At 40.6% G+C, this 129,278-nt stretch overlaps 5 protein-coding genes, 1 non-coding gene and 2 pseudogenes across 15 annotated transcripts; 3 read left to right on the forward strand and 5 right to left on the reverse strand.

Annotated features, from left to right (window-relative positions):
- Positions 1–2,661: 2,661 nt before the first annotated feature.
- Positions 2,662–9,171, reverse strand: LOC113916534 (putative gustatory receptor clone PTE01). The gene is made up of 2 exons (XM_027583027.2): positions 9,122–9,171; positions 2,662–3,604 (listed from the first exon to the last, which is right to left on the reverse strand). The coding sequence occupies exons 1-2, from the start codon at positions 9,169–9,171 to the stop codon at positions 2,662–2,664; spliced, it is 993 nt and encodes a 330-aa protein (XP_027438828.2).
- A 7,510-nt stretch (positions 9,172–16,681) lies between these two features.
- LOC113916521 (zinc finger protein 699) lies at positions 16,682–28,466 on the reverse strand. The gene is made up of 5 exons (XM_027583009.2): positions 27,089–28,466; positions 26,055–26,181; positions 23,185–23,283; positions 22,483–22,666; positions 16,682–22,131 (listed from the first exon to the last, which is right to left on the reverse strand). Exons 1-5 carry the CDS (start codon positions 27,134–27,136, stop codon positions 20,673–20,675), a joined length of 1,917 nt encoding a protein of 638 aa, XP_027438810.1. The 5' UTR covers positions 27,137–28,466; the 3' UTR covers positions 16,682–20,672.
- TRNAR-CCU lies at positions 25,221–25,293 on the forward strand. The gene has a single exon. It is a non-coding gene; the product is annotated as a tRNA-Arg (tRNA).
- A 9,263-nt stretch (positions 28,467–37,729) lies between the features above and the next one.
- On the forward strand, positions 37,730–75,386 carry ZNF177 (zinc finger protein 177). Its single transcript, XM_027583717.2, has 10 exons — positions 37,730–38,034; positions 43,209–43,423; positions 44,080–44,158; positions 44,755–44,936; positions 46,051–46,133; positions 66,396–66,481; positions 67,091–67,217; positions 67,697–67,789; positions 68,285–68,367; positions 68,906–75,386. The coding sequence occupies exons 6-10, from the start codon at positions 66,449–66,451 to the stop codon at positions 70,010–70,012; spliced, it is 1,443 nt and encodes a 480-aa protein (XP_027439518.1). The 5' UTR covers positions 37,730–38,034; positions 43,209–43,423; positions 44,080–44,158; positions 44,755–44,936; positions 46,051–46,133; positions 66,396–66,448; the 3' UTR covers positions 70,013–75,386.
- Positions 37,925–48,954, forward strand: LOC113916775 (zinc finger protein 891). The gene is made up of 4 exons (XM_035723817.1): positions 37,925–38,034; positions 44,080–44,158; positions 44,810–44,936; positions 46,051–48,954. Exons 1-4 carry the CDS (start codon positions 37,925–37,927, stop codon positions 46,386–46,388), a joined length of 654 nt encoding a protein of 217 aa, XP_035579710.1. The 3' UTR covers positions 46,389–48,954.
- Positions 75,387–90,592: 15,206 nt separating the features above from the next.
- LOC113916771 (zinc finger protein 426-like) lies at positions 90,593–108,041 on the reverse strand. 10 transcript variants are annotated; one of them, XM_027583702.2, is made up of 8 exons: positions 107,936–108,041; positions 107,621–107,694; positions 100,043–100,090; positions 99,506–99,591; positions 98,748–98,895; positions 98,095–98,175; positions 97,283–97,365; positions 90,593–96,822 (listed from the first exon to the last, which is right to left on the reverse strand). In XM_027583702.2, the coding sequence occupies exons 3-8, from the start codon at positions 100,065–100,067 to the stop codon at positions 95,554–95,556; spliced, it is 1,692 nt and encodes a 563-aa protein (XP_027439503.1). In that variant the 5' UTR covers positions 100,068–100,090; positions 107,621–107,694; positions 107,936–108,041; the 3' UTR covers positions 90,593–95,553. The 10 variants fall into 10 exon arrangements, with proteins under 10 accessions (XP_027439503.1, XP_027439500.1, XP_027439505.1 ...); XM_027583699.2 differs by having other exon boundaries at positions 100,043–100,137; XM_027583704.2 differs by having other exon boundaries at positions 107,621–107,691; positions 107,936–108,005.
- Positions 108,042–108,943: 902 nt separating this feature from the next.
- LOC113916774 lies at positions 108,944–110,596 on the reverse strand (annotated as a pseudogene).
- Positions 110,597–115,338: 4,742 nt separating this feature from the next.
- Positions 115,339–116,274, reverse strand: LOC113916776 (annotated as a pseudogene).
- Between the last annotated feature and the right edge of the window lie 13,004 nt (positions 116,275–129,278).

Below are 129,278 nucleotides of genomic sequence, written 5' to 3' on the forward strand. Positions count from 1 at the left end.
ATTCTAGTCAAGAATTGTCACACCACATTCGGATGGCTGTGTGAATCTTCCAGTCTTTTCCTATGCACTCTTCCAAATCCAAATCTAAAAATAAACAAACAAAAACCAAAGCACTACCTCCGGGTAGAGTCTACCATTTGACATCAAATGGCAACATTACTTTCCCACTTAACAAGGTTCTTTGGCTATCACTTAGGTTTAAATAAATGGATATGCAAATATAGAAATGTAGTAATTTTTATTGGGTGGTAACTTCCCACCAATTGTTTTGGCTTCATCATCTGTCAATTTCATGCCTTTCTCCAATATCAAAGTTCCTTATCAATGTGGTTAGTAGGTGATTTACCTCAGAGATAAAAGGCAGGGTAAATTAAACTAGTTGGACAAGTTTTCAGAGAACCAAAATTACTACCAAAAAACTATGTATGACATTTCTAAAGAAAGATGGATACTCGTATTGAAGAACCAAATGGAGCTCAAAGACTGATTTATCAATGACAGAAGACAAGGAAGCATGGTAACAAAATGAAGTCCTAAACAGGTCATTACTAGAGAAAGAAAAGGGCTCACCTTTGCTGACAACATAAAACTTGGCTGCCGAGGATTTTTTTAAAAATAAAGACAAAGTACAATTTATTTATGATGAAATTTGTGACTTGGCAATCCTCAGATACCATTAGAGCCACCCATCTACTGGAAATATGATACCAGTACTTAGATCTCATTTGTACACTCCTAACAAAGATGTATATTTAAAACCACCTTTGGGCGCCTGGGTGGCTCAGTTGGTTAAGCGACTGCCTTCAGCTCAGGTCATGATCCTGGAGTCACAGGATGGAGCCCCGCATCAGGCTCCCTGCTCAGAGGGGAGTCTGCTTCTCCCTCTGACCCTCCTCCCTCTTGTGCTCTCTCTCTCTCATGCTCTCTCTCAAATACATAAATAAATAATCTTTAAAAAAATAAAAAATAAAACCACCTTTATTTTATGAGCTCATTTTGCAGTATTCCAACTGCACGCAACTCATAACACATCTTTCTCCTCGTGTTATAATTTAACATTCAGGGTTCGGTCAAGATAAAAGGTAGCAGGGGCACCTAGGTGGCTCAGTCAGTTAAACGTCTGACTCTTGTTTTCAGATCAGGTCGTGATCTCAGGGTCATGGGACCGAGCTCCCAGTTGGGCTCCATTCTCAGCTTGGAGTCTGCTTAAGATTCTCTCCCTTTGCCCCTCTGCCCACTCACATTCTCTCTCTCTTAAATAAATAAATAAATAGAAAAAAAGAAATCAAGCTAATTATTTTAATAAAGAGAATTGAGTGTAGTTAATTGTTTAAATAGCTACCACAGGACAAAGCAAAAAATGGAACAATGTGGTGACAGATGGAAGCCAATAAATACCAAGGGCTTAGAGGTTTAGAAGGAGTAGTGAATTTTACTTAATTTTAGAGTGTAAAGATATTTGCTGACCATTATTAAAAATATTCAACAACTCTTAACTATAGAGAACAAACTGAGGGTTACTAGGGGGGAGGTGAGCAGGGGGATGGGTTAAATGGGTATTAAGGAGGGCACTTGTGATGAGCATTGATGAATCACTAAATTCTACACCTGAAATTAATATTATACTGTATGTTAACTAACTGGAATTTAAGTAAAAATTTGAAGAAAGAAAAAAATATATATATATGTAACAAGAAAGCCAGAGGGAAAATAAAGCAGTGATTTCAAGAGACTCACCCTAGCATTACAAGGTAAGTATAGAAGAGTGAATTTGGAGCAGAGAGACTTAACCAGCACAGATGAAAAGCGTGTTGGAGGACAATGTATTTGAAGAAAACATTTAAAAAAAAAACAAAACATTGCCTGGAGCTACAGTAAGTTTTTTCATAACCTACCCTTTCAAGCTTGATCTCTTTAGGAACTCACAACTAAACTGTCTTGGGTGTTTTTTAAAAATTCTCATACCTAGACACATACCTGTGCAACTAAATCAAAATCTCTGGTGATGAGACCCAGTCATCATTATTTATAAGACTCCTCAGGAAATTCTAACAAAATCCATGGTTAAGGACCAGTAAATGGCATCTGTAGACATTACCTGAATAAACAGTTTTAAGAGATGCAAAATTTGTATGGAAAATACACAGAAATCATGGAAAAGGATATAAATTTTAAATATATGAAAAGAGAGTTATAGGAGTACCTAGGTGGCTCAGTTGGTTGAGCATTCAACTCTTGGTTTCTGTTCAGGTCATGGTCTCAGGATTGTGGGATCGAGCCCTGAGACAGGCTCCAAATTCAGCGGGGAGTCTGCTTGAGATTCTCTCCCTCTCCTTCGCCCTGTGCCCCTCCTCCCCCTCTCCAATAAATAAATAAATCTTAAAGAGAGAGAGAGTGTTCTACATTTCACCTGGATACCAGGGTCATTGAGGAGAACCTCTCATGCATTCATTATGATGTACAAAGCATCCCAGAATACTCTCCCAATCCAATTAAAAACAAATAAAAAAAGTAATATTCATATATGAAACATGAAGAGAAATGAAAACCATGATATTGAAAAAAATTGTGACCAAGAAAGAAGTATGGTCTGGTCTACATGTTTGGTTTTGCCAATTTTTTTCAACCCACACTTCAAAAAGGATTGCACAGATACTGAGATTAGCCTGTTCTTCTGAGGAACCTCCATAGGGCACTCTTGATGTCCCTGTTTCTCAGGCTGTAAATGAAGGGGTTCAGCATGGGAGTGACTAGGGTATACACAACCGAGGCCACCATATCCTTCCTGGGGGAAGGCCACAATGCTGATCCAAGGTACACTCCAATAGCAGTTCCATAAAATAAGCAAACAACTGACATGTGGGAGCCACAGGTGGAGAAGGCTTTGTACTTCCCACCTGTGGATGGGACTCTCAGAATGGAGGAAACAATTTTATAGTAAGAGAAAAAGATCCCTGAGATGGGGAGAAAGCCAGAGATGGCACCAACAAAATACATGACTATGTTATTGGTGAAAGTGTCAGGACAGGCAAGATTCAGGAGTTGAGAAGGGTCACAGAAAAAATTAGAAATTTCCATATCCTTGAAGCAGGTAAGTTGTAACACAATCAAATTGTGCAGCTGGGAGTCCAAAAGGCTAACAAAAAAAGACAACAAAACTAAGAAGCCACAGAGGTGGGGGTTCATGATGACTGAGTAGCGTAGAGGGTGACAGATGGCCACAAACCGGTCATACGCCATCACAGTCAGAAGCATACCATCCATACATCCAAAAAGAATCAAAAAGGACATCTGAGTCAGGCAACCCATATAGGAGATGGCTCTGCTCTGAACTTGGATGTCCACGATCATCCTGGGCGTTGTGGTAGAAGTGAAACCGATGTCAGCCAAGGACAGGCTGGAAAGGAAGAAGTACATGGGGGTGTGGAGGTGGGAGTCCCAGCTGACAACCAGGATGATGAGCAGGTTCCCCAGCACGGTGACCAGATACATGGACAGGAACAGCCCAAAGAGAAGGGGCTGCAGTTCTGGATCATCTGAGAGTCCCGTGAGGAAGAATTCTGAGACCCTTGTTAGATTTTGTGGTTCTATGTAGCTTGGACACCTTCGGAAAAAGAAAAGAGGGTTGGAAAAGTGAATCAAGTAAATGGGCAGTCAGCACTGTGTCCCTATTGCGTATTCAAGCAATTCACAAGTAAAATATTCACACTTGGGGCCATACCCTCCAGTGCGTTCAGCAATATTTCTGTGTCTCAAATCCAATTTTCTTAGAACTGTTTCCTCATTGGTTTCTGTGTTATTCACACCTCTCTATACACACTTTAAAAACACTCAACTGAAGAATGTTAGAGGAGCAAGAACATTTAGAGATAAATGATAAATCCATGATCATCACAAAATACTCTTAAAGAAACATACCGAATAAGAAACATTCTTCTCCCTTTAAGGAAAAAATCATTCTAATTAAAGGACGCTTAGAAGCAGCCTTATTTTATTCAAATAAGTGCAAGAAATTCCCTTTAGAATATTGATAAACTGTATAATTGCTAGAACTACACTACTGACATTCTAAATTAAAATAAAATGTTTGGGGCGCCTGGGTGGTTCAGTCATTAAGCATCTGCCTTCGGCTCAGGTCATGGTCCCAGGGTCCTGGGATGGAGCCCTGCATCGGGCTCCCTGCTCGGTGGGAAGCCTGCTTCTCCCTCTCCCACTCCCCCTGCTTGTGTTCCCTCTCTCACTGTGTCTCTCTCTGTCAAATAAATAAGTAAAATCTTTAAAAAAAATAAAATAATAAAATAAAATGTTTATAATCAGAAAGTTTTTTTTAACATGTTAATTATCTTCAGGGGTTTTCATCACTCTGTTTTCGGCATCTCTCCTCCATGGAAATACATGCTCACTCAAATATGTGGGTTGTTTTTTTAAAGTCTTTTCAAATATATCTCTTAACTATGACCTGATAGACTTCAAATTTTGATAAGTATGTTTTGGTTAAATGCACAAAATCATGCAGTGTCAGTGACCCCGTAGATGACATTCGTGTACAATGCAGCTGTGGATCATTAAACAATAACTTTTAAAAAATACTTTCTTCCTATCTCTCAGTTTATGCAGGATTAAATATCAACCCTAAACAATCTCTGGGAAATTGACACTGGTGTTTGACACTCTCTTTGGGGTTTTGTTTTGTTTTGTTTTGTTTTTGGTCTCTATTTTGTAGTGCTTTGGTATTGGCAAAGGTGCTTACATGTATTTCTAATCCTAAACATTTGGAAGTGCTGCGTCCTCATGAAATCCAACTCTCTAATTATAGAGAGGAATTTAGGAGCTTACAAGACCCCCAAACCAGGTCTGAAATCCAGCCTTCTTGTGCTTCCTTAACTTCAATCTTTACTGAAACAGGGAGAATTCTCCTTAATTCATTCTTTTGAAAATTAATTCCCCTTAAGAGTCTGGGGGTTGTTTGTTTGTCTTTTTTTGTTTGTTCATTTCTTTTTTTTTCTTAAATTCCACATATGAGTGAAATCATATGGTATTTGTCTTTCTCTGACTTATTTTGCTTAGCATAATACCCTCTAGGTCCATCCATGTTGTTGAAAATAAATAAATAAATATGTAAATAAATAATAAATTCAATTCTCCTTAAATACAGTTATTTTTTTTTTTTAAGATTTTATTTTTAAGCAATCTCCACACCAACCAAACCCATGACCCCGAGATCAAGAGTCGCACACTCCACCAACTAACCCGGTCAGGTGCCCCTAAATACAATTATTTTTAAATCAATTCCCTGAAGGCAACTCTGATATTCATTTCTCTTGACAGGTCACACTATGATTAAATTTAGAGAAAAATGCAAAAGAGAGAAGTACAAAGATGAACATAACAAACACGTGGGGAGTTTCTACATCGGTAAAATGGAGATAACTGAACTTACCTTATTGGAGTGTTTGGAGAAATTAAATAAAACCTAAAGTGCTCAGACCCATGGTTCTCAATCCTAGTTGATTATTATACTTACCCGTTAATGTTGTAAGATGTACTGATGTCCTGTGCACTGCCTAGAGCCAATTAAATAATAATCTCTACATGCACGATTCTTGGTGGTCCTAATGTAGAGCTAGGATCAAGAACAATGCCTTAAAATATTGCTGGGCACTTCGAATATGTTCAATGAATATTACCTATTATTACTATAATGAATACCCAATAGCTATATTAAAATATAAGCATTTACTAATATTTGCTTCCAAACTCATATTTTATAGAGACTTGAAATATTACTGATAAAGTTTTAGCTTTCTTTAAATTCCTACATCATCCCATTGCCCTGCACACCTGTCCCCCAAAGCAATCACTGTCATTAATTAGGGGAGTATATTTTCTCCTGGTGTTTCCATAATGTTATTATTTATGTATTTACAAAGCATTGTCTTGAAAATTTACCTAAATAATATATTACTAGGCACACTGCATATAAAGTGTTCTTGTTTACTACAACATTGTGTTTAAATCTAGATATAACACTTTAAGTGATACATAGTATTAACTGAGGAATTAACTTCATTTTGTTTATCAATTCCTTATTTCAACAACCCTATGAAAATCCTTTTGCCTTTCTGCATATCATGCAGGTGAGAATTTCCATATGACATCAGCATGGAGGACATTGTGTTATAAAAATCAATGCAAGTTCAATTTCACTACTTATTGCCTACATTTGTTTTCCCAGTAGAAAAATTAGTTGCTATCAACTACATGCTATTATTAAAGTATAGAATCAGAATATTTCTCAAGTATCTAGTAATAGTCATTCTGTGATAGCTCCATATAAAAATTCCCATCTTACATAGGGAATAATATTTCCATATCTCGGATTTTCAGACTGGGCTGTAAAGTGCGTTACTATTCACGGGAATTTCTATGATCCACCATATTACTGCCATAAGTGCTCCTGAAAATTACTGGTCCAGTACCCTAATTCACAGGAATACATGTAAATCCCTCAACCTGTCTGTGCTGACCTCACTTCTCCGGAAATCAAAAGGTTAACAGCCATCTCCAGAGATGTATGGCATCTAAAGTTCCATTTAAAGTGGAACTTAATAAATATTTGGGCATTGTTTTGTAACGAGAATTTGTTTTTTTGCTTTTTTTTTTAAGATTTTACTTGTCTATTTGAGGAAGAGAGCGCACAAGGGGGGGAGGGGCAGAGGAATTGGGAGAAGCAGATTCCCCGCTGAGCAGGGAGCCCTGATCAGAATCTCGAGGCTCAATCCCAGGACGCTGGGATCAGGACCTGAGCCCAAGACAGAAGTTTCACTGACGGTGCCACCCGCACGCCCCTGTAACCAGAATTTGAATCATTATTGTACTTGTGGGTTTACTGATGAAATGCAATCCTAAGAAAGTTTTAATAACCTTTTATTGGGTTATATGGCAGAGAATCTAGAGGCTCTCTTGTCTCAGGGCACTGGAAATCCTAAAAGGTGTCTAAGCCTACACAGTAAAATTTATCTTCCCCTTCTCATTCTGCCTTTTCTTTTTCATACTTACGAAAATCACTGATGATTTTTGAATAACTGAATGTTGTAGACGCTATTAAATAGAAAATAATAGAGGGCTGCCTGGTGGCTCAGTTTGTTTAAGTGTTTGACTCTTGATCCCAGGCTTGGGTCTTGATTTCAGGGTCATGAGTTCAAGCCCCGTGTTGGGCAACATGCTGGGCATAGAGCCTACTTAAAAAAAAAAAAAAAAAGATCCTATTGAATGTTTATGACATAGATACAAACAAGTGGTATTTTATATGATCTCTTGTCCCTAAAATGGATGAAGGCACAGGCAGGAAAGCATTCATGTGTACAAGCCATATTGACTATGCTTTGTTCCTGTGACTCAAAGAAGGGTCTATTCAATATTTAACATATTTGGGGGTTTTGTTGTGGTGGTTGCCTACTCTGTGCCAAAGATGATATAAGCTCTGGGGAATCAGAAATGAATGTGATTCAGTCATTTCCTTCCAAGCACTCAGTATGTAACTTGTATAGGGATAAAAATTAAATTTTTTGTCAGAAAGCCATTGAAAACCAAACAATCGGAGCACCTAAGTGGCTCGGTCGTTAAGCGTCTGCCTTCGGCTCAGGTCATGATCCCAGGTCCTGGGATCGAGTCCCGCATTGGGCTCCCTGCTCCGCGGGAAGACTGCTTCTCCCTCTCCCACTCCCCCTGCTTGTGTCCCCTCCCTCACTGTGTCTCTCTCTGTCAAATAAATAAATAAAATCTTAAAAAAAAAAAGAAAGAAAACCAAACAATCAGATCACAGGATATTTTGGTTGAAGGGTATAAAAGTTGGTATTAACAATATTAATCAATATTATCAATAATAATCTCTAAATTTTTTGCCCTTACTGTAGGCATCCATCACGTATTTAACCACGTTGGTAGTATTCATATCTACTTAGTCCTTACTGAGTGGAGTGGTATCAACTAAGAATCAATTCAGATGACAATTTTGAGGCTCAGAGATACTAAGAAATTGCTCCAGCTCACTAGATAATAAGTAGAGAAGATAGGACTTAAAATTATATTGTGGATCTGAGGCACATGCAGTTAATTTCTTTACTGTTAAAATTCAGAAATTTTAAAGCAGAGATCCATAGGTCTTAACCACTAGCACATCTATTGTACATCTTTTAATAGTTTCTGGCTTCCTGAGTGTGGGTAGAACCTGAGACATTGACGTTGTGTCTCCCTTTGAAATGGAGAAGGACTAACTTATTAGAATGGAAGAGGAAGTGGACAGCTGAGGCAAAATCCAGGAGCAGGGGCGTGCATGAGAAATCTACCCTAAACTGTCATGAGTTGGCTCTTTCTATGATCCCTGCCAGCGATCTTCAGCCATCATTCCTATAGTTGTGCACCAACAGCTCACCACTGTGGTTTACCAGTAACCTCCAAAGAGAAGAACGCAGTGAGCAGAGAGTGCATGGATGGAATTACCAGAGAAGAGATATGGTTGTTTGCATTGGCAAAGGGAGAATGCTGGCCAGGTGCACTGTGTCTGGAGTCAGACTGTTTGATTCAAACCTGGCTTCATCCCATGCTTTCCCATAACCGGGGACAAGTTACATTAAAAGGCTATAATCCTCTCCTCATCTGTAAAAGAACAATAATGTGTACACATATATTTTAGGGGTGACTAGGCAGGTAAAAAGAAATAGTTTACATAAAGCACTTATTTCAGAGCCCAGGACTGGAATCCTTAATAAAGGTTCATGATATGTATATGGTCATCAGGCATCATTCCCCTGCTCATCTTCATCATCACATTCATGGTCATTTTGGAATGTTTAAGGGACAGTTTAGAGGGATTTATTTCCTGCTTTGGTGAGGGAGATTCCTACAGGAGCTAGAACCAGTGTGGGAGGAAAGCTGAACTCTGAATGACAATTCTCAGATTCCCACCAGAACCAAGAATATAAACTTCACAGGCCTCTGAGCTGAACCTGCATACTGGTGCCCTTCCACCTGGCTACTCCAACTATCCTGCTCATCCTGATGATGAAGAAACAACGTTCCCCTGATTGTTCCTGTATCCAGTATCTCCAATATCACTCACTGGACTGTGGAGCCTCTATGCTGGAGCATGACAAAGAAATGACGATTCATCACCCTTCTTATGCCTGTGAGTGATGAAGGTTCAGGCCCTGTTCTCAGGATGGGCAGGAAGACAGAGTCCGGTATGGACCCCTTGATGCATACAGTGACTCTGGGAAGAGAAGACACACATACAGATCCAACTGTGCTGGGACTGGCCAACCGAAAGTTTGCCGGGCAAAAGCCAATTATTTACAGTTATGTGGGCTTGAAAGCTCAATGCACAGAGCTCATAATTAACCAAATTTTGGTCTGTGTTCTCCCAATCTCTGAGGGCTTGTTAATATTAATGGACCAAGAACATAGGAAAAGTAAATGTCCTTTGTAGGGTCTGAGGCCTTCCACTTCTCAGGAGGAATAGCGCTTGTACTCCTGATTTTCAAGTTTCATACATCTTAATAAAAAAACTCAGATTTAATTTTTAAGTTAACATACATAAATGTGAGTTTATCAGTCATCAAATGCATTCAAATGACTGAGCAATCTAGGGAGAAGTAGGACTTCTATATCAATAATCTGGTAGTATTTTTAAGTATTTTTTGGCTGAGATTAACATTTAGATCAGTGGACTTTGAGTAAAGCAGATTACCCTCTATAATGTAGGTGGGTCTTAACCAATCAGTTGAAGGCTTTAATACAAAGATTGACCTCCTGGAGGAAGCAGGAATTTTTCCACCAGACTGTGTTTGGACTTGAATTGCAATTCTTCCTGTGTTTCCTGCCTGCTTAGCCTACCCTGCAAAATTTGGACTTAGCAAGCCTCCATAATCACGTGAACCAATTTCTTAAATCTCTCTCTATGTAAATATATACATATCCTGTTAGGTCTGTTTCTCTAGAGAATCCTAATACATTAATATTACTGTTGATATCTCATTTAACATTCTCCGACCAGGTGACACTTTCTTTTTCCTCATCAAACTTCAAAATTTAGAATGAGTGCTACTAATCAATTAGCACTATGCATGGAGGGGAAAGCCTCGATGGAAAGGGGCCAGGAAGGTCCAGAGTAGCTATCTAGGAGTGGTGCTAATATCCTTGATATAAGAGTGGCACCGCAGATAATAGAAAGGGTATGGGATTTAAAGACACAATTCCACCTGATCTCAGCAACAATTTAAGACCTGTGGCAAATCAGTGCACTTCAGATTCCTCATCAGTGAAAAGGCAACCTGTGGAATGGGAGAAAACATTTGCAAACCATATGTCCAATAATTGGTCAATCTCCAAAATATATAAGGAACTCCTACAACCCGATGGTAAACAAAAACAAACAACTAATAACCTGATTTTAAGAATGGGTTAAGGACTTAAATAGACATTTTTGCAAAGGAGATATACAAATAGCTAACAAGTATATGAAAAGGTGCTCAATATCACTATTCATCAAAGAAATGCAAATCATATATATACAAAAATGTATATATATATTATTATTCTGTATATATACTACTATACTTGTATAGTATATACTATTATATATATAGTACACCACATATCTATTTGGCCTGAAGAAAGAAGGAAATTCTGTCATTTGAAACAACACGGGTGAGCCTTAAGGATATTCTGCTAAGTGAAATAAGCCAATCACAATGATAAATAATGCATGATTCCATTTATGTATCTAAAATAGTCAAATTCAAAGAGTTAGAATAGAATGGTGGCAGGAGGGGGAAATGGAGAGTTCCTAATCAAAGGGCAGAAAGTTTCAGTCAAGCAAAACAAATAAGCTCTAGGTACCATGTTGTACCTAAAGTCAACGGTAATATATGAACACTTCAAAATTTGTTAAAAGAATAGAGCTCATGTTAAGTGTTCTTAGAGCCACAAATATTAACTGAGAAAATGGAAATACTACCAGATTCTTGATATAGGAGTCCTAATTTTCCCTAAATTGCTCATTTTAATGCATTTGATGACTGATTAAACTCACATGTTTTTGTACGTTAACTTAAATATTAAGGAGCTATTTATGGGGCACCCGTGTGGCTCAGTCATTAAGCATCTGCTTTCAGCTCAGGTCATGATCTCAGGATCCTGGGGTCGAGCCCCGCATCGGGCTCTCTGCTCCGCGGGAAGCCTGCTTCTCCCTCTCCCACTCCCCCTGCTTGTGTTCCCTCTCTCGCTGCGTCTTTCTCTGTCAAATAAAATCTTAAAAAAAAATTAAGGGGCTATTTAATGTTTAACAGACATGTTTTTGTTTTTGTTGCCTACTCTGTGCCAAAGATAGACTAGGCTCTGAGAAATCAGAAATGAGTGAGACTCAATATTTCCCTCCACTCAGTATCTACGTGTGTAAGGACAAAATAAAATGTCCCGTCAAAGATCTAGGGAAATCCGTACCTTCAGATCACAGGATATTTTAATCAAATAATATGAAACTAGCCTATTAATAGTATCTGAAATCTATTTTGAACTTTCTATACACATTCATCACATATATGGCTTCCACTATACTGTTTAATCCTTGGCAACTAGAATGAAGGAGAAAGAAGACTAAGGAAAATGTAGGAGCAGGGAAAAAAGAAAGACATGCCCTAAACTGTAATTGGCTGACCCTTCTATGATCGCTCTCTTGATCTCAGCTGCCTTCCTACGTTCTATTACCATAGTCTAGCTGGTGCAAGTGGTACCCATTACTCCCCGTTGAGGTTTACTGGAAACCTGCAAAGTGACCTGGCAGGTGAAATGACAGACTGGGTTGGTAGGAGGGAATAACGGCTAGATGACCTGTGTCTGGAGTCTGGATGTGAGGATTCAAATCTGAATTCATACCCATTTTACCTCATGGTTTAATACAAGTTATATTTAAATGCTGTGCTCCCTTATTCATCTGTAAACTGACGATGATGTGCAGTCCTCTTCCTTAGAGGGTGGTGGTTATGCAGATGAAATGAAACAAGCTACACAGAACACTTAGCTCAGAGCCTGCCATGTAGGAAGCCAATGAAAGTTAATGATATCATGCATAAGGTCTTCATCATCCTCATCACTTCATGATTTTGGAGTGCTCAGTGATAGTTCAGAGACCGGTTTCCTGCCATTATAGAGCTAGAACCAGTGTGGGAGGAAAGAACTCTGAATGAGGGTTCTTAGACTCTCACTAGAACCAAGAACATAAACTTCGCAGTGCATGGAGGGAAAACTTTGCATGTTGGTACCCTACCATCTGTCTAACCCAAATCTCCTGCTTGCCTGACAATAAGGAAACAATGCTCCCCGAGTCCCTCCTCCATCCGCTGTCGCCCATGGCGCTCACTGGCTGCACTGTGACTTTGCATGAGCAAGGAGGAAGGGGGCTGCCCCTCTCCTGCCTGGTGAGCAACAATGGCTGAAACTCTGTCCCCAGGAAGGGCAGACAGACAGACTCAGGCCAGGCCTCCTGGTGGAGGCTACTACTCTGGGAGGAGACACAGGTATGAAGCCCACTAGACAGGGAGTGGCAGCCTGGAAGGCTGGAAACACAGGCTGATTATGGAATTGTGGCCTGGAGATGTGGATGCAGAGCTCATAATTAGCTGAACTGGTCCATGCACTCCGCTCCCTGAAGACTTCACAATCATGGAGAACCATAGGAGGAAAAAGTGTCCTTGCTCCAGCTTAGTGACCTCTGAGTGCCCCCTTTTCCCAGAGGGGAGTTCATTTGGCCTCCTCTAGGCACATACCCACAAGGGAGGCTCTTTCTGTAAAGATTATTTCCACTTAAAAATTCTATTGCAATTTTGATTTATTGAAATAGCATTGATGATGAAATAATATCAGGAATATCGGCATCCTTATTAACATTTCCCATGCTAGAACATGAAAAGACCTCCATATTTGTACATTTATATGTCTGCAGGGAGAACTTCACACTTTTCTTAATATAAGTACTTCTAATTCCTTGTGTTGTTTATTCCTTGGTAATTTTTTTTCTTTGCTAATTTGAATGACATTATTGGTTTCATTTGTTGCTAATTGATTTATATTGCCATATTAGAAAACAATTAAACTGTATATTTCCATTATCTAGCACTCTTTTTATTCTGTTTCTAGTTGTTTTCGAGAATTATTTTATCTGAAATTACTCGTCATTGTTAAGATTGCAGCTATAAAGTGTTTCAAATAGTGCCTGACACAATCAGTCAATAAACCTTTTGGTCAAATCAAGCTTTCAATATTTATATAATGCTAACAATGTGTCCGATGTTTTCAAAGATAAAGCAATCTTGGTCTTTCATACTTTGTTAACTGGATTCTCTTCTTCCCTGGTAACCACACTCCTTCCATAACACAGGGAGCCATATGATACAGATGGTTGAGAAGATCCTTGGTGCTTGCCTAAAAGATGCTAAGTGAGGCTTACACCAGAATGCTGCCCACAGCCCCACCTAACCCTATGAGTTCCCCATTCAACCACACCCAATCCTGCCTGTCCTGACTCTTCACAATGCTTTGATCCCTGGAGGCAGTAGAGTGTAGTATTAAAAAGCCTGGGTTCTGGGGGCTCAGTCGGTTAAGTGCCTGCCTTCGGCTTGGGTCATGATCCCAGGGTCCTGGGATTGAGTCCCAAATCAGGCTCCCTACTCAGCGGGGAGCCTGCATTTTCTTCTGCCTGCCTGCCCCTCTCGCTCTCTCACAAATAAAATCTTAAAAAAAAAAAAAAAGAAAGAAAAAAGCCTGAGTTCTGGATTCATAGTTCCACCACATACTATGTAATTCTGGGCTCATTTGTGAATCTATTTCACCATGTGTATTATGTTGATATAAGTATCTGCCTCATAAAATTTTGTGCTGATCAAATAAGTTAATACATGGACATCAAAACTGAATGACACAGAATAAAAGCTCATTAAGTGTTAAATATTATTTTTTACCTCTTCTCTTTATATAAAACCAAGCCAGCCCCCTTCTCTTCAAATCATCTCTGAATCAAACCTTCGTCCTCTAAACTCTTCCACAGTCTAAAAACTTGGGGCAGTGAAGGAAGTGTTTCTGATCCCACAGAAATGACGTGATCCCTGCCCCCCACCCCAGCCACTCCAGTAGCATCTCCTATATGCATCTGATGGTACTGAATGACTTTGATTTATGGCCAATGTTGATAATATATCTGCCTTAAATACAAAAATTTATTTCTTGTTCCTTATCTATTGTTAACACGATACAGATTTTTAAAAATATATTAGCCTTATATTTTATAATTGAGGAAAATAACAAAAAGCAATTATTAGTAAATTGAATCCAGCAATGTATAAAAAGATTTTCACACCATGACTGGAGATGTATTCCAGATGTGAAAGGCTGGTCCATTATCTGAAAATCAGTGTGATCCACCGTATCAGCAGGCTATGATCATATCAATTGATGCAGAAAAGGCATTTGACAAAACCCAAAACCTATATTCATGATTTTTTTTTTAACTCTGCAAACTAGGAAGAAGGGAACCTAACTTGAGGAAAAGCACCTCAAGAAAACCCATTGTTAACATCTTAGCAATAGGGTGCCTGGATGGCTCAGTTGGTTAAGCGATTGCCTTCAGCTCAGGTCATGATCCTGGAGTCCCAGGATCAAGTCCTGCATCGGGCTCCCTGCTCAGCAGGGAGTCTGCTTCTCCCTCTGACCTTCTTCCCTCTCATGTTCTCTCTACCATTCTCTCTCTCTCTCAATAAATAAATAAAAATCTTTATTTAAAAAAAATCTTAGCAATAAAAATAGGACACAGCTTCACACAACAACTTGGATGTATCTCAAGGGGATTATGCTGAGTGAAAAAAAAGTCTGTTTCCAGAAGGTTACCTACTATATGGTTTCTTTACATAACATTCTTGAAAAAAAACCAAAATTATACAGATGGAGAACATATTGGTAGTTGTTAGGGCTATTGATGGAGAGGTTTGGGTCTGAATACCAAGTAACTAAAGAGGTTTTGTTTTTGTTTTTTTTACTTTTTATTTATTTGAGAGATAGCAAGAGAGAGCACAAGCAGGGGGAGGGGCAGAGGGAGAAGGAGACTCCCCACTGAGCAAGGAGCCCGATGTGGGCTCGATCCCAGGACCCTGGGATCATGACCTGGGCTGAAGGCAGATGCTTAACCGACTGAGCCACCCAGGCGCCCAAGAGTTCTTTTGGGTGATGGAACAATTCTGTATTCTGATTATGGTAGTAGGTCCATTCATCTACACATGTTCAAACTGCAAAGAAACACACACACACACACACACACACACACACACACACATACACATATACGCATCTCAAACTGGCAAAATTTGAATAAGCTCTTGGATTTCCACTGGGGAAAACTGAGTGATGGATACATGGAATTTCCCCATACATATATTTTCACAGATTACTGTGAATCTATAATTATTTCATAAAAAAAAAAATTTTAAACACACATACACACACAAACTCAGGACCAGAAGGCTTAAGTGACTTTTCTAAAATCACAGAGGTAGAGCTGGAAAGTGAAAACCATCAGGTGTCTTGACTCCCAGTCCAGTTTTCTTCCCATTCCACCAAGGAAGCCCTGTGACCTTAAGACAATAGGCACATAAACAGTATTTTTCTGCATATATCTTGAGCACATTGCTACTGATAATGTGAATGGTAGAAAGTTCTGATTGGATAGGTTTATAAGCAGACCGGGCATAGCAGGAGACAGGCACTGATATAAGCATCTACCCCAAAAGCTAGAATTAAATTAAACCCAATAGAATAGAAGGGAATAAAACCAAAAATTAAATAATCAGAAGGCAGAATAAAGTTGGTTCTTGGAAAAAATTAATATATCTAAATCCCTAACAGGATGAAGAAAAAGGAAGAGAACATATATATTACCAATATCAGAAATGAAAAGGGGATATAGTGAGTTTTCAGACATTAAAAGGGAATTACAGGACGGGCACCTGGGTGGCTCAGTTGGTTAAGCGACTGCCTTCGGCTCAGGTCATGATCCTGGAGTCCCGGGATCGAGTCCCATGTCGGGCTCCTTGCTCAGCAGGGAGTCTGCTTCTCTCTCTGACCCTCTTCCCTCTCGTGCTCTCTATCTCTCATTCTCTCTCTCAAATAAATAAATAAAATCTTTAAAAAAAAAAGGGAATTACAGGATATTGTGAATAAAATTTATGCCAACACGTTTGAAAAGTTATGGAATGGACAGATACAATTTAGCAAAACTAACACAAGAACAAATAAAAAAACCTGAATAATCTATCTATATATATAGTTTCACCAGTGAAACTATCTTACAAAAGCTTTCTGTGAAGAAAACCCATAAGACAGATTCACTAGTGAATTGTTCCAAACATATAAGGACTAACTCGTTCAAATTTTATAGAAAGTCTTTCATAACAGTTTCCAACTCCTTTTATGGGGCAATATAAACTTGACACAAAACACAGACAAGTAGGTGACAAAAAATTACAAGACAAACCTCTAATTAACAGACACAGAAATAATTTTTTGAAAGTCATATACTTAATCTAGCAAAATGAGAAGGCTAATTAGCCAATATATACCATGTCCAAGTGTGGTTTATTCCAGGAAGACATGTTTTACCATCTGAAAATCAAGGAATGTAATAATTCACATTAACAAACTGAAGGATTTTTTTTTAAGACCATGATACATGCAGAGAAGGCACTGGATAAAATATTCACTCACAACAATAAAAAAAAAAAAAACTTGGCAAACCGGGAATAAAACAATTCTCTTCATTTTTAAAAGTAATCTATGAAAAACTTCAGCTATTATTATACTTATGAAATATTGAACATTTCCCCCTAAGATCAGGAACAGAGCAAAGATGTTCATATTCATCATTTCTATTCATCACTGTAAAGCAATGAGGCAAAATAAAAAAAAAAAGATAAAGTTTAGAAATCAAGTAAGAATTCCTTTTGTTATTGACAGGATTGTACACAGAAAATCCAAAATAATCCACAAACTATTTGAATAATTCAAGTAATAATAATTTAATTTATAAATGTCACTGGATAAAAAGATCAATGTACAAAATCACAATTCATGCTAGCTAAAAAATTAAACAGGAAATAAATATATTTACAAAGCAAAACATACCACATACCTAGAAATAAATTAAACAAAGATATTCAAGTCCTCTATAATTAAACTACAAAACACTGTTGAGAAAAATTAAAGACAACCTAGGTAAATGGATGACTATATTATGTTTAATTGGAAGACTCGATCTTGTAAAGATGTCAATTTCATTCAGGTAATGGCATCGTCAATGCAATTCCAAACACACTCTCAGCATATTTGTGAAAACTGATAAGGAAGTTCTAAAAATAATATAGAAACAAATGAGGAACAGAGAAGGCAGGACAATCTTAAAGAATAAAAATGTTTTAAGTCTCTCACTACCAGATTTCTAAATGTACCGCAAAGCAACATAAAGGTTGAGAAGCCACCTTTAGCAATCTGAAGATATGTTAACAGATGGCATCTAACCTTTCTGAAAGGATTTCTGGAACTACTCAGCCCCTGGTGAGTTGCCAGACTTCAGTTCCCTCCTGTTGCTAAGACCCTAGTAAGCACAACATGCCAGCTGACCATATTACCCCACTTGCCCCCTGCTGCCTCCTCCCCTCTCCGTACACATCACACTCTGACTCAGTTGGTGCAACCCTACTCTGGTTTCTGGATGAACACAGGAGCCAGTCCTAAACAAATCAGAGTATTACATTCCTTTGGCCACAGTGATTAGATAACTATTAGCAAGTGAGCCAATCAGATTCTATTATAAGGATCATATTGGAGTTGTTCAAAAAGACCATCGCTCTTTTCTTCCTGAGACTTCAACCTAGAAAGCAAGCAGCCTGGATCTTCTGGGAACTATGGTAGAGAAAAATAGCCTGCCAGGAAGAAGAGCTAAATGTAAGAAGATACAGAGCCAAGATACGGACACTGAACTCATCCAGATAACAGCTTTTTAGCCCCAGGATCCCAGCCATCCCCGAAGGACTTCTTCAATAATCAAACCCATAAATTCCCTTTATAGCTTATACATACGAGAAGAGTGAAAAAACGAGCCAGAGGTGGGGAAAAGTTACCTGCAATATATGTATATATGATCTATGTTAAGTTATGAATACATGATCTATAACACATGGTTTTATGTATGTGTATGTAACTAGACACAGAGATACACATACACACAAAAGAAGACAGTAACTAGAAGGAAACCCTTCAAATAAAAAAGGAAACAAAAATGGGTGAAATGCTTCAACAGGGTGCCCTCATAAAAGATATCCAAATCGCCAATAAGCACATAAAAAAGCATTTACCATCACTACGTATCAGGTAACTGCAAACTGAAACCAAAGCAGGATACTACCATGTCCTCTGCCAGATGCCTAGGATCAGAAAGGGCTGGCCAACTAGGTGGCACAACTGGAGTTTGCATGCACTGCTTTTAGGATGATAGGTGGAATCCACCTTTTTGAAAAACTGGAATACCTATTAAAACCAAAGCTAAAGTCTACCCTATGAGTCAGTGATCCCATTCCTACAAACAAAACATATACCAAGAGAAATAAGTCAGTAAAAGGAGCAATTAAAAGGCAAACCAGACATCATGCTGAGAAAAGAAGTCAAACATATAACTGTACATATTGTATTTAAGCACTTACATAAAGATCAAGAAGATCAAGAAGAAGCAAACCTAATGAACTGAATAAAAGTCAAATTGTGGTTTCCTCTGTGGAGCAATTATCGAGAAGGCAGATAAATAAACTTTCTGGAATCCTGGGAATGTTCTGTTTACCCGGGTATGTACAAGTGAAATTTCATCAAGCTGTACACTTAAAATTAGCACATGTCGTGCACAGTAGCATATATATGCTTTACTAAAACAGCAGAAAATGATGAAGGGAAAGTGGCATAGGTCTACTTTTGAAATAAAGGGGAAATATAATGGAAGGGAAAAGTGTAGCCAGATGTACCTGAAGAAGCACAAACCAAAGAACTTTCATCTTCCTCAAATAAAAAAGCAGAAAAATCTGAAGGTGTCAAATATAAATCTTCCTCCACTAAAATAGGATGATTCCTGTCTGATGCTCACCTCACTGATACCTAATTTTCCTTACTGCCCACAGCCCTTCTTGCTGGAGATGCCAGTGGACTTGCACGGATGTCTTTCCCCTTGAGCAAAGTGACACGGTGGGATTGCACTATACACAGATAACAATCCTGCTCCAAAATGGGGCCACCTCTATAGAGCCGGCTGACGTGCCAGAGGGACTGTCAGATCAGCAAAAGGACAATGCTGGAACTTGCCAGAAAACCTAAGAAGCTGTGTATGACCGTGATGGAGGAACTTATGGAAAGGTCTATGGAGCTGCTGCCTCTGACTTTACTGAAGTAAAAGCATTTAATGTTCTGTTTCAAGCTAGTATTGATTGGTGGGTCCGATCATCAGGAAAATGAGCCGGACACTGAAGCTCACCATGCCCCTATGTATCTGTCTCCATCCTATGGCCCCACTAAATGAAGAATAATAGTTTTCTCCCGCTGCCTTCCAATTCTCACGCAAACTCTGTTTCAGACAACTCTAACCTGGGACTGGATAGGGAAATGATTCTGAGAAATGGAATCCCAACCATGTCCAAATTAACACACACAAGCCAGCTGAACCAACTCTACTTCTAGCTTTCTTGTCAGAAGGTCCCTTTTTAAACTCAAAACACTGGGTCCAATTCCTAGCCATGAGCAAGGACAGAGAAAATATAAAAACAACGTATTAGATGCGACTCTTCTTTTGAGAACTTGCCCTTATTAATTTCTGTTGAAATGGCTTATTAGACAGAAAAAGCTTCTAATAATAAAAACCGATAACCTGAAAAACTTTAGGTTCTTTTAGTTAAAAAAAAAAAGGAAAAAAAATTGGGTAGGCAATTTCCAGTATCTGCCATAACTAGATCAAAATGAAATGACCAATTACAAGGAAGAAATTACAAAAGAAATTACAAATACCAAAGTGTTGATACCATAACAGGTGTGATACTGCACACCTGGAGAACAATGAGTATTAATTAGATACTAATTAAAAAAAAAAAGATCACTCCTGCCTTCATTTGAAAAACACCTTGAATCCCCTATGGGTCCAAAAGATTTTATAACGTAAAGAACATTTACATCTTGGCCAAAATAAAAGTACCTATAATAAAATGTGGTCAGAGCTGAAAAGGTATTAGAGGAAAATTTATCACCTTAAATATTCGTATCAGAAAACAGAAACCGAGTATCAATGAGCCAGCAGTCCACTTTACAGGTGAGGCCCTGATCTGTGCTTCTTGTGTGAATTTTCTTACACGCCGGAAGTGACATTCACAAAGGCATTCCCACAAGGTGTATGGACACAGGCTTCTCTTAGCTGTGAGTTCTCAAGTCCTCAAACAGATAAGCAACACTTTCTTGCTTTCTTACATTCATGGCCCATCTCCACAACGTTCCAGATATGCTATGAGGTGAAAACGCCTTGCAGACGCTCCCACATTTCACAGCATTTATACGTTTTCCCTAGTGTGAGTTTTCACATGTCTTCGAAAGTAGGCAGGACACACAAAGGCTTTCCCACATTCCTTACATTCATATGGTTTCTCTCCAGTGTGGCTTCTTACATGTCTTCGAAAGGATGAGGGACAACTGAAGGCTTTCCCACATTCCAGACATTCGAAGGGTTTCTCACCAGTGTGCGTCCTCACATGGACAGTAAGGTATGAAGAATGACGAAAGGCTTTCCCACAATCCTTACATTCATAAGGTTTCTCCCCAGTATGTGTTCTCATGTGGATCCTCAGAGCTGAGGGATAAATAAAGGCTTTGCCACATTTCTTACATTCATAAGGTTTCTCTCCAGTGTGAGTTCTTATATGTACTGTAAGGTGGGAGGAACTAATAAAGGCTTTCCCACATTCTTTACATTCATAAGGCTTCTCTCCAGTGTGAGTTCTTAAGTGTTCAGTGAGGGATGAGGAACGGCTAAAGGCCTTCCCACATTCCTTACATTCATATTGTATCTTTCCAGTGTGATCTCTCACGTGTGCTCTGAAGGATGAGGGACAACTAAAGGCTTTTCCACATTCCTTACATTCATAGGGTTTCTCTCTACTTTGATTTTTCACATGCGTATTAAGGGAAGTGGGAAGATAGAAGGCTTTTCCACATTCCAGGCATTCATAGGGTTTCTCTCCAGTGTGTTTTCTCATATGGATACTTAAGGAGGAGGGACAGTTGTAGGCTTTCCCACATTCCTTACATTTATAGGGTTTCTCTCCTGTGTGTGTTCTGACGTGTACAGTGAGTTTTGAGGACTCGCTGAAGGCCTTCCCACACTCTTTACATTCGTAAGGCTTCTCTCCAGTATGAATTCTTATATGTATTATAAGGTGAGAGGAAGAACTAAAGGCTTTCCCACATTCCTTACATTCATATGGCTTATCTCCACTGTGAATTCTTTTGTGTTTGGAGAGTGAGGAAGAACAACTAAATGCCTTCCCACATTCCCTACATTCATAAGGCTTATCTCCACTGTGAATCCTTTTGTGTTCTGTCAGGGATGAAGAACAGCTAAAGGTTTTTCCACATTCCTTACATTCATAGCTTGTCTTTCCAGTGTGAATCTTCATATGTGCCCTAAAGAAGGAAGAACAACCGAAGGTTTTTGTACATTCTTTACATTCATAAGGTTTCCCTTCGGTGGGATTTTTCACATGCTTCTTAAAACAAGCAAGAAAATGGAAAGCTTTCCCACATTCTTTACATTGATAGGGTTTGCCTCCAGTGTGAGACCTGATGTGATTCTTAAGGGATAAATGATCCGTGAAGGCCATTTTACACTCGTGGCATTCATAGGACTTCACTTCAGTAGTTCTCTTGAGTATATTAAGATGTGAAATTTGGCCGAAGTCTTGTCCACACCAATTTTCTTCATTACATTCATAGATGTTCTCCACAACTGGACTTCTTTTAAAAATAAAAGCACACTATTAGTAATAAATATAATTTTATCATGTTCAGTGACTACATTTTCTGCCCAGTCAAGTTACAAGTTCAAAGTCCTCACAGAAGGGTCTACAATAGCCAATATTATCACTGAGGTTTTTTTGACATACAATTTTTCTGGTAATTGCTTATAATTGAACTATGTTTCAAACATTGAAGATCTCAATGTCATTTTTGGGGGGGAAAAATCTTGGAAAAATTCTTTATGAAATCACAATTTTTGACCAAGTTCTAGGTACACATTTTTTAAGTTTTATGACATTTTAAGATTCTCTCTCGAGGCATGCTTTTTCTTTTTTGAATGGCACTCACCTCAAATGTCTCTCATGGTTTTTGTTCTGATAACAAATACCATGGTATTCCCAGTTTTTGTGTAAAATGGATGAGCAAGAATCATTCCTTTTGAATCTTACTATTTTCTGTTCACTGGATATTCTCTGTCCATAAATATCTTGTGGAGCTACTGATTCATTAGTTTTAAGTTGAATCTCAAAATCTGAAACAAAAAGGCAGAGGCACCTATAAGGAAAAGGACTTCTGGCAACATAGCTGTTTCAGGACTTTGGTAATATACACAAGGGTCAAAATGGTAAGCAAGAAATAATTCCATGAAGACTGAGACTGATAGTAACACAAATAAGGTATTATTAGGAGAACAAAGGGCACCTGGCTGGCTCAGTCAGAAGAGCATGGAACTCTTGATCTTGGGCTCATGAGTTTGAGCCCTATGCAGGTTGTATTGCTTAAATAAAACTTAAAAAGGAAAACAAAACAAAAAGGAACCAGTTCCTTCCTAAAATGCAAATGACCAAATACTAACTTACAAGAAGAAATATGGACCGTCTTTCCCAAGAACAAGGAAAGTGTGAGAATACTGATAAAAAGTCAAAATAGTAATCTAAGGTATCTAGAAGATCACACCCCTCAAACAAAACAAAGTTTTGTTTTGCTTTTATTTGATTTTTCCAAACATAATATCCCCCAACCAGAACAGTTTCTCCCAAGGTTTCTTGCCTTCCTGGTGCTCCCCCTGGATAGGTCCTCTTTCCGCTGTCTCCAGGTCCTCCTCTTGTTTCCACTGGGAGATCAGATATGGTGTCTGCAGTGGATACCCTGTTAATGCAGAAAGGCTTATCATGACGGAAAATAATGAGGAACCATAAACATTTCCATGAGACAGGGTCAAAATTTTGCCCTTCTGATACTGTAATAATGGGCAAGAGCAAATTGAATTTCTACAAAATGTTTGTCAAAAGTTTTTTTAAAGCAGGAGCAGGATGGGGGAGTAGACAATGACAAAGACAATGACACAGCCTCTGATTTCTAGAACTGATGTGATATTCATTATCTAAACTTCAATATTAATATTAGAAGCTGGTTTGATATAGCCAGGACATTTTGTTCTCCTATTGCACATTAATAATCTCACAGAATACCAATCTTAAACAAGATTACTCTGAGACCATGATAAAATTAAACAAAATAAGGCCACTACATAATTTAATCTAAGGATGACCCCCCCCCAAAAAAGTGACTGTGCCACCCATAAAATACTCAATAATAAAATTTCTACCTCTTTTTATCAGCATCCAATCTAAAGTGACCACCTGGACTGGGTCGAACAGTGTCCCTTGAAAATATATGTCCAAACAGATCAATGAAACAGAATAGAGAGCCCAGAAATAGACCTACATAAACATAGTCAGCGGATCTTTGACAAAGGATCAAAGGCAATACGCGAAGAAGTCTTTTCAACAGAGACCGAAACAACTAGCCATCAACGTGCAAGAAAATTAATCTAGACACAGACTTTTACACTCTTCACAAAAATCAACCCAAAATGGATCACATGGATCAAAGACCTAAATGTAAAATGCAAAACAAGGAAATTCCTCGAGGAAAACACCATATGAAGAGATAGTCCCATATGTCATCAGGAAAATGCAGATTAAAACAATGAGAAACCGCCACACACCTATGAGAGCAGCTAAAATACAGAACACTGACACCAACAAATGCTGGCAAGGCTGTAGAACAGGAACTCTCATTCACTGCTGGGGGGAATGCAGAATGGTACAGCACTCTGGAAGACAGTTTGGCAACTTCTCACAAAACTAATCTTACCATATGATCAGGCAATCACACTCCCTGGAATTTACCCACAGGAGCTGAAAACACGTCCACACAAAAACCTGCACATGCATGTTTTACTGCAGCTTTATTCACAACTGCCCAAAATTAGAAAGCATTAAGATGTCCTTCAGAGGGTGAATGGATGAATAAAACTGCGGTACACCAGACAGCGAAATACTATTCTGAATTAAAAAGAAATGAATTATCAAGCCATGTAAAGACATTAAAGAGGCATAAATGCATATTACTAAGTGAAAGAAACCACTGAAAAATCTATACACCATATGATTCCAACTACATGACATTCTAGAAAAGCCAAAACTATGGGGACAGTAAAAAGATCAGTGGTTGCCACAGGTTAGCGAGGAAGGAGATGAACGGATGAGGCAAAGAGGATTTTTAGGACAGTGAAATTACTCTAAATGATACTATAATGATGTATACCACTACATATTTGCCCAAGCCACAGAATGTATTCTGTGTTGAATGACTTCACCAAGAGTGAATCCTAATGCATAAACTATGGACTCAGGGTGATGATGATGTGTCGATTCAGGTTCATCAATTGTAACAAATGTACCACTCTGGTAGGAGATGCTGATAGTGGAAGAGGCTCTACCTATGTGGGAGCAGAAGTCTCTGTATCTACCACTCACATCTGCTGTGAATCTACAACTGCTCTAAAAAAAAGTAAGTGTGTCAAAACAAAATGTCATGTTCACTTGAAAGCTCAGAATGTTACTTTATTTGGAAATAGGGTCTTTGTAGCCATAATCAAGTAAAGATGGAGTTATACTGGATTAGGGTGGGTCTTAAGTCCATTGATTAGTGTCCTTATAAGGAGGGGCATAGAGACAAAGGGGAAAAGGCCATGTGAGGACAAAGGCAAAGATTAGAATGATCTAGCTGCATGGGACACCTGGCTGGCTCAGTCGGTAGAGCATGCGACTCCTGATCTCAGGGTTGTGGGTTCTAGCCCCACGTTGGGTGTAGAGATCACCTAAAAATAAAATCTTAAAAAAAAAAAAAAAAGAATGATATCACTGCAAACCAAGAAACGCCAAGTATTGCTGGCAACCACCAGAGGCTAGGAAGAGACAAGGAGAGATTTCTCCCATAGAGCCTTCAGAAGGAGCATGGTCCTACTTGACACCTTGTTTGTACTTCGTCTCCAGAAATGTGAAAAAATAAGTTTCTGCTGTTTTTAGCCACAGTTTGTGGTACTTTGTTATGAAAGGCCTAGGAAACCAATACAGCCTACTTCCACAGACCATCCCCAAATCACTCACCCAAAGTACAAACCCTATAATATGTACTTTTTAACACTTTCTTTCTGAGACACACCACAGCTTCCCATGTCATATGTTCTCCCTCCCTGCACTGAGTAATAACCCCCCCACCTTGTTTACATGTATGTTTCTGAGTAAAGACCATTGACATCATTAAAATTCTCATAAGGACCCAAACCACAAACCTCCCTAAGGCCCAAAGTGACCCCTGAAGTCTATGTCAGCACTTTTAACACTTAATAAGCCTCAAGGCTTTTAACCACAAGAAAAAGAAAAAGGCAGTTCACTACACAGATGTTTATTTTCATGGTAAAGCCACTAGACTTAAAGTTCCTTGGGGTCTGTGACCATGTCGGTCTTATTTACCAATTCATTCCAATTCCTCAGCCTAAATCCTAGAACAAGGTCAATTAGTAAAATTGTTTTCTAAACAACTAAATGAAGGAATGTTGCCATTCTTACCTAGGGAGGCCAGGTTCTGAAAGTTTTCCAGCATCACATCTCTGTAGAGGCTCCTCTGAGCAAAATCCAGCAGAGCCCACTCCTCCTGGGTGAAGTCCACGGCCACATCCTCAAAGACCACAGAGTCCTAAAACATCCCACATATATTCTTTTCAGAAAGGTGCTCACTCTCCCCATGTGTGCAGGAAGATTGATGAAGTTGCTAATACTGGGGAACTGAGAATCAATTCAAAGGAAGTTCTGAAGATTTTATGGTCTCCCAACATCTACCCATTACATCCTTCCTAACTGACCCCATCCAGTCTCATGTATCTAACCACACTTCTAAAACACCAAATTTATCTCTTGCACAGTTTGATGGTGACCATTTCCAGTCTTATGATCCAGGACAGTCCAGAGCCTATAGCAGAAATGACAGAAATGCTCTAGAGATGAGTTAATTTCCACACTGACACCAGCAATTTCTTGTTACACAAACAATTTCACCTGCTTCCTTCTTTCCCACCACAGCACTCAGCACAACATGAAAGACTGGGTCAAATCCAAGTGAGGTTTAAATGCATAAAAACACACTTGAGGAATAGGAAGCTTTCCTTTTTCTTTCTTTCTTTCTATTTATTTATTTATTTACTTACTTACACTTACTTACTTACTTACTTACTTATCTTCCCACAAACCTGAGGCCCAGGAGCTTGCAGAAATATAACTTTCACCTCAGGCCCACAGCTGGCCATATTGCATTCTAGGCCAGGGGTCAGCAAACTATAGCACATGGGCTAAATCCAGCCTACAACTTGCTTAGGTAAAGTTTTATTGGAACACAATAAAACATTTGTTTATGTACTGTCTGTGGCTGCTTTCAAACTAAATTGGTGGTTTAATTGCAATAGAAACTCTATAGCCTTCAATGCCTAAGACACTTACAATGTGGCCCAACAGAGAAATAGATCGTTAACAACTGCTCTAAACAATTAGGAGGTCAAGGACCTGGTGGAATGGAAAATTCTTTTGGAGAATTATTAGCACCTACTTACCTGTGTCATATTTTTCTGTAACTCTGCAACTTTTCTTTCTTCTTCCATGTTCCCTTCATGAAGAAAGTCAAGAGTACTGAGAAATTAGAGCTGAGGCAGGAGAAAGAAAACACGAGAATCCAGGTCTCCCCACAATTTCCACAACTCATGAGCCTGGATGCTGCAGCATATCCGTTATGAGGGACCACTCCCCTCAACACACACACACACACACACACACACACACACATAAAGCATACCCCCAAGACACCCAACCAAATACACACTGATCTTGTAAGGAGGTGGAGTAATCTTATCTCCTCTAGAGCTAAAAAAACATTGCTGGGGTCCTTGCTAATTAAAAAAAAAAAAAAAAAAAGGTTAAAAGTCCCATGTTCTAAGTTAATTGAAATCTAAAAAAGTTTAACTGTCAGTTTTCCCATGATAATGAAAAACAAAAAACAGCAGACAATGCCTTCAAACATAACTTTGACACTGTGTCAGGTCCAAAAAAAGCATTTATAGATGCAACTTCTGGGGGCTCCACTCCCAGTATTTCTTACTTCTGCACCACTGGCAGCTAACAGGAATTACTGCTCAGCCCCTGACCACTGAACCCTCCCCTCCATGGGCTGCAGGGCCTCTGAAACTTGATTTTTACGAAAAAGCATCAACAGACTGAATTCTACATGTAGGAGGCAGGGAAGACTGCCATGCTGTGACTCTTGTCCTAAATTGTGCCTACACAGTACAGAAGAGCAGGACAAGAATGCCTGAAGTGAACTTAGCAACATGTCATCTCCGATAGTAATATCTGCAGCTCTATTACATAAATTTAAAATAATGAAAACACAACAGTTTTTTCCAGGCAGTGGATCAAGTAGTATATTTTAAAACTGAAAAAACCGCAACATTCTTTACTGAATTAATAATGTGCCATTTAAGCAACCATGATGTGAGAATGATCTTGCAAAGAGCTTTTCTTTCATAGAAGCTCTGCAAATCAGGTATTATTACAACCAGTTTATAGTTGAGAAATCTGAGAACCAATTAACCATACACTCAATGTTACCCAGTCAGAAAGCTGCTGAGGTGTATGTAACACAGGGTGTGATACATAGACAGATGTGTGAATGCAGGCCTGTTTGTCTTCAAAGCCTAAACTCCCAATGAGTGTATTTCTGAACATACACCTTACAATTTAGTTGTTAGTGAGGCTTTTATTACTAACATTACCAGAGTCTAGCCTAGAACCCTGCTGTGCACTATGGAAAGTAGGCAAATGAAGTATTCTATTTAAATGTTTTATCTTGGGGCGCCTGGGTGGCTCAGTTGGTTAAGTATCTGGCTCTTGATTTCAGCTCAGGTCATGATCTCAGGGTCAAGGGATCAAGCCCTGCATCAGGCTCTGTACTCAGTGCAAAGTCTGTTTGTCTCTCTCCTGTGCTCCTCTCTGGAGAGAGAGAGAGAGAGAGAGAGAGAGAGAGAGAGAGAGAGAGAAATAAATAAATAAATAATCCTCTTATAAATAAATAAATGTTTTATCTTTGAGCTCCTCTTGACTAAGCCCCCCCGCCTTTTTAAAGATTTTATTTATTTAGTTGACAGAGAGAGACACGGCGAGAGAGGGAACACAAGCAGGGGGAGCGGGAGAGGGAGAAGCAGACTCCCCGCGGAGCAGGGAGTCCAATGTGGGGCTCGATCCCAGGACCCTGGGACCATGACCTGAGCCGAAGGCAGATGCTTAATGACTGAGCCACCCAAGTGCCTCTAAGCCCCCTTTTTTGAGCAAGGACACTTCCCTTAAGGCCCCTACCTCTTGCTTCTTTATTTCATATTTACTTAGGTAATATTTACCCCAATCCCACTACATACAGTCACAGGGGATATAGCACTGAACAAAACAGAAAAATCCTAAAGGACATGGATGTTATAATCATTTGAGGGAGGGCAGTAAATGAACAAAATGTATCAGGTGTGGTATATGATACATAATAATGCAGCACATTACAGGGATAAACAGGCACATACACATTTATGTTTAGCCAGTTAGGACTACTTTTGTGGCCGGGAAGAAGCAGAAAATTAAAAGAAGTGTTTCAGATAACACTGGAAATCCACAGTTGGTGTGGTACATATATTTACATATTTATATGAATATCATCAACTCCCAGAGAAAATAAAATCAGTATGAGTGGGCTAACCATTAACTTAAAGGATGGAAAAAGAACAGCATAAAGGTTTAGAAAAATGAAAATAGGACAAAATTAATATTTTTAAAAAATAAAAAGAATCATAAAAATGAACAAAGTGTCCTTTGAAAACTAATGAAATCAACAAAGCTTTAGCAATTTTAACAACAGAGCATAGACAAAGAGTTATGAATGAGTCATAATCACAGATGTTGAAGGGAGAATACAACAAAAAAGTTAAGAGAATATACATGCAAATGTACATATACTGAATGAATTGCTAGAAAGAAGTACAACTTTCTGGCAATGATCTAAAATAAATACAAAACTTGATTACATCCAATCCTAAAGGAAAAGAAAAAAAAAAAACAGTAGTTTAAAACATGCCCACAAAGGAAATATGAATTACAAATTGTTTCACATGTAAGTTCACCAAATAAGTAAAGGATTCATAATTCCATTGTAGGGATGGAAAATACTGTTTTCCTGAGTGTTTCCAAGCCTAAAAAGGACAACTCAAAACAAAACAGGAAAGATCTCATTCACACATATGAATGCAAAATAATATCAGTTTTAGTACAGGGGCGCCTGGGTGGCTCAGTTGGTTAAGCGACTGCCTTCGGCTCAGGTCATGATCCTAGAGTCCCAGGATTGGGTCCTGCATCGGGCTCCCTGCTCAACGGGCAGTCTGCTTCTCCCTCTGACCCTACCCCCCCCCATGCTCTCTCTCAAATAAATAAAAATCTTTAAAAAAAAAAGTTTTAGTACAATCAAGAATTGAATAATGAGGGTATAATCACAAACCAAGTTCATTTCCTCCTAGGAATGAAAGGTGGTTAAAAATGAAATCCTCAATTAATATAATCATCACATTAATATTAAAAGATCATATGGCTCTTCCTCTTAGATACAAAATAGTGACCGATCTATATCAATATCCATTGCTGATCATTTAACCAATTAGAACTAGAGGAGAATAACTTTAATTAGGAAAAAATAATTATCATCTACAACACCTACAGCAAACATTTTTTTTTTTAAAGGAGGCTCAGTGCCAAGTGTAGAGCCTAGCAGAGCTTGAATTCACGACCCTGTGATCAAGACCTGAGCGAGACCAAGACATTATAACTGGGGTCACCTGGGTATCTCAGTCGGTTAAGCGCGGTACTCTTGATTTAGGTTCTGGGTTTTTTTTTTTTTTTAGATTTTATTTTATTTTATTTGAGAGAGAGAGTGAGTGAGAAAGAGAGCATAAGCCAGGGGGAGAGGCAGAGGGAGAAGCAGACTCTCCGCTGAGCAGGGAGCCCGACGCGGGGCTGGATCCCAGGCATGACCTGAGCCAAAAGCAGACGCTTAACCAACTGAGCCATCCAGGCGCCCCAGTTTCAGGTCTTGATCTCAGGGTTGTGAGATCCAGTCCCAGAGGTCGGGGTGGGGCTCCCCCACTCAGTGGGGAGTCCGTTTAAGATTCTCTCTCTCCCTACCCTCGCTCTCTCTTAAAAAAAAAAAAAGTCACTTAACTGAGCCATGCAGGCGCCCCACAAACATCCCATTTAAATGCTGAAATGATAGAATAATTCCATCTGGGATCAGGAACAAGGCAAGGATGTAAATTATATGCCACTCTAGTACTGTCTGTCCACTGAAGTGGAGGTCCTAGCAAACACACTAAATAAATAAAAAAGAATGCAAGGTACAGGAATAAAAGAGAAAACGCTGAAAATGGCACATGATGTCACTCTCGGTGTGAAATTCAAAATAATCTACAGATAAATGATTAAAATTTATAGCTGCATTCGACGATGAAGGGGGTCACAGAGATACTAAGTAATCAGTTCACATTTATGTACTTGAGTATAATGTATCAAACTGATGCCCACAGGCAAGGTAAAATTCACGGATGAAATACCTCCTGCACCAGGAGGGGAGATGGGAACGGAGTTGAGGCAAATGTCACCCGGTGCTCACCGAACACGCCGAAATCCACTGACCAGCGTACAGACGAGGTGGAGGCGCTCGTCCCCGTGACCGAATGGCAGGGATGCTTTTACTTTCCTTAAAGACAGCAAAGGATGCTTTGGAAGGCCGATTACATAGGAGAGTGGTTTTCTAACTCTAGCCTGCAGCCGACTCAACCCGGCTGCTGGACGCAGCCCAGAGCTCCTGATTCAGTGAGTTTGGGACGAGCCGCGGCCGGGGCAGGTCCCCTGCGCTGGATTCCGGCGGGGGCAGGGGGCACGGCCAGAGCGGCGGTCCTCCCAATGCCGACCTCTCCCCCTCCCGCAGGCCGGACCTGGGGCTGGTCAGACCGAGCCGGGAAGGACGCGCCGAACTGAGGCAAAACACTAGCCCAGACGCTAGCTGGGGATCGCGTAGATATGGCCGCCAACTCGCGCACGCGCAAGAGCTCATTTCTGCTTCCGGTTTCTGATACACGCACAGCGTAAGGGGCGGGGCTTCGGGAGCTGCGATTTAAGGGCTGGGGGTGACCAGTCCCTGACCCCTTCATGGGCTGTGGTAAGAGGAGGTTCCTGTGACCAGGCTGGTGTTTTGGGGTACTCTGAGACAAAAGGATGTCCATGTCCCTGGGGATTGCTACAAGTTAATAAGCCCATAAGGCAGAGATGGCAGGTCTCCTAAGCGCAGCTAGCAGGCTTTAGCTGTAGTCCCTCTCAGATCTGCTGTCAAGGATGGCATTCCGGCCCCTCCTCAAAGGAACATCAAGACCTCCAATTCTTGGGCCGAGCCAGCTAAAACATTAGTTAAAGTAACTAAAGTCAAGGGGTGCCTGGTGGCTCAGTGGGTTAGGCGTCTGCCTTCGGCTTGGGTCACGGTCCTGGGGTCCTGGGATCGAGCCCTGCATCGGGCTTCCTGCTCAGCAGAGTCTGCTTCTCCCTCTGCCCCTCCCCCTGCTTGTGCTCTCTCTTTCTCAGATAAATAAATAAAAATCTTAAAAAAAAAAAAAGAGATGCCTGGGTGGCTCAGTTGGTTAAGCAGCTGCCTTCGGCCAGGGTCATGATCCCAGGGTCCTGGAATTGAGTCCCACGTCGGGCTCCTTGCTCAGCAGGGAGCCTGCTTCTCCCTCTCTCTCCCTCTGCTTGTGCTCTCTGTCAGATAAATAAAATCTTAAGAAAAAAAAAAAAGTAAAGTCAAAGAAGTTTATATCCCTGCCCTTCCCAGGAGCCCAAAGAAGGTGGCTATTTTACTGAAGGAATGTTCTAAACCACAAGATGGGTGTTGGGTTCTGCTTACCACAGCTTCTTACCAGGATGCCACCCAGAGGAGGAAAGAGCCCAAACTCCTAGGGGAGGTGCAACATGACAGAATTCAGGATCCTGGGAAAAAAGGACTGGTCCCCTCTGCTGGAAAAGAGAAAAAAAAGTACAGTGTCACCACTGTAAGAACTGAGACGATTTATCCTCTGCTTTGCCAGTGACCTTCCAAAAAGTACTAAAAGACACAAAGGCAAAGGGGAAGGCAAAAAAAAGGAAAGGCTCTTTCTTGGAGGAGGAAATACACAGCATCTCTATGATGAAGGGCCTACCCCAAGAAAGCACTCCCTCTCCCCAAGCCCAGGAAATGAATGGCTTGGGAGGAGGATTAACGATTATCAGCTTAACTAGTAAAATTGGCCCACTTTTGCTAAAAGATGATTCTGTCTTGATTGTTCCTCCCAGACAGTCCCTTTTCCCCATTATTGAAATGGGACCTGCTGAGCCAACCTCATGAAACAAGCTGAAAGCTTTTGCTATTGGTGGGCACCAGCCGTTGAGAACTAGTTAACTTTCCTCCATCAGCGGAGGTGGTCAATATGCTGCAGGAACTACCGGCTGAGAAAGGTGCTGAAGGAGTTCAGGCCATCCTCGCCGACTTAGTGAAAGAAGGGACACTGATTCCTGCCATTTCACCTTTTAGTTCCTGGTGCAGCCTGTGCTTAAAGCCACTAAGCATAAATGAAGCTGACCATAGACTATAGTTAAACATGATTATTCCCTTCATTAGAGCACCCCTCCCAGATATCACTGCCTTAATGGATGACGTTTGAGCCGAAATTATAAGTTTGGCTAATATGTTCTACTCAATAAAAGTTTCACAGGAGAAAAAGGCATCCTCTCCCACAGACCACATGCTGTGCTCTTGCTCTCTCTCTCTCTCTTTTAAATATTTTATTTATTTGAGAGAGAGAGAGAGCACGAGCAGGGGTAGGAGGGAGAGGGAGAAGCAGACTCTCCGCTGAGCAGGGAGCCCGACAGGGGCTCGATCCCAAGACCCCAAGATCATGACCTGAGCCAAAGGCAGATGCTTAACCATCTGAGCTACCCAGACATCCCCGTGCTGTGCTCTCTTAAAGGCACTGTGGAACAAATTTGGACCTGCTTCCAATACCCCAGAAGTAGACTAAATAGATAACACTAGCCACAAATGACCATCAACTTTTTAACCTGTACTCTGTGACTGTGCCTCCTCCCATAGCTAAAGAGCCCAATCTAGACTGCAGCTAAGCAGTTTTATATTCTGCATTTCTCTTCTGAAGGGGCAGGGCAAAAAACCCCTTTCCTCATCAGAACCTAGGAGGCAATGAAAAACTGTCTTCTGACAGTTTCCTGGGAGAGGTGAGTGGGAGATGGCTTCATAGGGGCTCCTTACAGGCCTTCTATCCTTTCATGTTCTGGGAGAATCACAGGGCATTCTACCAACATTCAGATTGGCCACAGGTCAAGCCTTTGCCTGCATGGCCTATGTGGATAGATACAAAGTAGCAAGGGGGCAACAGCAGAGTCATTTCTCTACAACTCTGGCCCCTGATTTTTCATGTATCTAGCGAAGAATTCTTTTTAGATGGTGTTTGTTTGTTTGTTTTGTGGTAGGCAGAATAATGCCCCTGCCAAAGATGTCCATGTCCTAATCCCCAGAACCTGTGAATGTATTACTTTGTATGCCAAAGGGGACTATGCAGGTGGGGCTAAATTAAGGTTCTTGAGATGGGGGAATTATTGAGGTGGGCCCAATGTAATCACAGGGATCTTTATAAGTGAAAGAGGGAGGCAGTAGGGTCAGAGAGGAAGAAGTGTGAAAATGGAAGCGGTGATCAGAGTGATTTATGGTTATGAGCCAAGGAATGGAGACAGCCTCTAGAAGCTGAAAAGTTAAGGAAACGAATTCTCCCCTAGAGTCTCCAGAAGAAACACAGCCCTCTGGACACACTGAATTTGGCCCAATGAGACCCATTTCAAATGCCTGACCTTCACAACTATGAGATAATAAATTTGTTTTGTTTTAAGCTACTAAGTTTCTGGTAACTTGTTATAGCTGCAAGAGGAGGCTAACACAGATACTGTAACTAATTGTACCCATGGGGGCTTATACCAGAATTGATTCTGTTCTTTCCTTTTTTTTAAGATTGTATTTATTTATTTATTTGAGAGAGAGAGAGCAAGAGTGAGCAGGAGGGAGAGGGAGAGAGAACCTGAAGCGGACTCTGTGCTGAGTGTAGAGCCTGATGTGGGGCTCGATCCCAGGATGGTGAGATCATGACCTGAGCCAAAACCAAGAGTCAGACGCTTAAGTGATTGAGCTACCCGGGTGCCCCTGATTCTGTTCTTTTAGGGAACTTCAGACAAAACTGACCAGGACCATGACTCCCAGTAGGGTGATGAGGGATACCTGGAGGATATACTTCAGCCAGGCTCCCCATGCAGAGCCAAGCCAATTAAATCATTAAACTGGGTGCAGCCAGAGGTGTTGGCAGCTGAACATATCCTGCTTCAGCTGCCAGCAGGAAGTCCAAGGTAACACAATTGTTCATTACCACTCGTGCTAAAGTGTTTAGAACACTGTCATCATATGTGGGAAATATACAAAATAGGCCAATAATAATAGGATGAGGCCAAAGGGAATCATATTAGTGCCCAGAAAGTTAATTTTGTTCTGTTAATTCACGTTCAATATCAAGGGAGGCTGCTTCTCCCTAGAGGTTCTTTTAAGTGTCTAAATGTGAACATCCATTTCAGAGGTTACCTTGGGGCATGGAGAGGAAGTTTATGGATTGAGACTTTTTTAGAATTTTACTGTGTCATTACAAATTCAGCATTCTCGTCTTACTGCAATTAAACTCACACTTTCCCATCTCCAGAGATCTTGGAGACCAAAACATTGGCCAGTCTCATAAAAATATTTGTTTCCCTACAGAGTTTCTGTTTCGGATGATAAAAAGGTTTTGGAAATGGACAGTGGGGATAGTTGGACAACTTTGTAAATGTACTGAATGCCGCTGAGTTGTACATTTAAAGATGAGTGAAGTGGTAAGTTTAAATTTTACCGCAGTTTTTATTTTTTTTTAAGATTTTATTTATTTATTTGACAGAGAGAGAGACAGCGAGAGAGGGGACACAAGCGGGGTGGTGGGGGGAGTGGGAGAGGGAGAAGCAGGCTTCCCCGCCAAGCAGGGAGCCCGGGGGCTCAAGGCTTGATCCCAGGACCCTGGGATCATGACCTGAGCCAAAGGCAGAAGCTTAACCGACTGAGCCACCCAGGCGCCCCTTTACTGCAGTTTTTAAAAACATTTGTTGTCCTTCATTATCTTATCTCATTGAATGCATTTTTCTCTGAGCACTGTGTCAGCTACACACACTTTCCGATCTCCCAGGAGGAGCAAAGGAAGGAGCTAGGGAAAGTGTACAAAGGTTTATTTGGGAATAGCAGAGAACTGCAATTTGGGACAAACAACCTACAGCAAAAACCATACACTAGTCCAACAAACAAAGGAGAGAAACATTATTTTTTGGAGAAGGAGAAAGTTGGGAGGGGTTGTTTTGAACAAGAGTCCATTGGCGAAAAGGAAGAGTTCAGGGTGATGATAGTTTCTCGTTGACTGAGTTGCTGGGGAAGTCTATTTCTTTCTTTTTTTAAATTTTTTTAAAGATTTTATTTATTTATTTGAGAGAGAGAATGAGAGAGAGAGAGAGAGAGAGCATGGGGGGGGAGGGTCAGAGGGAGAAGCAGACTCCCCGCTGAGCAGGGAGCCCGATGTGGGACTCAATCCTGGGACTCCAGGATCATGACCTGATCCGAAGGCAGTCACTTAACCAACTGAGCCACCCAGGTGCCCCTGGGGAAGTCTATTTCTTATAGGAGATGCAATGTACATCTTCTGTTGGGGGATGTAATTTCCTGTTGAGGATTCTCCTGTTGGGGAGTGTATAATTGATAATTCTTATAGTGATTAAGGAGTGGTACCCTGTAAGAGTTTCCCCTCTGGCCTCCTGACTGCATTTAGTAAGGTTTCTCAGAGTTTCTGAGAATAAATTACAATTCTATCAGAACAGCAGGTTCACTACTTAGTCCTTGACATATCCTTGGGAAACAAATCCCTCAAGCCAAGAATTACAGCAATTCAGAATTCCCTCCCCTTTCACCAAAAGACCATTTAGAGAATTCCTAAGACTTATTGTAGACTGTCCATTTCCAACTTAATGTAATTATCTGCCTCCTTCTATGACATGACTAATGACATCCCTGAAGCTCTGCCATGGCTAATATGGAGAAATTTCCCACTCTGGGTCTCCCAAATTATAATAAGCGGTTTTTTTTTTCTTAGTACTTGAAAGGGATGGCCAAGCTCTTAGACTTTTAACTCAAAATCATAATGGAAATCAGAGGCCCATTAGGCATAACAGCTGCTCTCCTAACCCAGTAAAGAAGACAGTAGCCTCAGCCGCACATCTAGACAAACCATCTTTTTTTTTTTTTTTAAGATTTTTATTTATTTGACAGAGAGACACAGCGAGAGAGGGAACACAAGCACGGGGAGTGGGAGAGGGAGAAGCAGGCTTCCCGCGGAGCAGGGAGCCCTACGCGTGGCTGGATCCCAAGACCCTGAGATCATGATCTGAGCCCAAGGCCGACGCTTAACCACGGAGTCATCCAGGCACCGCTTATATAACCGTCTTATTTAAACTTAGGGTCACCTCTTCACCTCCAGCGTAGTGGACTGAGGTGCTGTTGTAGCGTTTTCTCCCTCTTGCCTCAGGTGCAGTTTGCAGCTCCCTTCCCAGGTTAAGGGGAATCACAGACAGGAGGCTGAACTATATTGAAAAAACTGAATCATGAATGGTGACTTTATGCGGCCACAGGAAAAGCTCGAGTGCAGCGATGCAGCGACTGTATTCATTACCTCCACCGGGAACGTGCAACAAGCTATGCAATGAAGAGTATGATGCGTTCACGTATGCACCAAGATTTGAAAGCAAATCTTATTCAGTTAAGACATGTAAGAGCACGGACTGGGGAGGAAAATAAGCCGCTTCGGACCCAACGGCCAGCTTCCCTCCGGCGGGACGAAAACGGGATCCCTCCTCCGCCAGTTGGTTGGCACAACAGGCGTCTGTGCGGCGCCCCCTTCCGGGGAGGCCCCGCCCCTTGCGCGGTTCGCGGAGACCTGAAAAGCGCATGCGCAAGGCGACGGCCATCTTGGCCGCGCGCCACTCCCGCGTTTGAGGGAAGGGCTTCCAGTCTCAGCTGCCGGGCTTGGAGCGCCTACGCGGGAAGGAAGGATCCCGAGAGGGAGGCGCAGGGTTGAAGTTCCCTTCTTCCCAGAGCCCGGGCCGGCTGAGTACCCGGGGCGGCGACGGTAGCCCCGGGGAGAGGCGTGCCGGCCAGGCCTTTGATGGGCGCGGTGATTCCGGCTCCAGCGACCCCCGCCCCCGGCAGCCTGGCGGTTGTGTTTCCTGCGGGCGGGCACGCGGTGCACTTGTGGGTGTCGGTTATTGAAATTCGGTAAGTTCTCCGGTGGAGAGAGGGACCTTTGCAGGTTCTTAGGGAGCACGTGTGTGTGACAGATAAATGCAGGAGTGAATGAATTCGCCGAAGTACAAAACCTAGCGCGGCAGAGCCCTGCCAACGCCCGGAGCTTCCAGTGTAGGAGTTTCTGAGGGGAAGGACGAGGCTGGCCCGTTGCCGTTAGCTGGAATAGAATTGACCTAAAGTAACATGTCGGGAGTGGGTGGGTTTTTCTTTCGGGTATTGATCTGGAAATTGGTCCTTAAGATATGCAGCGGCAGTAAAACGAGCATCCGTGGAACTTTCATCCACGTTCACTAATTAGGATTTTGTCTCGTCATATGTATTGTTAGGATGAACCAATTAATGGTAAGTTGCAGACATTCACTTCACTCCTTAATGGTAAGCATGCATCAGGACAATCTTCTACTAAAAACAGAACTCCAGAAAGTAGAATTTCTCCAGTTTTCCGAAAGTATCTATTAGAGTTGTCGGGATTTTGGGGGGAGCTAGGATCCGAACAAGATTTGCATATTGCATTTTGTTTTAGCTATCTGATCCCTTTTACCTAAAATATTTGCATTTAAAAAAAATAGTTTTGGTTCTTGAACGTTCCAGGAGAATTTTACTGTAAAATGTTGGCATTCCAATATGATGTTGTTTTCCTATGATTTCATTTTATTTGTCAGAGAGCGCACAAGCAGGGGGAGCGGCAGGCAGAGGGAGAAGCAGGCTCCCTGCCGAGCAAGGAGCCTGATGTAGGAGTCCATCCCAGGACTCTGGGATCATGACCTGTGCGGAAGGCAGAGGCTTAACGGACTGAGCCACCCAGGCGTCCTTTCCTAGTATTTCATTTAATAAACTTGTCTATTTCTTGTAAAGTAGACTTGGGTCTAGAGCAGTACTATACATACATATTGTGAGGTACAGATGTAATTTTTTATAATTTTTAGTAACCAAATAAAAATTTTAACCTGAGGGGCACCTGGGTGGCTCAGTCGTTAAGTGTCTGCCTTCGGCTCAGGTCATGATTCCAGGGTCCTGGAATCGAGCCCCGCATCTGGCTCCCTGCTCAGCGGGAGCCTGATTCTCCCTCTCTCTCTGCCTGCCTGTCTGCCTACTTGTGATCTCTCTCTCTCTGTCAAATAAATAAATAAAATCTTAAAAAATAAAAATTTTAACCTGTGAAATTTTTAGTGTGTCTTATTTAATCCAACTTACCCCGTTATCAGTATAAATTAGTGAACTTAATGACTAATGTAGTTAATAGAGAATTATTAATGAGAAATTTTACATTTCTTTCCTTTTGTGATAAGTTGCCTGAACCCAGTGTGTACACTGGATCTCAGTGTGGATGCTGAGTTTTCGTTGGAAATTCTTGATCTGTATTTAGCTCTTACTGTTTTGCTCTAGAAAAGGATCTCCAAACCCAGATTGTTCAAACATACTGAAAAGTTTTTTAGTAACTGAATCAATTTTATTTCTAAATTCTAATTAATTGAAAGTAAATAAAATTAAGAATTTAGTCCCTCAGTCACACTGGCCACATTTCATGTTCACGGTACCCAAAGAACCAGCCAGTGCTTGCCTGGTTAGACTGCAAATTTAGACACTTGAACATTTCTGTATACTTAGTATTGTATCAGGAAGCAGGTAAGTGCAAGTTGTCCCATTGTTAGGAATGAGAAGCATTTAGTCAAGGTGCACTTCTCTCATAGTCATATTTTTGAGGTAATCCTTGGGTAATACTTGGCAACAGGGGAATCTGTTGCCTAACAGCCTTTTTTTTTTTTAAGATTTTATTTATTTGACAGAGACACAGCAAGAGAGGGAACACAAGCAGGGGGAGTGGGAGAGGGAGAAGCAGGCTCCCCGCGGAGCAGGGAGCCTGGAGCCCAATGCGGGGCTGGATCCCAGGACCCTGGGGTCACAACCTGAGCCCAAGACAGGCGCTTAACGGCTGAACCCCCAGGCGCCCCTCCTAAAAGCCTTTCATCCAAGGGTTTCACATCACTTGTCAGTCTTTGCCTCAGTCTGTTTTTACATTGGGGGGGGTGTGTGTGTTACAAAATGGTGTTTTTCCTGCCATTCCTTCTCCATTCTTTAGCTATGCAGCTTTCTTTCCCCACCTCCCCTGTCCTCTACTATTTTTTTTGGAGTATCACAATATATTCTTGGACTTTTCTTTCATTCACTATTGTTTGATGCTCAAACTGTCCCAAATTTGCCCAAGGGTAGTCTTTTTGAATCCTGTGTCCCTTCAGCATGAATCCTTTAGTCTTTAAATCCTATTAGTCTTTAAAATAAATTCCCAGTTCACTTTGTACTTTTTTTTAAGACTTATTTATTTGAGAGAGAGAACACAAGCAAGGAGGAGGGGCAGAGGGAGAAGCATGTTGAGTAGGATGTTGAATGGAAGACACTGGACACAAATTAATGCGTATCGTATGATTTTTTTTAAGATATTATTTATTTATTTATTTATTTATTTGACAGAGACACACACGATGAGAGAGGGAACACAAGCAAGGGGAGCGGGAGAGGGAGAAGAGGCTTCCCACCAAGCAGGGAGCCCGATGCGGGGCTCGATCCTAGGATCCTGGGATCATGACCTGAGCCGAAGGCAGACGCCTAACGACTGAGCCACCCAGGTGCCCTGCATATCATATGATTTTATATGAAGTTCAAAAACAGGCAAAATTACAGTGTTAGAAGTCAGAATAGTGCTTCTATTTGGAGAAGAGAAAGGAGTAATATCTGAGGCATATGAGTGCTTCAGGGTGGAGAATTTCATGATAGTGTACTGTATACTTGTAATTCTACACTTGTTTGAATGTGTAATTTAATAAAATGTTTGAAAAATTAACTGTAATTTCCAGGTATTTGAAAAGACCAACAAAATGAACATAAAGCATAAATTAAAAAGATAAAAGCATAAGTAAGGAAGGAATTTTTTAAAGGCAGATTTAATGAAAAAAAGAACTAAGAGTTTTTTTTAGAAAAAAAGTAGATAAACTTTGGGCAAAGTCTGATTTAGCACTCCACCTACTCAACATTTTATACCCTCTGGTAAGACTTAGGGGATTGGTCAGGTCTCTTACGTGACTGTTTCTAAACTGATAAGCCATTGAAGTAGAGCAGTATTTGAAATGTATTCTGAGTTTATTTTGTTTACCATGGAATTGTTCTAGTGCTTTGGATCAAAAGTTGAATATCACTTTTTAGACAAGTCAGATGCCAGTTTTTCAAGAGCATTCTGAAATGGTTGTTTTTGTATTCTGTCTTTATCATTTGCAGAGCTAGTTCTGAGTTTGCTAAGAAAAATCCTTGGGTATGTGTGTGTGGGGGGGGGGAGGCAGAGGATAATATTCCTTATCTGTTCATATTTTTTCTGTAGCACTTAACACCAACTAATAGATTACAGATTGTTTAGTATCTGCTTAGCCCTTTGGAATTTGAAAAATCTAAGGTATGGGGCATTTTCTGTTAATTACACTGTGCTCTCCTCAGTGCCCAGTGTATTAATGTAGCAAAGGCGAGGACCTTCGTAAAAATTTGCATGGTGAATGAGGGCAAAAGCTGATAGAAGGACTTGAAGGAAGGCAACTAGGCCTATGTGGTTTTGCCAGCTGGAGGAGCTCAAAGGTGTCTGAATTAAATAAACCGTTTGTGCTGGGGATCCTCGAGACCGCCGTCATGCTCAGCAATGCAGTAGGACTCACAAGACTCATGCTGGTAAACCCACCATTATAGTTTATAGAATACAGATCAGAATCAGCAAAGGGATAAGACACATGGGATTAATTCCAGAACAAACCAGGCACAAGCATCCAAGTGTCTTTTCCCAGTGCAGTCAAATGGGCATTACTTAATATTCCTGGTAATAATGTGTAACATCGCGTGTGAAATATTGCCAACCAAGGAAGCTCACCCGGGACATTACATTATTCAATTGGACTGCTGTAACAAAAATATTATAGATTGGGGCGCCTGGGTGGCTCAGTTGGTTAAGCGACTGCCTTCGGCTCAGGTCATGATCCTGGAGTCCCGGGATCGAGTCCCGCATCGGGCTTCCTGCTCAGCAGGGAGTCTGCTTCTCCCTCTGACCCTCTTCTCTCTACTCTCGTGCTTTCTATCTCTCATTCTCTCTCTCTCTCAAATAAATAAATAAAATCTTTAAAAAAAAAAGTTTAAAAAAAATATTATAGATTGGGTGGCTTATAAACAACAGAAATTTCTCCCAGTTCTGGAGGCTGGGAAAATCAAGATCAAAATGCCAGCAGATACGGTGTCAGGTGAGGACCTACTTACTGGTTAATGGAAGGCAGTCTTCTCACTGTGTTACCACATGGCAGAAGGGGCAAGGTAGCTCTCTGGGGTCTCTTATAAAGGCACTAATCCCATAATTACCTCTCAAAGGCCCCATCTCCAGAAACCATCACACTGGGGATTAGGTGAGAATGTATGAAGAGGCAGGGAGGTACAGACATTCGGTCTGTAGTCCCTGAGCTTTGGTGTCCAGGTTTTCATTGTGGGTCAGTCCCATAGACATGCACCACCTGCATGACTGACTTCAGCCACTTAGGCTCCAGCCTGAGTTCAAACTGTTAGAACATTGCCCAAAGACTCAGGCATATAAAAACAGATGTTCACCATAAATCACATTGTTAGCATAAACTATCTGGTCCAGCTGGTAACTGTGTGGCCCAAGGCTTCAGACATTACCAGGCAGGGTATTCCATGGACTCAGGTGGTCTCCCACAAGCCCCACCAAGAGTATATCTGAAGACAGGCTTTTCTCAGGAAAGTGCAGGATTTGAGCAACCCAGACCTGCTGAATTAATTATTTCTTGCACACCATTTTATAATCGTTGTCCAGGTATGTTGGCAAATAACAATAACCTTAGTTCAGGCTTTGAGCTAGAGTAACCTGTATTCAGACTCTGGGCTCTTCCTAATTGGTGATTTTGGGCCAGTGACTACTTCTGTCTCAATGCAGATCGCCTCAGCTGTGGAATGACAGTAATAATAACCATGTTGATAATCATATGAGCTACCACTGCTTCTGGCACATAATAGGTACTCAGTAAATGATGGTTGTTATTTATATTCATGTGGTATACTCTACAATTTTTAATGGCTTTCATGTAATGTAACTTCATCTTCTACAGAGAGCTGACTAATGAATGATGCTTCATGACAGCTGCGTACTACCTGTTGCTTAAAGACTGATGGTTTGTGGCAAGCCTCCACTGCTACTTAATCAAGAGGAATTGAGATTGATCTATGTCCACTAAATTCAGACATTGTCTTGAAGGACTTTGGGAACGATGAAGGTTTTACTGTCGTACCCACAGGATGCCAGCCATTGATCTTTTCTCTTGTGGTAAGTCCTTGTTGATGCTCCTGTCAGAGACTGTTTTACCTGGCATGTGAACAGCCTGTCTTGTGGTTAGTGTCTAAGCAGACCTGTTTCTGTACTGTCTAGGAGGGGGCTTAAGTAGATAACATTCTTATGTCGGGCGCCTGGGTGGCTCAGATGGTTAAGCGTCTGCCTTCGGCTCAGGTCATGATCCCAGGGTCCTGGGATCGAGTCCCGCATCGGGCTCCCTGCTCCTTGGGAGCCTGCTTCTCCCTCTGCTTCTCTCTCTCTCTCTCCGTCTCTCATGAATAAATAAATAAAATCTAAGAAAAAAAAAAAAAGAACATTCTTATGTCTACTCCTGGGATTTGGGAAGGAGGGGTGAGGATGGGTCTTTTTGTGGGAGAGAGTCTGCTTAATCACATGTTGAGGTTCATTATTGTTGGCCAAAGAAAACAACAACTTTCCCTTTCTGGACTTTAAATTTCTTTTTCTGTAAAATGGAATTTTTCCTCCCAAAGCTCAAAACCCTTCTGATTTCAGATGAGGATGAAGTAGTCTGCTTGGGTATTTTATGGCAACAGCAGATGTGTCAATTTAGAATTAGTGTGGAGTAGCTTCTAGCCTGAGTGGGAATTTTGGGCAGTTTGTGTTCTCAGGTTTTATTTCTTCTCCCCAAGGTCACTTTTTTTCTGTCTTTGTGAGGAGAAGTCAGAAGAGGAAAGGCTAGTGACCAGGTGTCTGACAAATTATTCTCAGGTAAGTAGGAAATTTATTCTTTTATAAAAGTACATGCTTCTTCCTAACAGGTAGACATGTTTTCTAGTGGAACAGAGCTTCTTTATGTATATAGGGCCTGCCTAGGGACTGAGTACCCAGATAAATTTCCTCAGGTTTCAGGATTTTTTATGTGGTTGACAGATGACATAGGGAAATGATAACTGTTATCCCAGTATTGGCTAATTCAGTCCACTCTTATCTGTGCTGTGTGTGTGCTCTTAGTGTGCTATGATACACTGTGAGGGAGTGGACATGTGTTTCTCAGAATTTGTGCTATCACTGGAGGAATGATTCACTTATTCGCCAGCATTTATTGTGTCTGTAATGTGCTCAGACTATGGTAAGTCCTGTCAATAGAGAAGAATAAGACTAGAAAAGTGTACAGTGTAGCTGTGGTGAGATACATTCAGTTGGGTAAAAGAGGTGCTCTTAAAGCTATATGACTGGATGAGGTCACCAGTGAGTATGTCCAGATGGAGAGGAGAATGGACATGAGGACCATCAGGCCCTGGGAGAGATGATGGGAGAACATGGAACACTGTCTAAGCTTTGGGTCTCCCATTCTCTTTCTCCAGTGAACACAGGTTTAGATGGCAATTGCCTGATGCTGGGATGTTTGTGATGGTTTAGGACCCAGTGACCTTTGAGGATGTAGCTGTGGAATTCACCCAGGAGGAGTGGATTTTGCTGGATCAAACTCAGAGAAGGCTGTGCAGAGATGTGATGCTGGAGAACTACAAGAGTCTGGCTGCAGTAGGTAAGGTTGGTGCCATGTCTTCATTTAGCTTTTTCTGGAACAAGTCTTTCTTAAATGACTGTATTCTAGACTCTGTGCTGACTAAGGGCAATGCAATGGCAAAAAGAGCAGGCATTGTTTCTGTTCTTGTAGATCTTATCTTGAAGTGGCTTCCTCTTGAAAATGAAGATCTGTTTGTTCTGGTTTTATTTTCTCTATGGATTGAAAAGCTTAGGACCTCAAAAATGTTTCAAAATACAAGTTTGAGCTGGGGTTTCAGGGGAAAGATCAGCACCCCTTTTGGTGAACAATGAGAGAGTATGGGTTTGCATTTTAGTTTCATTTGAAAGTTTATTGGTCTGAAAAACAAAGTTTATTGGTTTGATAAAGTTGTCACGAACATTTTATTGTTTCTCAAGTTATACCTGACAGTATTTGGTGTCCCTGGAGAGCAGAATCTTGGTCCTGATTTTTGGAATTATTTGTCATCCCTTACGTGTTCTTGTATCAAGCTTCTTTCTCTGAGAGCCAGGTACCAGCTGTGCAGACCAGGTCTGATCTTTCAGGTGGAGGAGAGTGGGGGATAGTGGGAAGGGTTTGCAAAGTAAGGGAAAAGGAAAGGTGATTTCTTTATGAAAAACAGCAGTTATCTATGAGAACTGCAGTCTGTTTGGAAATGTTAAATAGGAAGCTTTTGAAGATGGATTTTTCCTGAGAATGCTGGTGCCTTTGGTTTCTGTGGTTCCTTGGGTACTTTAGACTTCTCTTTAACTTTCATCCACTTTTCTGAAATTTCCTTTGGCCTGACAGTAAGATCTATTTCTTCTTTAAATTTTGCATTTAGCTCTTTATTCATTTTCTTTCATCTTTGCTTTCCTGGTTATGCTGCTTTCTGTTCACCATCAGTCTCAACATTTATAGAATCATTTCTTAGGAAATCACCTACCAACTTGACCAGCACCTTATCATTGCCAAACTCTTAATATAGTCAGATTTCTCAATCTCTGTGTATTCATTTCTTTTTATATTTTAAGTCAGTCTTTGAAAGTAAGTAGACATCAGCCTTTATTTTTAACACTTTCCTTCCATCATTTATTTCTCCAAGACCTTAATGTGTTTTTTAATCTTATTTCAGATTGGGAGATTTGTCTTAATACCAAATGGTCAGCACCTCAGCAGAATATTTTGCAGGGGAAAACACCAAATGTGGTAGAAATGGTAAGATTCTCAGTGTGTAATTCCTTGTCTTCCACACCAGTGGAAGATGGGAAATTCCATAAGATAGAAAAGCAACATGATAACCATAACAGACATTTGGGGCTAGTGTTATTCGTACCAAACGAAACTGTTTCTCACAGAGTCTCTGAGCATTATGAATTTGACAAACCCTTTAAATACTCCCCAAGATATATTCACACAGTGTTCACTCAGTATTTCCATATACATAATTTAGATACAGTTTTGGATAAGTAATTTCATCTCAATCAATTATCAACTAAACTCTGTAAAAGTCCCTGTGAAAGTAAAGAAGACTACAACAGAACTTTTTAGCAGAATGGTTATTTCATTCTGCTTGAAAGCACTCAGGTCTGGAACCATGCATTGCATGCAGTGAAAATGGAAGAAAAAACAAAAAACTTCAGTCATACTGATTTGTTTCCTGTGTAGTAGAACAGAATTCAAGGCAGAGGGGAGGATCTCTGAATGTAGTAAAGCTGAAAAACTTTTGTAAGTCATCATCATCTCTTCATCAATAGGAGAGAAGCCATACTGGAGAGGAATTGTTTAATTTTAACCATTGGGAAGAAGCCTTGAGTGAACACTCCTTTAAGATTTACAGATTACTCACATTAGAAAGAAAACTTGTGAGTGCAACCAGTGTGTAAAAGCCTTCACAAAGAACTCTGCCCTTAATCTATACAACAAAACCCATGATGGAGAAAAGCCTCCTAAGTGTAATCAGTGTGAAACAGTTTTTAGCCAAAATCCACATCTGTTCGTGAGAAAACTTATACTCGAAAGAAACCCTATAAATGCACAGACTGTGGGAAAGGCATTCCTTCCCACCTTAGAGAATGTGTAAGAATTCAGAGTGGAGAAAGGCCACATACCTTTAAGGAATGTAGGAAAGCTTTTTCTCATTCTACAGGCCTTTTTGAGTATATGCAAATGAACAAGAGAAAAAAGTCCTACAAATCTAAAGAATGTGGGAAAACCTTTATTTGATCTTCTTGTCTTATTCATCATTTAAGAGCTCAAAGTGAACTGATGCCTATGGAATGTAAGAAATTTGAGAAAGCCTTTCCTTGTTCCCCAAATCTTGCTAAATGTATACGATTTCCTATGAGAGAGAGACACACTGTGTTTGCAAGGAGTGTAGTAAAGAGTTTACTTGTTTCCCAGAACTTAATATTCACATGTGAGTTCACACTGGAGAAAAACCATATGAGTGTAGTAAATGTGAGAAAACCTTCACCAGTTCTTCAGGTCTTATAAAACATGAACTCACACTGGAGAGAAGCCTTATGAATGTAAGGAATATGGGAAAGCCTTTAGTAACTCATCTTGCTTTAAAAGTCACATGCAAACTCCCTTGAGTAAAACCCTATAATTGTAAGCAGTGTGGGAAAGCCTTTAAGAATTCACAGTATAGAAAGAACTTTTGAATGTAAGGAGTATGGGAAGTCATTTAGGTATTCTTTGCACTTTAGTCAACATAACACATACTGGAGAGAAGCCATATAAATGTAAAAAGGGTGGGAGAGCCTTCACTGTTTCATCAGGCCTTACAGTACACATGAGAACTCACACTGGTGGATGACCTTTTGAATGTAAGGACTGTGGGAAAGCCATTACCCGGTCCACATACCTTTTTTTTTTTTTTTTTAAGATTTTATTTATTATTTGTTAGAGCACAAGCAGGGGGAGTAGCAGGCAGAAGGAGAAGCAGGCTCCCTGATGAGCAAGGAGCCGGATGCAGGACTCGATCCCAGAACCCTGGGATCATGATCTGAGCTGAAGGCAGACACTTAGCTGACTGAGCCACCCAGGTGTCCCTCAGTCCACATACTTTATTCAACATTTAAGAACTCACAGTGGGGAAAAGCCATATATAGATGAGGAATGTGGGAAAACCTTTTCTACTACTTCATACCTTAAAGAATGTATCAGATTTCACTCTTGAGAGAAGCTTATGCTTGCAAAGAATATGGGAAAGCCTTTAATACTTTCTCTTAGAAAACACATACTAATTCATAGTGAAGGCAACCTTATTAATGAGGAATGTAGGAAGCCTTTAGCTCTGCCTTATACTTTACTACTCAGCTCTGATTTCACAGGTATGAAAAATCTTATAAATGTAAAAAGTGTAGGATTTTTTTAAAATTCTTATCCCCCACTTTGGGAAAACATGAGAGCACACATTAGGAGAGATCCCATGAGTGAAAGGGATATAGGAAAGCCTTTGATTATTCTTTGTTATTAGGAAACATAATTCACACTGGAGAGGAACTGTAAATTATAAATCTAGGGAAGATGGAAAAGACTATGTTAATTTATGTTACATGTAATAAATCACATTGGAGAAATTGTGTGTGAATGTAAAAACAGTGCTTTCAGTAAATATCTTACATATTTTTTTAAAAATTGTGAAGTTCTAAAAGGGTTTTTTAAATAAAAAACCTTTGTTACAAAAGGTTTTTTGTTTTGTTACAAAAGATTTTTGAATAAAGCCTAAAAGTGTAAAAAATTTGGGAAAGTTTTAGAGTACAAATCTTCACTTCCTGCATACAAAAAAGTTGATACTGTAAAAGAAAACCATTTTTATTTAAATGAATTGTCTCTGTGTGTCTTTTCTCAAAGTAGACCAATAGTTTTAAATACCAATGATGTTGAACATCTTTTCACATACTTGTCATCCATTTATCTTTGGTGAAATGAATGTTCAAATATCTTTTTTTCTTATTAGAGACTTTGGTTTGTTATTATGAGTTTGGTTTTCTTAATGAACAGATTTTTTTTGAGGTATAATTGCCATGCAATAAACTATACATATTTTAAGTGTATGACCTACGTTTTGATGCATACACACATCCATGAAATCATTCTTTTCCTGTACACTAGCAGTGAACAAATAGAATTTGAAACTGCAAACACAATACTATTTATATTAGCACAACAAAATATGTGCAAAGTCTATATGGGGAAAATTACAAAACTCTGATGAATGAAATCAAAGAACTAAATAAATGGAGAGAGATTTAATGTTCATGGATAGAATCTGTATTGTCAAGATGTTAGTTCTTCCCAACTTGACTAATAGATTCAATCCAATCAAAATTCCAGCAACTTATTTTGTGGATATTGACAGACTGATTCTAATGTTTATATGGAGATGCAAAAGACCCAGAATAGACAACACAATATTGAAGGAGAAGAACAATGTTGGAGGACTGAAACTACCTGGCTTCAAGACTTAAGATAAAGCTGCATTAAGACAGCTGGTGGTGGTAAGAGAATAGACAGATTGATGGAACAGAACAGGTTGCCGAGAAATAGGCCCACTCAAATAGCTGATTTTTGACAAAGGAGCAAAGGCAGTGGGAGTGAAGAAAATTCTTTCCAACAAATGATGCTGGAACAATTAGACATCCACATGCAAAAGAATGAATCTAGACACTGAACACTCTTCACAAAAATTAACTCAAAATGCATTGTAAACCTAAGTGGAAAATACACAACTATAAACTCCTAGAAGGTAACATAGGAGAAAACCTAAATGTCCTTGGATGTAGCAAAGGTTTAAATATAAAACTGAAGTCTTGTTCCGTAAAAGAAATAATTGATATATTGGACTTCATTAAAATTAAAAACTTAGGCTCTGTGAAAGACCTTGTCAAGCGAGTGAGAAGACACAAGTTCGGAGAAAATATTTGCATAAGACACATTTGGATAAAGGACCGTTATCCAAAATATGCAAGGAACTCCTAAAACTCAACAGTAAGAAATAGCCTATCAAAAATGGGCCAAAGACCTTAAGAGGCACTTCACAGAAGATGTACAGATGGCAAATAAGCATTTATGAAAAGATGCTCTACATCATGTCATCAGAAAAATACAAATTAAAATGAGATACCACTACACATCTATGAGAATGGCCAAAATCTGGAACACTAACGGCACCGAATGCTTCTTTGCTGGTGGGAAAACAAAATTGTACAGCTGCCTTGGAATAGTTTGGTGGTAAAACTAAATGTACTCTTACCAAATGATCCAGTATCCAGGGTCCTTGGTATTTACCCAAAGAAGTTGAAAACTTATGTTCATTCAAAAACCAACATGTGCATGGTGTTTCAGAGTTGTTTTGTTTGTTTGCACATGAATGTTTATAGCAGTTTTACTCCGAATTGCCAAAACTTCAATACATGAATGAATGCCTTCAGTAGGTATACGAATAAATAAACTGGTGCATCCAGACAATGGAATATCCAGCACTTAAAAGGAATGAACTATTACGCCTTAAAAAGACCTGGAAGCACCTTAAATGCATATTACTAAATGAAGTCAATCTGGAAGTGTTACATACTGTATGATTCCAATTCTTATGACATTATGGAAAAGGCAAAACAATGGAGATCAGTGGTTGTTGGGTTGGGGGAGGGGCAGCTTGGGGTATGAATAGGCAAAGCACAAGGGATTTTGAAGGCAGTGAAATACCTTGTATGATGCTATAATGATGAATATATCATTCTGTATTTGTCCAGACCTTAGAATGCACAACACAAAAAGTGAACCCTAAGGAACTATGGGTGATGATATGTCAATGTTGGTTCATCAGCTGTAACAAATTTACCACTCTGGTGTGAAATGTTAGTAATGGTGGAGGTTATCCATTGTGGGGGCAGGAGTATATGGGAAATCTCTGTAGCTTGCTCAGTTTCATTGTGAACCTAAAACTTTTTTTTGTTTTGTTTTTAAAGTCAAAGTGAATAGAGACCTTTGAATCCAAAAACTCTGGGCAGGGAGCAAGATGAAATAGGTCTATAAAACTCCATTAAAAATATGGTCCTATGGGAAAGCAAGTATGATTCAAGTAGCAGAACTCCACAGAGACTCATTCCTGTGATGCAGTACTGCTCCTTAAGAAAGGAATAGACAAGATGTTCCTGTCTTTCAGAATTGCTATGGATCATTGGCTATAGTAGGCCTCCCATTCCTCCCACTCCTTCCTTCCTTTTTTGATGATAAGCAGCCAGCATTTTATTTTTTTAAGGTTTTTTTTTTTTTTTTTTTTTTTTTTAGTAATCTCTACACCCAATGTGGGGTTTGAACTCACAACCCTGAGATGAAAAGAGTCGCATGCTCTTGTGACTGAGCCAGCCAGGCACTTCCCACCCCTTTCTTAATATGAATGTCTATTCTGATTATCCTTTCCTCCTCTCACAATTATATATATATATATGGTGTGTGGGGGGGGAGTAAATAACTTGTCTCTTTACTTCACAAATCTTCAAGAGTAACATACTCTTCCAGATTGGACCTGATTTAGATGTCAAGATTCTGGACATAGAGCTTGAGTCTGATCCTATGGGCACAAGATTTTGGCATGGTTTTAATAGGCAGTGACTGTTTGTGTATGTGGAAGGTATATAAATAATTTGTGGCAGACTGATGATTTTAAAAGTTGGCCCCAAAATTCTTTGACACTGTTCCCTCCCCTTGAATCTGGGCATACTTTTGACCTTTCCCTAGAGGAGTACAATATAAATGATGCCATGTGATTTCCCAATCTAGGCCATAAGAGACCGTGAAATTCCCTCCTGGTTATCTTGGCATCTTCCTCTGTTGGGATACTCCCAGTTGGTATGCTTCCTTGGAAACCAGCAGTTGTGCTGTGACATGGAGGGGCTACATGGAGATGCTCCTCTCAACAGTGGAGCAAGATGAAATAGGTCTATAAAACTCCATTTTAGGTCTATAAAACTCCATCAATAGCTAGAGGAATAGCCCTCTAGCTATTTCAGGGAAGGCAACCAGATGCATGTGCGAGTCTCCAGATGACTCCAGGCCCTTGTCTTTGGAGTCATTTTGAGCTGTGTGTGTTTTCCCACGTAAGGTCCTGGTCTTTGTAGAGCAGAGACAATCCATTCGTTCCCTTTGTGTCTTGTCCAAATTCCTGACTCATGATCTGTGAAAATAATAAAATCATGGTGGGCCCACACCAGCAGTTTTCAAACTTTTTGACCTCAGGACTCCTGTATACTCCTTAAAACTGGCTCAGTCATTAAGCGTCTGCCTTCGGCTCAGGTCATGATCCCGGGGTCCTGGGATTGAGCCCCACATCGGGCTCCCTGCTCAGCGGGAAGCCTGCTTCTCCCTCTCCCACTCCCCCTGCTTGTGTTCCTGCTCTCACTGTCTCTCTTTGTCAAATAAATAAAAATAAAATCTTTAAAAAAAAAACAACTGAGTATCCAAAATGCTCTATTACGGGCATTGTATCTATTGAGTATTTGGCATATTAGAAGTTAAGACAGATGTTTCAAATATTTATAATTCATTTCATAATGTACATACTTAAAAAATAACTATTTTCCAAAATGAAAACAAAAAATGTGAGAAGTGAGAGTCTCTTCTTGACCAAACTTTAGTAAGTCTCCTAACCTTTTCCTGGGTCCATCTGTGCACTTCCTTTATAAAATCCAGTTTTAGCAAGAGCCCTGCTAAGTCAGTTTAGCAAGAGTTCCCTTATCCTCCACCATCCTTAAGGTGCTTTCTAATCACTCTGGCCTTTCTTCAGCAAAGATTGTTTGGTCAGTTCAGCCAGAATCCCTAACCCCTCTTATTTCCTCTTAGTAATTTTCCATACACTGACCCCTATCCTGCTCCTTGGCTCATAAGTTCCTACTTATCATGCTGTGTTTGAACTTGAGCCCATTCTCTCCCCCACTGTAAAGTCTTGTTGCAGTGCTCCCTGTACCTATCTCGATGGCTGAAAAAAGTCTGCCTTACCATCTTTAACAGGTGCCATTAAGTATTTTTTTCCTTATCAGATGAGTGACAAGTTTTACAAAAAGATTTTTTTTTAAAAGATGTTATTTATTTATTCATGAGAGACGGAGAGAGAAGCAGGCTCCCAAGGAGCAGGGAGCCCAATGTGGGACTCGATCCCAGGACCCTGGGATCATGACCTGAGCCGAAGGCAGTCGCTTAACCATCTGAGCCACCCAGGCACCCTACAAAAAGATTTTTATAAATTGTTTTTTCTAGCTTAATTGGTGACAGCTGGAGTCTCATACATGCTTCTGCATTCAATTTTTTGCCATAAGTTATTTAGATGAAATGTATATAGAAAATTAAGCTTCAATGAGATACATGGTTGGAAAAGAAAAGTATTTTCATATAATTTTGGCTCTTTGATACTTTGCCAAAATTCAACTAATGGTAGTTTCTTAAAGATTTAGTTGCACTGTGGAGTATGAAGTTCTATCAGTGAACTTTTCCTGTTCTGTTACATTAAAATCCATTGATTTTTCTTGCACTTTGGATATTTTACCCATATGTGATTTTGTGCCATCATGTGTTAACTCATATAGGAAATAGTTTACTACATTATGCATATTTTTCAAATGTTGACTTATTTTATTATCAAGCATCGTGCACTAATATAACTATTGATCATAGCAGAAAGGTTTGTAAATGTTGAGAAACTGCCCACATCATGGTTGCAGATATATACATTTTCCAGATTTTTCTGTTGCCTCAAGGACATTTTTAAGGAAAACTGGATTTCTTATTTATCATGAGTATGTGGCAACAAAGGATACAATGACTGTGGCACTTGATGCCACTGCCTTGATTTCTGCCAAGGTGCCAGCAGTTTTACCCACCATTGCTTTTATATCATCACTGTAAATGTCAGCATGATGAGATGGTAAATAATAGAACTATTACAACAATAGTTTTGACCTCGCAGACTGCCTGAAAGTGTCTTGGGGTCCTTCAGTCTGGCAGCCACATTTTGAGAACTGCTGTTCTGTATCACTGTTTGGGGTGGTTTGTTACACAGTAGTAATAACCATAGAGGACTTACCCTCCTCTTCTTTTTTATGATTAGTCTCTTCAGTGGTCTAGACAGTTAACTGGGAACATTCCAGGGTGCTTCAGAATTTGGCTTGCTTTTTGCCCAGGTAGAGCCTAGGTGTTAAGGGCTCAGACTGGAGCCTGACTGCTGGAGTGTGGGTCCTGCCATTGTTACTTTTGAGCTATGCGTTTGGAGTGCTTCCCTTAGCCTCTCCTAAGCCTCATTTCCTTTTGCTAAATGAGATCATTAATAAGGCAAATGATTGTTACCAAATGTCAGTGGAAACTTTATAACAGTCATGACTCAAGGGTTGGTGAGAGCTCCCAACTATTTTGCACTTACTGTATGCCGTGAAATGCCCTGAAAGCTTTCCATGGATTGAGTCACTTCATCTTCATTACAACTCTGAGGGAGCCACTGTTCTTATTCTGCTTATGTGATTTATATGACATGAAATATCCACCATCATTTCTGGTGGATTCTAGCTCAGTGTTTCACTTTAAACCATCCATTTTTTAAAGCTAACAGAGTAACCCTAGCCACTGACTCCACGCTTTCTGGCCTCATCCAGAATTAACAGCAGCCAGATTCTGTTCCTCTGGGTTCCGTATTACACGTGGCCAGATTTTCAGAATTACTGTGTTCCCCTCAGCAGGGAACTCACAGTTCAATTGGAACACACATATCTCCACACAGAAACCCATTGTTGATCTTGCAGCTGACCCAGAACTGCCAACAGAACTGAATCTGCCCTTGCTCTCAAAATGTGGCCAAGTACTAATTGTAAAGAATGTGAAACACGCATTCTGGCAAAAGTGATAGTAGATAGTAGTAGGCAGGACCTTGATAGGAGTGAAGACTGACCTATGGTTTTGCAACTGTGAATAATTTTTATGAGTTTTTAAAAATAATTTTAATGAATAATTTTTATCTCCTTATTTTTACTCCTCCCGTTTCTTTCCCCTCTTGTGGAAATTACACAGGCAGTTTCATCCATCTGATTGCACATGCACATTGTGTACAGTCTTGTTAGACATCAAATATTCCAGAATATAAGCATGATAGTAATTAAGCACAGGATTTTATTATTAAGCCCCTTATTCTGCAGATCCCAAAATGAACCTGAATACTACCATGGATGGCACCAGAGACCTGTTAAACCACAGTAAAATCATATCAGAATAAGACTGACTTTTTTGCTTCTCATTTTGCTTTTTAGTAATCATTCTTCAAATTCAGAGCCACAAATAGAAGGGATGTTAATTTTTCTCAACTGTTTTGGCACCTGTGACTGCACAAATGATTTAATTTCAGGTTATCACAGATGTGTTGGTTTCCAGAAATTTCAAGAAAATGAAAAATTTGTTGCTGTCATCAAAATAAGAGGAAATAAATCTTCATTTGTCTTTTGTAAAAAACTTAGCATTTGGCAAGGGCAGGTAGATAATTTTTTAAAAGTATACACAGGCATTTAATGAAGCTAGAGATTTTTTAATTTTGGAACCCTGAAATCCCCCAGATTTAGTTTCTGGGAATTTGTGTTGAAAAATGTCTCTGCTCTTAACCCATATGTGGTACAATTTTGCCAGGTTTTGATCTTGGTGTAAATGGTGAGAGGGACTTTTTTTTTTTAATCCTAAAGTAGTCATTTTTTTTTTTTAATCTGAAAACTTGGTCAATAATACACAAACCAGAAATACAAATGCAAACATTTCTAATGGAAGAAGAGCTACCATTGAGATTGAAAGCCTGTTCTCAATTTGAGGTCCTTTTTGCTATAAGAGCGTAAGGATTTTAGGCAAGTGCATCACAATGTTCTTGTATTTGTATGAGCCAGTGGTGGCTTAGTATAAATAACATGGCTTTTTATAATGCTTGAAGGAAATCTCCAGCATTTCTACCCTGCTTACCCCAAATCTGACTGGACTGTCGAAGCTCTTAGGGGCCCCAGTAAGAAAAGCGTGTGTTATTAGTTCTCAAATGAGATTCATGTGAATGGGAAATTCACATCTGGTGCTGTAGTTTTTTATGCCAACCCCACTCATGTCCCCAGGTTCTGCTTGGCACCTTGAAGGCATCTATGTGGGTTCCCTCTGTTTATCTTTGATATAAAAATTAGTGCCCTGCCCCAAATGTTTGTAGCCATGGGAGGTAGGATCAGCCCTTGGTAGTCCTTTGAGTAGAAGAGCTTTGAGGTGAGGGCCTAGGGTTCACTGTAGCAGCAGGGAGCAGATCCAGTTGTGAGAAGAGACATTGAACTGACTGAGTTTCTGGACCATTTGACTCTCTCTGGAATTTCCTTTTCCAACCCCCATCTCCCCCAAAACTGTTAAATGATGGAATCAGATTTCATTAGTGAACTCTTTTCTAGACTGTATTTTTTTTTTTTAAGATTTTATTTATTTGAGAGAGAGAATGAGAGATAGCACAAGAGGGAAGAGGGTCAGAGGGAGAAGTAGACTCCCTGCTGAGCAGGGAGCCCGATGTGGGACTCGATCCCGGGACTCCAGGATCATGACCTGAGCTGAGGGCAGTCGCTTAACCAACTGAGCCACCCAGGCGCCCTCTAGGCTGTATTTCTATGAACAAGCAGCATGAGCTGTGCATCTGCATGTGCAGCTTTGTCATTTCCTCTAGGAACGAGAGGCTCTAGGCTTCCAGTGCAGTGCATAAACAAAGTTGGCCAGGGCAGAGTTATTGCCCAAGGCTGTGTGTGTCCAATGGAGCTCAGGAGGGCTAGTGAGCGTTTTACTTCTGTCTCAGAATGTCTTACTTTGTGCCCAAAGACAAGAGTCGCTGGTCAGTAAAAGTGTGTAAACGTCACAGTTCAGCTAGAACTTTGTAAAGCTGTGCTCATTATGTGGTAAAGACAAGACCCTAGCTTCTTTGAAATCTTTTTTGGGGGAAATATAGATTGAAAATTTTACATTTTTAAATTTTTTTAAGTTTATTTAATCTACACCCAACATGGGGCTGTAATTTAAAACCCTGAGATCAAGAGTTGCATGCTCTACCAATTGAGCTAGCCAGGTGCTGGAAATTTTTCTGTTTTAAACACATGGTTCTAATCTATAAGTTTAATGTTCGTATTTAGGTTCCTAGCACTTAAAGGGCCTTCTGTTTACTGGAAGGCATTTTATGGAGCCTTCTGCCTGAGAAGCACAGCCCACCACGAAGGGATTGAGATTTCTTTTAACCACAGATCTCTACACTTCTGGGTAGCTTCATTAAATAATATTAATAGTGGTTCTCCTAATTCTTAAATCCTTCTGTGTCTGGGCAGATGTCTTATTCATGGGGGTGTCAGGAAAAGTCACAAAGGGGGTTATGGAGCTTTTTTAAATCGTGAGTTTGGAGTGTCTAAATGTAGGAACAAAACCCCAAAAGACGTAATATCCACCCTTTTCTCTACCAGATTGGGATTTTCACTTTTATATCATGGACTCCGTTTATGCAGATTTGTCAATTCTCGGGGCCCTAAAAAAAACCATTTTTTGGTGGGTAGTTTAAACCGATGATTGGTAACCCAACGTTTTGTTAATTTTTTTTTTTTTTTAAATACCAGGATATAATTGTTTAAATTGAGTCCGACCTCGGTGGGGACTTATTTGGTTAGGAAGATAGGAGGGGCAGTGACCTCACAGGTGAATCCATAATGGCTTAGAAGTGAGGTTTAGGCCCCTTTTCCTGTGTCGCTCAGCCCCTTTTTCAGTCTTGAGAAACTACTTTTTCCCCTTGGGTAGATCTTATAGCGTCAAAGACGGCTCTGCGATCAAAAGCAAGTTGCTCCGCTCGTCGCGTTGCCCGTTTACTCGTTTTTATGTCTGCATCTAAGGTGGGGCGTGAACTCATCACCCGAGATCAAATGTGGCATACGCTATGGACTGAGCCAGCCAGGAGCCCCCCCACCCCCTCTGAGGGAATAAAAATCTTACTTCCCACGCTCAAGCCGTGGCCGGAAGCGGAAGTGCGTCCGTTCGGTGCTCTCTTCCGGGGCTGCTGCGGAAGCTGAGACCCGCTTTTCTGTCCGTTGGCTGTCGGCTTCGCCTGGCTGTAGCCCAGGTGTGGTTGTGCAGGTTAAAGATTGCTGTGCGGGATGGGAGAGGGGTCAAGGGCACGGTTTACAGCACCCGCTCTTCCGGCGTCACGGCACTTTCTCCGGGCTTCGTCGCGGGCCTTTCCGCACCGGGGCTCCCGGGCGTCCCTGCTTGTCCTTCCTGAGCCTCGACCCCCTTCCATCCGCGGCCCGGTCGTCGGCCCCGAAAGGAAGCAGGTGGGGAGATGCCGTCAGGGTGCTCCTGGGAGGCCTTCAGCCCATCCCCTGTACGCCTCTCTTTAAAATTCTCCCCCAAATTAGTTATTTTTCCACAAGAAAATACCCTTTTCTGTATTTCGTTTTCTGTGTTAGGCATTGCCTTGAAATACTCCTAAGTTCACAAAGATCTTTCCTCACCCCCACCCCCGGCTTGGAGTTCTGCGGAGGCATCTAGTCCCCCGTGGGCCGACGATTGAGTTGTTCCCCTCTGTATGGGCTTGTGCGTGTTCCTTCCCATTCCTACGCCAGGGTCGATTTTTAGAGGTAAATTTGTTGGGTCATGTGTAGTATTTCTAGGTATTGCCAACCGCCCTGGTCCATGGGCCTTGTTCTTTTTTTTTTAAGATTTTACTTATTTGTCACAGAGAGCGAGAGATAGGGGAGCAGGAACACAGCAGGGGGAGCAGGAGAGGGAGAAGGAGGCTTCCCGCGGAGCAGGGAGCCCGATGCGGGGCTCGATCCCAGGACCCTGGGATCATGACCTGAGCCGAAGGCAGACGCTTAAGGACTGAGCCACCCAGGCGCCCCAGCCTTGTTCTATTTTGAACCTTCAGAGTGTTTATTTTCCATCCAGCAAGGTGCAGACCTCTTTGGTTTTCAAATAATTTACCTGCGTATTCTTGGATGTTTGCATAATGGTTATATCCTCTATGAATAATGACAGATTTATTCTTCCTCTATAATCTTCCATTCTGTTATGTCTCCCTATCCTTGTTCCCCCATCTCCACCCCGCGTTTCTCCCCAACCCTCCCTAATATACAACACTGGCTAAGACTTCAGACTTGACTAGAGGAGTCACCACTGTCTTTTTCCATGTCTCAAAATAAAGGCCCTCAGCTTATCACTAGAAGTTAATGTTTGTTCTAAGTTCTGATACATTTTCCAGTTAAAGATATTTACTTGTGTTCTTTCTTTATTTACTAAGATTGTTTTTTGTTTTTAAAGGTTTTATTTATTTGAGAGAAAGCATGAGCGAGGGGGAGGGGGAGAAGGAGAGAGAGAAGCAGATTCCCCACTGAGGGCAGGGGAGGAGCTCCATCCCAGCACCCTGAGATCATGACCTGAGCTGAAGTCAAGAACTGGATGTTCAACCAACTGAGCCACCCAGGCGCCCCTTGAATTGTGTTTTTTTAATAGAGTTGGTTAAGATTATTTTTAAGTTATGTGAAATGTTGACTATTACAAAACACTTTTACTCTTTCATTGAGATGATCACGGTTTTCTCCTTTGATCTATGAATAAAACAAATTATATTAATTGATTTTCTAATAAGCATCTCTGGTATTCCTGGGATAAACTCAACTTGGTTCTGATCTATTAAGATTGTCATTTATTGATGTATTTGGTTTGAACTTTAGGTTATTTGTGTTTATTAATGAGATTTGCCTATCATTTTGGTTTTTTACTATGGCCGTGTAATGCTTAATGTCAATATTATAACAGTCACAAAGAACGTTCTTCTTCCCTTTATACCCTTAATCAAGGTAATACCCTTTGATTAAGTCAAACTGTTTTGTAAAATTTTTATAAAAGAGTTGGGTCCATCTCCTTCTCCTTTCTCCCTTGTGGTAATTGTATAAGGTATTGTAATAGAATAACCAAAATGCAAACATGACATTTTGGGTCATGCACAAGTCTGGAGTTTTGCATGATGCCTAAATTTCTAAATAAAACCTAAATATATAACTCTTGCTTTATAGATTCAGTACGTTATTATCTCTACTAATGTTTAGTAATATACAAATATGTGATTTAACCAGAGTCTTCATAAGTGTGTCTGATCCCTGGAAAATTTTGAGTCAGATTGGAATTCTCTCCTCTTTGAATGGCAGAACCGACTTCTACAACCCAAGCCCAGTGTTTCTTTGTGGGGAAATTTAAATGCCTAGATCTGTATTCTGTTTTTTTTTCTTTGTTTTATATTTTGTTTTGATTAAGATATCTGTCCAGGGAGTAAGTTATTGGGGCTGGGGAGGCCTGAAATCTCTCCTGAGCAGGTCAGCAACAGCCCAGATTATTTTGGGGTTTTTTTCTGCATTTTCTTATTGTGATGAAAAATATATATAACATAAGAGGCACCTGGGTGGCTCAGTTGTTTGGGTGTCTGACTCTTGATGTTGGCTCAGGTCTTGATTTCAGGGTTGTGAGTTCAGGCCCCACATTGGGCTGCATGCTGCATGTGGAGCCTACTTTAAAATATATAATATATATTAACATATATCTTACTATATATACATATATACACACATATGTGTATATGTCATACACGTGTATATCACATGTGTTATATACATGTGTGTTATATGCATACATATGAAAACAAAATTTGCCATTATAAGCATTTTAAACATACAATTCAGTGGCATTAATCACATTCACAATGTTGTATAGCCATTACCGCCTAGTTCATTTTTTGTAATTTTAGCGCTACTCGGTTTGTTTCTGTAGAGTCATTTTTTTGTTTTATTTCTCAAGAAATTGATCTATTTCCTGTGAGTTTTAAGTTTGATTGGCATAAAGTTAATCATAATATCTTATATGTTTAATCTCTGTAGCTTCTATAATTGGGGGGGTGTTTCTTAATTTTCTTTGAGCTGTCTCCCTTCTTTTCTTGAATAATCATGCATGATTTCTTCCTATTTCATCAATTTCAAAGGACCTAATTTTTTTTGCTTGATTAATCTCTACTTTTGGGGTTTTGTTTTTTTTTTTAAGACTTATTTATTTACTTAGAGAGAGAGTGCACAAGTGGGAGGGGCAGAGGGAGAGGGTGAGAGAATCTCAAGCATACTCTGTGCTCAGTGTGGAGCCGGAGGCGGGGCTCGATCTCACGACCCTGAGATCATAATCTGAGCTGAAACCAAGAGTTGTTGGCTGCTTAACTGCGCCACCCAGGCGCCCCTACTTTTTGTTTTCTAGTTCTTCATTTTTTTCTCTTTCCTTCCTTTAACTTTTCTTCTTTTGTTTTGGGATTTTTTTTTCCTCTAAATTCTTAAACTGGAAACATTAATTTTTAACTTCATTTTTCTCTAACGTAAGTATATGAAGCTTGCTTTTTTTTCTCCTAAGGCCTACTTTAGCTGCAGCTTCCAAGTTTTGGTACTTAGAACTGATTGATAACCATACTATTATGTATTTTCTAATTTCCAATTTAATTTATTAATTATATATTTTATTCATGACATTCATAAAGATGATGTTCTCTAAACTCCAAATGTATGGCTTTTCATATTAGATTGAACCATATGAACATTGCTAACTTTCCACCCTTTTTTTTAACCTATAGAAATGGCAGTGTTGGAGCACCTGGGTGGCTCAGCCAGTTAAGCATGTGCCTTCGGCTCAGGTCATGATCCCAGGGTCCCGGGATTGAGTCCTGCATGGCCTTGTTCAGTGGGGAGCCTGCTTCTTCCTCTCCCTCTGCCTGCTGCTACCCCAGCTTGTACTTGCTTGCTCTCTCTCTCTCTCTCTCTCTCTCTGTCAAATAAATAAATAAAATCTTACAAAAAAAAATGGCAGTGTCATATGGCTCAACATAATAGTTTTCTTTTTTAACTGAATTTCATTTTGGTCAAGGAACAAAACTGTATATAAATCCTTTGAAAGTTTTAAAACTGTGCTTGCATTGGCAGCACATAGACTAAAATTGAAAGCTTTAAGACTAGCTGTATATTATAGGAAGAGAGCTAGTTTTTGTAAACATTCCACGTATGCTTGAAAAAATATGTGTATTCTCCATTTATTGAACGTAGTGTTTGTGTTTTAGGTGAAGCTTGTTCATTTTACTATTCAAATCTTTATATCTTTTTTTTACACCACTAATCTCTGCATCACTGACAGTATGTTAAAGTGTTTGACACTGATGGTGATTTGTCTGTTTCTCCTTTAATTTTGTTAGCTTTGATGAGACTGTGAGTGTGCACAACTTCAGAATCTTTATATCTTCCTAGTGAACTGAACCTTATATCCTAATGTAGTTGCTTTTCATAATGCCTTTTGTTTTAAAATGTGTGAAATCAGAGGCACCTGGGTGGCTCAGTCAGTTAAGTGTCCGACTCTTGATTTCAGCTCAGGTCTTGATCTCATGGTTGTGAGTTCAAGCCCCATGTTGGGCTCCACACTGGGCATGGAGCCTACATTTAAAAAAAAAAAATTTGTGAAATCAAACAATTTTGGTTAATATTTGTTTGGTGTATCATTTTTATTTTTGAGATTCAGTCTTTCAGGGTTTTTTTAAAAGATTTTATTTATTTATTAGAGCACAAGCAGGGGGAGAGGCAGAGGGAGAAGGAGAAGCAGGCTCCCCACCGAACAGAGAGCCTGATGCAGAGCTCTCTCCTAGGACCCTGGGATCATGAACTGAGCCAAAAGCAGATGCATAACAGACTGAGCCACCTAGGTGCCCTTCTTTTGGTTTTAAATGCATCTTGTGAAAGAGCATAGAGCTGGAATTCATCTTAACCTGTCAGTCTTTGCTTTTAAACTGTAGAGTTTAATCCATTTATCTGTATATTCATTGTGATTATTGATATCAATATTTTCTACTGTCTTGCACTGTGCTTTTTATTTTACCTGCTTCTTTTGTTTGTTTTCCCTGCTTATTTTTCTTACTTTTGGGGTAATTGAGGTTTTTTTTTTTTATTATTCCATTTTTTCTTCTAGACTGTGAGTTAAACCTGCTGAGTCCATTCCTTTAATGGTCACCCTAGCTATCTTATTAGGCACACTTAAAGTCAAGAGCTAATCAACATCTCTATTCCCTCCTGCAAGAATATAAGGAACATAAAACTGCAATCACTTCCCTCCAAATTTACGTGTTTTTATTATTCAGTATTAGGATTCTAGCTTGCTTTTCCATCTCACAGATTAGATACTATTATTACCATTTTATATGATCAAGCTTCACTTAGTTTTACCCATTTCATTTTTGTTCACTCTACTTTTTTAACATTTCAGAATGTTGCACAAATTCCCATTTCCTGGAATACTGAGAATTTAGTGATGATCTTTTGATGGTAAACTCAGGTCTTTCCTTAAAGATGTCTTTATCTTTTCCTTTTAAGTTTTTAAAAATATTTATTTATTTGACAGAGGGAGAGACAGTGAAAGAGGGAACACAAGCAGGGGGAGTTGGGGAGGGAGAAGCAGACTTCCTGCTGAGCAGGGAGCCCGATGTGGGGCTCGATCCCAGGACACTGGGATCATGACCTGAGCCGAAGGCAGATGCTGAGCAACTGAGTCACCCAGGTGCCCCCCTCCTTTTAAATTTTTTTTAAAGTTTTCATAAGGAAATTTTCAAGCACATGAGAATAGAACAGTGTAGTGAATCCCTATGTCATCAACACTCAGCTTTGATAATTATCAATATTTTACCTAAGTTGATCATCATAGCCTGACCGTCTAATACGCTATCCACATGTGGCTATTTATGCTGAAATTTCAAGGAGAACTGTCACAGATTAAGAGACTAATGAGGCAATCCCATTGATTAAAAACGTTTAACAGGAAGTTTTTAGCATTATCACAATACCTTACCTCATCCCTCTAAATGAAGAGTATTTCTTGATATTTTCAGTGGTCTTTGGCTAAACAAATTGGGCCACACATATAGTTCCACAAGTTGGGTTTATCACTCCTTGCAGCAAGGCAGAATGCACAGCATTGTGCACCGTGGGGCCTGTCAGAGGGTGTGGGCTTGTGCCAGGTGCTTTTGGGAGAGGGTTCTGCTCTGTGATTGGGTTTATCAGTAAAGCTTACCTAGAAGGAAGGAAAACTACACCAAGGGGGAAGCCGTAAGTGATTTCTAAAGAAGCAGCAGTGGCACACGTTGCCCAGAAAGGGGGATGTTTGTTCATTTTTGAGGCCTAGATAATGTTTATGTATTGTTTGTGTTCAGACATGATTACAGAATGGCCGTGGTTTTGTCTTAGTATGTCATGGTCACAGAGCAGCCCTGTCTGCTGTTGCCATTCTGTGAAGTTGCTTATGTTCAGTGGGAGAATGCACGCACCTAGCTGACAGTACCAGGGCAGCTCCTGGATGTCGGGCTGCTTTTCTCTTTACCAGTATCATCTAATACCCAGTCTGTGTTCAGTTCCCCCAAAATGTCTCAAAATGTGTTTTTACAGTTGGTATTGTCTGAATCAAAGGCCCACATGCTGCAGTGGGCTGTTAGGTCTCTTGACCAGTCTCTTTGCCGGTAGTAGCCCTCCTTCTCTGTCCCCCGGACTGGGTTTGGTTGTTTATAGCTTCATGATGTCCTTTTAACTTGTCCCTCAGTTTCTCCTCTTCCCCCCTTCTATAAATTGCTAATTACATGAAAGGATTTGTCAGGGTCTTTTTGCAAAAGTACTTCACAACTGGTGCTGTTTCTTCTTACATCATACCAGAACTTCTCTGCGATCCAGATACCTACTTTGTGATGTTAAGATTTATGAGTTGGTTCCAGTGTCAGCTTGATCCTTCCTTTATAAAGTTCTCCATCTTGTTTATACAGTCTTCATTTGCCCCCTGGTTAATAAGAGTCCTTTTTAATTACAAAAGGAGAAAATGATTACTTAGTAGGAGAACCTGTGGCATGCCACCTTAACTGCTTGATTAAAGTTACCACCAGTAACGAGACAGACTGGATCATATGCCTCCTGAAGTGGCTCACTGAGAAGGACACACATCAGCTGTGTAATCCTTCCAAAAAATGAACTTTCTGAATCTAATCATGAGAAAACACCAGATAAGCCAAAATTGAGGTGGAGTCAAACATCTGACCTGGACTCTTCATATCTTGAAAGATGAAAGGCTGAAGGACAGGTCAAAGGTCAAAGAAGAGTAAAGAACCATGGTTTGAGGGCATGGTCCCATACGAGAAATTTACAGAGTGATTGCTATAAAGGACGTTATTGGACCAGTTAGTGAAATTCTGCATATGGAGTGTATGTTACATAGTAATATTAAATCCATGTTAAACAGTCCTGATTTTGCTCGTTGTGGTTACGTTAGAAAATGTTAAAGTTCCTGCGTCACTCTGAAGTATATAGGAGGAAAGGTTCATGACATCTTCTGTTTCCCCTCGAATAGATTCTTAACATTTCTTGCTGAAGGAGAGAGGGAACACAGGTAGAGAGAGAAAGCAAATTTTAATGGTGAAGAGTTTGTGGAAGTTCATATTCACACCATTCTTTTCTTTCAATGTGAAAGGTTTTTCAAAATTAAAAGTGAACATCCCCATTCACTTTCCACCTAATAATTTAGTAGCTGTTAATTGTCGTTGCCATGATCCATTAATTTACTAGTGCTTGCGAAATGGTGACTTTCTGACTAGCATTTTCTTTATAATAAATGAAGCTTCTTGTAAAGCTTGTATGATTCTTCTGTAAAGAAGAACTTTGCCTCATCACAGCAGTTTGGCAATCATAAAATATTGTTCACAAAGGAGAGAGGGATATATTCTTGATTCTTTCCTTTTAGAATTTTCAGAATTATGAGTTGATATCCTGGCCTCCTCCAGTACTGACCATTAGGGGTTTTTTTTTTAATATCGTTATGAACTCATGATTTTGCTTTAGATTTGATGATTTCAACACACTGCAGTCATTATTTATTAAATTGTTCCATCTTAAGCCAGGGGGAGCTCTTTTTTTAAGTTTTCTCCTGTATCTTTTTGACACAACCCCATTAGCCTTTGCTGGGTTTCTTGCTTTCTGCTATATGATGTTCCAGACGCACCTTGAACATTTTGTGTTCTACACTGGACTCAGCTGTTTCTCAAATGAGCCCTGGTTTCTTTCATGGGCAAATGACATTTAGAGGCATGTTGGTACTAGGGGGGCCCATTGCTCCTCAGTGCCTATTGACTGTAGACATTTTTAGTAGTTCAGACTGGAAAAAAAGTTTAAAAACGAAAAATAATTGCATACTGTATTCCTGATGCCTAGTTCTTGGATAGGGAGGTAAAATCCTAACAGGGAACTGTACTGTGTGTGTGGCGGGGTGGGGGGTGTCCCTCTGAAGCTAGTATGAGGAGACTTCTAGGTTGTATGTGTTGAGTATCTGTTAAGTCTAGACTGTCATGGCTTCTTTCTTCTCTAGGTGTGCTTGCTCAGAATCCTGTTTGGTAAGGAGGGAGACATACAAGAGGAAGAATGGCTGCAGGATTGCTGACAACGTGGTCACAGGTATAGAGGAAATTACTCTGTTTCCAAAAAACATTGCTGTTCCAAAGGACACATCTCTTGCCCCTGACCTACAGCTTCAACTGAACTGGCCTCAGGCTTCCCCAGTTCTCTGGGCCTCTTAAAACGAGACAAAAAAAAATGCCTTAGGAAAGGTTTCTATTACTACAGCATTTGTTAATTTCTTTTTTTCCCAGATCTTCCTCCAGGTTGAATATTAGTTTCGTATTCTGCTGGGTGCTATGCAGGACAAGAGAGATTTTTCACTAGGAAAATCATTCATTTTCCGAGTATTTTTCTCATCCAGCAGTACAGTCAATCTATACTCGATCTTGACTAAGACTGGAAGAGTCCTAGTGGTGCAAAGATCAGGTCAACTATATATTAGACAAGCTGGTAAAAGCATGAGTCTGGATGAGATAGTCTAGGCAGGGCGAGCGAAAGAAGAGAGTTCCAAGAACTGAGCCTCGGGGCAGGTAATGGGAGGCCTCCGAAGCACATGTGAGGCTGCTGTGCGCTGGTCTCCTTCCCCAGTGCTAGCAGCCTCCCCCGCCATTCTTTTGCTGCACTGTTAGAGATGGGCCTTGCCTGAGCCACAATCCTGTGTTTCAGGATTCAGTGACCTTTGAGGAGGTGGCGGTGGACTTCTCCCAGGAGGAGTGGGCACTGCTGGACCCTGCTCAGAAAATCCTGTACAGAGATGTGATGCTGGAGAACTACAGGAACCTGGCCTCCGTGGGTAAGATTGGCCTTATTCCTTCATATTCTCATTTCTTCATGCAGCAGATGGTCCTTCCTCACATATGTTCCAGGATATGTGAAAAGAATGACAATACATGGTAAACACAAAATGAATGGCCCCAGCCCTTGTGGGGCAGTCTCATGGCTTCCTCTAAAAGTGCACTGATTTCATCAAAAAAAAAAAAAAAAGTGCACTGATTTCATTTTCATTATTATTACAAGATTTAGGTAATTTGCAGTATGTGTCTACTCTTGGGCTTGGATTTCGAGGGTCAGTTCCCTGTGGATAGGGCATACATAGGTGTCTGTTTGGGGGATCTTGTAAAAGAGCTCAGATTTGATTCTTTGGTCACTCCTGAAGTTGTACTTGCCTGTCTTCAGAATCCCTAAATATCAAAGTATCGGAATCAGTTTCATGGACAGATTTCTTGTCTCCTTCACAGTTCCCCCACCTCACATGTCTTTCTCTATGAGCAGGGTATCCTCTCTGCAAACACAGTCTGATCATGGAGGTGGAGCAGGAAGTGCTGGGGACTGAGGAGGGGGCAGTTCTCCAAGGTGCCTGTACAGGTGAGCCCCAGGCAGAAAGGAGTCATTAAGGAGCAGGCATGGTGAGGGATGGTCCATTTGGGACTGTCAGTGTGTGGCAGAACTGGGCCATTATGTGAGCTTTCCATCTTTCACCATCTTGCCATTCATTCACATTTTTGTGTGGTCTCAGAGAAAAAGCTGTTTTAATTCCTCTTTCAATTTGACATTTCCTTGAATACATTTGTTCCATTTTCCCTACTTTGCTTTCAAGATAATACACTCTCCTATTATCTCAAACCTCCAGAATCCTTTCTAAGTAAAATACTTCCCATTTCCATTGCTTGTTCCTATCATTGGCATCTTCTCCCAGAGCCAAGTTCCTGGAACTGTCCCTCTGGCCACAGTTTACATCTTCTCGTTCACATTTCCTTTCCATATTTAATGTTACTGAAAACAAATCCATAGGGTGCCCACCTCCTTTTTTCTGTTATCCCTATTTTTTATCCCAATAGTTACAAAAATTTTCAATTTCAGATTGGGATATTCAACTGAAATCAAAAGATGGAATTCTTATGCAGAATGTTCCTGGGGAAAAAACTTGCAATGGCATAAAAACGGTAAGATTCACCAGGAATGATTTCTGATTTTTTTTACAGTAGGAGAAGTCTTTGAATGCCATTGCGTTAAAGCACCAGCTTCCAAATGAGGCAAGACAGAGAGGCAGGTGGCATTCACTCACCGGAAAGCTGTCTCAGGAGAGTCTTCCTGAATCTCATAAAATTAGAGAAATCTCTCAACCAAGCTCAACACTTGCTGCCCCACAGAGAACACCAAAAAGTAAACATTTATGTAAATATGATTCCAGTGTTAAGTGTTTAATACATAGTTAATTCATTCTTTACTCATTATTGGCAAAACTCTGTATTTAGGATGCCCTTTGTTAGGAATGATGGAGTCCTGGGTTAGAGCATTCAGTTGATCCAACTTGAAGGAACTAATAGGGGAAAAAAATCACATACATGCACTGAAAATAGTAAAAATGTCAGTCATAATCATGTACTTCCTATGTATGGCAGAATCCACACAGAAAAGAATTCCCATGAGTGTAAAGAAAGTGAGAAAGTCTTTAGTCACTACTTACTCCTTGTTCTACAGGCACCAACTCAGCCTGGCAAGAAACCCTTGGAATTTGATCATTGTGGAAAATTCTTCAGAAAGAACTATCACTTTACACATACAAGATATTGTGAGGGAGAGAAATGCTACAAATATAAAGAACATGGGAAACACCTTGGCCACACCTCAGCTCTTAGCAGTCATGTAAGTACTCACAGTGGAGAGAAAACTCGTGAGTTTAATGATTGTGGCAAAACTTTCAATCAAGAGGCATCCCTTAGGAAACACTTAAGGACTCTCAAAGGAGAGAAATCTCATGCGTGTAATCAATGTCTTATGTCCTTCAGCTTACACCCTTCCTTTTCAGTACATGTGCAAGTACCTACTGGAAAGGAACTCTGTGAATGCTGTGATCATGGAGAAAGAGCCTCCCTTGGTGTCCACAAAACAACATGTACCATGGAGGAAAGCTCAGAATGTAAGGAGCACGGGAAAGCGTTCGCCAGCTCCTCGTCCCTTCACAAATGTGGGAGACCTCATGCTGGAGAGAAGCCTTATGAATGTAGTGACTGTGGGAAAGCCTTCATTTTTCAGTCTTCCCTTAAGAAGCACGTGAGATCTCACACTGGAGAGAAACCTTATGAGTGTAATCACTGTGGAAAATCCTTCAGCCAGAGCTCTCATCTTAATGTGCACAAAAGGACTCACACTGGAGAGAAACCCTACGACTGTAAGGAATGTGGCAAGGCTTTCACTGTTCCTTCATCCCTTCAGAAGCATATGAGAACCCACACTGGAGAGAAGCCCTATGAATGCAGTGACTGTGGGAAAGCCTTCATCGATCAGTCATCCCTTAAGAAACACACACGGTCTCACACTGGAGAGAAACCTTACGAGTGTAGTCAGTGTGGAAAATCCTTCAGCACAGGCTCTTACCTCATTGTGCACAAGAGAACTCATACTGGAGAGAAAACCTATGAGTGTAAAGAATGTGGGAAGGCCTTTAGGAATTCTTCCTGCCTAAGGGTACATGTGAGAACTCACACAGGAGAGAAGCCCTATCAATGCGTTCAGTGTGGAAAGGCATTCAGCACCAGCACTAACCTTATAATGCACAAGCGAATACATACTGGGCAGAAAGTATGAGTGAAATGACTATAAGAAAGCCTTTATTGGGCCTTTACACCTCATTCCTCATTTTAGAATTCACACTGGAGAGCAGCCCTGTTGTGACCCATGTAGAAAGCCCAGGCACGATTCTTGACTTACGCTATACTGGGACCAATCTTAACGAATGTTATCCTTCTGTGATTGTCTTTATCAGTGAGTGTCTCATCCTGAAAGTGTGACAGCATGTTAACTGATGAGTATTAAAGGTTATATGGCACTCTAAATTCCCCTTAACCTACATCACAAAAATTTTGATAAATAATGTTTTCATCATAATTTAGTACTAAATGTCCAATTCTCATCAAGATGTCTTGGACCTATATGTTATTTAGAAATGTATTTTATAATGTGCAGACTCTGCATATTTTAGTTATTTTTTATAGATTTCTAATTTAATTGGATTATACACAAATGCGTGGTCTTCATGATACAGATTCTGTATGACATTATTCAAACAGAAAATTGTTGGAGACTTGCCATGTGGCCCAATGTGTCAGATACAACAAGTATTCCCGGATCCATTCCTCCCTCCCTTTCCTAAAGTAACAGAACTACAGTTGTATTCAAGTTGGCAGTGTGGACAGTTTTTTAAGGAACTCTCTCAACTTTCTTGGCCACCATGAGTGCCCATGAGCCGTTGGTTCTGGCCAGTGAGACATAGGCAGAGGCCACGGCTTATGGGTTCTAAAAAAGCCCATGGCAATGGGAGTATCTCAGCTGGCATCTTCACCATTTGCCCTGTGTTTCGTCCCTTTTTCTTTCCTAGAAAATAGACCAAGAGGATGATAGTCAGAGGCTACTGATTATACAACAGGGACATATAGTATTATTTGGTTGTACCAACCTTGGGTTGGTTATTTCTGGGCTTCATCTAACCCAAGAAAAATAAACTCCTAACTGATGTAAACCATCTGGAGGGAAGCTTCTGTTACAAGGGATTTCAGTTAGCTGATAACATCTCATATGTGGTCAAGTTTTATGAATCCCTTTAAGTGTGTTTGAAAACAATGCCTATTCTGTAATTGTATAATCAGTGTGTCTGACAGATGAATCTTTTGTGTTTTTAAAATTTGTATCACTACAGACCTTCTCTCCTCATTTGCCCTCTATTGAGAGAGGTATGTTAAATGTGTCACTATCACTGTGGGTAGTCGGATTGTTTTTTTAAGTTCTGTCTCACTTTGAGGCACTATAGCCAGATGCATACAAATGTCATTTTATATTTCTTTTTTTAAAGATTTTATTTTTATTTATTTATTAGAGAGAGCATGAGAAGGGTAAGGGGCAAGGGGGAGAAGCAGGGTCTCTGCTGAGGAGGGAACCTGATGTGGGGCTTGATCCCAGGACCCTGGGATCATGACCTAAGCCGAAGGCAGACACTTAACCAACTGAGCCACCCAGGAACCCCTGTCTTTTCATTCTTATATAGTGCCCATTTTTCTTCCCTAATAATGTTATAATTCACTTGGTATAAATGTAAACTATTGACCTAGCCTTTAACATTTTCTCCTTACCAGTATGTAAGGACAATCAGAAACAACTTACCTCTCTCCTCAGCACTATGTGGTGGTGTTCCCTGCGACACCAAGGGGGATCTCCTCAGCCACTACATCTCCTGTGGGAGACAAAGAGAACAGGAGGTCCTTAGCAGCCTTCCCTGCCAAGACAGCAGCAGCCCTCACATATGTCTCTGTTGTTCCTTGCTTCACTTCTGTGATTTGTTCCCCTGCCTACCTGGTTTCGTGTTTCATGGAAAAGGGGAAAGGGTAAGAACATTTTTCCCTGCTCTCCCTAAGAAACCTCAGGAGGTTTCTCAACTCAAACCAGTTTGTAAATCTCCTGGTCAATGTGCATGGGCTCTCAAGTGCCACTGCCTATCAACATGTAAGAGCATCTTGAAAACCAAATGTTATAAAATTCGGATTTCCCCATATTGCTCTTTTGGAGAGACTCCAGTCCCTCTGAGGTTGAAAGGGATAGTCTAGAAAGGCAGGCCACTTCACATAGCAAAGGTCCACTCAGGACTCAGGAGTTTATAGGTAAATACCTAAAGAAAAAAAAAATGGGGAAAGATGAAAGACCAAAAGAAAAAAAGTATAGCTACAGGGGCTTTATGTGGCTACAAGTAATCCCTCCTTTCCCAAAGAGCGGGAACTTTAAATCTTCTGTACCAAGTAACTGTCAAGTCTAAGAAACATAATGTTAGTCTTCAATTGCTTACTAATTTAAAAACAACAATGAAAAATAAATCCATAGATACAGGGGAGAAAATAAAAGGTAAAGTAAGTTATATACATTTGTAACATTTAATATAGATATATATGTAAATTATAAAATGCACACAAAACTAAATTAAAACAAAGTTCCATAATTTGAACCAATTGAAAACCTAGTTTATAAAAGTTTATATGTTAAAAACTTACATAACAAGTTTTATATATAATTATATAACAAATATGTCACAAAAGTTATATATTAAAAATTTACATATCAAAAAAGGGGCACTAAGGCTTTTGAGCCTTCACAATGTAAATTCTAAATTAAACATAACATTGCTAAAATATACTAATTGACAAGGCTTCATAAATTGTAATCAATATTAGGGCTCAAGTGATAGTTATACCTGGGGACCCCACTAAATTTAAACATTTCTCCTATAATCATAAAAAATAATTTAGAAGAAAATAGGTGTACCTCACTGCAATTGTAGTCGTGTCTAAATTTCCCATAGTTATTGTACCCATTGCCCTAAAATATCCCATCTTAAGCATAGATGCCCTGACAACGATGAAAAATAAATAAAGGTCTTTGGCTTTATTCCTTGATAAAATGTGATTCCGTGGACACTTAGTTAAAATAATTAATATGCCTCAATATGTGTTAAAACTGGCCTAAGTTTTAAAACTTACTATATAAACATAACTAATAAAGAGGTGCTTATTTCTATGGCTTCTCCACTTAATAATTCAATTTTGCCTATTTCAAAACTTGAGAATAAATAAATAGCTATATCTTTTGGTTGTTAACTGAGTAAAGAGCAGTTAAGAGTTCCTAGACTGTGCGAATGGCACTGCTAGCCATATGTGACGAAGCACTGGAATGTTACTGCTTTCTATCTCTTACTTTAAACAAAAACAAATGGATCAAAGTCAACCATTAAGACAAAACTGCAAAATTCCTAGAAGAAAGCATAGGAGGAAAGCTTCCTGACATTGAATTTGGCAATGGTTTCTTAGATTTGATACCAAAAGCAATTTTCAATCAAAGAAAAAATAAATTGTAGCTTATCAAAATTAAGATCTTTTGTACTTCACAGGTCAATCATCATTTAAATACTTTTGTACTCCAAAGGACACATCAAGAAAGTGAAAGACAACCCATAGAATGGGAGAAAATATTTGCAATTCATACATGCAAAAAGCAACTTCTATACAGAATATATAAAGAATTCTTACTACTCAACAATAAAAAAATCCAATTTTAAAATAGACAAGAGATTGGAAGAGACATTTCTCCAAGGACATAACAAATAGTAACAAATACATGAAAAGATACCATTAGTCATCAGCATCACTGGTCAGTAGAAAAATGACCCAAATCACAAGGAGATACCACTTCTCACCACTTAGGATAGCTAATATGTAAAAACAAAAATTAACAAGTGACATTGGGAAATAGGAACTCATACACTGATGGATAGAATGTAAAATGGTGCAGCCACTTTGGAAAACAGTCTGGTAGTCCTTCAAATATATAGTTACTATATGACCCAGCAATTCCACTCCTAGGTAGATACCTGTGGTAATTTTATGTGTCAACTAGACTGTGTCATGAAATACCCAGATATCTCATTAAATGTCATTTCTGGTGGTGTCTGTGAGCATGTTTCAGGAGATTTGCATTTGAATCAATAGACTGAGCATAGCATATCACCCTCCCCAACATGGGTAGACATCATCCAATCCGATTTAGGGTCTGAATGGATCAAAAAAGCAGAGGATGACTGAATTCTCATTCTCTGTCTGATTGTTGAACTGGGATAGTGATCTTCTCCTGCTTTTGGTGCTCCTGGTTTTCCGGCTTTGAAATAGGGACTGAAATCTATCCCGTGGGCAGCCTGGCTCTCAGGTGTTTGAATGGCACCACCTACTTTCATAGGTCTCTCGATTGGGGTGGTATATTGTGAGACTTTTCAGCCTTCATAGTTATATAAGTAGTTCCTTACATAAAAGTCATGTATGCATATAATAAGTACATATAATGTATATTATGTCCATTGTATGTGTGTATATATAATCTTTCTGAGCTCACCATAAAAAGTTAAGGGCTGTAGGTTCTATTTTTCTGGAGAATTGACTAATAACAATACTCAGGATAAATTAAAATATGTCTGCACACGCACAAAAATATGTGAATGTTCAGAGCAGCATAACTCATAATACCCACAAAATGTTAACAACCCAAATGTGAATCAACTGATAGATACATAAATAACATGTGGTATATCCATAGGATGGAATAGCAGTCAGCAATAAAAAAGAATGATAAGCACTACAACACATATGAACCTTGAAAACATGCTAAGTGAAAAGCTGTTAGCAAAGGATTTTGTGATTTCATTTACATGAAATGTCCAGAAAAGGCAAATCTATAGAGTCAGAAAGTACATTCATGGTTACCTACACATTAAGAGAGGAGGAAAATGGGATTATGCAGCCAAAGGGTACTTTTGGAGTGACAAAAAAAAAGTTCTAAAATTGTGCTATTTGCACAACTCTGGAATTTAATTCTAAAAAAATTGAATGTTAAAGTTTCAAATGCACAAATTGTAGGTTATGTGAATTATAGCTCAATAAAGCTGTTCCAAAAAACAAAACAAAAAAAAAATCATGGTATAGCTGCATCATTAGAAGCATAAAAAATTTCTTGTCTCTGAAGCAACTAGAGCAGTAAGGTGCAACATATATTAGCTGCCATTATATTTTTACCACTAAATATTAGAACTTAAGATATTATAATTTTTAAAAGTATGATATGGGTATTAGTATTACTGGCACAGAAGAGTCTAGAAATGTATACCGACACATATAGGAATTTAATAAAGATGGAATTTCACATGACTAGGTCAAGAAAAGTTTACTGGTAAGTGGTGCCACAACTGGCCATCTTTTCTGGAGGAAAGAAAATAATTGGATCCACTACCCCACACCACATGGCGAAATAAACTCCAGCAGGATTAAAGATTTAAATGTCTTTAATAGGGGCACCTGGGTGGGTCAGTCGGTTAAACATCTGCCTTCAGCTCTGGTCATGATCCCAGGGTCCTGGGATTGAGCCCAGTGGGGGCGCCCTGCTCAGTGGGTAGTCTGCTTCTCCCTCACCCTCTTGGCCTTCCTCCTGCTCCTCTCCCTCTCTCGCTCACTCTCTCAAATAAATAAATGAAATCTTTAAAAAAGTAATGTTTTTAATAAATGTAAGAAACAAATTCGGTATACTCTCGCTCACTCAAATAAATAAATTAAATCTTTAAAAAAAAGGTAATGTCTTTAATAAATGTAAGAAACAAATTCGGTATACAGCTTGAAGACATTTAAAGGCAAGAAACAAATTATTTTGGGGGTGCCTGGGTGGCTCAGTCGGTTAGACCGCTGTCTTCAGCTCCTGTCCTGGTCTCAGGGTCCTGGGATTGAGCCCCATGTCAGGCCGCCTGCTCATCAGGGAGTCTGCTTCTCCCTTCGTGCTTCCCCCTGCTCATTCTCTCTCTCAAATAAATAAAATCTTTTAAAAATTACTTTTAAAAAACAGATTCTTTGGCTACATACATTAAGTATTTTGTACAGCAACACATGAAACAACCTAGCAAAAATGTTATCAATAGATGCATAAGACACATGTGATAATGCACATGAACAATTCTTAATAAAATGTCTTATTAAAATCAGGGTTTAAACATCTTTATTAACTCCCCAAAGGCCATCCACTGAAAACCCCAGCAACCACAGAGAACATGATTACTGGAGAAACTTCAGATGTATTCCTGAGAAGTGAAGAATACCCGGTATCAATGCTATTTCAAAAACTGAAAAGAATTACACATTAGAAGGGGGGTGCACAGATTTGCAGAAAATGACATTACATTGAAAATACAAGGGAATCGGGCGCCTGGGTGGCTCAGTTGGTTAGGCGACTGCCTTCGGCTCAGGTCATGATCCTGGAGTCCCAGGATCGAGTCCTGCGTCAGGCTCCCTGCTCAGCGGGGAGTCTGCTTCTCCCTCTGACCCTCTTCCCTCTCGTGCTATCTCTCATTCTCTCTCTCTCTCTCTAATAAATAAATAAAATCTTTAAAAAAAAAAAATACAAGGGAATCACTTATTGGAGTTTAGCATGGTGCCCAAATAAAGACCTAAAGAAGGGACTGACTGGAGGAGCTAGACTTTAGGAACTGGCAAGAATGTCAGATAGGGGAAAATCCTTGTAAGGGGTCCAGGAACAAAGGGAGGGGCAGGCAGCAACCCCGTGCTTGTCTTGAGGTCGGAGGCCAACCGCACGCTCGCCCTTCCATCTTAAATATTCAGTCGGAACAGGCACTGGGTGTGTTCCCACCTATAGCCACGCCCTCGGGAGTAGGCCCCGCCCGCGGCGCTGGTTCTAACTTCCGCCAAGTCTCCGGGCCCCTTCCGTCCCCGGCTCCCGCGCCTGGGCCACCCCGACCCGCCCACACCCACGCGGGAGAAAACGAGCTTTCCAGCCTGATGTGGTCGGATCGGGAGGATGGCCGGAAAGCGGGGACCGCCTCTTCCGGCCTCAGGCAGGAAGCGGAAGTGGGGTCACGGAGGCGCCGGGGGCTTTTCCGTCGCTGGCCTGGTTTCGCTTTGGCCGTGGGTCCGCGCAGGCCAGCTTCTGGAGGCCAAGGCGAGGGAGAGGGAAGGGGTTGGAAGGTGGCAGTTAAGGACGAGGTTGTGCCGGGCCTCCCAGGAGCCGGCTTAAAGAGACCTGGCGCGTGGGGCGCCTGGCGGGCTCAGTCGGTGGAGCGTGCCACTCTTGATCTTGTGGTCGTGAGTTCAAGCCCAGCTTTAGGTGTAGGGATGACTAAAAAAAAATAAACTTTAAAAAAAAGAGACCAGGCGCGCACCGCTGTCTTCCGCTGGGAGTGTCCTCGGGAGTAGCTGGACCGGGAAATGTAAGGACGCTTTTGGGGTTCGGTTCATATACTGCTTCCCTCTTAAGTAGCCTGCAGAGCAACCTTTGTAACTTTTCTCCAGGGGGAAAAGAGCTTCCGCCTGTCGAGTTGGTAGACTCTGGCTGTGTCCGCGCGTCCTCACCGACCACGCGGTTCCGGTTCATTCCGGTGAGCACTGTTGGGGGGAGCTGGTTCCGACGGGTCTGTTTTCCTATTGGATGCAAAGGAATGTTTCACCTGACGGTTTGGCTTTATTTTTGCGCGTTCTTTACTTTGGACACATTAGGTTTAAGTAGGAAGTTAATATACTTTCTTAGATGTCTATGGTGTGCGTATTTCTGCAGAGAAGTGGAAGCATATGTAGACCACAAGTCTTTTTACTAAAGAGAAGCAAGAATACTCACCTGTCTCTTCACCTGAACTTCGTAAGACTACAGTCCCACAAAACTTTAAACCACGGGCCTCTAACAAAAACAGATGGAGGCTTTTTTGTCCTAGTTCTTGAATAATTGAATTTCACAGTAACAGGATATTTAGACTTAATATATTTTTTCCTTTGAAAAATCTTAAACCTAAATAAAATATGAACATGCAGTACTATGAATTTCCATTGAGTGGACTCAACCACTTCTAGCATTTTGCATGTTTGTCCTCTGGATAAAGAAGTACATTTTTTTGTGAACGGTATGAGAGAGTAAGTTGAAAATAAATTGCAGGCAGGATACTTGGCTTTTAAATACTTGGTGATGTATCTGCTAAAGATAAGGACATTGTGCTAATAAAACCACAATAGTGTTATTTCCCCCATGAAAATTTGAAATAATAATGTCCTCTATCCACTCTGACAAAACTGAAATCCTCCATATTGTTCCAAAATAAGCTTTTGGGTGTTTTTGGATCTAAGATGCAGTCAAAGATTATATGTGGCAATTTTTTGTCTTTTAGTCTCTTAACCTACAGCATTGGCTATTGTTCTCCATTGTCTTTTTGAAAAGTCACATGTTCTTTTAGAAAGTCACACATTTTGATAACTTCTGTTTCTTAATTGAGATATAATTGACATGACCTTATATTTCAGGTTGTATAGCATAAAGATTCGATATTTGTTTATATTCGGAAATGATCACCACAGTAAGTCTTGTTAACATCCATTACCACACGTGGTTACAACTTCTTTTCCTTGTGATGAGAACTTTCAAGCTCTTCTCTCTTAGCAACTTTCAAATATGCAACACAGTGTTACTATAGTCTCATAGTAATGATAGTCATGTACCTAGGACTTATTTTATAATTGGCAGTTTGCCCTTTTTGACAATCTTCACCAGTTTCTCCACCCCACTCACACCTCTGACAACCACTTTTGCTGTGCAAAAGTTTTTTAGTTTGATGTAGTCCCACTTGTTTCTTTTTGCTTCTGTTTCTTTTGCTTATGGTGTCAAATCCAAAAACTCCTCGCCAAGACCAGTGTGTCGGAGAGCTTACTACCTTTGTTTTCTCCTAGGAGTTTTATGGTTTACGGTCTTAAATTCAAGTGTTTAGTCTCTTTTGAGGTAATTTTTGTGTTTGGTCAGTTTCATTTTTTACCTGTGGCTGTCCAGTTTTCCCAACATCATTTCCTTTCCCCATTGTATTTCTTCTCTCCTTTGTCATAAATTAATTGACCATATTTGCACGGGATTATTTCTGGGCCCTCTGTTCTATTCCTTGATCTATGTATCTTTTTGTGCCCATACCATACTGTTTTGATTACTGTAGCTTTCTAGTATAGTTTAAAATCAGGCATCCAGGATGTGATGCATCCAGCTTTGTTCTTTCTCGAGATTGCTTTGGGTATTCATAGTCTTTTGTAGTGCCATACAAATTTTAGGATTGTTTGTGCTGTTCCTGTGAAAAATGCCACTGGACTTTTGTGATAGAGATTCCCTCTATACCCACTTTATTGAGAGTGTTTATCATGAGTGGGTATTGAATTTTGGTCAAATGCTTGTTCTGTATATATTGACATGATCATGTGATTTTTATTCATTTTGTTAATGTGGTTTATCATATTGATTCATTTGCAGATACGGAACCACCCTTGCCTCCCTGGATAAATCCCACTTGATTGTGGTGTTTGATCCCTTTAATGTGTTGTTTAATTTGGTTTTGCTAATATTTTATCGAGGATTTTTGTATCTATGTTTATTAGGGATGGTGGCCTGTAATTTTCTTTTTTTGTGGTTTATTTGTCTGGTTTTGGAATCAGGGTAATGCTGGCCTCATAAAATAAGTGCACAAGTGCTCTCTCCTGTTTTTCAGAAGAGTTTGAGAAGGATTGATACTCATCTTTAATTATTTGGTAGAATTCACCAGTGAAGCCTCTGGTCCTGGACTTTTGTTTACTCAGGTTTTTGATTCTTGATTCTCTTTAATCAGTCAGCTCAAATTTTCTGTTTCTTCATGATGAAGTCTTAGTAGGTTGTATGTTTTTTAGAATTTATCCATTTCTCATAGGTTGCTGAATTTTTTTACATATGGTTGTCCATAGTAGTCTGTTAGGATCCTTTACACTTCTGTGGTATCAATTGTAACACCTCCTCTTATATATTTAATTTGACCTCTCTTTTTTGTGTGTGAGTCTAGCTAAAGGTTTGTCTATTTTGTTTATCATTTCAAAAATTCAGCTCTTAGTTCTCTTGATCCTTTCTGTTGCCTTTTTTGTCTGTCTCCTTTCTGATCAATGTTCTTTTCTTCCTTCTACTACTTTTGGGCTTCATTTGTTCAAGCTTCTTGAGGTGTAAAGTTAGGTTGTTTGTGAGCATTTTGGTATTTATGACTTTGTTTTCCTGGTTTAAATGTTTACTCCATTTCTGTTATTTCCTGACAGTTGGTAATAGGGTCCAGAACAGTGGTTGGTGAACTCTGTCTGAAAAGGACCAAATAAAAAGTATGTTTTGCTTTGCAGGACAAAAAGTCTCAAATTAGTCCTAGCTTTGTAGTGAAGAAGCCATAGATCTTAGTAAATGAATGGGTATAGCTGTTTCCCCATAAAACTTTATTTACAAAACAGGCCTGTGACTATTTACTAGCTCCTGGTCTAAAGGCTTCAAAGGATCAATTATAAAATACTTGTAGGTGATGTTGTGTATCTCAAGTTACATTTCATCATGAAGACAGATTGGTATCATCTTCCTGTTAGTGATGCTGTGTATGATTACTTAAGGTAGCGATCACCTGGACTGTCTATTTAAAGCTAGACTTTGCCTCTTGAAGAAGAAAGTACAGGCATACCTCAGATACATCACAGTTTTGGTTCTGTATCACTGCAATAAAGCAAATATTGATAAAATGAGTCAAATTAACTTCCTGGCTTCCCAGTGTATATAAAATTTATGTTGACAGTATACTGTAGTCCTTACCTGTGCAATAGCGTTGTGCCTAAAAGAACAGTACACAGGGGGTACTGGCTGGCTCATTCAGTAGAGCATGTGACTCTTGATCTTGGGATTGTGAGTTGTAGCTCCTCCATGTTGGGCATTTAACTTACTTAAAAAAAAAAAAAATCTGGGGAAGCATAAGGAACAAATTTAAATTTTAACTGCAAGGCACCTGTTTTCAAAATATCTGCTCCACCTCCTTCCTGAGTAACAATACTCAAATACATTTTTAGAAGTACAGTGTTTTGGCTTGTATTGGGCACAGACAGTCTATATAATTCCTATTTAATTTTTTTGTTGTAGTGCTATTATGGGGGAGACTTCAATTTGTACATGCATATACTGTACCATTTTTATGGGGAATGGCAATACTCTTGACAGTCCATAAATGATCATTGAATAACCTTAATGAGCTAAGCTATGTGCCAGGGGCAGGTAAGTAATGGCCATCGAAGCAGAGATAGTACTGCCACTATGGGCCTTACATTCTATTTAGGAAGACGGATTTTAAAGATTTTATTTATTTGTGACAGCACAAGCAGGGAGGGGGGAGACAGGGAGAGGAAGAAGCAGACTCCCCACTGAGCAGAGACCCTGACACGGGACTCCATCCCAGGACCCCAAGATCATGACCTGAGCTGAAGGCAGATGCTTAACCAACTGAGCCACCCAGGCGCCCCTGTGTATGATTTATTAAAGTTTATTCATTTTAATAAAAAGGAGTTAGACTTAAAATATTGAATGTTAAAAAACAAACATGAAGGAAGTCTGTGGAAGAATGAAGAAACATTAAAAGCAAATTAGAAAAAGGAACAGATACAAAATATGAAATGGTGGTTGTCTGAAAAGACACATAAAATGCACACATGTTGAGCAAAGTGTGGCATGGCACTGCCCCTCTCCCAAGGCAAGAGGAAGCGCACATCTGTTGATTTGAGGTTCCAACCAACACCTGTGGGAGCTTCTCAGCACTTTAACATATTTTGAGTTATTTCGTAAAAACTTTGGCATTCCGTTTCTAATCTTTTTAGGTTAAATATGGAAGAGCTAATGATTCCCTTTTTCTCCATTGTCTTGCCCAGAAGCCAACAGAATGTATGTGGGATGTGTGTACAGGACACCTTTTTTTTTTTTGAGATTTTATCTCCATTTGACAGTGAGAGAGGGAACACAAGCAGGGGGAGTGGGAGAGGGAGAAGCAGGCTTCCCACTGAGCGGGGAGCCCGATGTGGGGCTCGATCCCAGAACCCTGGGAACATGACCTGAGCCAAAGGCAGATGCCCAATGACTGAGCCACCCGGGCACCCCAGGACACCCTTTTTTTCCCCCCACCTGTGTATTTTCCCATGTCACTTATGAATTGATATGTCAATTATTACTTTATTGTCTATCTTCTACAATAGGAATGTTGGATCTTTTATGCCTGGTACATTTTCTGTATATGTAACTGTTCTCATTAGCATCTGCCACAGACATAACATTTACTGAAAGGAAAAAAGGAATAAGTCAGCAGTAAGAATTGAAACGGACAAGAGCTTCAAACTTCATCATCCAATGATGCAATCTCAGTGGTATTAATCAAAACAAAAATTTCTTTTTTCTTCCTTTATATGCCCAGCAGCAGTCTCAACCAGTGCTGTCCAATAAAAGTATGTGTAGACCATGTATATAATTATTTTCAGTATCTATAATGAACAAAAATGAAAAAGTTAAGATTATTTTGAAGAATATTTTACTTCTTTATGTAATAGTTACTAAAGCATGCATTCAGTACCAAAAATTGAGATATTTTGCATTATTTTCTTCAAAGTTAAATATGTATTGGACAAGGGCGCCTGGGTGGCTCAGTCATTAAGCGTGCCTTCAGCTCGGGTCATGATCCCAGGGTCCTGTGATTGAGCCCCGCATCAGGCTCCCTGCTTGGCAGGAAGCCTGCTTCTCCCTCTCCAACTCCCCCTGCTTGTGTTCCCTCTCTCGCTGTGTCTCTCTCTGTCAGATAAATAAAATCTTTAAAAAAAAATTTATTGGACACTAAATTTTTATCAGATATGCTTGATTTGTGTTTAGATCATTACAGTTGAAAGAGTAGATTCATACTTAAAATCTTTAAAAATAAAAAAAGATGGGGGAAGGGTGCTTGGCTGGCTCAGTGGATAGAGCGTGTGATTCTTGATCTCAGGGTTTTGATCTCAACTCTACATGTTGGGTGTAGAGATTACTTAAAAATAAAATCGTTAAAAAAAGTAGATTCAGATATACAGATTTTTCCACACACGTATATGTGAGCTAAAAACTCCTAGTGAGATATCTGATACATAATGGCCCTCAGTTAATGGCAGTTGATATTAATAATCTTTTGTACACCATGTTTTAGCAGCTTTCATGCATGTCATCTGCACAGAAAAAGTAATTGATCCTGTTGAACCATTACTAATCAGTATTTTTTATTAATTAATATGAACCCAACTCCAAATAACCTGATCTCCAGAGGGATGGAGATGGCCCTATCCACTTATATTCCGAAGCTGCTCTGAAATGATCTTGGTTTACATAGTGCATCATTCAAGCAGATTTCACCCTTAGCTTTGCAGGATGATGGTCTGGGGTATGTCCCATGATAAGTCCTTATTTTTTTTTAATTTTTTTATTGTTATGTTAATCACCATATATTACATAATTTGTTTTGGTGTACTGTTCCATGATTCATTGTTTGTTCATAACACCCGGTGCTCCATGCAGAATGTGCCCTCCTCAATACCCATCACCAGGCTAACCCATCCCCCCAGCCCCTCCCCTCTAGAACCCTCAGTTTGTTTTCCAGAGTCCATCATCTCTCCTGGTTCGTCTCCCCCTCTGACTTACGATAAGTCCTTATTAATGCCCTTTTTCAGAGATTCTGCCTTAGGTTCTGCCTGCACAATATAGAGTCCTGAGGTCAGAGCCTGAGCAGTGCTTCTGGTTCATCTAAGAAGAGCTGGAGTGGGCCAGAAAATGCTCTTCTGTATGTCAGGTTCCTGTTATGTGTACATGGGGTAGAGTTGCTGCATAATCTCATTAATTTTATTGCCTTCACAAAGGAAGAGTCACATTACTCAAGACCTAAGTGTATGTACCTGTGAAATGAAACCATGACTCTCCAGATCACATCTCTGTATAGGTTTCTCTGATGGTGTAGTAAAGTCTGCTTCTCTTTGGTGAAGTCCACAGGCACATCACTGAAGATCACTAAATTCTAAACTCACATATGTGCTGGCTTTAATTAAAGTAACATTTCCATCAATCTTCACTGGGGAATGAAGACAGGAGACCCAGTGGCAATAGAGGGTTTCAAAGTCTCTCTTTATTAATTTTCCCCAAGGCACAGTGTTCCTTGCATGAACCAGGCTAATGGGCCATCTTGGACAAATTCTCCCCCCCCTTTATTTTTTAAGATTTTATTTGAGAGAGAGAGCACGTGCGCATGTGTGTGAGCACTAGCAAGGGGAGGGGCAGGGGGAGAAGCAGACTCCCTGCTGAGCAGGGAGCCTGATGCAGGTCTTGATCCCAGGACCATGGGATCATGACCCGAGCTAAAGGCAAATGCCCAACTGACTGAACCACCCAGATGCCCCTGAACAAATCCTCCTTGAGGACCATTCTGTGACTTCAGCTCTTCTTGCACACAGCAACCCCCAAATTATTCCCCCTTTGTTTAACCACACCCTTCAGTATACCTTCAGGGCATAATGTCCTTGACCTGCCCTGGAGATATGACTATGGCACACATCCATTGTGAAACATTCTCCTCTGTGTGGTACCCCAGCATGTATTCCCAGCTTCTAGGGCTATAATAACATATCTTAAGGGTCATGGGGTTGTGGAGACCTTTTTGTCTTGTGGCTGCCCATGGGACACTTCTGTCTGTGAGTCCTCTTAATAAACCATTTCTCATCAAAGTACACTTGTCTGCCTCCTTTGGTCTTACATCTCCTTTGGCCTTTGGAGTTTGTTTGCATATACCTTTCAGAAAACAGTCCTAAATACTCTTCTCTCTGTTGGGAATTCACTCATGGTTGATATACTTCAGTCCTGGCTTTAATGAAACCTCTAAGGCATAAACTTAATACAAGTCTAAAAGCTCTTGTCCAATTTTCTTGCAGCAAACTCCTGAGAAAAGAGACACCTGTAAGCACTGATGAATGTATAAACTGTTTGAGGAATGCACACTTTCAGCCTCATCATGTCAAAGCACCAAAATAACATGCAGTCACCATTATGAAATGCAAATACTGAGATTATTTGGTATTCTCTCATCATTCTGATAGACTCCACTTTGTGAGAAAATTCAACAGGGCTCAGAGTGGCTCTGTTCCTTTAGGAAGCTGTGGAAACAGGTCTACCTAGAAGGAAATGTATGTATCTGGTGGATGTATTATGTCATTTTTGTTGAAGGACAAACTTTTTTCTTACCTGAGAAGAACCTGTTAAACACTCAGTCTTCATCTTTTCTGCCGCTGTTCTTGTTTCGAGAAAGAAGAACATGTCCTTAGAAGGAAAACCTAGTAGAAAAGAAAGAAGACTGAACACCAGAGATGACTATACTTGCCACATTCACCTGACTGGAATTCATTCCATTCTAGCTTGAAATTCCTGAATATTTCTCTGCATTCAAGTAAATCCACACAAATAGACACTACTGCCATACAGTGCCACAGTGGTCCTCTCTCACCTGTAGCCAGGGAAGGGCACTGTGAGCCATGCTGCCCTTCAAGAAGAGAATCATGGTGTTTAATTTCATAGAGCCATTTTTTTCACCAACTCCTTAATATCATTACTAAATTGTTGACATAGCCAAACTCTTCAAATCTATTGTACTGTTTTTTGGCATGTTTAATTTTGTAACAAATTCAAATGAACCGCACTATTTTTAACTCCTTTAACCTACATTTATTTCTACAATTTCTTATATTTGTTATTCTCTCTTACTTTCAAACAGGAAATACAGCATAAAACCAAACATTCAGTAATTCGGCAGGATATTTAAGGGAGAAAAAACATCCAATAGGATAGGAACAGTAAAATCACTAAGTTTATAAAGCAATATTTTTTATTTTCCATACTTGGAAAAGATTGAGATTTTCCTTAGATGGAACATTAGCCCAAGTGATAGATATTTGAGATAAGGGACATTTTCCAAAGACAAAACAATGTTTCTTGTGAGATATTCTCAGTGTGATGAATCTGGGGATATACTAAACCTACCTTGAAACTTGTCACTTCACAATTCCCACAAGTATTCATTCCCACATATATAAATGGATGTTGAATTTTAAAACAATTCCATGAAACAAAAGGACTCCCTTTAGGATTATAGGAGGTGGCCCATCATGCTGGCAGAAGGAGTCCATCAACCAGCTGGAAAGAAATGTACAGGGCAGGAGGTGTATGAATGCACTGGAAATGATAAGAATCCTAATCAGCATGGTAATGCTATTTCTATTCTGAGATGGGTAAGATCAATTAATGAGTCACAGAAATCTTTGAAGCATCATTCATCCATTCCCTGACAGGCAAGAAGCCATGTTGAATGGGAACTCTCTGTGAGCAACATGGAAAAGACTTTGGTGAGTGCTCATGCCTTTAGACACACAGGAGAACTCAAAATGGAGGGAACACTTATGAGGATAAGGACTATGGAAAGAGCTTCCTTTCTCTGCAGAAGGAAACCTGTAATGGAGACAAACTTTCTGGGTTTAATCAATACAGAAAAACCCATCTACCTGACTCCAAATATTCTGTACTGGAAAACCAGCACCCAAGAAAAAGCCTTCACATGCGGTGACAGTGGGAAGACCTTCCGTGATCAATCTTACTTCAAAGCACAAATGACAACTCATGATGGAGAAGAAAGTCTATGAAAGCAAGGTAGGTGAGAAACTGTTCTTCACGAGGGTGCATGAAGAAACTTGCACTGCTAACAGATTTATGAATGTAAGGAATGTGAAAATATTCCATGTGTGCAAACTGTTACATATACATGTGAATTGACATGAGAGAAACCCTATAAATGTAAGGAAGTGGGAAAGCCTTTATTACATCTTCCAATTTTAAGAGACATACAAATCTGATACTGGAGAGAGTACTTTTGTATGTAAAGAATGTGGAAAGTTTTAAAAAATTCCTCATGTCTTAATCACATTTGAATTCACGTTGGAATAAAGTATTACCAATGTAAGGAATGTGGGAAAGCCTATACTGCATTCTCAAAGCTTACTGAACTTACCCAAGCTCACACTGGAGAGAAGCCTTTTAAATGTAACAAACATGGGAAAGCTTTCACTACTTCCTCACGTTTTATGAATTCTCTTAGAACTCACGATGGAGAGAAACACTATGAGTGTAAGAAATGCAGGAAAGGTTTTATTGATGTCTCAAAAGTAGCAAGACCTTTAAGGATTCATACTGGAGAAAACCCTGATAAATGTAAGGAATGTGGGAAAACCTTCATTCATTCTTTTTCTCTTAGTAAACATAAAATATTGCACTCTGGAGAAGTAACGTGAATGTAAGGAACGCAGAAAATCCTTCCAAAATTATTCATGTTTTAATCCATTTGAATTCAAACTGGATTAAGACCCTATGGATATAAAGAATGTGGGAGGGCCTAAGTGCATCCTCAAGCTTTACTGAACATATAAAATCACACGCAGGAAAGAAGCCTTTTAAAGATTATTTATTTTAGGGTGAGGGAGGGACAGAGCGAGAGGAAGAAGGAAAATATCCCAAGCAGATTCCATGCTGAGCATGGAGCCCAACACAGGACTTGATCTCAAGACCTATGAGCTCACGACCTGAGCTGAAACCAAGAGTCAGGCTCTCATCCAACTGAGCCACCTGGGCGCCCTGAGAAGCCTTTAAAATATAACAAATGTGGGAGACCTTTACTACTTAAATCATACTCACCTTAGAATCATGCTGGAGAAAAGTGTAATGTGTGGCGGAAGGCATTTGCCTGTTATTCATGCTTTATCACTTACAGACATGCTCACACTAGAGAGAAGCCTTTCAATATAAGGAATACATAAAAACCTTTACTTTTTCCTCAAGATTAACTTAAACATGTTAAGAATTCATACAGGAGGGAAACCCTATAAATGACACATTTCTCAGTGATGTGCCTTTCAAAACATACATGCAAAGAAACCCAGAATGTAAACACTTTGAGAAGGTCTTCCAATTATTCCAATTAATATTAGATGAATGAAAATTCACCCTTATAAATGTTAAAACTGTGGTACAACCTGCAGTTCTCCCCAGTTCCTTTAACTGTCATGAAAGCACTCACCCTGGAGAGAAGTCCCATCAATGTAAGGAATGTGCTAAAGACCTCAATACTCCCCACTGACTTTGAAGATATGAGAGAAACAAACTGGAGGAATGGTCTCCATGTGTAAAGACTGTGGTAAAGACATCAATCTCCTGAAAACCCAGTATGCTAGCTCTCACAGTGAAGCCGTGCTATAAGAAACATCTAGAGCACTTTACTGTTTCCTCAGTGAAATATATTCCTTAAATGTGGTAGATCCTGCAGTGCAGAGAATCTTCTATATGATACGTGGGAAAACTTGATCTCCTGAATTCCTCAATGTTCACTTGTGATCTCATTGTGCAGTATGCTCCATTGGTGTAAGATATTTGTTATTTTACATTAGATAATTCCTCATCCTTAAACACAAAGTGGCTCACACTCAAGAGAAACTATGGAATGCTGGAAATTATACTGAGTCAGAATCTTATGTTCTGCTGGGGCGCCTGGTTGGTTCAGTTGTTTGGGCATCCGACTCTTGGTTTCAGTTCAGGTTGTGATCTCATGGGTCTTGGAATTGAGCCCTGCTTCGGGCTCTGCACTCAGGAGGGAGTCTCCTTGGGGATTCTGTCCCTCTACCTCCCCCCATCCCCAACTCGTGCTCACTTGCGCTCTCTCTCTCAAATAAATCTTTTTTAAAAACAAGAATCTTATGTCTGTTGACAGGCATTAGCCTTGTGGGTGGTTGTAAGATCTGTTTTAAACATTCATCATTGTGTCCCAACCTTTTCTGGGGGCATGATGTATCTTTGCCCTGATTGGCCAGGCCAAGCTAGTTGCTGCACCTTCCACCTTGCAACCTGCCCAAAAGTGGGCCTACACGAGTCACATTTTATTGTCTTCTACCCACCTGGATTCTCTTACTGGATTGGCATGGTCTTACATTTCAAGCATGGGGCCTGCATCACTGTTAAAACTGCGCATTGAGTCCATCTACACTGAACCACACTGGCCAGGGTAGGGGATGTAAAACGTGTCTGTCAGTTTTGGAAAGAAGACCTTGTGTCCCTTTCTCACCCGATCCTATCTCGAAATCTCAGGATGAAGCATGGGATGACTGGAGAAAAGGTGAGATTACAGCTAGTAATGTGAGGCAGCATGAGCACATGCCCTATGAACACCACCCTACTAACTGGGGAGGCCCTTCTACTCAAGTTGTACAGCAAGAGGGTAAGAATAATGAATGTGCTCCTCCACTACATCCAACACCACAGCCTGGCAAAACAACCCTACCATCTTTGTAGCTCAAGCAACAGGTGTCACGGTTGTTTGTCATTCCATCCATGTGCTGTGAAAACAGCCTCAGTGATACAAATTCATATAGCTCTGATGCCCAAGCAGCTTTCGGTTGGATTATGTCATGTGTGGCCATCCGGGTGCAGCTTCTTGATGACACTCTTTGAGTCTTAATGAAACCATTGTGATGATAATCCAAAGCAAGCCTCCCACGTCTTACAGCTTCAGTAGATATTATCTGTACACCTTTTTCTCTTGCTCTCATTCACTTTTTTACCTGGGAAGAATGTAAATCCCTGATCACTCTCCCTGGGCCGTTTGTTAGATGGAGCTTTGCATTGTGGAAACTTGAGAAATGATAAAGAGCAGGCTCACTATTTCAAATATACTAGGTTCTACAAGCTCAGCATTCTCCTTCAGCACCTGGGCCCTTTGGAACCCCTGAGAGAGAGGGGGACAAAGGGAGCCAATTTACACATGCTGATGCTTATGCTACTGGCCATACCATCAGTCAGTTATGGCCTTTGTCTCTGATGTCAGTGTCTCAGCTCCTCTGCCAACATCCATGAGATAGTGACAGGCTAACTTAATACCTTGGAAGGGAAAAATCAAATCACACGTTCAAGAATTTTGGTAATGGGAATGACATTTTAATAGAGTCATGGTTTTCTGGGAGAGGGAAACAATGGTGGCCAGGCTATCTGCAATGCAGTAATGAAATTTCTTCTACAAGAGGTTTCCTCATGAGCTGAGCAAGAGGGGAATAAAGGCCCTACACTTCCTACTTCATGAAGCTGGTTAAGTACTATAGTTGTATCAGCTTGTTTTTCCTTCATTTGGTAATCTCCCTGTACGTACTGTATGTGGAGCTTATCTATTTGAAATATTTTCAAATCCTTTTCTTTCATTTGGAACATTAATCCATAATATAACGTAATTACTAATAAATATGGGTTTATGTCTAGCATCTCATTTTTTTCAGTATTTATCGCCCTCCTAATTCATAAACTACTATATTGCCCCTATTCCATCAACCTCGTATATAGGCCTTTATTTCCCCTTATTTTTATGTTGGACACAATGGTAAACTCTAATCATTGATTCTTTGCTTTCAATGTAATGATATTTTGTAAATCTTTCATATTTTTGTTCACATTTTGTGAAAAAGCACTGACACTGGGCATTCTTCCTTTATTCAAGAATGGTTCTAAAATTACTCCATTAACCATGTTTACTGTGATTTTGAGTGGACTGTCTTTGTACAGTTAATATCTTTTAAAACACTGATTTTTTTTTTTTTTTTTTAGATTTTGTTTATCTATTTATTTGACACAGAGATCACAAGGAGGCAGAATGGCAGGCAGAGAGAAGCAGACTCCTGGCTGAGCAGGGAGCCCAGTGTGGGACTCAATGCCAGGATCCTGGGATAATGACCTGAGCCCAAGTCAGACACTTAAACTGAGCCACCCAGGAGCCCCTAAAACGCTGATTTAAAACATATTTCATCAAGACTTGTTCATGGGCATCATTAAAAGTTTTATATGCATCTACTGTATCGATATCTATTTTGCTACATTAGTGTTTCATGTTTTACTGCACAAATCCTTTTTTATGTCTAAGTGTTTTTAAAAATTGTATCTGGAGGGGCACCTGGGTGGCGCAGTTGGCCATCCGATTCTTGGTCTCAACTCAGGTCCTGATCTTAGGGTCGTGGGATCGAGCTCTGAGTTGACTCTGCATTCAGCAGAGAGTCTGCTTGGGACTCTCCCTCTGCTCCTCCACCCCATGTGTGCTCTATCTCAAATTTTAAAAAAATAAAATAAAAATTGTATCTGGATGTCCTAACTTGCTTTAAAAAGTCCTTTCAAACTCAAATATAGATTTTATAGTTTGCTTCTTAAATATAATCCATCTAAAAGCACTGAGCTCTTTAATCCTCATAGGATATATTTTAACACGTGGGGTGGGGTAGTGGATCCAATCCCTTCTTTTACCCAGAAAAGATGGCCAACTAATTCAGTACCAATTATAAACTATTTTTTACCTAGATACGAAATTCTAACTTTATTAATAAATTCCTGTATCAGTCTCTAGATGCTTCTGCACTAGTATTGCATTTACTTGTGCTCATCACAGTTTTGATTATAGTAGTGTTATGAAAGTCTTAATATTTAGTGGTAAATATGTGAAGGTTGGTAATGTTTGTTGCGTCTACCACTGTAGGTGCTCAGCTTGAGGTACTTGCATTGGTGATCTCATATTTACCTAATTCTTGTGATCATTGCCTTTATATCTACACATTTGAGTAACCACTCTTCCAGTCTTTACAGTGTCACATCAGTACAGAAAAGTCCTTCATCTGTCAGCTCAACTTAGGCTACTTAATGGCTTGCTGGCCATGTCTGCAGGCAACTGGGCTTTCATACATGTCTCTGTAACTGAAGGAACAAACATCTCTTTCAGACTGTATAGACTGTTTTCATGGATAAAAACGGTCTCATGTCAGGTCCCTGGACTGATGGGTTTTGCCTCTAGAATCAGTCAAGTGGGACTGAGGCCAGACCTGGCTGCTGCCAGGTTTGCAGTGGAGTCTATGGTACACAATCCTGTTACCAGGGAAACTGACCTTGTCTTGACCCTGGTCAGAAAGGGTATCACTCCAGGACCCTGGTCAGTAGGGCTGAGACTAGGATAAGGGATCAATTCAGGGTCCAAAGACAGCAGTATTAATTTCTGGTTTTGTGGCTAGGTAGGGCTCCCAACATGTCACTTAGCAGGCATAAATGGCCCCAGACCACAACGGAGAGGGACTGGCACCAAGTCACAAGGCTCACTTAGGGTCCACATCCATGACCCAAGTTCTGTAGGCCTGCCTCAGGGCACCGATGGGCAAGTCTTCCCCTGGGTGAACAGGATTCCTCCTACTTCATGGCTCAGTGTCTGCACCTGGGTTGTGGGCTGCTTCAAGATCGGCAGGGAGACCAAAGTGAGCAGGCCCACCTCCAGGAACCAGATGGACACAAGTCCTTCTGGATTCCTTTGTGGTCTAGACTGTTGAGGGCTAATATTAAAACATTTCTCTAAAAACTCCTAGCAATCGTCAATTACATTATGGGATTAAAGATACCAGAAATCTCACAATCTCTTTCCATTATTTTGTCACTTTTTTGTGTATAAATACATGTAACAAAATTCACCATTTTAAACACTTAGGTGTACAATTCTATTCATTTGGCATCAAGTGCATTGGTTTTTGTGCAACCATTACCACTATCCATTTCCAGATGTTTTCATATTCCCAAACGGATACTCTACCATGAAACATTCATTTTTCATTCTAATTTCCCTCCACCAGCTGCCAGTCATGCACTGAGAAAAGTAGTTTCCACCTGGGTCGTGTTGGCAGTAACAGAAAATAAAGGTGCAATTAAACAAAGATAATAAAGGAAAAGAGGGAATGAAAGAAAGAGGACAGAAGGCAAAGAATGAGGCAATATGTCAGACTTACCTGTGCAATATAGCACAGAAAACACCTAAGCAAACTACCATTCAAATCTAGATTCCTACACTGGAAGTTCAAAACCATGTCAGTGTGTCCCGGGTAGAATCCATTGCAATCACAAACTTTTTGTGAAAAATGGGGTAAATGAGAAAATATCTCCAAGAAATGTCCTAATTCCATAAAATTATACATGTAAAACAGCACGAACAGTTTTGATATGGCAAGCGCTTCAATTACAACTGAAATACCCTTTTCATTCCACTTATGTAAAAAGCACACCCAAGTAAACGAATGTGAACATCGACATTTCAGAGGACGATTTTTGAGAAAACCATGCCACATTTGATGTGAATGCTTCATTATCTAATGTTGGACATCTGAGGAATGGCTATAGGAAATCTGACCGAGACAGAAATTTGGTGCTGTAATTAGGGGAGAAAGGTAACAAAGTAGTTACTGAAGATGTTGCTGAGAAACAAATACAAAGATAAATAGAAGCAAGTCATAGGTGCTTTGGGATTAGAGGAAAATAAACATATCTATCACAAGAGAAAAATAACCAGAAAACTTAAATTCACAATATTTGCTTTTGGGGTCGACGAGGTCCTCTTGGTTCTGAGGCCAGTGGCCCATCATGGACCATCTCTCCTAGGCAGAGAAGTCTTCCCAGGACCCCCATTACATCCTTGTTGCCCAGGCTGTCGATGAGGAGTTCAGTATGGGTGTAACCACAGTGCACATCACTGAAGTAATCGAGCTTCTGCGGTTAGAATGGTTCCAGCAGAACTGAGCTAGACTGCCAGGCTTCTCCCATAGGAAAAGGAGATCACAGAGCAGTGAGACCCACAGGTGGAAAATGCTTCATATTTCCCCATGCAGAGGACATTCTTATTAAGGAGGAGACAATCCGAGAGTATGAAAAGAGAATCCCAGTGAGACAAAAGTCAGCTAGCATTGTTACTGACACACATAGATGTTACTGATGAGGGTATCAGACTGTTGGAATTAGGACTTGTGGGTTTTGAGATAATCAATGTCACTTAAGGCCAGTGTATATACAGTGCGATACACAGAGTGCAGTTAAGACTACACCCAGACTCAAGAGAATCACCTCATCTCCCAGTCTCCTTCAAACACAAACATACAGGAATGTACCCAGGTCACTTCTTTTTAAGTAGGCTTCACGCCCAGCCTGGAGGCCAATGCAGGGCTTGAACTCACAACCCTGAGATCGAGACCTGAGCTGAAATCAACAGCTGGACATTTAACGGACTGAGCCACCCAGTGCCCCTATCCAGGTCATGTCTGATCAGGAGTTATCATTAAACTTGATTTGCTGTGTACTCCACTGATTTGATTAAGCCAGAAGGGAAGTGACAGTAAGCTGCTGTAGCCTCCAAGGCCACTCATGACATAACTAAAGGCTGCTCAAGTGTTACAAGTATCTGAATGTGTTAACTCAAAACTGAAACAAGGTTCTGATGGATTCTGTCTCTATCCAAAGGCCACTTTCAAGAACTGCCAGTGGGGCATCAAGTATAACAGAGTATCAGGACCTGTCCTATTCACAAGGTTTCCCATCTCATACATTCGAAGTGATGTAAACGAACCAGCACGTCACATGCCAGGTGCAGCTGTTTCTGAACACAGGCAAAGGACATAATTGTTCTTCCAGGCTGTGGTGATTTGGGAACAAAGACAATATTCTCTGTTCCTAGCCTCTCCATGTACTGCCTGAGATTAAAGGTATTTTCTAACCTAGTACTAGGCGTGTTGCTCTCTTTCCAGGGCTATGAGATCAGGGTGTATAACCTCACCGTTTCTAAAGTCTTTTCTGACCCAGAAAGATCAGGTATGAGAGAGAAACAAGAGCATTTTCAGGAAATGTAGAGACCTATATCCTCCCCCTTCACCAGCATGAGGCACTGTAGATGAACTCCGTGAGCAGTGAACGGACTCACATGTTCACCATCTTCACAGTATTAGACAAAGTCAGTATACCTAGAGGATCCAGGTGGCTTGTATAACATTAAGTCTAATGGTAGTAGTCCCACAGGGGGCCAGGCTGCAAACCAGGTATAGAAACTAGACTGGACTAGATTCATTGCTATTGGGCAGAAAGCCAGAGCATTCCCAAAAATGCTCAGGGCAGAGTGGCACATGTTCAAAACAGATCTATGAAGCCAGCCTGTAAGCTAAGTCCCATATGGCTCTTAAACACAACTTCACTATGTTCCTCCAGCACCGTTTGTAGAAGACTCTGCTTTCCCACATTGTTTAACTTCATAGGCATCTAACTAGTGAGTTCTTTCATGTACTGGGACACCTGCAGACCTTTCCACATTCCTCATACTCATACGGTTTCCCTCCAACGTGGCTTCTTTTGTTTTTGAAATGGTCTGGAGTAACAGTCCTTGTCACACTTATTACGCACAATAAGTCTTCAATCTATTGTGCATTTTTAGGCATCAAGTCATGACTACGATGTGAAGCCTCTCTCACATTCCTTACGTTCAAGGGGTTGCTCTCTGGTATCAATTTTTACATGTTGAGATTGGCCTGAGGAACAGAGAAGGCTTTCCCTCAGTGCTTACATTCACAGGGTTTATCTCCAGTGTGACTTCCAAGTGTGCAAGTGGTGAAGGCTTTCCCACAGTCCGTACACTCAAAGGATCGCTCTCTACTTTGAATTGTATGTTTATGAAGGTTGGAAGACCAACTGAAGCCTTTCCCATACTCCTTACTTTAATAGGGTTTCTCTCCAGTGCGAATGCTTAAATGTCAAATCAGGACGAGAGCACTAGTGAAAGCCTTCCCACAGTACTTACGTTCATAGGGCTACTCTCGAGAGTGATTTCTCAAATGGCTATTAAAATATAAGAAAGTCCTAAAGGCTTCCCCACATTCACCACATTGATAGGGTTTCTCTCCACTATGAGGTCTCAAACGTTCATTTAGATATGAGGAATTACTGAAGGCTTTCTCACATTCACCACATTCAAAGGGCTTCCCTCCACTGTGAGTTCGTAGATGTTTTTTAAGGACTGAGGGCCAAACGAAAGCTTTCCCACATTCCTTACATTGATAGGGTTTCTCTCCGGTGTGAATTCTCAAATGTACACTAAGTCGTGAGGAATTAGTGAAGGCTTTCCCACACTCCTTACACTTATAGGGCTTCTCTCCGGTGTGAATTCTCAAATGTTCATTAAGAATTGAGGAACTACTGAGGGCCTTCCCACATTCCTTACATTTATAGGGCTTCTCGCCACTGTGAGTTTGAACATGTTTACGAAGAACTGACAGCCAAGCAAAGTGTTTCCCACATTCCTTACATTTATAGGGCTTCTCTCCGGTGTGAATTCTCAAATGTTCATTAAGAACTGAAGAACGACTGACGGCTTTTCCACATTCCTTACATTTATAGGGCTTCTCGCCACTGTGAGTACGCACATGTTTACGAAGGAGTGAGGGCCACTGGAAGTGTTTCCCACATTCTTTACATCGATAGGGTTTCTCTCCAGTGTGAATCCTCAAATGCACATAAAGGCGTGAGGCTGTAGTGAAGGCTTTCCTACATTCACTACATTCGAAGGGTTTTCTTCCAGTGTGAAGTCGAATGATATGATTATTGAGGCACCTGGAATCTGCATAAGACTTCCCACATTGTTTACATTCATGGGGTTCTTGAGCAGCGTGTGTCTGCGCATGCTCATTCTGACCTGCTGAGAAAACTGAAGCTTTTATAAATTGCTTCCATTCACTGAAATCTCTTCCATTGTGCGTTCTCCTATGTGCCTGAAAGTGTGAACGACTAATGAACATTTTCCCACAGTCACTGCATTCAAAAGTCTTCTCTGCCACACTGGTTCTCTCATACACTGCATGTGGAGTCCGGCTGAAGACTTTCCCACACTGATTAAACTCAGAAAGTTTCTCTCTAGTAGAGTTCTTCTTTTGCAGATTAAGGAGGCCATTGTGATACTGATTACACTCAAAACTGTTCCCTCTATTTCGAGTTCTCATGTGGGTCTTAAGGTTTAAATATTTACTCAAGACTTTTCCACCTTGCTCACAGTCAGAGAGTTCTGCTCCATGGTAGGTCCTTTCCTGTTGACAGAAGGGATGAAAATTGATGATAGGATTTTCAGACTGATTACAAATTTCAACCTTATAATGCAAGAAACATGATGATGATGACTCTTAGCATTTTCATTACATAAATACAGTTCCTGTTGATTTCTTTCAAATTAAACCAGGGAACTCTTCTGCCAAAAACTGATGCCATCTACTCTTAAGATCATTCCATTAAAATTTCACAAAAATGTTTAAAGACTCAATGACAAGTTATATATCTGGGAATGTGTACCTGTGGCATCTAGGGAGCAACAATTTTCAAGATAGATTTGGATTATAAATCCCAAATCATCATATTCAGAGTATCTCTGAATTACTTTGTCTTTGGTGGATGCCATTTGTCTCAAATATCTCAACTTGCACTGAATTTTGTAACAGGACCACCAATCTTTTTTGAATGTGGAATATAAGAAATGTCACATATCAATCTTACTTTTTGTATTTCAGTGGCTGTTTTTCCTCCAAAAAAATCCTGGTGAGATGCTGACCCTTTTGTTTGAGGTTGTGTTTCCCATTCTGAAATAAAACAAATATACAAATTTAAATATTTGCAGGAAGAAATCATAGGCTAAACAATTTTAAATTAAGACTCAGTTTTCTTTATATTCATATTAAAAATGGTGAAATAACAAGAAAGAAAAAAGGTTCACCAGTTTGTTTATGGGAAAAATATGACAATAGGTGTGTAGGGACAGACTTCAGTGGCTAGTACTAAAAAATAATTTTCTGAAAATCAAACATGTCAAACAATAACAAAATATTATCAAGGTAACATATGATCAAGTAGATACGTGAAAAATACCTGGGCAAGGAGGATACACCAAAATTATAAACTATTTTTTTTTTTTAAGATTGTATTTATTTGACAGAGAGAGACACAGCAAGAGAGGGAACACAAGCAGGGGGAGTGGGAGAGGGAGAAGCAGGCTTCCCGCAGAGCAGGGAGCCCGATGCGGGGCTCGATCCCAGGACCCTGGGATCATGACCTGAGCTGAAGGCAGACGCTTAACGACGGAGCCACCCAGGTGCCCCCAAAATTATAAACTTAAAGAGTTAGAACAGGTCATTTGTGCGACCATAGAAATTTTAAGTAAAAAAATGAAGGAAGGTGAAGATATCCAAAAACATCAGAGATAAATGGCTTCAGCCCTCTGAGACAAATGTATCTTAAAAATTTTACACATTAAAGTTGCAAAGATGCCATCCTACACGTTGACCAGTTAAGTTGTTAATAACAACACTCACCTTGGAAAACTCCCTTCTCCACTGTCCTCAGCTCTTGTTGTTCTAACCAAGCGATCAGCTTAGGTTTTGACAGTTGATATTCTGTCCACAGGAAAAGGCACATTAACAGGAGAGGCTTATGCAAGAGATGACAAAGCCTCCAATGAATCCAAAACTTTATTTCTAATGAAAGCAGAGAAATTATCCCGAAAGGACCAAAAGAGGCAAATACTTCCCTTCTGTGACAAGAGAGTAGTTATCTCTTAACCCCTGAAAGCCAAATTTGAATGTATGCACATATTTTCAGAGCGTAAAGATATTTATTCAAATCAGAAATAAAGGAGATGAAGAAAGGAGATCTTTGTTCTGATGGGGAAACCACTAGAAGAGTGGTCCTCAAATGCTGGAGTGCATCACAATCATCAGGATGGCTTCCTGAAACACAGAAGATGGGGCAACAACCCCAGCTTAATAATTCAGAATGTCAAAAGTGGCCTCTAAGACTGTATGCTCCAAACAGAGTGATGGTGTTGCTGTTGGCCTCGCGGCCACGTTTACAGAACACCCATTGCAGATTATAAGCCATTGGTGCAGGGACTATGCATCTCTTTTTTCCAGTTATGTTCAGAGGGCATCACCAAGGCTGGAAACACATAAAAGTACATGACACATACCTGGAATGTTGGCAGCCTTACCTACTGCGACCAGGTTCTGATAGTTCTCCAGCATCACATTTCTGTATAGGTTTCTCTGAGTGAGGTCCAGTAATAGCCACTCCTCCTGGGTGAAGTCCACTGCCACATCCTCAAAGGTCACTGCAATCTAAACCATCACACCCGTGTTGGCCTGAGGCAAGAAACATCTCCACCAGTGTTCATGGCGAATAAGGACAGGAGGCCCAACGCCGGTGCAGGGCTGTGAGGTGTCTCATGCCCCCGCGGGGCCATGGTCCTCCGTCCTCTTCTCCCCATCTAAACCCACTCACTGCTCATCTCCACGCACATGGCTTTAATGGCACCTTTTAAGCTTTTGAGCTCATCTCAGCAAAACCGTAGTAGTTCTTATTTCCCTCTATTGCAGCAGGCTTCTGAGCACACTAAAGATCCTTGAGAAACAGCGCAGAATGACTAAGTTCATTGAGGAACAGATACTTAACACCTTCCTTACCGTGTCAGAACACACAGCAAAGTGGAACTATGCACCTGGTATCCATGAGGTTCACAGGTGATTAGTGAAATACTAAGATTATTTTCAGAGTAATCCCTTTCAATAGGAGAGTTTCCACTTCCAGGGAAAATGCAAGTGGGGATTCAGTCCTTATGTGGGGTTTATTTACTTTAGGAAGCTCAGGACACAGATGTACCTAGAAGGAACGTATCCACCTGGTGGATATAAATACGGCATTCTGTTGACTGATATGCTTTTTTATTACCTGTTGATAATTTTTCAGCCAGACAGCCACCATCCTTTCTGCCTCTGTGTTTTCCTCAGGAAGACAAAAAGGATCTCTAGAAAGATCTTGGAGCAAAAAAAAAAAAAAAAAGGAATACTTAGATTGCAGCATGACCAGAATCACCCACCTGAAAAATCATTCCATCCTAGCTTGAGATTCCCATTATATCCCTGCACACTCAAGAAATCTCATGTAAATACACACTCACATGGAGCCATAAAAGGGACGTGTTAAACATGCTGCCCACGAGGAAAGGGGTCATCATCTTATCTTACAGGTATGGAAACCTAATCCCTGGGAAATCCGATTCTTTATTTGCCCAAGATAATAAAACTCATCAATGGGATTATGCAGCACCAAGTCCCAAAGCACACACACCAGGAAGCTGACTTAGATAACAGCATTCTCTGGCATATTTCAGCTCTAAGTGAACCAGCAGCCTGACTGCTTAGGCCCTATATTGTGTAGGGGTGACCTTTAAGAATCCTCTGAAAATGAGAATCAACAATGACTTACCGTGGGTCAGATCAATGGCTGCCATCCTGGGAGAGTGATGAAATTTGCCTGATGAGAAATTTGATGCCAAGATCACTTCAGCGCAACTTAAGAATCTAAGTAAATATAGCAATCTTCATTACTTTTGACAGTGTTACCCAGAGTACCTTTCCTATCAATCATTAATCAGCAAGCATTACTAATCCATTATCAAACATCATACATTAGCTCTCTCTCTGTAGATGATATATGGGAAATTCACTAAAAATGTTATAACCTTTGGCATGAAAGTCAGTAATAGCTATTACCATTTCCTGACGATAGATACATGACAGATGTCTGTCTCACTAGGAGCTGTATGTATATCAGCTCACCTAATTATCATAACAACCCTTTACATAGGTATCATTAGCCCTATTTAATAGCTGATAAAGCTAGATTTTTACTAATCATTGGCCCAGTACCATCCAATTAAGGAAAAAAGAGATCCACAATTGAATGCAGATAGGCTTCTCTCAAATGTTTGAGATCCTGAGGTTCTTATTCCCAAATATGATCAGACGTCATTCTAGACCTGCATTGTCCATTTTGGTAGCCAGAAGTCACATACTGAGTAATTGATATGCAGTTAGTAAAACAGGATTTTAGATTTGTTTTTAATTAAATTTTAAATTTAAAACTTTTTGCAAATTTACTTATTAGAAAACTTAAATATGTTTGTGTAAACTTAAATGTATCTGTTTTCTCAACTCTATTTATTACATGATTCAAACGCATAAAATACATCTAAGGAAAATTTTGTGTCCAATGAATTCTGAATTCATGAGAAGAATTTAAAATACCTCAATTTTTATATGGGTTACATACTGAAATACTTATATGATTTCCTTGTTTTTTGTTTATTACAGTTACAGAAAAGCTTTAATCATATACTTGGCCTACACATTGTATTTCCATTGGCCAGCACTGGCCTACAATACTGCTGGATATTATGAAGAGGAGAAAAATGAAGTGTTTAATTTGGTTAACACCCTCGAGCTTCACTTCATGGAGCTTAGAGTGGCTTGGAGCCCTGTGCCTCCTTTTAATTTATCATAACAGGCTTATTCTTTTGTTCTTTCCACAAACAATTAAGTAATTGTGGTCCTGTTCTAGGCACTATGCAGAAAACAGTGATATATACAGAAAATGTCCCGGGGCTTAATGGCCCAACATTCCAAAGGGACAAGACATTCAATTATTAATGAACACCTCTGTTTATCAGTGTTTATGGAGCAAAAAATCAAATAGGTGAGAAAATAAAGAGTATCCTATATACAAACACAAATATTGTGGTTTGATTCTTGGGTAATGTAATGACAGAAAAAGGAAAATAACCACAGGCTGTTCTACATAGGACCCAAACTTTTAAGAAAAATAATGCTGGAAGGATTTTACAAAACTCAGAAGACTCTTTTAAGTATTCAACAGCCTCAGGAGGGTCTTGATTGAGGCTCAAAGCAATCAAGGTTTGCCCACTGCCCCTTGCCCTGGCAAAGGAGCAATGCCAAATCACTGTCCTTTACAATGATCTATTTTAGGAGTCTTTCCACAGAACTTCCTTTTCACATTACCACTTGTTTTTCACCAAGTTTTTATTTTATTTTTATTCGTTTCTTAGTAAGGCTTCCTTCTTATTTTAATCTTTTAACCTGCTACAGTCTAAAGGACAACTCCTCTGTTGAAAATTATTGACTCGGGCGCCTAGGTGGCTCACTTGGTTAAGCGACTGCCTTCAGCTCCGGTCATGATCTCAGGGTCCTGGGATGGAGTCCTACATCGGGTTCCCTCTTAGCGGGGAGCCTACTTCTTTCTCTGCCTCTGTCTGCCACTCCCCCTACTTGTGCTCTTTCTGTTAAATAAGGAAATAAAATCTTAAAGAAATAAAATCTTTAAAAAAAAAAAAGAAAAGAGAATTATTGACTCTCTTTGATAAAGTGAACAGAGAACAGCAGCCCAAATGCTGATCTACAGAATGGTATCCAAATGATGACAAATGCTGGAAGTTCCAGTTTTGTTACCATAAGCCAAATTAACCCTCACAATGCAAGATACTTCATTCTACAGATGAAAAGTGCTATGCAATGAAATGCGCAGATCGTAAGTATTCTGAGGATGAGCTTTGACAAATTTTACCCATATAATGAGCAGTACAAGGAAGACAGAGAATATATTCATCTCCCCAAAAAGCCTTCACCCTTCTAGTTCATTCCCTCACCCTCATTCCAGACGATCATCATCTGATTTCTGTCAATTCCTAGATATGTTGTTAAGCAGTGTGCACATCATTTATAAATCTATATCCTGACAATTTTCTCTTGTTTAGAGAAACAATAAGGGAGAAACATTCTTAATACTCCCGAGGAAGGGCACCTGGGTGGTTCAGTCGTTAAGCGTCTGCCTTTGGCTCAGATCATGATCCCAGGGTCCTGGGATCGAGCCCCGCATCGGGTTCCCCGCACCGCGGGAAGCCTGCTTCTCCCTCTCCCACCTCCCCTGCTTGTGTTCCCTCTCTCACTATATCTGTCAATAAATAAAGAAAATCTTTTAAAAAAAAAAAAAAAAACCTCCCAAGGAAGTGCAGAAATGTCCATTTCTTCTTGTATTTCTGTCAAGCATTGGTTTATATTTTGTGCAACAATACTGTGGGGGTACATACAAACTTTGAAATTGTATCATTTTGGAGATATTGAATCTTCTATTGTAAACTGCTCTATCTCTAGTAATGCTTTATATGACAACGTTGTCTGACATAAGGATCCACTTTCTTTCGGAGAGCTCTTTAGAATGTAAGTGTGTGGGGATCTGTCTTCTGAGCACTCACCCACCAGCCAGGAATGTCTGCAAACTGAATACTTATTTCCCATGGATACCTGATGTGTCTGCCCACCAAACAGGGCTTGGCTGCAACCCAGAGATTTTCAAATGCTTGTCCAATGCTTGCTGACTACCTCTGCCACAGGACACCCAGCCAACTTCTTTACAGTCAGTGGACTGCAATGATACCTTGCAAATAAGATATGACCCAGTCTTGCAGAGAAGACATCCCTATAAATCTGACCTTCCTTATTACTGTTCAACTCTAGGATCTAATAGAGTGTTCTTTATATCTTTATGTTACTCTTCCCATGTATATCAAGAAATCAAGGAGTGATTTTTGTCTTCTGATTAGACCCAGACTTATACAGAATTGAAAGAGACAGTGATTGCAGGAGATACACCTGTAAAGATGAGATGTGGGGGTTGATTTCATCAAGTCTTTGGTCTGGAGCAAGATGCTGAGCTCCTTGAAAGACACTCAGCTGCATTATGAAAATCAAGTTCTGACCTATGGCTCACTCTAAAGATGTACACAGAAGCACTTGCCTTGGGAATCCAAGTGAATGCTGTTACCTCAGTAATGATGACTACAAAGACTGTGGTGAGAGATAGATTTTTTTTTTTTTTTAAGATTTTATGTATTTAACAGAGAGAGACACAGCGAGAGAGGGAACACAAGCAGGGGGAGTGGGAGAGAGAGAAGCAGGCTTCCTGCCAAGCAGGGAGGCCGATGTGGGGCTTGATCCCAGGACCCTGGGATCATGACCTGAGCCAAAAGCAGATGCTTAATGACTGAGCCACCCAGGCGCCCCGAGACATAGATTCTTATGACTAGAGTTGCACAGAAAATGGCCTGCTCAGATTTACTAAGACAAGCTCAAACCAAGGTCTGATAACCACAAAGCCTCAAGACAGCTCTTAAAAAGGACATTTCTTGGGGCCACAGGACTGACACTGTTGAAAATCAAACACGAAATTTAATTGCACAGGTAAAATTACAACCACAATTAGAGTGTCTACATCAACTAGTTGTTCATGTGAAAATTACAGCACTGATACGGGAAGAATGAGAACTTGAAAACGAATGGGGACATTGAGTCAGACAAAGATGAAACGTACAATCTTGAATCCACAAGATACTAACTCTCCCTTATCAGAAGTCTCCTGCCCTTTGGTTTCTGAAATGAGCCTTCCTCTGCTTAAAGATACTGAGGAAATCTCACCTGGGGCAGAAGTCTTAGAAGGAAATGCTCCTTCTCTTCAAGATCCACCCAAACCACCTGCTACTGCCCCTAGTGACAACGAATTCACAGTCATGGGGAACAGGGATACAACACAGTGCAAGATAAAACAGCCTGTACAACAAAATAGTTCCAACTAGATAATATACAGAAGAAACTTGAGTACCCTGTGGGGGAATAAACTGTAAGCATGCCAGACCCATAAGGTTGGAATATAACAATAAACTGGGCCAAATTCATTGACATGGGGGCACTTATTAGACAGTCTGGGTTTAATATATACTATCTCATGGACCCAGGGAAAGCTCTAACAGCTTACTTGCTTGGCTGATCCCAGAGACTCAATGGTGACCTACAGTAATGAGTTCACATGCCAGAACTTCCACAACAAAATGTGAAGGAGCAAATCCTAGGGAGATAGCAGTGTAGCACTGGATTTATCCTGTGTGATATACAGCCCCATTCCCCATTCTATGTTGAGGGAACAGAAGATTCTCCACAAAGGTACGGAGAAACCGGTAAGTGGACAGCCTCCATCCTAGAAGCCTCTGTGGTTATTCTCCATGACAGGTGAGGTATGACTGTAGGAGCTATACCATCACTGAGATGAACTCCCTGATTTCATTGGGGATGATGAGAAGCCAGAGTAGCAGAAATCAAGGAGGCGGCACTTAACTGCCAAAGACAAAGTGGGCACATGAACCACCAAGAGCAGTGGGAATGAAACAGGAATCCGAGTGCTCTGGCGTGCAGAAATACCTCATGGTGGCTAACTGATCCCAGCCTAATTGGTCCCTTGCAATGAAATATATATACAGCCTATTACAGCAGAGGTCAACAAACCTGCGCTAACAATCCATACAGTACTTCTTAGGCAGAGCAGGCCAAATAGTCTCTGTGCTATATATACTCAAGTCTGTCACTGTGGTTTCAAAGAAGCCACAGAAAATATGTAAACCAATGAATATGGTTAGGTTTGTCTAAAACTTTATTTACAAAAACAGGTGGAGAGCCAGATTTGGCCCAGGGTCCAGTTTGCCAACCTACGTACTAGAATTTTATTTGATGTCTGTACCAAGTAGTTTCAAGTACAGTAACCAAAACTCTGATGTGACTGACCACAGTGGAAAGTCACAGCCCCCTAACCAACTTCCAGACATAGGCCATATCACAAACTAAGAATTCCTTCATACCATCACCACTATTCATACTCTAAACCTTCCTACAGACTCTTCATAAGGGGATGTACAGTCATTTACAAGTGACTATGCATGGGGGAAAAGGAAATAGTCTCTAAGAGGACACTAATTCCTGAGGGTCCAAAATACCATTGTGGCACAGCACCAAAGTGGAGGCTTATGGTAGTCAGGTGCTGTTTTTAAAAGTCTTAACTTCAGTGAACTCAGATTGGACCAGCTGCAGCAAGCACTCACCCTGTATTTATTTCCTTCCCCCAAACCTAAGTATATAATTGGATTTTTTGGCAACTGGCAGAATTTCCTTAGCTCTGACCCACAGGGTAAGGACCATTACGGTGGGAAAAGCTAAAAGGAGGATCCTGGAATTCCCCACCACTGGACAAAATAAACCAGAAACAATACCAACACTGCAGGGGAAAATGCAAAGTTTAATGCTTCAAAAGGTTAGCGGCATCTACATCCTTCCCGTTTTCATTAGGATGCAAGTCATTACAGGATAACATTACAATTGAGTCTTTAGGTGACTGGTTTTTGTGAGACTGTAACTAAATTTGAGCAATGATTACTATAGCCTGTGAGGGAGATAAAATGACTTGATGTACATTTGTAACTCCTTTATGCAGCATAATATGGAGTGCATACCACCCACAAGATAGTATGTGAAAGCTCTTCTGAAGTCTCTGGACCTGAAGCTGGCAAGCTATAAATCACAGGGCTGTTTCTGTAAATCAAATTTTATTGGAACAAAGCCACATCTATTTATTCACTAAGGTCTATGGTTGCTTGTGCACTACGAAAGCAGAGCTGAGTAATTCCAGGCCTTATGGCCAACAAATCATAATGCAGTCACTGAAAGAGGACTGCAACTACCTCCATTTTGACCTCAAACTTTCTAATTGATTAAGGTCTTCTTTCCAGCTCATCTCTTAACTCAGACAGAAGCCCAAAAGGGCAAAGCATCTCTGATGGGAACTGAAACTTCCTGCTCCAGCTTTAAGGACTACCCTGGGCCAGCAAGACCCCGTGTGATTGATTCCAAGGCAATGACTGATCTGATCTTTGCTCACCTTCAAGTACGCACTGACCTCTGTCCCACATGTTCCTTATAAAAAACTGGCCGAACTTCGGCAACCATCTTTGAGATACTAGTTCGCTCTCTTCCGGGGACTGGCCTCACTGACATACATTTCTATCTCGTTTCACCACCACTCGTTTCTCTGCCTTTGATTTTTGCCAGTGACCAGTGGCCGAACCTGGTCTGTTTTAGAACCCCAGAGACAAGTGATGTTGCATCCCTGAGCCCCAGCTACATTACTGCCTTGACCTTTTCTGACAAAAGTCTACCAACCTCTGTACCGGACCCAATTACCATATTACAAAATTACAAGATAAAGAAAACATTTAAACACATCATGGAAATAAAATCACAAATATCAAAAGTCTAAGTTTCTCAAAGAGCATGACTCTTTCAAGTCAGTATTATGAAGAAACAACAGCTCTGCTTTAGCTTAAAAGAAACTAAGAGACATAAACATATATATTGTCATATATAAACCTTAACCAAGTCCTACATCCGAAAACATTCAAAAACGTATTTTGAAACAATGCATAGGATTTTAGTTTTTACAGAGCAGCTATTAGATAACATATTTAATTTTCTTGGGTGAAATCAATGTATTATCGTTTTAGTAGCAAAATGGTCCTTATCTTTAGGAGATACATTTCCAAGTATTTAAAGGTCAAGTATCATGCCTGCAATTTATTTCCTTTTTACTCTCAAACAGTCCACCAAAAAATACATTTCTCTATCCAGAGAGAGCAACCATGCAAAATGCGAAAATGGGTGAATTTACTTCGACGCACATTCATAGCAGTAGTATTTACATTTCCTTTAGGTTTAAGATCTTACGAAACAAAAATGCCGGGAAAATACACTTAATCCAAACGTCCTGTAATTGTGAAATTCAATTACTCTAAAAGTGGGGTAATAAAGCCTCCATTCTTTTCTCCGAGAGTCCCCTGGTTTGAAACTTGGTGGGGATGGACGGGTCCAGGAGGGAAGGATGTTAAGGTAGGTGAAAGCGTTCCCTTTAGTACAGAGACTTGCGGTGTACGTGTGTATAACTAGCTACTGAAATATGCACACTACAGACATCCGAGAAAGCACAACAGCTTCCTACTAAGATACAGTGTGTCCAAAACAAAGATCAGCGAGACAAAGCCACATTCTCAGACGAAACATTCCCTTCCACACGAAAAGGAAACACAGGCCCTTGTGAACCAACTTGCCCAAAGCTCACCAGTCAGGTCCCCGAAGAAGCGAGGACGCGGGGCGGAGTCTGGGTCACTCCCAACAGCTGAAATTCTTTTCCTTCTGGAGAAAGGTCACAAAGGTTGCTTGCACAGCGGATACAAAGACCCCACGGAAGCGCCCTGACAGCAGGTCCATAGCGGCTCCGGCCGGGAACCGCCGGCCCCAGCGACCTCTCGGGCGATCTAGGCGGATGCGAACCGAGCGGCCCGGCCCCTCAGCAGGCCCATCGGCGACCCTGACTAAACCCGTCCCTGGATTCCCTCCTCTCTCTCTCTCTCTCTCCCCTTCACGCCGCACTCACCCCAGCCGGCCCACGGACGACCACTACCTTCCCCATGCGCCGAAGGCGGCACAGAGACTGCAGTGGAAGAGACCCCGGAGGGCATGTGACGCCACTTCCGTTTCCTGCCGGGGCTCGAGGGGCGGGGCTTGCACTTCAGACCGCCCCGCTGTGGTTCCCTCCCGCATCGGCTCGGGGGTGGCAGGCTGGGCTGGGCCCTTGGTTTGCGGCCCGGAGGACACGGCTGGGGCTGGAACCTGGTATGTGGGCGCGACTACCCGCGGAGAGCGGGACCCGTGCGCGGGGGCGGCCCGGGGTGGCGTGGGGCGAAGCCCATCTACAGTTTGGGCGGCGGGAGGACCCCTTGGACAAACCCCACAGCCTGCTCAGTGAAAGGTTTCCTGCCTCCCTCCTTGCACGTCCTAGAGAGCCTTTACAGTCGTTGTCCCATATCGATAAGCCCGAGAATCCAGTTTTGAGAATCCCGTTTTTAGGCCTTTATCTTGGGTGTTATTGGGTGGCCTTTTTGCAGTAAATAAAGATCTTTTAAAACACGATTGGGTATCCCATCTATTCAAGACTTAGGGGAGGGGAGTGGGAGGGCAATGGACGAAATATGTGAAGCGGATTAAGAGGTACAGTCTTCCAGTTATAAAATAATTAAGACAGGGGATGTAATGTACCCACATATGGAATATAGTCAATGTAACATTTCACCATTCTTTGTATGGTGACAGCTGTTAACTAGTCTTACTGTGGTCACCATTTCATGACGTGTATATATGCCAAATCACTGTGTACCCCTGAAACTAACCAAATACTGTATGTCAGTTGTTCATCAATAAAAAAAGAAACGTCTTGTTCATGCGCATCATCGAATGTGATTTATGCATCGATTGAATTGATAATCTCTGTTACAATGTTAATGTTTCATCTTTAATTGTACAAACATTTAATTGTTGTTTTAACATCGCCAAAAATGTCAAATTTATTAGTTTACATCAACATTATGGAAGTGGAAGAAAATAATTAAGTTGTCTCATGGACTGGAAGGTGACTTAATAATTCCCTCTCATTTCCAAACCTCATCAAGCAGTCACTATGTTTATAAGGTAAGTCAGCTGAATGCTTGAAATGTAGATGAACTTTTAAGATCTTCAGTTTGTCCTGTTGAATGTTAATAGTATTGACATAAATAAATCCCTTCAGATAAATGTGAATTTATGTTTGCAATATTCTAGCATACTTGAAAAGCTGTTTTCACAGTCATCACAAGCATGAGGAAAAATTTTAGTATGTTCAATAGCAACATGCCTGTTAACATTCATATTAAGACTACTCTGAAAACCACATACTTGACATACAAAGAAGTTTTTACATTTGTCAAAGGGAATTTTGCGGGTGCCTGCATGGCTTAGTCAGTTAAATGTCCAACTCTTGATTTGGGCTCAGGTCATGATCTCAGGGTCATGAGATTGAGCCTGTGTCAGTCTCCGCACCCAGTGGGGAGTCTGCTTGAGATTCTCTCCCTCCTTCTCCCTCTGCCCCTCCCCCCCATGTGCCCTCTCTCTAAATAAATAAATAAAATCTTTTTCCAAAAAAGGCAGTTTTGCTTAAGAGGCTGTACTGTCCATGTTCTCCATTGTTATACTTAGCACTTAGTTAATTTACACGCATGTTCATTTACCATATGGCTTTGCAAGTCTTCTGGATCATTGGTTTCATGTTTACAAAACAGACACTAGTCCTATCCATCACAGCTGTGCTCCTGGAAATGTAGGTAGCGTTCACTGCTTGAAGATAACTGTGCATTGCACTGCTCACAGCAATAAAGGTCACTAAAATGGGTGTCTGCAAAGTGCTGGCTGAGGTTCTCAAAAATCACTGTTCTGTAATCACAGTATTTACAAATGCAGGGATCCTCTTCATGCAGTTTGGTGTGTTCAATCAGAAGCATGTTGGTAGAGAAACTTTCCTTGCAAATTCAACACACATTTGAATCAGTACCTTTGTGCTTCAGCATCATATGCTGCTTTATAGCAGAAAAATATTTGCTGTTGAACTCACAAAGTTCACATTTACAGAAGTCATTGCTATTAGCTCTCAGTAAAGGCCGCTTCTGCTGGGCAGGCACATTCAAAGCTTGGCTCCTGTCAAGAATTTTACAAACTTCAGCTGGTGGCTCCTCATCAGTTTGGTCTTGGAGACTCTCAGAGGAATTGTTTTCTGTCTCCAAATCATACTCTTCAGAAATTGCATGCACTTCTGCAACAATTGGAACATCTTCAGCAGTGTGAACTTCTCTAGGACTCTCCTCTTGAGTTTGTTGACCGATTCAGGTGAGTCACATTCTTCATCACAGATTTCAGTATCAGCAGATGTTTTTTCACAAAAGGCAGTGTGGTCTAGAATTCTCAGTACAGAACTGGGAACCAGGTAGTTTGATTTCTATTTCTGACCTTGATTCCATCTGCAAATTTTGGCAAATCATTTGATGTCTCTGTATCAGAGTCATCCTCTTTGTTGTCAAAATATTTTAGTCTGGTTTTCTTATAGAACATATACTATAACTGATCAGAGAAAATTCCATTGAATCCATCTGCAATTCTGCTTGTTCCAGAGAAATCTGAGTAACAAGAAGAGTTTAATGTTACTTATTCTTGTTTTAGGATATTCATTCATATCTTTTCAATTTTGTATAATTCTTAATACTGTAGTGAGAAGAAATGAATTACAAGGAAGCTTTCACAGATACTAAAAAATGCCAGGACCCCAGGCCTGCAGTACTGTGGCCCTCATGCTCCTGGGCACTGCCGCAGCCTAGCCCCTCTCCCTCCTGCATGCCTCACGCCCTGCCCTCTAGGCCCCCTGTACAAAGGTTTAAGTGTTATATAGGTGAAGAAGTCTAGTTTTTTTTAAAGATTTTATTTATTTATGGGAGAGAGTGAGAGCATGGGGAGGGGCAGAGGGAGAGAATCTCAAGCAGACTTCCTGCCCAGCAAAGAGCCCAATATAGGGCATGATTCCATGACCCCAGTATCACGACCTGAGCCAAAACCAAGAGTTGGACCCTTAACTGACTGAGCCACCCAAGCGCCCCCAAAGAAGTCTGTTTTTTAAAAGACTATCTGCATTCCCTGCCTTAATTTTAAGTCTCTTTAAATTACATATTTTATTCAGATTTTATCATTTTCTTCTTAAATATATTTAAAGACATTTAAATCTCTAATTTGCATGGAATGTATTTTGACATGTAGTGTGTGGTAGTGGATCCAGTCACATTTTTTCCTCCAGAAAATATGGCTAATTGTTTTAGTACCACTTACTGATAAGTTAATTGGCATACTGAATTGGAATTCCACCCTTATTTAAAAAAACGTTCTTAAAAATACCTGTATCAGTTTCTAGAACTCTTGTGTACTAGTAATGTATTTATATATAAACATATCTCACTCTTGATTATGGTAGCTTTATATGTTTTAATATTTCATGGTAAATATATAATGGCAGGTAATATTTGTTGCATGTAACAGTGGTAGATATTCAGCTTGGCATCCTTCACAGGTCAGCTGGTAGAGTATGCAGACAAGTGGTATTGGTATTAGGGTCTGTGCATTTGAAGGAGCAAACACTTCTTTCAGTCTTTAGAAGCTGCTTTCACTAGATAAAGACCTTCTCCTGCTGGGTTTCAGGCCTGGTGGTTTTGCTTCTGGGATCATAGTTGAGTTGGGTTAAAGCCATGTAATACAGCTGCTCCTGGATCTGTACTACAATCTGTGGTTGAAAATCCTATCAGTAGGGAAGTGGACCTTGTCTGGTCCCTGGGTAGACAGGACTGCCTCCAGGACCTTGGTCAGTAGGGCTGGGCCTGGGACAAAGGTTCTCTTCAGGATCCACAGGTGGCAGGGCTATCTTCCCAGTTGTGTGGAAAAGTATGGCTCTCTCACTAGGCATGCATGAATGGCCCCACAACACAGCTGAGAGGGGCTGGAGCCATGTCATAGGACTGCCTTAGGGTCCACATCCATGACTGAGTTCTGTAGGCCTGCCTCAAGCGGCACTGATGGATGAGTCTTCCCCTCATAATTCCTACATCATGGCTCAGAGTGTTTGGAGCTGGGTTGTGGGCTGCTTCAAGATCTGCATCTTAGAGTGAGGTCAGCAGCCTGTTACCTGAGAGGCATGGGTGGATGTGTCTCCTTCTGGGGACTGAGGGATGGTGCTGGTGCCAAGGCCAAATGGGGCTATAGCCAAGTTCACATGAGGATATCGCTGTTTTCAGGTGTGTGGCTGGGACCGTGGTCAGCAAGCCGACCACCTGGGCATAGGTCTGCCTCCTCAAAATGTCCCTCCTTGTTCTTGGGCCCTACTGGGGCTTTGTAGTCTTATACCTGAATTCCAAAACTCCCACAAATGGAGGGGATCTCTAGAATTTGGAAAAGGCAAGTAAACAGACTTCCTCAAGCACCTCCAGAAAGAAATCAGCCCTGCTGTTGCATTTTAGACTTCTGACTTCCAGAAATCTAAAATAATAAATTTGTGTCATTTTAAGCCGCTAGACTTATGTCAGTATGTTACAGTTTCAATGGGAAATTAATACACCTCTCTTCCAAAACCTTCCCATCTTATTGCCACTGGCTAGGTCAATAGGAAATTAATATGCCTCTCTTCCAAAATCTTCCCATGTTATTGCCACCCATGATCCCAGGGTCCAAGGACCGAGTCCCCATTATCTTTTCCCCTCGACTACCTCAACAGTCTCCTAATTGTTCCCTCTGCCTCCAATTTCTCCCACTCAGAGCAATCCTAAAGTCTTCATACTACACCTGTGATTACAATATGGCTCTAGTGCTCCATTGCTTTCAAAATCCTTAATATGTCAAATTTGATTCTCTCTCTCTCTCTTTTTTTTAAGAGCAGAGCGGGGAGGAGAGGGGAAGGGCAGAGGGAGAGAAAGACTCTCAGGCAGGCTTCATTCCCCGTGCAGAGCCAATGCAGGACTAATCTCACAACCCTGGGATCATGACCTGAGCCAAAGTTAAGAGTCGGATGCTTAACCGACTGAGCCACCCAGGCGTCCCTCACATTAGATTCCTAATAGCCTGTCCTCCATCTGCCTGTCTAGGCTTATTTCTAATAACTCATTCATCCATTCCATATAGCCTCCTGAAATGCCTTTGTCTTGAATTTTCCATGTTTATGTATATGCGGTTCCTTTCTCCTCTAGTTCCAACTCGCCTCTCTACTTCCTACCCAAACCATCCTTCAGTTAAATTTCTACTGATTATTCGTCACTCGGTGCTCAAGTGCATTGTCCCATTAGAAGTTTTTGCTGAATTCCAAGTGCTGGTGATATGGAAAATGTGGAACCATCATTCATTGCTCGTGGGCATGTAAAATAGTGGATCCACTTTGAAAAAAGTTTAGCAGATTTTTAAAAATGAAACATCAATTTACCATGTGACTCAGTAATTACACCATGAGTTATCTACCCCAAAGAAATGAAAACACATGTCAACACAGAGACGCACATGCAAAAGTTCATAACAGAATTATTCATAATAACCCCAAACTGGAATATCCAAGTGTCTACCAGCTGATAAACGAATAAACAAATAAAGGTATATTTATACGTTTGAGTATTATTCTGCAATTATAAGAAACAAAATACTGATATGAGTTTTCCACATAGATAACCCTCAAAAATCATTATGCTAAGTGAAAGAAGCCAGAATCAAAAGACCACATATTGTATGATTACATTTACATAAAATATCTAGAAAAAGCCAATTTATAGAGACAGGAAGCAGATAAGGTGTTGCCTAGGACTGAGGTGGGAGTGGACATTAACTGCAACTGGAGGCAAGGGAACTTTTGGAGTGATAGAAATGTTCTAAAATTGCATTGTGGTAATGGTCACATAATTCTATAAGTTTACAAAAATTGAATGGGTGAATTTCATGGTATGCAAATTATACCTCAGTAATTTCATTAAGTAAATATTTTCTCTGGAATTACTTGAGTTGAAAACTTTTACCTTTCTTTTCAACAGGTTCTATTACACACCAACATTATTATGCTCACAATTCTGTACTGCAATCATATTTACTTCTTTGGTCCCCTCCTCAATTTGTACACATAGACAAAAATTCAACATTGCTTGAAACTTAATGGAATCATGTATTAGGATCTTGAGGATGTAGCTTAAAACCACAATAATGGGAAATAAAGGTCCAGTAGAACAAAGAATAGGCAGAGGACAAGAAGGAAAGAAGGAAGAGGAAAGAAGACAAATAGGCAATATCTCAATGATATGCAACGCAATATATTACCTATAAACCTGAACAAATGAGGGACACCTGGCTGGCTTAGTCAGTTAAGTGTCTGCTTTCAGCTCGGGTCATGATCCCAGGGTCCAAGGACCGAGTCCCACATCGGGCTCCTTGCTCAGCAGGGAACCTGCTTTTCCCTCTCCCTCTTCCTGCCGCCCCCCTACTCGTGCGCTCTCGCTCTCTCTGACAAATGAATAAACAAAATCTTAAAAAAAGAAAAAAACCCTCAACAAGGTTTCAAATCAACATCCCACTGTTGAAGCTGAAAATGACACCAGTGTTTTCAGGAACACTCTGGTAGCAAACCTAGGAGGGTGAGCTCAGGGTCAGGTTTCCACATCCCAATCTCAATCTTTTTTATTTTTTATTTTTTTTAAAGATTATTTATTTATTTATTTGAGAGAGAGAGAGAGAGACAGAGACAGAGAGCACAAGAGGGAAGAGGGTCAGAGGGAGAAGCAGACTCCCCGCTGAGCAGGGAGCCCAATGTGGGACTCGATCCCGGGACTCCAGGATCACGACCTGAGCCGAAGGCAGTTGCTTAACCAACTGAGCCACCCAGGCACCCTCAATCTTTTTTAAAAAGGGAGAAAATATCTTAAGGAAATGACAAGATACACAAATTTACAGATGTAGAGCAACAAGTACAGTCTTGTTGATATGGCAAGCACTTTGGTTATGACTATTGTATGATTTCCATTCTGTTTCTTCCAGGGAAAAACAAACGCAAAACCAACTTAAAGTGAAGGATAGCAGCATTCCAGAGGACAATTTTGGGAGGAAACCATGCTGGCACTTGATATAAGTACTTCACATATAATATTGAAAATCTCAGGAATGGCTGTAGGAAAGCTGACCAAAGAATGTTATGGGCTGTAAATAGGGAAGAAAAAAGAGAAGAAGAATTATTGAGGAGGTTGTTAAGGAGAAACTAACACAAAAACAAAACCTAACAAAAGCAAACCCATGGGTACTTTGGGAATAGCAGTGAGGCCTGTCTTTTAGGGGAGGAAAAAAACCCAGAAGATTTACATGCACAATATTTGCCTTTGGAGCCCACAGTGTCCCCTTGGTTCTGAGGCCAGTGACCCATCACAGACAAAGGGCTCGACTGTGGAGTCTTCCCAGGGCCCCCTTCACATCCTTATTCCTCAGGCTATAGATGAAGGGATTCAGCATGGGGGTGACCACAGTGTACATCACTGAGCCAATTGAGCTCTGGGAAGAATGAGTCTCAGAGGGACTGAAATAGAGCCCCAGGCTTGTCCCATAGTACAAGGAGACCACAGAGTGGTGAGACCCACAGGTTGAAAATGCTTTATATTTTCCTGCTGCAGAGGATATTCTCATTAAAGAGGAGACAATCAGAAAGTATGAAAAGAGGATCCCAAAGAGAGGAAACACACCCAGTATGGCAGTGGACACATATAAGAAGATGTTATTGATGAGGGTGTCGGAGCAGGCCACCTTGAGAATCTGAACCACTTCACAGAAGAAATGTGGAATTTCCGTGCCTGGACAGAAGGTCAGCTGGTTCATCAGTAGGACGTGAATCAGGGAGACACAGAAAATGATGAACCAACACACCAGAACCAGCAGGCCACAGAGTCGTGGGTTCATGAATGATGGTGTAGTGCAGGGGGTGGCAGATAGCCACAAACTGGTCCGTAGGCCATCACAGACAGGAGGAAACCATCCATTCCAGCAAAAATCATAAAAAAAATACACCTGAATGAGGCATCCAGTGTAGGAGATGTCCTTGCTGTGTGCCTGGATGTCTACCAGCATCTATGGGTTGGTGGTAGAGATGAAACAGATGTCAACAGAGGACAGGTTGGAGAGGAAGAAGTACATGGGGGTGTGGAGATGGGAGTCAGAGCTGACAGCCAGGATGATGAGGAGGTTTCCCCACACAGTGACCAGACACATGGACAGGAACAACCCAAAGAGGAGGGGCTGCAGTTCTGGATCATCTGAGAGGCCCTGGAGGAAGAATTCTGATACTCTGGTATCGTTTCCTGCTTCCATGTAGCTGATGTACCTGCTAGAGGAGTTGAAAGCAATATTCAGTGAATAGCCACTGTCACATCAGCCAGTCATCACCTTTATAATACCACCGTTAGGTGGACATCTTTCACCCTCCATTAGTCCTTCCAAAGGCAATGATTTCATTCACTCAGCCAAATGGTATCTCGTTTTCAATCTAAATGTACTTAGGTATCCTTTTAAAAATTTAGCAGATATCTATTTTTTAATTTCCTACTCACAGGTCTAATTCTATTTGAGGCCATGGACATAAACCAATTTCTTCTATATGATCATCCAAAATAAGTGAAGACATCAAATGTCTTTCTTTGATAATCTCCATTATTCAAATATCTCTATACTAGTTATACAATGTGGATTCTCAACTCAAATAGCCTTAATTCAATGAGGTGATCCTTCCTTTCAATGAGACAGTTAGCTATTGTCTTATTATTTTTCATTCTAAATATGTGGCTACCGCTATTAACTTCTTTGTGGGGATTCAGAATGCTCATGTACACAGTAGGATGTCAATAAATGGTAGCTATTTTTATTTGTTGATCCCTTTGGTAGACAAATATCCCAAAATTCAGTATAGAGCTGTGATTTAGAATATGGGATCTTGAGTCAGTCTTTCTAGAACAGAAATTTGGTCTACCAACTTACCCTCTATGTGACCCTGAGAAAGTTAGTTAATCTCTTGTAGCTGCAGATAGTACACCTCTACAATGGGAGTGGTAAGTATTTCCTACAGTGTAAGCCTGGTTAGTGAATTAAATGAGATGATGCATGTAATGTTTCTACTGTGGTTCTTGTGACATTCTGTGGACACTTAAAAATGTGAGTTTCTGTCCTTACCACCACAATAAATCTATCTTGTATGGCTATCACTTATCAATATTAAACTGAGGCAGCCATCAAAGGTGGAATTCTGATCATTATAAACACAATAGGTCTGGTAACTCTTTTGACCACCTTCCAGCACTTCTCATTAATGAATACTCTATACCTCCCTCTTTCAGATACCACCTGCCAGGTGGTTCTTCTAAGAAGAGAGAAGAACAGGTGGACTACATAGATGATAGGGTGAAACAGAAGCACACAACCATTAAAGTAAAATACAAAGTTTGTGTGGGAGTGTGTGCTCCTGTGTGCCCTGGAGCAGCTTTCTGTTGTATTAAAAATCAGCACTTTTTTTTGAGATCTTTTTTTAAAATGTTATTTATTTGACAGAGAGAGAGACAGTGAGAGAAGGAACACAAGCAGGGGGAGTGGGAGAGGGAGAAGCAGGCCTCCCATGGAGCAGGGAGCCTGATGTGGGGCTCGATCCCAGGACCCCAGGATCATGACCTGAGCTGAAGGCAGACACTTAAAGACTGAGCCACCCAGGTGCCCCCAAATCAGCACTTTCATTGCAAAAAAATGATTGGTAGATTTGATTTAAAATACTCGAAAACTTCTATAAAGGAAATCATCCTTTAAAAATTAAAAGGCAAATTTAACATGAAAATAAATGTTTACATTATGCATGATAGAAAGGAGGTCCTTGTTATTCCTAATGTCTAGAGATTGAAATTAATTAAAGAGAAATAATTATTGAGAACCAATTTAGTCTGTGGAGGTACATAGAAAAGTCTTTTCTGAAATAGGTATACTTGAGCTGCAAGAGGAAGGATGGGTAATTGTTAATCAAGGGAAATAAGGAAAAAGCACATATTTCAGGTCCCAAAAACAGAATTTGCACTTTCCCCATGGTTGGGTGAGCTTGGTAATGGAAGGGATTCGAGAGGCCAGTGAGATGGAGAGCAGACAGTGAGGTTCAGGAGGGACAGAGTATGTGAAGAGCACAAGTGGAGCACCCTGTATTATTCCTTAATGTGCCTCTCACATTGGTGATTTTATGTTTATTTGTGGGTCAGAAGTTGTGACTGTTTTGTTCTCCATTGTCTTTCTAAAAATTTACATGGTGCCTGCACATACTAGGCATTCAACACATGAAATGTTAGATGTATAATAAAGATTGAGACCAAAAGCGTCCACTGAACACAAAAAAAGGAATCTTCAAGCTCATCATATGACTAAATGTAGACCAAGAAAAGACACGGAATAGTAAAGTTAAATACAATGCAGTCATACCTATTTAAGAAGAGTAATCCTAAAAACATGACACAAGTATTTTAGGAATGGAAAGCTCATTAATGCTAAGATGTTTGCTAAAAGTATGCATCACAAAAATAGAGAAATGAAGAGGAATCATAACCATAATCACAATGGAAAAACTATTTGAGAAAATGTAACAGTCATTACTGTGGTTAGATTCCTGGAATGAGCCTCTTAACTACATGAAACTTCAGTCAGTTTCTTAACCCAATAAAGAATAGTTGTTTAAAACTGCAACCAAGGGGCACCTGGCTGGCTCAGTCAGTAGAGCGTGCAACTCTTGATCTCTGGGTTGTGAGTTTGAGCCCCATGTTTGGCATAGAGATCACTTAAAAAAAAAAAACTGCAGCCAACAGGGTATTCCACATTAATACACTAAATTATTTCTCTTAAATTTGTGAGCAGATCAAGACAATCTACTCCAACTCAGTCACTACATATTCTCTCGAATATTTATAGAGATTAGTAAGATAGGAAATTAGCCTGAATACCAAATGTCAGAAGTGATTGCATTATTTGTAGATATATTGTGGACACTAAAGGAAAACAACAACAATACAGAACAATTAAGTGCTATCAGTAAGAAAAATCTTCCAGCAAAAACAGTTAGGGAATATATTTTTTAAAAGTCCAATCACTTGAGAAACAAAGAGGACAACACATCATGCATAACACATATTCAGTGAGTAGTTAATGATAAGTGATGGGACAGAAAATGGAACAGGAACCTAGAATTCATGGGAAAGAATAAAGAGGAGACTCAGTGGAAAATAACTTACTAAAGAGCATCTATAGATTCTGAAAGAGAGAGAGGGAAACAGAATGAGAGCTGGGGAAGACTGGTTTAGGTAGCAAGTAAAGCACCTTCAAATTAGAGACCACCTTTGTAGGCTGACTAAATATGGGACTGTACCTGTCTCATTACTCTAGAGATAAACCCAGTGGCACTTTCTCACCCTTTTCCCTCCATATTCCTCCAGCAATGATCCTACCTTCTCTGATGATTATCACTGAAGCTTTCTCTTCTCTGTAGTCTGTTCCAGGAGAGCCCATTTGGGTTTTCCCTTAGGCTGCCATCAGAGGAAACGGGAAACAGGACATGTTATTATCATCTCAGTGGCTGAATTCTCTAAAGTCCTCATTGAATAAATTGTTCTTCTGACTTTCCTCACTGCACACAATTCAGGTCCCATGGGATACAAAGATGAAAGAATGGCAAATTTTCAGCCATGTCTGTGTAGGGAACAGTGGGCAAAGATGAAGGTATATTCTCAAAAAAGAAATTCTTTCTTTGGTTTGACTTAAAATGAGAAAATATAACCTAAGAAACATTTAATTCCTACAAGAACCAAAACCAGGAATCAACTTTATGGAATGTTCATTCCTGAAGAATCTTTGGAGATTTCAAAGATCACTTAGTCCACAGTGTCATGGAAGCAAAGAGGTCCTTTCTGAAGAAAAACAGAGTGGTTAATAGTTTTGGTTCCGTTGAAAGGACTAACCAAATGAGGACTGCTGGTGACATGGAGGCCTTTGTTGATATTAGAGAGGGCTCCATTTTTTTTACCTCTAACATGAGGGATAGGGGCATAAATAATCCAGGTAGAGTGGGTTGGTAAGTGAGTATTGAGGAAATGGAGGTGCCAATATAAACCACCTATAAAGTTTGTCAGGGAACATGAGGATATAGGTAAAACCGTGCAGAGAAAAAATGTGGAGTATGGTTTTAAAATTTTTGTTTAATGGAAAATATGCAACATGTTTAATTTCAAAGAGTATGATCACATTTAGAGCAGACATTTGCATACAGTAGATATTCTGGCTACACAATTCACAGGATGCATGTACACTCTAAGTCAGTGACAATCATAATGTGCTCTAACTTAAATATATGGGATATGTGGGTCCAGAAATAAAGGCTTCTTAGTAGAAGCAGCCCTAATGTCATGCCCAGTGAGCCAATTGGACAGTATTTGCTTCAGGTCTCCTCAACTCTGGCCTCAGCAGGTTTAGAAGTCTTGACACCTACAACGGTAGCACTTCCAGAGACATGGCCAAGGTCCTATTTGAAGTTTCTCAGCTGCCTGGAACTTGAGGTCCTTCATGCCAGAAAGAGGAGACACCATTTTGGCAGGGTTAATTGACCGTGGTCATGAATGTCATTGTGTGAGCATGGCAGTGGGCATGCACTGGTACCCTACTGTGTTCAGTCCAAGGATGGGAGCAGCAACCTCAGAACAAAGACAGTGGTGGGTACAGATGGCTGTCAGGCAGTTATGCTCCCACAGCAGGAGATCTGAGTGGGTAAGTGAGGTCAGCTTCTTTAGCTGAGGGCAATTCTCTAACAGGGTTAAAGGCTGAGGGCTGTCAGATGGCTGTACTCCCTGAGCCTGGAGAATAAGCCCTTAATTTTGGAGGAGTGGGTGACCCAACACAGGGTTTACTACAGTCCACCCCATTAGCATTTGGTTCATGACCTGCAACAATATGTACAGTGTCCATGAGAGTTTATTTGTGATGCATGAGGGTCAGTAGTTGGGAAGGGCTGTCCTTAGGAAGTGGGAGCCACAGTGAGAACTGAAGGACTGTAGGATCACTGACAATACCGACTGCAGCTTTGACCCTTCTTTTTGCTCATGTTCCAGTGATGAGCTCTCTTGGGGCTACCTCTTCTGGCCCCCTTGGAGACTAATATAGCCAAGGCCAGAATGGGGGTAGGCTTGCTTTGGTCCTCTGTAAATTTGTTAAAGATAACATAGTCTCTCCCCTTTGTGATACACAGAGTGCACCACAAAATCTAATTAAAGTTTAGCTGTCAATTGGGTGCATATGAAACCTTTGATTTCACTACAGCTCCCCCATGGAAAAAAAAGGGGGGGGCATCCTCTTGATCTATAAAATTTGTGGAGTAAGTTCCGGAATTTGCAGAGATTAGCTGTGTAGCACCTGGATTGTCACCCAACTGATCCCCCCATCTGTAAGTTGTCCTGAGTAAAATCCCTGTATAAACTGTATGGAGTCAGGTGCCTGGGTGGCTCAGTCAGTTAAGTGTCTGTGTTTGGCTCAGGTGATGATCCTAGGGTCCTGGGATCGAGTCCCAAATCGGGCTCCCTGCTTAGTGGGGAGACTGCTTCTGCCTCTGCCTACCACGCCCCGTGCTTGTCCCCTCTCTCTCTGACAAATAAAAATCTTTAAAAAAAAAAAAAAGTATCACAGGCCGTGAGTTCAAGCCCCACCTTGGGCATAGAGCATACATTAAAAAAAAAAAAATACACACTCCTAATACCCACAAAGTAGAAACAACCCAAATGTTCATCAATAAATAAAATGTAATATACAGTGGAATATCATTAGCCAAGAAAAAGAAATGATGGGGGCACATGGATGGCTCAGTTGGTTAAGGTGCTAACTCCTGATTTTGGCTCAGGTCATGATCTCAGGGTCCTGGGATCAAGCTCCAAGCCAGGTTCAGTGCTCAGGGAGTCGGCCTGAGATTCTCTCTCCCCCTCTCCCTCTGCCCCTCCCCCGCAGAGAGCACGCACGCTCTCTAATAAATAAAATCTTTTAAAAAATGATGTATACTACAAAACCTATGAACCTTGAAAAGCATACTAAGTGAAAAGAAATTATTGACAAAATATTGTGATTTCATTTCCATGAAATGACTATACAGTACAAATCGACAGAGAAAGAAAGTAGATTTGTGGATGCTTAGATGTTGAGGGAGGAGGAAAATAAGGGTTGGACAGCCAAGGGTGCTTGCAGAGTGATGCAAGTGTTCTAAAATGTAATGCTTGCACCACTCTGTGACATACTAAAACACATGGATCAGTACCGTTTTAAAAGAGTAAATCATACGGTATGTGAATTATCTCTCAATATAGCTGTTGCAAAACACAAACAAAAGGGGAAATCATGATAATAGCTACGTAAGTAAATTCATAAAAAATTTTATGTCTCTGAAGAAACTTGACCAGAAAGATGTAGTAACCATTAAGTGCCATTATATTTTTACCACTCAATGCTAAAACATAGTATAAAATTGTTGTAAAAAAAAGTATGTATGATATGTCCCTAAGTTTATATTGTTGTCATAGAAAAGTCTAGAAACTGATACAGGTGTATACTGAGCAATTCACTGTTTAATAAAAGTGGAATTTCAAATCAGTATGTCAAGGATAGCTTATCAATAGATCATACTACAGTAGACTATCTTTCTGAAGAAAAAGGAAAAATGGATTCACTATCCCACATCATATGCTAAATTGCATTCTTGTAGGACCAAACATCATAATGTCATTAAAACATACATTAAGAAAGAAAATAGGAAATCTATATGGAATGTAGAGTTTGAAGAGAATTTTTAAGGTAAGGTGGGAACCCTCAAAATTACTTATTAAAGGCATCATGGATCACTACATCAAAAACTAATGATGTATGGTGACTAACATAACACAATAAAATAAATTAAAATTTAAAAAAATTCCTTGTTAAAAGCATCCTCTGAGGGGACCCCCGCCCCCTCTCAGCCTTGCCCTCTTGAATTCCAAACACAGCACAGGACTGGTTCGGGCCCCATCCTAGGCCCTTGGGTCTGTCCCTGCTCTCTGCCCCCGCACTGGGCCGACTGCAGGACCCTCAGCACCCACAGTACGAAACCTCGGCTTCCCCGCGAGAAACGGTCCGACACGGCCGGCTGTCCGAACTGGAGCCACGCCCCTACGGCGAGAGGCAGGAAGCGGAAGCGGCGTCCCTTGCCCCCGGCGGTATTTGCAGGGTTGCTCCGCGTCTCCTTGGGCGGGTCGGTTTGGTCATCTTCAGGGCTGAGCCTGTTTTGGTTGAGGCCACGTGCAAAGAAGGCCCGGATAGGAGAGCGTTAAAACACAGGTGCGACCCAGTCTCCAAGGGGCCTCTTTAAAGGAGTCGGTGCCCGCATTGGGCCGGGAGGTATGGTGAGGGCGCGCCTGCGGAATGTTTTTGGCCACGGCGCCTCCCTGTTCAGACGCCTCAAGTAACCTTTGTGACTTTTCCAGGAGGAAGCGAATTTCCGCTGAGCGAGGCAGGTTGCCCCTGCTCGGTGCCTTGCGGTTCTCACGACCCCAGCGCTCCTGGCCCTCCTGGTGAGCACCGGGGGAGCGTTGGTTCAACGGACTGCTCCTCTTCTCATATGCAAGAGAAAGATTGTAGCGAGCGTTTGACCTTGTCTTTTCCTGTTTTTCTTCTTGAACGTTACCTACAGGTAGAAAGAAAAGAGACTTACGTTCAAGGGCGTGCGTATTTCTGTATATAAGTAGGAACATGTGTGAGCCATGAAAGTCAGTCTTCTAGATGAAAGCAAGAATACCCCGCTCTCTCGTGCTCTGTATATCCTGGGCCCATGCATCCGCCACAAACCATCACAAGAAGGGCCTCCAGGAGAAAAAGTTGGGGACTTTATGACACTAGTTCCAGAATAACTGACTTTATTAGCGGGGTGTTTGGACTAAGTGTGTTTTATCCTCTCAATTTTTCTTCTGTAAAATCTGAAACTTTAGGGGGGGCGGAGCAAGATGGCGGAGGAGTAGGAGACCTAGATTTTGTCTGGTCTCAGGAATTCAGCTGAATAGGGATCAAACCATTCTGAACACCTATGAACTTAACAGGAGATCGAACAGGAGAGTAGCAACAACTCTCTGAACAGAGAAGCGACCACTTACTGGAAGTCCTTTTATAAAATCTTTTATACTTTTCATCTTTACAGTCATCTTCCATCCCTTCATTGTATCAACCCTTATTTTGTACATATATGTCTTTCTTCCTTTAAAATTTTAGGAGGCACTTTTTTCTAACAAACCAAAATACGCCCAAAATCTAGTGTGTGGCACTGATCTATGCACTAGCCTGATCATATTTGATCATATTCTCCTTTTTTGAATTGTTTTGTTTTTGTTTTTATCTTTTTTTCTTTTCTTTTTTTTCTTTTTCTCTTTCTTTTTTCTTTCTTTCCCTTTCTTTTCCCCTGGTTTCAGGTCTTTTCTGATTTGTATACAGTATATTTGCTGGGGACGTTGTAAACCTGTTAGCCTTTTGTTCTCTCATTCATCTATTCTCCTCTGGACAAAATGACAAGACGAAAGAAATCACCTCAGCAAAAAGAACAAGAGGTAGTACCGTCAGCCAGGGACCTACTCAATACGGACATTAGTACAATGTCGGACCTAGAGTTCAGAATCATGACTTTAAAGATACTAGCTGGGCTTGAAAAAAGCGTGGAAGTTATTAGAGAAACCCTTTCTGGAGAAATAAAAGAACTAAAATCTAACCAAATCGAAATCAAAAAGGCTATTGATGAGGTACAATAAAAAATGGGGGCACTAAATGCTAGGATAAATGAGGCAGAAGAGAGAATCAGTGATATAGAAGACCAAATGATGGAAAATAAAGAGGCTGAGAAAAAGAGAGAGAAACAACTACAGGATCACGAGGGCAGAATTCGAGAGATAAGTGATACGATAAGACGAAACAACATTAGAATAATTGGGATCCCAGAAGAAGAAGAGAGAGAGAGAGGGGCAGAAGGTATATTGGAGCAAATTATTGCAGAGAACTTCCCTAATGTGAGGAAAGAAACAGGCATTAAAATCCAGGAGGCACAGAGAACCCCTCTCAAAATCAATAATAATAGGTCAACACCCCGACATCTAATAGTAAAACTTACGAGTCTCAGAGACAAAGAGAAAATCCTGAAAGCAGCTCGGGAGAAGAGATATGTAACCTACAATGGTAGAAACATTAGATTGGCAACAGACCTATCCACAGAGACCTGGCAGGCCAGAAAGGACTGGCAAGATATCTTCAGAGCACTAAACGAGAAAAATATGCAGCCAAGAATACTATATCCAGCTAGGCTATCATTGAAAATAGAAGGAGAGATAAAAAACTTCCAGAACAAACAAAAACTAAAGGAATTTGCAAACACGAAACCAGCCCTCCAAGAAATATTGAGAGGGGTCCTCTAAGCAAAGAGAGAACCTAAAAGCAGCAAAGAGCAGAAACGAACACAGACAACAGACAGTTAACAGTCACCTTACAGGTAATACAATGGCACTAAATTCATACCTTTCAATAGTTACCCTGAATGTAAATGGGCTAAATGCCCCAATCAAAAGACACAGGCTATCAGATCGGATTAAAAAACAAGACCCATCCATATGCTGTCTGCAAGAGACTCATTTTAGACCCAAAGACACCCCCAGATTGAAAGTGAGGGGGTGGAAAACCATTTACCATGCTAATGGACACCAAAAGAAAGCTGGGGTGGCAATCCTTATATCAGACAAACTAGATTTTAAAACAAAGACTGTAATAAGAGATGAGGAAGGACACTATATCCTACTTAAAGGGTCTATCCAACAAGAAGATCTAACAATTGTAAATATCTATGCCCCGAACATGGGAGCAGCCAATTATATAAGGCAATTAATAACAAAAGCAAAGAAACACATTGACAACAATACAATAATAGTGGGGGACTTTAACACCCCCCCTGACTGAAATGGACAGATCATCTAAGCAAAAGATCAACAAGGAAATAAAGACTTTAAATGACACACTGGACCAAATGGACTTCACAGACATATTCAGAACATTCCGTCCCAAAGCAACGGAATATACATTCTTCTCTAGTGCCCATGGAACATTCTCCAGAATTGATCACATCCTAGGTCACAAATCAGGTCTCAATCGGTACCAAAAGATTGGGATCATTCCCTGCATATTTTCAGACCACAATGCTTTGAAACTAGAACTCAACCACAAGAGGAAAGTCGGAAAGAACTCAAATACATGGAGGCTAAAGAGCATCCTACTAAAGAATGAATGGGTCAACCAGGAAATTAAAGAAGAATTTAAAAAATTCATGGAAACCAATGAAAATGAAAACACAACTGTTCCAAATCTTTGGGATACAGCAAAGGTAGTCCTGAGAGGAAAGTATATAGCAATAGAAGCCTTTCTCAAGAAACAAGAAAGTCTCAAATACACAATCTAACCCTACATCTAAAGGAGCTGGAGAAAGAACAGCAAATAAAGCCTAAACCCAGCAGGAGAAGAGAAATAATAAAGATCAGAGCAGAAATAGAAACCAAAAGAACAGTAGAACAGATCAACGAAACTAGGAGCTGGTTCTTTTTTTTTTTTTTTTTAAAGATTTTATTTTTTCAATGGAAAGAGACACAGTGAAAGAGGCAACACAAGCAGGGGGAGTGGGAGAGGGAGAAGCAGGCTTCCCACCCAGCAGGGAGCCCGATGTGGGGCTTGATCCCAGGACCCCAGGATCATGACCTGAGCCGAAGGCAGATGCGTAATGACTGAGCCACCCAGGTGCTCCTAGGAGCTGGTTCTTTGAAAGAATTAACAAGATTGATAAACCCCTGGCCAGACTGATCAAAAAGAAAAGAGAAATGACCCAAATCAACAAAATCATGAATGAAAGAGGAGAGATCACAAGCAACACCAAAGAAATACAAACAATTCTAAGAACATATTATGAGCAACTCTATGCCAGCAAATTAGATAACCTGGAAGAAATGGGTGCATTCCTAGAGATGTATCAACTACCAAAATTGAACCAGGAAGAAATAGAAAACCTGAACAGACCTATAACCACTAAGGAAATTGAAACAGTCATCAAAAATCTCCCAAGAAACAAAAGCCCAGGGCCAGATGGCTTCCCAGGGGAATTCTATCAGACATTTCAAGAAGAATTAATACCTATTCTCCTGAAACTGTTCCAAAAAATAGAAATGGAAGGGAAACTTCCAAACTCATTTTATGAGGCCACCATTACCTTGATCCCAAAACCAGACAAAGACCCCATCAAAAAGAGAATTACAGACCAATATCCTTGATGAACATGGATGCAAAAATTCTCACCAAAATACTAGCCAATAGGATCCAACAGTACATTAAAAGGATTATTCACCATGACCAAGTGGGATTTATTCCTGGGCTGCAAGGCTGGTTCAACATCCGCAAATCAATCAACGTGATACAATACATTAACAAAAGAAAGAACAAGAATCATATGATCCTCTCAATAGATGCAGAAAAAGCATTTGACAAAGTACAACATCCTTTCTTGATCAAAACTCTTCAGAGTATAGGGATAGAGGGTACATACCTCAATATCATAAAAGCCATCTATGAAAAACCTACAGCGAATATCATTCTCAATGGGGAAAAGCTGAGAGCTTTTCCCCTAAGGTCAGGAACGCGGCAGGGATGTCCACTCTCACCACTGCTATTCAACATAGTATTAGAAGTCCTAGCCACAGCAATCAGACAACAAAAAGAAATCAAAGGCATCCAAATCGGCAAAGAGGAAGTCAAACTCTCACTCTTTGCAGATGATATGATACTGTATGTGGAAAACCCAAAAGACTCCACCCCAAAACTGCTAGAACTCATACAGGAATTCAGTAAAGTAGCAGGCTATAAAATCAATGCACAGAAATCAGTGGCATTCCTATACACCAACAACAAGACAGAAGAGAGACAAATCAAGGAGTCGATCCCATTTACAATTGCACCCAAAACCATTAGATACCTAGGAATAAATCTAACCAAAGAGGCAAAGGATCTGTACTCAGAAAACTATAAAATACTCAGGAAAGAAATTGAAGAAGACACAAAGAAATGGAAAAACGTTCCATGCTCATGGATTGGGAGAATCAACATTGTGAAGATGTCAATGCTACCTAGAGCAATCTACACATTCAATGCAATCCCCATCAAAATACCATCCACTTTTTTCAAAGAAATGGAACAAAGAATCCTAAAATTTGTATGGAACCAGAAGAGACCCAGAATAGCCAGAGGAATACTGAAAAAGAAAAGCAAAGCTGGCGGCATCACAATTCCGGACTTCCAGCTCTATTACAAAGCTGTCATCATCAAGACAGTATGGTACTGGCACAAAAACAGACCCATAGATCAATGGAACAGAATCGAGAGCCCAGAAATGGACCCTCAACTCTATGGTCAACTTATTTTTGACAAAGCAGGAAAGAATGTCCAATGGCAAAAAGACAGTCTCTTCAACCAATGGTGTTGGGAATATTGGACAGCCACATGCAGAAGAATGAAACTGGACCATTTCCTTACACCACACACAAAAATAGACTCCAAATCGTTGAAAGACCTAAACGTGAGACAGGAGTCCATCCAAATCCTAAAGGAGAACACAGGTAGCAACCTTTTCGACCTTAGCCGCAGCAACTTCTTCCTAGAAACATCGCCAAAGGCACGGGAAGCCAGGGCAAAAATGAACTATTGGGATTTCATCAAGATAAAAAGCTTCTGCACAGCAAAAGAAACAGTCCACAAAACCAAAAGACAACCGACAGAATGGGAGAAAATATTTGCAAATGACATATCAGATAAAGGGCTAGTATCCAAAATCTATAAAGAACTTATCAAACTCAACACCCAAAGAACAAATAATCCAATCAAGAAATGGGCAGAAGACATGAACAGACATTTTTCCAAAGAAGACATCCAAATGGCCAACAGGCACATGAAAAAGTGCTCAACATCACTCGGCATCAGGGAAATCCAAATCAAAACCTCCATGAGATACCACCTCACACCCGTCAGAATGGCTAAAATTAACAAGTCAGGGAACGACAGATGTTGGCGGGGATGTGGAGAAAGGGGAACCCTCCTACACTGTCGCTGGGAATGCAAGCTGGTGCAACCACTCTGGAAAACAGTATGGAGGTTCCTCAAACAGTTGAAATTAGAGCTACCGTTCGATCCAGCAATTGCACTACTGGGTATTTACCACAAAGATACAAATGTAGGGACCC

This window comes from Zalophus californianus, chromosome 1, assembly GCF_009762305.2.
Source record: "Zalophus californianus isolate mZalCal1 chromosome 1, mZalCal1.pri.v2, whole genome shotgun sequence".
In the NCBI taxonomy this organism is placed as follows: domain Eukaryota; kingdom Metazoa; phylum Chordata; class Mammalia; order Carnivora; family Otariidae; genus Zalophus; species Zalophus californianus.

Coding starts and splice junctions, on each gene's coding strand:
- LOC113916775 (XM_035723817.1), top strand. CDS start 37,925: ATGGGCGCGGTGATTCCGGCTCCAGCGACCCCCGCCCCCGGCAGCCTG. Junction 38,035..44,079: donor GTGTCGGTTATTGAAATTCG/GTAAGTTCTCCG, acceptor CTTCTCCCCAAG/GTCACTTTTTTTCTGTCTTT. Junction 44,937..46,050: donor CAAGAGTCTGGCTGCAGTAG/GTAAGGTTGGTG, acceptor ATCTTATTTCAG/ATTGGGAGATTTGTCTTAAT.
- ZNF177 (XM_027583717.2), top strand. CDS start 66,449: ATGGCTGCAGGATTGCTGACAACGTGGTCACAG. Junction 67,218..67,696: donor CAGGAACCTGGCCTCCGTGG/GTAAGATTGGCC, acceptor CTCTATGAGCAG/GGTATCCTCTCTGCAAACAC. Junction 68,368..68,905: donor CTTGCAATGGCATAAAAACG/GTAAGATTCACC, acceptor CTTGTTCTACAG/GCACCAACTCAGCCTGGCAA.
- LOC113916521 (XM_027583009.2), bottom strand. CDS start 27,136: ATGGAAGAAGAAAGAAAAGTTGCAGAGTTACAGAAAAATATGACACAG. Junction 23,284..26,054: donor TCAGAACCTGGCCTCCCTAG/GTAAGAATGGCA, acceptor CTGCATTAACAG/GGTATCCACTGCAGACACCA. Junction 22,667..23,184: donor CCAGGGGGAGCACCAGGAAG/GCAAGAAACCTT, acceptor TTTTTGTTTCAG/ATTTTGAGATTCAACTTAAA.
- LOC113916771 (XM_027583702.2), bottom strand. CDS start 100,067: ATGGCAGCCATTGATCTGACCCACG. Junction 98,176..98,747: donor TAAGGCTGCCAACATTCCAG/GTATGTGTCATG, acceptor TCCTGTGGACAG/AATATCAACTGTCAAAACCT. Junction 97,366..98,094: donor GGAGAAGGGAGTTTTCCAAG/GTGAGTGTTGTT, acceptor GTTTTATTTCAG/AATGGGAAACACAACCTCAA.
- LOC113916534 (XM_027583027.2), bottom strand. CDS start 9,171: ATGAATCGTCATTTCTTTGTCATGCTCCAGCATAGAGGCTCCACAGTC. Junction 3,605..9,121: donor CATAGAGGCTCCACAGTCCA/GTGAGTGATATT, acceptor CTTTTTCCGAAG/GTGTCCAAGCTACATAGAAC.